Raw genomic sequence first — 131152 nt, forward strand, 5'->3', positions numbered from 1 at the left:
GTGCCATTTATTTTGTTCATGACTTTGACAAGATTACAAACTCAGCTGAGTCACACAGAGTAAAATGGCAGTCTTGCATCAATCGGATACTCTTTTGTTCAGCAAGCCCTCCATGTATAACCCTAAATTCAATCTAATTATTATTTTGACAGAATTCTGTGTTGCAGCAGTGGACTTACAGGGTATTTATCCAGAGGCTCTGTTAGCAAGGCATCACCAAATATGGTTTTGCAGTAGTTGGCCATCTTCTCTTGCTGTTTCACCCTGAAACAAATCAAAGTAATGCCTGTCACAGCATCCTACCTCTGTATTTTCAACAGATTCAGCTGCATTTGATATACTCTGTCAAGATTTATTTAAAAAATAACTACGTCATGAAATGATCATTTCGAGTTGTGGTATGAGTTTATGTTAAAGCTCATTTCTTACGAGTCAACGTGGTTCTCAAATGAGAGGATGATGGGGTATTTTGAGGTCTTGAAGGCACTCTCCGCAATGGCTTCTATCACATCCTGTCACATATCACAAAAAGACAAGCATTTATGGATTTTTAAATGTTTCAGATAATAGTTGTTTGATTTAGTTTAAATGAGGAGCAATAGGACATCAAAATAAACCAACAGGAGAGCAACAAACTGGAAAAACATGCATATAATCTCAATTAATTAATGAATCAATTTCACTCAAAAGCTCAACAAATTGGGCCAGTTCTGACAATTCTCTAAAAAAAATTAGTAGGGACATAATAACAAAGTGCTCTTGCCTCATAACCTCTTTACCAGCTGCCCTTAAATGGAAGAGTTGAGTGTGAGAGGATGACGCCTGCCTGCCTACTTCTCTATTTCTCGGAAGGCTTTTGCACGCTTGTTTGTCTTTGTTTCAAATGTCCATGTCAGTATAGCTAAATGGTAAGTTATTTCTTACTCATCAGGATAACTCTAATACATTATGACCCTAAAAAGTCAGCGTAAACAAATTCTGGATGTGTTTTTGAAAAGATGTTGTGAAACAAAGCAAACTGAGCTGACTGAGGTGATCATTTACCAGCAAAGAGGTGTGAAGCCACTGCAAAAGCCTGTTGTTCTGCATATCCAAATGACATATTTGTATCTGTTGTTTAATTGTGCTGGATTCACAGGGGTTTCAAGATTAAGCGATGTATGAAAATGAAATGATGATGTCTTTATCTTAAACATTTATCATTAATTAAATCTTAAGCTACCTTGAAGAGGATCTCAGTGGTCATGGTGAAGCCGTGGGTAATGATTGGCTCTTCATCTGGAGGTTTCCCCTTCCAGCAGTCCAGCTCCAGACACCGGCAGCCAGACAGAAGACACTGACGGTACATCTCTGGAGAGGACACTCCAGAGAACTGCCCAGCTATACAAGGAGATGGAAAAAATGAATATCTCCTAGGCTGCACATATAGTAAACAAGCCAATGACAAGGAAAAACCTTAATGCAATTACTCTCTGTAACTGCCACAAATTAATATAAAGTTGTTCTCTCTGATGACCTTTAGCCTATGATTTTTTTCCTTGCAATTTAAAAATCAAAGTGATGTAAGTGACCTGTTAGGTATGTGTTGTGGGAGGACTTGATAAAGTAGTGGGGTATAGGCTGGGTCATGTCCTGACACTTGGCCAGCTTGTCCTGCATGACAGCAGTTGTTTCTGGACCCATCAAGTAGAATATAAGGCCTTCAGGAGAAATCAGACCTGCACATGAATGAGAGAAAGATTGAAGCGTTCAAAGGAAAAGTACAAAAGCATAATCAAGGCTGTCAATCCTCTAAAGAGGAAGCCAATTCTCTATGAGCCTCACCTCTGTTGGCATTATTGGAGCATGGTTCATACTTGTCAATCAGGGCTTTGATCTGGTCTTGCCGCAGACGTGGAAACAACTCCTCATTAAGCCGGGAGTCCCTCTGTTTCTCGTTAAGGAACTTGGTGAAGTTCTCTTTCGTCATGGTGGGTTTGTTGGAGCTACATTTCATAAGGAGGCATGAGAGTCACATCAGACATTTGCCTAATGGTGCTCATGCCCGTCATGGCCCATCTGCCACCTGCCAGCCTGTACTGGAGTCAGATAAGGCTTAAGGCTGGCCAAGTGTTAGACCGGAATTAGAAGTAGAGATAGTCTCAAAAAGTCAAATTAGAATTCAGCTAAAACTAAAATAATAAGTATGATTTAAAGAGCAGCAAATAAAGGAGTAATATTGCAGTAATATGAGGAGATACGCAGTGCAGTACAGAAGTAAACTTACTAAGAAGTGAAGATTTCATAGATCTCAGGCCGAGGACAAAGATTTGTCAAGAAGGACTTGAAGGCAGACTCAGTGAACACATCAGGCTTCATGCTGTCATACTAAAACATAAAGATACGATTTTCATGTCAGACCTTGACTAGAAACACTTGACTATAAAATTTAAACCAGAACAGTTTGTTGTGCAACTTATTTATGCAAAGCATGTAAAAATATTTGCTGTAGAATTCTTGGAATTTTACTTAAAGACCACAATAAACACTTTAACACTTTAAACACACAATCATTGGGGAGCTGATAGGAATAAAGGCCAAATTAGAAATGAATTTTTGATAGACAGAAGGTTTCACTTCTGACCTTTCCTTTGGGGAGGTGGGCTGCTGCTAAGGCACTTTCAACCCTCTTTTTATCGGCAGGGAACATTTTGTAAATGCTGAAAAAACACAAGTGAAACACTGAGATGAAAATATAGAAACATACTCCACACACTGACTTGGTTGTACTGTAACCTACTTTTTCACTGGAATCTTGCCATCCTTGTTGGTGTGAAGAGAAATGCGGACGTATCTGAAATTAAAGTATCACAGAGTATTTTCATTCAAATTCAGAGTACTTATATGAAACAACTTTGTTGTGTGCGGTACATTATGTAACTAAAAGTGCTTTGCTCATCATCTACAAGCAGTTGTCAAATTGCACAACGTTCACTTACATTTTCTCCAGGAAGACTTGTCTGCATGAATTATTCCTTGCAGGATTGTAGGTAATAGCAAGAATGTCATTTGCCCAGTTCTGTTGTCCATTTAACAAGAACAATAATCAGGAATGTTGTTTCAAAGTCAATGTCACCATGAACTGTTGTAAAAGCTTTTCAAACTCTCCACCAGAGGGTGTAAGCTCAGTAGTGTCTCAGAAAAGGATAGCAGTGAATGTTGCATTTTAACAAGGAATAATAGTAATTTTATTACAGCTGATTAAATCCGGATGTTGGAGTCATACAGTCTAATAAAACTAAAAGGGAAGCAGAGGGTGCCTAATATGAGGGGAAGCAAATAGCTGTTGTGTAATGTCTGATGGCCTGTGGGTGCATTTGAGCTATCAGAGGGGATAAATGACAGAAAGACTGTAAACTGGTGAGGAAATACACAGTGCCAGTAGAACACAACTCAGTTTCATGTTGTCTGGTTTATTACCTGTGTCACTTTCTCCTTTGAAGCAAAGAAGTTATGATAAGTCAGATTCACTGTGTCTGGACCTGAGACGATGGTCAGGGTTTTGGCAAGATGGTTGCTGTCTGGGAAGTCCAGGTTGAACACATTGCGGACTTTTGGATGCTGTAAAAAGAAAATTAACACAAATATGCAATTTCTTTTCCAACTGATTGTTGTCCATTTTGTGTGTCTGTTGTTTGATTGATTTTTTTCCTCATTTGTTTAAAGGAAGCTTAATTTAAGTCGGCAGCACATACTGCTTGCACTGATTGGACATCCGGAGGCTTCACTTACTCAGGCAAATATGGTGATCAAGACATGCAAACATATGCACAAATACAAGGAGATTTGCACACACGAAAACACACACACACACACTAATTCCGGTACAACACAAACAAGACAAGACGCTGTAGGTACTGCCTTCCTGTGATTGCCTCCCCACAATAAATTGCTTCTTTTCTATTCTCTGTGATGCAGGGTGAACATCAGCGTTGGAGCAGCTTGTCCAAAAGCTCCTCAGAGATTAAAGAGGAAGATGTGCTTCTGTCTGCACCCAAACTACAATGATACGGCCCTCTCAGCTCTCCCTCAGGGGAACAGAGAAATGATGATGGCTGCATATGGCAGCTCTCTGTAGAGAATAGGACTGGAACTGAATTGAAACTACAACTGCCAACTTTAAGCTGAAAAGCAAAGGGAGCTTGCTCATGGAAGTCTCACGTCATGACTCAGTCTGGGGCATGGACGGTATTTATATTTGTTTATGTGCCAGTGCATCTGTGTGTTTCTGTGTTTGGGGAGTAGCCCTTGTACATTTGTCCATTGCCGTTTTTGCAATGCAAATATGCTTCTCAAATTAATGGGCAAATTAAAGGCTCGACACCATATTTGCATGGGTGCAGAGATTCTTTCACAAGGGGCACATCCATTGGACTGAATTGGATCAGAGTGCAGATTACTACATTAAATGATATTTCAAATACTCACTTTGGGAAGTTTAGCATATTTTCCTGTTCTGGTATCTCTGATGGTAGCGACATCCAGGAATGTTGTCTCCTAGAAACAAGAGGCAGAGAACGTCTCCAACACTAAAATCAACATGTAGGCGCTAAGCCAAATATGGATTTAGATACAAATCATCCTTTGGCAAAAAGCAAATACTATGAGATTTACTCTGTGTGAAGAACATCTCACTACATTGTCTTAAAACAACATGCAGAGAAGTGCTGTTCTTCTCTTTTCATTTCAAATCTTCATGCAAACTTTGTAATCCCCAACAGCATTTGAGTACAATAACGTTCAGACACATAGGGCACATATTAAATGTCAGTTTTCTGATTTGAGAAGTGGCATTTGAAGTTGCCTCAGCGAAGGGACAGAGCACTAAAAGACAGAGAGTCCTCTCCAATGAGTACATCACAGCGCAGCTGCACAGTGCGCCGAGATCCTGAACCTACATCAGCACCGATCAATAGCTACTGAGGCAGGAAGGTGGTTACAGAAGCTCTGAACTATCCCACAGCTTCAGGAGAGACTCATCACATATCCACACAGTGGCTGTGAATCTAGGACATGACTTCCACTGTTTGATATGCAGTCAGAATCCAACGCAGTCTTATATGACTGTTTTGCTATAAAGCATACTTAAAATAAGTCTTTTTATGATTCTTTGTGGACAGTGTCATGCAGCTGTAAACTGGCTGTATGATAGAGCAACATTTCTAATGTATCTAAAGGTTTACACTGAGGAACATCTTTTAGCATGTCGTCATCCAGTGCAGCAACTTTAAATAGACATTAATTAATGATATGCAATTGAACAAAAAAATAGATTAATTCTAAGAAAATCACCCAAAAATTAGAAGCTTTGTCTGGATAGAAGTTATGTAACGCCAATCCTATTGCAGTGGTGCTCTTTTTAAAGTGCCCTGTGTGCCCACGTTTAAACCTGACTAAATGGAAAGTAGTGCTGCTCCTCACCAGTGAATTCATTCCTTTTCCAAACTCTAAATATTGAATACCTTGCTTTGGTTCATCCAGTAGACATAAAAACCTTTTGGATCCATCTTCATTGTGACTGGAACAGTCTTTGTTGAGTCCTTGAAGGAGACACAGGAACCAGTACTCATATAATTAATTGTTTTTTTAATAATCTCCTTGATGCTGAACTGGTTCACATAAACTAGATGTGTATTGATGTTTAAGTTAGTTGAGTTAAAGTTCAGAAAAATAACCCAAAGAAAATGGTTTGGATTCAAAGAAAAATCTGTGCTGTTCACTAATGAGAGTTAACTATTTGATCTGCATATATTTTCCTTTTTCTGATACATAATTATCGCCTGCTTTCATTTTATTTCTATGTTCACTCACCTCCGACCATTTGGTGAATCTTTCTCCTTTGACCAGGTAGTCTTTGACCTCTGGATGCTCCAGAAAGTATCTTTTCTTATTCATTTTGTCCTTCTAGAGTGGCCTTTGCTCCAGTAGTACTATAAATGAAATATAGCTAAGAGCTGGATAGCCACCATGGTCATACTCAGTAACCAGCTTATCTCTCTTTCTGCACTGAAAAAATGTACTAAACTCGAGCTCAGTTGATCTGACTATTGTCAGGACGCACCCTAACTAATATGCATTGCAAATTAAGTAAGAGGAAAAAAAACATGTAACATGACTAAAGGTGAATGTGCTGGTGCCAAACTGTCTAAAGATTCAAAGCTCTGTTATCCAACAAACGAATATAAGTTGGTATTTCAGTTATATTGAACAGTAATTCACCCCCCCAAAAAAAGTGTTCTCCATTTTAATTCAGCTTCAGTTTAATTTTGAATATATACGTGATATTTCAGAAGCCACAACAAGTGGTTTTACAGAAAAAAATTGAATAAAATGGTAAAGTTTGAAAAAGTAATGCGCTTTTTAGAATTGTTATTGGAGTTTCTTTGGAGATTCAAGAAAATAGTTAAAAAATGTTGACATTGTATTCTGTGGCTTCATCAGAAGAACAGAGACAATGTTTTCCAACCAGGTTTGATAAGAGTCGGAAGTGTTTGAATGGTTTTACAACATTGTTTGGATGAGCTGACCTTTTAACAAGTGAGGAAACACCAAAGCTGGTTGAAAATGTTCACTTTTGGTTTATGTGGTCCCTTCTTTTGGTTAATTCCAATAAATGGCTGTTCTGACTCCGCCACTACTCACAAATTAATTCACATTTTCTTACAGATTTATCATTAAATTGAATTATGCCACAACAACCATCTGTCTGGGGTCATGGTGTCATTTATTACTCAAAGCAGGATGCTGACTGCTGTTTCAACAACGGATCCCTGGTTATTTGGATATCATTCAAATAAATCTTCCGACGGTGCAATATCTAATGCAAACAGTCAGCCAGTCAGGGCCCACAGAAGAGACGTGTGGGGAATCACCACAGGGTCAGTTTATCCAAGATGCCGATGACAAGAACAACACCCGTGACCGTGTCAAACCCATGTTACAGCTGGTCATCCTCCTCTCAATTTACATCTAATGAAGCATGCTGATAAAACTATTAACTCTTCAGTGTTTGTATAGGAACACTGCTTGACTCACCTGTCATATGTATGGTACATGTATGTATCTGTATCTATATCTCTATGTGTATGTGTATGTGTATATGCATATGTATATGTATATGTATATGTATATGTATCTGTATCTGTATCTGTATCTGTATATGTATATGTATATGTATATGTATATGTATATGTATATGTATATGTATATGTATCTGTATATGTATATGTATATGCATATGTATCTGTATATGTATATGTATATGTATATGTATATGTATATGTATATGTATATGTATATGTATCTGTATCTGTATATGTATATGTATATGCATATGTATCTGTATATGTATATGTATATGTATACGTATATGTATATGTATTTGTATGTGTTGTGGCCACTCAGTTGAAACAATGTACTTTCTCACTTTGACAACTCTCTGTATTGGATAGTAAAATACACCAACTCTTTTTAATAAATCTGTGCACAGCTGAGAGGTTGAATGCTCATTCTGTGCTGCAACACAAACACAGCAAACATGGCCATACAACACTAGATAATCAAATGTTTGCACCATAAGTGCAAAAGTCTTGAGCCACCCCTCATTTCGTAAATTTTTTTTTAGATATTTCCAGAAAAACAGGAAATGAGCACAGTGGTTTGATTTCTTCATTCTTTGACACAGCCTGAACCCTCTTAGACAAACTCTCCTGTAGTTTCTTTAAGTAGTCTTCAGGAATAGTTCTCCAGGCTTCTTGAAATACTTTCCAAAGCTCTTCTTTGGACGTTGGCTGGCTTTTGTTCTGTTCTTTGTCAAGATGATCCCACACTGTTTCAATAACATTGAGATCCAGAATGAGATGTGATGCCACTGAAATTTCAATCCAGTTCTTGTGTCATTTGGCAAACTTCAGTCTTTTCCCCCTGTTTCCCTCCCTTAAGAATGGCGCCTTGCTGTATTTTTTTCCCATCTTTCTTAAGAAAATCACTTTCAGATACTTTTGATCTGTTGTAGATATTTTTCCAGGCCTACATTTCTTAAATTGCCACTTTAAAATACGAGAAATTCAAGTTCCTCGGAAGCTGAATATAGAGAAATTATGAGTGACTTTTTTAAAGTAATCCTATTATCAAAATACTGCATTTCACACCAATATTTCTGAGAAAACCATACGATTATAAGCCAATCATTTAAGAATAAGTCATTAGTTTGTAATGTGAGTTATGCCTTTTTCCTTTTCCTGTTTCACCTGGCAGCTTCCATATGGACATGCACAATGAGAAAAACAATTCGCTGTCCATTGTGCCGAAAAAACGCACATATTAGGTCGAAAGCAAATATGTAATAACATGCCACTGCATATGTTAGCGTAATTACTTAGAAAGGCACCGAGTAAGTGAGAAATTTCCAGTGAATCGCCTGTGTGTTGGCTCACTGCGCATATCATCCTATCCACTTAGGTGCGTGCGTCTAAACTCTTCACATCGTCTGTAGAACAACTGTTCATCCTCGCTACATCATCCTGCCCTCAATGTAGCGTCCAGATGTGAAGATGATGTGTTTGATTTTTTTTTTTTTTTTTTGGGGGGGGGGGTTCTTGAGCTGCCTCACAGCTGCTGCTGCTTTAAGAGCCACCGCCCGCCCCCTTTCCTGTATTTTTAGCTGAGCCAGCTTCTTCATTTGCTGGATAAGGCAGAGAGTTGTGTACCCTATGATCGCACAAAGTCGCTGTAATAGATGACATCAAATCGCATCCTGTGAATTCGCTGTGGGCCTACAGCCAGCTATTGCCTGGAAATCTCATATCGGGCATATATGCTCCGTCGCTCTCGGATGCTGAAACGCGCAATCACCCTGTAGATGCTTGATGTCCGTTATGAAACGCAATGCTACCCCGGGTGCCGAATATGAAGCGCATTGCTTCTGACATCAAATTAATTAGGAAGAAATCAATTTAGCTTGTAAATCTTCCTGCCGTGCGGAAGACTGGTCCAGCATCTTTCTCCTCAGCGCTCTGCTTCCTCTTTTCTTGGATTGGGAATAAGAGAAAGCCTTCAAAACGGAGGGGGTGGTGGAGCATCGAGGAAAAAATAGGGGCAATATGAGAGAGCGGGACTTCATGCCCAATATGGAGAGGGGCAAACCTGCTACTTACACTGGGGACAAAAAGGCTAAGATGGCTGCTAAGACTAACAAGAAGTGGGTGAGACTTGCTACTGTTTTTGCATATGTGTTGTCGGTATCCTTAGCAGCCATTATCCTGGCTATTTACTACAGTCTGATCTGGAAGCCCACCAGTGCATCCTCTGCTGGGAAGCCTGGGGTGACTGAAGGTGTCACCCCCACTGCGAACATCTCAACTGATACAACAATTTCCACAAACAACACTATCTCAGAATGGAACTCTACACAGACACCGGTAGTGTCTGTCAACCAGACCGGACAGGGCACGACCCCGCACAGTCTGCCGTTACAGTGGGAAAACAGAGCCGAGAGAGCGTCCGTCTCCCAGCGCGATGCAAGGGCAGAAACTGCGCACTCTCAGCAGGAGAAAGGACTATACGCATCTTCCCACGGTCACACAAGCGCCAAGAGATCTGGCACTTTGGGAAGTGAGACATATGCGTCTCAACTCCGGGTGAGCCAGTACATCCCGCCAAGCACCAGAGACCCTGTCACTGCGCTGACCCAGGATGAGGAGAGGAGAGGCGAAGCGGGGACTGACAAACTCGGCCCAGAGCAGGCGGCTGCAGATGGAGCAACTGTTCCTCCGACCTGAGGAATTAACCCAGCTGACTTGAGCGGAGACTGATCGGACATCATCCCCATCACTACTCCCTCTTCTACATAAAAAGAAAAGAAAAGAAATGACCCCCAAAAATGGAGAGTTTTACATTCCAAGTACCGCAGGTCGGATAACACACAGGTCATCTGCTTTAAACTAATCTTGCAGAGCTCCCTATGGATGCTGAACTGCACATATTAACCCATAACTTCCTTTTATGACCGAGGGAAGACGAGAGCTTTTCTCCTAAGAACACTGTTTCCCTTAACTATGCGTCTTTTTTGTTTTAGGCCATATGTATGCCTTAAATTCATGTGTGTTTGTTTTACCTCGGACAGCTTTTGAGGCCACTTAACGTGTGGACGAAACTGTTATAGTTATTTTGCTAAATTAACAGAGCGAAGGCCCAAATGATGCTTTTAGTTTTCCGGGACATAATGTCTCACGTGCTACGGCGCTTAAAATCACTGCCATTTATCGGCTGGTTTAAATCAGTACTGCATTATTGCATTTTAATATAGAGGCTGTATTTTCTTTGATGGATCAAACCCTGGATTTCCATTAGAAGAATCTGCGTTATTAAGTTATGCTCAGGTACAGTATGTCCATATAACCATGTAAATGTAATGTGTATTTGGTTATGTGCATATAGGACAGGCATACATCTTTTGGCCTTGATTAACTTTTGGTGTAATTAGATGATTTTTATTAAAGGTACAGTATGTATGACAGCTATAACTATATCACAAGGTACAAATAAACATCCCTAGAAAAAAAATCATTTCTATGGTTTTATATTAGAGCTATGTAAATCTCTGACATAATCCTGTACGTTAATGATATTTTGTTTATTCAGAGCCATAATGAATGATGTAGATCCAAATAAACCTTAGGTTTTGCTTAACATCTTATATTTAATTTCAGATATTGACTTAAAATGGATTTAAATGAACGATGACTCAATTAATAGTGTAACAATGAGCACTGATTGTTGTGAAGGCGTAGGCTTAACAGTAACAAGAGCAGTTCTGGCACAAAGAGGGCTGAGTTTGTGGTCAGCCTGCTGATCTGGGAGGAAGTTTTTGTAATTGCCTAATTGAACTGTCCATTGTGTGACCAGAGGGAGTGACTGAGATGCATTCATCTGCCAGCTCACACTTAAACCACTTCAACACAGTCACATGTGGTGAACTATGAAGTGGAAATAAGAACAACCACCCTGTGCGCTCTCTCAGCAACATGTGAGGGAGGTGTATTGATTTGAGCTCTCTGTTGTTGTACTGTACAAAAACAGAGAAACACATTACACAATGTGCTATTTTGATCCAGCTCTTTCTGAAAAGGAGTGTTTGGCAGAAAGGTTTGGTTTCTGTACTAGCCGTGACAAGCATTATTCACTATCACGCTCAAAATAAGAATCACTCAATTTCCACAGAGCAGCCACCACCTCGTTGTGATGCAAACAGTGATGACATGCACTGTTGTGTTTATGTGACAGATTTTTAGACGCAAAGCCAGGGTGTCTGCTGTGCTAAACAGGAGGTCCATTCATTAGGAGAGGCAGCAGGAGCACCTCATAGAAACAAAACACCAACTGGAAAAATGTTGCACAGATTGTGTGTAACGCAATGACTTGCCTGTCTTTGTTACAGGGTGGTCTTAACGAATATGTTTCCAGAACATCTTCTGGCTTTTTGTGACACATGAGGGGAGTAATGACTGACCTATTGATGGAGGAGTGCATCTGTGCTGACAGTTATTGCTGGAAGCTACCTCTGGGTCAGGACACAGCATATGGCCTCATCTCTTGAACCCTGTCACCCAGTTGATTACATTATATGATGTGAAATCAGTCATATGTTCCAAAAGAGTTCAGTATGAGATCAATTTGTGCTGTGGCTCAGTACAGGCAATGGATCACACGTGCAAAGGATACTAAAAGCTACATTTATCAAATTATAAATTACAGTTGTCCTGCCACCTGATCCAGGAGAAATGTATAAAATGACCTTTTTTTTTAAACCCTTTAATATCCTGCTTGACCATTTGGTAGAACACATTTTTCAGTAACTACACAGTGTCTTATTAAAAATCAGTTGAAGTAAACCAGAGTAATCAATATCTACTACTCAGTTCAGGTGTTTAATGCGAAAAGTTAGTATATAATGTTATTATTTTCTCAAATCTTGACACTTTTACCATAAAGTGACACCGCAACCATTTGTTGAACTGTTTATTATTATTAATATTGCCCTAAGACACTGATGCTTCTAATCCTTTCTAATGCTTTTATCTGTGGAAACACTGAAGTGTTAAGACAACATTACATGGTGGAGGTATGTCACATGTTGAACTCATGTAGGAAAAACACACCGTAGTCATTTCATACATCTCAACGAGAACACGCTCCTTTTTGGTTGCAGGTTCTTAAAGGGTTTGTTTCAGTTTAAAAAGCCAAACAAGTTCACCATAATCTAGTAAAACATACATCAGTGTATGTGTGCTGCAGGTTTCCACATCAGACCTTTATCAGTTGCATGCTGAACAACTATTGGCTTCAGCTAAAGCTATCACTAATCATTCTGCTCTTAGACAGATTTCAGTTGATTAGAGAAACCTGGGACCCCATAAATGGGAAAGTATTCTAGTATCAAAATCCTGACAAACATTTTTCTGCACAGGAGACTGTTTTAAAGAAACTTATTTCCCTCACCGTGTTTGATATGACAAATAAGAGTTGGTGGAAAGAAGCAATCGATAGCTTTATGAAGAAAGAGTAAAAGTGAGGAAGATAAAAACTGTGTATAGTCAGTTAGTGTTACCTCAAGACTTGAAGAACTGAATATGACAACATAATCTCACTGTTACAATACATGACTAATAAAAAATTATATAAACTAAATTACCTTGCATTTAAAAGCGTTGATATTTGACTACAGTTAAACTAATCATCGATCACATTTCCAATACTGATTAAATAGTATATATAAATTAAAGACTGCTAATTTTCAACTGATTAATGTTAAAAAATTCTAAAAAGACAAATAAAAGCATTGATTATGTTGACAACCTCTTGACAAGATTAATTAGATGATGCTGAGCTGACCTCAGATCATTAAGAACACCTCATCAGCTGATTCCAAGTCAAAGGAAACAGGAGGAGGAAGGGTGACAGAGGGCATCTGCAGAGGTGTGGTTGTTACATCTTGAACTGTGACGAGTCCAGAAGGGATGACGCACACACTCAGTGGGGACGGCCGACCTGTCAGATTCTGCCTGGGTCGCTGGCCTGACCCAGCCCAGGCCTCGCTTCCACTTAACCTCCATCATCAGTTGTAATGAAACACCTTGTCCATCCTGACTGTGACCTTGCTGTGCTTAAGCTAGCCCACCCAGACAGGAAATTACATTTACACTTTGTGTTTTAACTTAAAGAGGGGTTTAACATTAGGAAAATGTTGGGCTTTTCTGCATAGAGTCACATGAGTAAAAACATTTCATAACAGTCAAGACAATATAAAGCTGGAGCCAAATCCTCCTATCGGCATCTTTAAACATACTAAATCTTTTGGTGTTTTTTTGGGAGGGAGGATCAGGTTTTGTTACTTTCTTGAAATGGATAGAGACTGCAGGATATTTCTAAACCCAGTCAGAAAACAGCCCAGCAGATAAACCTCATACAACCCCAACAGTGTTTTTAGATCACAGCTTTTGTACAGATCTAAAAAATTTGACAAACTTTGACAAATATCTGAAGGTGTCAATTTTGAGAGGCTTCTGTGTCCTTTTAGATCGTTTTGCATATGGTAACAGACTGCTGTCTGAAGCATAGAAAGCTATTATCTGAGAAAACTCTTCACAAAGCCACACATTTGCAAAACAAAAGATTATTGTTGCACACAGAGACAGAACACTGTCATCTATGACCATAGGCCTGAGCACCACGACCAAACATAAAGCTCTTCTTTCCTCATGAAATCAAGCCTCCGAAGCCTCTCTCTGCTGCAGAGTTCAACTGACATAATCCTACACTGCACTCCAATTCTCTAACACAGCCTACATAACTTATTTCCATAACAGCAACACCCCCACTGAAGTGTACTAATGTGTCAAAACCTCAAACCATCAGCTAGCTCAGTTATAACCACAAAAAGTGGGTGTTATCTATTTGGAAAGATCAAAAACCATCAAGTTGGTGCTAAAAAGAAAGCAGCTCATAGCATTTTCATAAAGAGAAAGGCTGCTGTACAAAATGTGCAGGTCACAAGCCCAGAAGGCTGCTATGGAGATAGCCTTGGGAGGAGATAATTAAAATGGTGGCACCTGTGGGAAATCCCACATGTTTGAAGTACGACAGCCCTGCAGAGAGTTCATCTTCATTTAATCAAATCCAACATGAAGGCAGACACTGTGGATCAAGGTCAAACTTTACCAATCAGTGCTTCAATAGACTTTGTTTCACACTGTGGATTTCTGTTTTTTAGACATAAAACATTCAACATAACAGAATGAGTTTATATGCATCAGCTATGTAACTGCGGGTGTGGGGCAGAAATGGCAAAGGAGGATGACAGCACAACAAAATCATGAAATGCAGAAAAACTTTATTGATGTTTTGTGTGCCTAATTTGGATTTTCTCTACAGTATATGAAGCTTTACTGCACACAGATTTAAATATAGCATGAGCATTCTGAACAGCAAAAAGCTGGGACACACCTCACACGCTCATACGCAGGCACACACAATTACTCCATCCTTATGAGTGTCTGTAAAACATGGAGGGTAAGAGGTGGCACGTCTTACATTTGTCATTTCGGGAAGGTGCAGATATAAGCTGAACAAAAAAGTACCTAACAAGAACAATGAACACACAACTGCTCTATGATTGCAGGTCCTAAATTTCAATGTGATTCCACTTTTTAAAAGGCGTAAACGGTCACCTGTTCTTCAAACTACTCATAGTACAGAAAATAAGGCCTCTACTCATATTCTTTCTTCATGGATGGACTGGCTCCAAACATTGTGGTTTGCATCTTGTTTTTCCTCCATGTGCTTCCAATAGATTCCTGATGTTTTGTATTTTATGTAACCTCAGATGAAGCTGATGAGCTCCCAGCAATACAGAGCATGCCCACTGTTTTGTCTACTTAGGGTTACATAACTGTTGACTACACTGTAGCGCTGATAAAAGCCAAAAACCTTTTTGAGGACAGAGTTCTTGTAAGGCTTCTTATCATTTGATGCCAAAAATAAAACAACAAACTGGCAATAAATAAAAACAAAACCATACATGTCACTAAGAAATAACTGTTCTCAATTTGCCAGCTCATTGTCAGTAACATTCTGGTGTCCACATGGACGTGCAAATAAATAAAATAAATGGTGCTGCACCGTCAATGCAGAACATGTAAGAGTTATGATACAAACCATGAAATTAAAATACACGTCAATATTAGAAAGCCAATAAACAAGGCACCCCAACCAGCTGATTTCTTCACAAAGCGAAGCTTTTCTGAGAAATATTAGCTGTCTTTTGTGGTTATGATAAAGAAGAAATGACACAATAATACAAAAGGGAATTACAGCTGAATCCCAGTGTGCTGACTGTGAACTAAAGGCTGAACCCGCATGGGTTTGGATGATTTACAGTATTTTCAACACTTAAGTTTGTTCCAAAAGGGTCAAAAGCCTCAACAGAAAAAGGTTGGAGGCAGTTCCACCCGTCTGTAACAGGACTCTTATCACAACTGGTTTAAAAACAGCTGGAGCAAACTATAACAAAATAAAAATATGTGTCAGAACTGTACAATTCAACGACAAGTCCCTCAAAATATAATCACAGGAAGACCTGATGATTGGGACTGAGCAGTAAAACTGCAAGCTGTGCTTTAGGGAACACTTCTGCTGTAAGAAATTAAGTTCCAGATTTTACACCAGCAGTATTTTGTTCTTGGCTGATTATTTATCTTAACCTTAAAGAGGTACTCCACTTAGTTATATCATCGCTCAACTTCTCCATTAAACCTTCTATATCTGGTTAACTTTGGATTATCATCAGGGTTACTCATACTTCTTTCATTGTACCTTGGAAGTGAGAGGGTGGAAGTCACCTAATTTCTAAGCTTGTTACTTCATATTGGGTTCTCTATAGTTGTTCCTCGATTTAAAACTACAAGTTCCCAGTTGCCATCGGATGCAACATCCAGCCACAGGACACACAATACAGCTGTTCTTTGGGTGAACCAATACAGACATGTTAAATAGGTGGAGTACCCCTGTAAATGTTCTTAGTAATAGAAACATCCATGTCAGTAGTAAGATTGTGGAAACTTTGGAAACAGAGTCCTGGTCACTGATCAGTTCCAAATGTGCGCTTTAGCAATGCAGCGATTTCTTATTTGTGAGAGGCCACTGACTGATGTAGGTCACAGATAATATCTGCTCAGACAATTTTGAGTGCAGAAATGCAGACTCTACAGTTTGTCTGCATCTAAATATTACAGACTTCATTCGAAATACCTTTAAGGCAGAATCAGGCACTAGATAATTTGACTGTGACTTAGTTTATTTCCAGGGGCAACCTAAGTTTTATTGATTAGCTAGTCTCCTGATATGTACCTTAACATTTTCACAGAAATGTAAACATTCAATGATATTGCACTCAAGCAGCATACTAACATACTGAAGAATGTGTCAGCACACACACTTGTATACTCATAAAGTGCTTGCATGTGACAATATTTCAGCGGGGAATTGTTCGGAAATACTCCCCCTCCTTATGTCAAATTTTAGATTCAACACCACAGCAAAATGAAACCACAGTTATGCTTGTGAGCCATAAAAGCAAAAAGCATCCAAACGCTGTGTTTTGGTTTAAGTATTTACATCCCAAAAACATCAAACAATCTTCCCATGCTCTCGTGCCTGCAAAGAAAAAAAAACAGACACAACAATTAACAGCTGAAATTGTGACTTCTTTTCTATAATTCACAATTTATGTAACTCATGCCCACCACTTTTCTATATGAATGATTCAAGTGGGCGGTAAGACATTATGTGTTCCAATGGATGAGGAGATGAGGAGGTAATATCTGCATTCCATCAAGCCTCAGAGGTGGTGACTATACTTGGATCAAAGCTGCAGTGCAGATATACTGCATACCTCTCTTCATCCATTTAACTCTTCATCCATTTACACACTGCCATTTACACAATCCCCACCCTGCTCCCTGTCCCTGGCACTGACCTTGTCACTGCTGGTGGAGTGTGTTGGGTGTGTTTCTCCTGACTCCAGGCTCAGGACAGACAGGCCGGAGTCTATTAGTTCTTCTATGAGAAGAGAAACATGAGCTCATTTGCTGTATAAACTATCCAGATGTGCTGTTATTTGAGGATACTGCATACCTGTGTTTGTGTTGTTGATGTTGCACTTGGCCAGCTCTACTGGCTGGACAGACATCTCGTGTGGAGAGGCACAGGCTTTTTCAGCAGCAGGAGGTGAGCTGGGAGGTGCAGGGGGGTTGCTGTCTTTTTTAGTGTGCTCAGGTTCAGTCGTGAGCTGCTGTGTAACAGGAAGAGTTGAAGGAACACCTTCATTGTCCTGAGAACTACCATTATCCTGCTCAACACTTTCATGAGGCTGCTGTGGCCTCTGCACTTCACCCTTGTTCTTTTTTGATTCTGAACTGGCAGAGTCTTGTCTAACAGGAGCCTTCCGGACGAGTTCCTCTGAGAAACGTACTTTCTTCTCTGATCCCCGAGGGGACGACGCTTCTGCCTTCCCCTGAACGAGGGTGTCCTCTCTCAAACTATCAGCTGACACCAGAGTCGCTGGCCCGCTCACTTCCTCAGGAGTGCTCAGTGAATCCGGGCTGGGGGACGTCTTTTCTTGTGAGTCCTGATCTTTCAGATCCTCTCCGTCAGCTTCTGTGAGGGCGTCAAGTTCCTCAAGGAAATCCTCCAGTGTTGTGTCACAAGTCTACGAGATGAGATCAGAACAACAACTAGGTGTTTTTATCTACAGGTCGACCTCCGTTTACACTCAGTCCAACAAAAGTTTGATCTCTCACCTGTTGATCCTCTCCATTGTCATTTGCTTGCCATCTGAAAACAAAACATATTCAGTAACCATGTAAGAGTTGTGAGTTGGAAATCAGTTCTTCTTTTACTATTTACAGTCATGGGACAATGTGAACAAAATCAAAGAAAACAGAATGCAATGATTTGCAAATAATTATTTCACTGAAAATAGCGAAAGACAGCATGTCAAATGCTGAAAAGTGGATACCACGATCACAAAATGTTTCATAAAAGTTGAGAGAGGAGAAGCAAAAGAAAGAAAAAGCTATGTAATGCATAGACATAGACATAGAGCATCAAATCAGGAGCCCCGAAATTCTGTTTTTCTAACATTTTTAAACAGGATTCAGATAAGTAGGATTCACAATAAAGGTGAAGTGGAAAACTGATCAAAGTATCAAAATTATTTTTGAAAGCTAACCGTGCTAAAGAGGAGAGGGATCATCCAGTTTGTTTTCAGCACACGGTTAAGAAACCAGCATACATGATGGTATGGAAAGGCATTAGTAGTGCACATGGTAGAGTAACTTACATCATATACATGCTTTGGAGAAACATTTGCTGCCATCCAAGCAATATTATATATATATATTTTTTTTTTCAAAGAAGACAACAACAACAACACAAAAGCACATTCTGTATAACAGCAGCATATAACTGTATCAAAAGAGCCTGTGTGCTCAACTGAACTGCCTGCAGTACAGAACAGTGAGCAGCTGAAACATTTGGCTTGTTCTTAAAACAGCTGAGCAGCTACGGTTCTGTATCAAGTAAATATGGAAAAGCGATTTATATTCATAACTACAACAGCTGCTCTCCTCAGTTCCCAAAACACTTACAGAGAGTTGTTAAAACCAGAGGTGATACAACACACTTACAATTTCAGTGAATGATGTGGTTTAGGTGGGAGAATGAATTCATTTATTTACTTCAAAACGGTGTCACATGTCACATCACAAAAGAGATTGTACTGTCAGAGAATATGAAGTTGTACGTTTTTTTAATCCACCAAACTGAGTTTGGCAAGCAGCATTTATCAAAAGTTATTTTCAATTTGCTTCTTAATCACACCCTCACACCCCAATGGAAATCATGAAAGGTGATGGTGAGACCACTGGGAGCAATTTAGATTTCCATTTCCGACTGACGAGCTGAAAGGCCGGGCTGTGATTAAAGGTATTGGCTCAGACCTCCTGAGCTGCAGCAGCCACAGGTATCAGCTTTTGGCCTGTGCGCTGCCGCTCACCACACTCGAATCTGTTGCCAACTCAGGACACACCTGAGCTACTCAACCCTAACCTTCTTCCACTCACCGAGACACAGAATCAGAAAATCACAGAGCACATTTCACTTTCAGATACAAGTGAATACTGCATAATGCCTCAATTCCAGCTCCATGGTCTCATGGCTTTTTAAAAAACTGTGCAATGCTTGTATAACAGCAATTTTTAGAAAGCCCAGCCTCCAGTTCTGTAAACTGACTGCAGTGAGATACAAATGAGGACCTCTGGATTATTTAATCAGCTGCCACAACTTCTAAATCAAGTCTCATGACATTCAGGGGAATTTGTATACAAGGGCACAGTGAAGGAAAACAAAATGGCCTTCCCACATCCTATTTACGTATGTCATTAGTCATTGCTGTTTTCCTCATGACAATTAATCGAGTTTGTGTTAGCTGAATTAACTTAAATATAGTGTAGATTATGTTAAGTTTTACTGACCTCCTGGCCCTCCCAGTCAGACGATCTTTGCCTTTTGCTTTACTGCCCATCACAAGCACATTTTTAGCTGCCTTGTCTTTGCCCCGCTTCTCGTGACCTGAGACAGAGAATTATGGCATGTAACTTTTTCAACATTTCTGTATGCTACATGTATACTATAAGGGAAAAAAATATTAGAAATGTAATGTTCAATATACCTCTTGAGTCACTGCCTGCCTTTTGTTGCCCTCTTCTTGCATTTCTTCCCCCTGAAACAATGAAAAGATTGTTTTACCATCATATTCTAATGTGAAAGGTATCCCTCCTCATGTTTGGTCACATTCTTACCTCTGCTCGAAGAGCCCCAGTCTCTGTCAGGGAGGGATTTGTCTGAAAACCTACAAGCGGAAACTCAGTTTAGAAAGAAGGAAAAAAGCAATTCATGGAGGGTCTTGGTCATGTTTGAAAATAATTAATCATTTCCAGCTCATCTGCAGCCGATAATCGGGCTTCTTTGACATTTGAGTTAATCACAGAACATTTATCACAGGGCCTGGAAATTTTGCAGAGGCAATAAAAGCTTTTGCTCCACCAGTCACACCCCAACACTTTGCATCCGCTGAAAACTAAACTGTCGAATAAAAACACATTTCCCCCTGTCTTCTTACTCGGGGGCCTTGCTTAAGCTTCGCCAAATAAGGCAAAGCATTCCAATCCTTATCCTGAGCTAAAAATAGCAGCTCCTCCCTTGTCTCTTTACATTTTAATGCTTCCTTAAACAGCACACTAATTTACTCTTTGTACTCCAGCTCGGTTTGTTTGAAATCTAACAAACACTTCAAACAAATGGGGTGAATTTTTTTCTTCCAGTCACAGTGTGATCTCACAAAGCGATGGGATGGTAGATTGGATGATCATGACATTCTTTAACTATGCTGCTTATTTTAAAACATGACTATGTTGACACCAGATTAAGCCTTAGCATCATACAGTAAATACAATTATGGCTGAAAAGCAATGATTTGCTGATGCTGTCATTATGCAACATCCTATGTCATGTTGAATATTAATCTTGTGACCACATGGCAGGACATGCTATCCAGATGGTTCATCGAATGGATTCTTCCGCTGAATAATCCAACTCAAAAGAAATATGCTGTTTTTCAATTAGTTGTTAGTTTTTCCTCTTCTCTGAACTGAAAGATGGAAAAAAAACTAATTGTAATTTAATTTGTTCATTTGCAAAAAAAATGGTAGACATGGGTGATGAATTAAAGAAGCAAATAATTTCACAGCCAACAAATTAAAGTTGTTTTCTACGAAAAGGACTTCACAGAAAAAGTTAATTTACTTTGGAGAGTTTGTGAGAAAATTACTTCTCATTCGATTTGTTACCTCAGTAAACATTTCGACAGTTTCCAAAAGGGTTTGCAGATTCAGTCTAGTTTCAAGTCTTCTTTAACACTGCAAATAAATGTATATAATGTATATAAATAAATATATATATAAATAAAATAAATGTATATAAATAAACTGTAAATGAATGTGCAATTTATGGTAAAACAGAGAGTAAAGCAGGGTGTGTCTTGTTAAATCGCATTAAACGTACATCGTGTCCTTCCCTACTTGTTTTGGAAAAAACAGTCCACAAATCAAAATCAATCAAATCAAAAGGAAACATCTCTGTGGCTTTAACAATCTTCTCTACAGTTTATCTAATAAGAATGTTTGTGCCAAATTTGAAGGAATTCCCTCGATGCATTCCTGAGACATTACATTCTCAAGAAGGGGATGATATGTTGACACAGTGATCTTTGATTACTAAAATCTAATCAGTTTATTATTGAGATCAAATGAATACTTCTGCCATATTTGAAGAAATTTCTACAGCACCTTCGTTTGCTTGTGAAAACAGAACAGGCAATCACTCATATAGACGGTGCAGCAGTTCACAAACTCTTCCAACTAGCACATCTAAAGGTTACTGGTACCTTTTACCAACATGGAACAAATTACAGTGTGGTTTGCTCATCTAATCTATTCAAATCTGGAACAACAAAAGAAAAAAAGAAATCAAGACTGATACATGGGCAGCAAAGTCATGAGAACTGACAGCATCACTGGGGATGTAATGTGGTACATGTAGCATGAAAAGAGCAGTTGTTGTATCCTTCAATGAAATTGTTCCATTCAAAACTAATGAAAAAGCAAACTGGTTGGAATTCCCACCAAAAGCCAGAGCTCATTTGTATGCGTGTTACTTATCATTTGTTTAATTCTTTTAAAAAAGCCTTTAAAAAGTTGTTTGGAAAACATAATGTAAAAGTGAAAGGACACGTGATATTAAGATGAAGGAGAAAATCTGCATTCTGGGATAAGATTAAATCTGCTGAGCCAATAGTTGCCAATTGCAACAAAGAAATGAAGAAGCCTGAAACAGTGGTGACAGTTCTAAAACATTTGCAGATCAAATGTCTTAGGAAGGCTGAGTGTTAAGAAGTCTTACATGTTTTCAGTTTTGTCCATGTCCCACGCCCGTCTCCATTGGCCCTTAGCATTTTTATGACGCGCCACCCTCTCCTTGTCAATCTGCTCTCGCTCTTTCTTCCACTGTAGATACTCTTCCTGCTCCTCCTTCGATGTGGGGATGTTGAGGTCTGTGCTGGCCTGCAGGTTCTCAGGATCCTACGTGGACACAAAACACTTGTGCTTCAATGCAAAAAACAGCAGCACTTTTAAAACTGGCCTCAGTCTGTTGTGTTATCTTAAGAATCAGTGAAGGGGGCAAGCTCACGTTTAAGCATGGGTGGCCATTAGAACACATTCTCAGTGTAAAAAAGATGCAGGGTAATCTGTAGACAAGTGGGATTCAAAAGAGGAGACGAAAATACACATTTTTGAGGGGATTTTCATACACTCCTCTTTGTGCAAAGATGATTGCTAAATAGGGATCTGATGCAGGCTCTTTAACACATCAAGAGACCTGTGTGATGCTATGTGATGAAACCTCAGAGAGAACCAGAACTACAAACATCTCTGTTCGTGGGAAGAATCTCGTATTAGGCTACCACTCTCTCAGAGAAAGTGTTTGTCAGCAACACTTCAAGAAGAAGCTGTATGAAGAAAAAAAAAAAACTACATGCTGCTCTGCACATTACATGAACAGGAGCAATGAAAACAGTGAAACAAAGAAACACAACACAATGCTGCTGAGACTGTGTTGTGTTTTCTGCTCCACTTGGTAATTTGGACCAATCACAGTTAAGTAAACATGTTGCCTTCCTGCATACAGTTATTGAACAGCAGAGCATCTGTGCTCATCCCTCTGTTTACCATTTCCTCTCCACCTCCCTCTTCTGTGGCCCTCAGAGGATGTCCGGGGCCACACGGGAAGTCATTCTCGCATGTTCCAACAGGCTGACTCCTGCTGCCACCCTAGCTACTAATTAGAGCGTCTGAATTTCTCAGCTCTTTGGGGCCTTGCTTGAAAGTTGCAAGGCAGATAGGGTGGACATTACAAAACTGATCTTCCTCTTATCCTGGATAGTTGAAACTCAAGAAGCTGCACTGCTGTATTTGTAATTTTGCAACCAATAACTGTTAACAAAACCACAGGTCCTCTTACACAACATCTCGAAAAAGAAAATGAATAAAAGAAAAAATTATTTGGCCTAGACTGCAGAGCAGCAAGGTACAGAGAGCCCAAGGAAGCATGAACAGCATCACTTGTCATGTGGCATATTTGCTGAGCCTTTGAAGCCCATCCTGCCCGCCTCCCCAGTCAGCCTGTTTATCACACAGCTGATGAATGAGACAGCTCTGAGCTACTCCACCGACGGCAACACACGAGTCGGCAGGAGGCAGATGGGGACAAGCACTAGAAAGAGGAGTGTGCCTGGCAGCATAGTGTGACTGTGATAAGGGTAGTGTGCAAATGTGCATTTGCATTTCTGTGGGCTCACATAGTAGCACTGTCATATAGGTTGTCTCAAATCTCAGACGGTTAGTGTTTTAGAAATGAAGTGACAAAATCTGTAACTGAATGTTTATGCCTCTGTGTGTATCTGTGTTGGCAGCCAAGACATTATGTTACCTGGTACTGTTCTGACGCCTTGTGTTGCTCCTCGGTGTGCTTCTGCCCTAGTTTAGTCTCCTCCTGTCAGGGAGCAGAGACGAGAAGATAAGAAGATGAACATAACAACAATAAGGGTGGCACAGCAACTTGTTGGCAGACAGTTCATTGTTGTGAAAAGTCACAGCTGCTGCCATAAAGACTAAAAGAAAATCAGGGGAAGGCACTGGCTCATCTCTTGGGAAAGATTAAGAAGTCTACACTGCCACCATGTGGTTTAAAAGTGTAAGAGCCATGACTGAATGCTTGTGCCTCAGTTTTAGCTGTTCAGTCTGCAAAAAGGTCATCGGAGTAGACTAGTTTTTAGAAAATCGAGCTTGGAAACAACCTGGTGGTTAGAAGAACAAAATGCACCTAACTGCAGCATCCGAATTTGCATGTTTCTGACTGCAAACCTCCAATGAACATAGTGGATGTTTCATGCCATCAATGACAACAACAGAGACGCTGAGAGGGAAAAGTCAATAAGCACCAGATAGAATGGTTTATATCGACTCATACACCCACATCCAGATGCGGTCGAGAACATACGTGAACTCAAAAGACCTCTGATCACCTTTCTTTCTCGTCTCCTCACACTCTTTCCTCCTCTCCCTCTCTGACTCTTTCCTGGAACCTTGCCAGGCCCGACTCTTTTGCAGGATAATGAGCCTTTTCAGAGTGAGAAGGCAGTTGAATGTTAATTAGATCAAATCAGCCCTTTCAGGGTGCTGGGAATGAGGAAACAATTGTGCCAGAGGAGTGAAGGCCACTTAAAGTTTCAGAGCAGAGAAATGAAGGCTGAGGGTTGCCAGGAGTTCCTCTCACTCCCTTCACATTTCCTCTCTCCTCGCTCATGTGCGTGAACAGACAGTCATGTCATGAGATACTTCCAGGCCTTTCAATCTGCCTGGGACACTGCCATATAACCACGCCCCTCTCACAAAGCCATTAGTTATTTCCAGGGTGTCTCTCGCACACACATTCATTATAAAAAGTATTTCAGGGACCAAGTTAAACCATAGATATAAACTTTATCATGGATCTTTCAACACAAATATGTTTCTACTCGTAACAGATAGATCCATCTCATGTTCTCCTATATTACAGTTTTGCAGCATTCACCCTGCTGCTCTCAATGTAAAATATACTAGTTATGTAAACAGCAACCATGTGGAGACAAGGCCTCTGTAACTGCCAGATGATTGGTGTGCTGGAGTGCTGGCTCCAGTTCAAGTGCTGATTCAGTCCACATGACAAATAAAGGGGGACACACCTAGCAGGCCAGAAATAAAGGCAACAGAACAGTGTGTTCAGCCTGTAGATGTTGTGCACATTAACTCAGACAGCCCAGTGAGCAGCCCTCTGTGTATCAGCCAATCAGAGGAACACATACATATTTAGACTGAGCCTCAGCTCTGCTTTTGTGTCCAAACACCCCTCCAAACCCGAGTGAGTCTGTGTTTACAGTGGTGAGGATCAGCTGTCTGTGCGGCAGCTTACTGATTGAGTTTGTGTGTGAGTGTGTGTGTGTGACTAAATGTGAGCGTCAGGCTTCAGATTGAGGCAGAGCAGCTGTTCAGTTGAGTTTCTGCATACACAGAGGGGGCCTGAGGTCAGTGACAGGGTGGCATTTAACAGCCCAGTCGTGGTACTGCATGTGCACATATGTTTGTTAAAAATGCGATCTTAAGCAAACCGCAGTTAAGCCACATTTCAATATCAGTTACAGATGCATAATATATAGAACATCTATCAATACTGCAATATAAACAGTGCAAAAGACTGCTTAGAGTGCAATAAATTAGAAGTAACAGACCTATAGTAGTAGACAAATAGTAGGACAACTACAGGTGTATTAATGAGGGCTTCCTTTTTAAAGGAAGTTCTGCTTTCACATATATTTATAAAATTTTAAAACTAAACAGCATGCACATGTGCAGAAACGGAGTGCAGCCTTCAGTAACAGACCTGAACTTAACACCAAAAACTGAAGATCGTAATATTCAGCAATGATTTTGGATATCTCGTGTTATAATATCTGCAGCCCTCTTATAAATATACATAAATATATCAAAAGATCTTTAGTTGAGCTCCATCTATCTATAGAATGCTTATTTATTAGTATTTGCTTATGCATCGCAAGTCAGCTCGCCTTGTACTCCTGGGTTTGCTTATCAATCACAGCTTGTCCTTGAGTACAGTGGCCTGTACTGAAAACATTTCACAAAATGACATTTCAGAAAAAACACATTTCGCAAGGAACAGAAAACACAACATGAAAACAGAAAACATAGACCCATACTGGACAAAACAAAACATAGCACAACAGATAACGCAGCAAGAAAAAGAAAGAGCAAATAGCATTTTAAAAGACAGCATTTCACAAACATGATATAAAATCTGTGTGCCATGTGAAATGTAATTCTGTTTTTTATACTGTGTTTTCTTAAACTTTTTGTTTATTTCCTGAATTTTTGTGTTGTTCTGGTTTTCTCATTGTGCTTCGAACCTCAAGACCAAAGTATTTAATCCATGAAGAAAATAAAACTTAAAAGCCTGGCTCTACAGAGCATCCACTCAACAAACTGTTCTATTAGCAGTCCCCCCTTTCTTAATCCCACAGCAGTAAGTCACAGCCTCGGTCCACCTCCTGTCCACACTCTATTGTGCTCCGTCACTGGAGGGGAAGGGCCAGCCGACATGTCTGACATCTATGTAAAACACATGGGTGCAGCACGAGAGAATAAACAAAGACGGGGTGTGGGAGTGGAGGCAGACAGCAGGGAGCATGCGTTCATGGTCACTGGAGTGTTCAGTGTGTCTGAAACAGACCTGTGGTGCTGCTGTGTCTCTCCTGGTCATGTGAGATGGCTGCTTCCCTCTCCCAGCTGACTCCACACGCCTCGCCTGTCCGTCATTCGTAGGGCTCTTGACGTCTGCAGGGCCCGGCCTCTTCTCCAGCTTCTCACTCACCACTCTCTTACCCTGAACAGTTAATGACTCAAATTAGAGGATCACACCTGTTGCAATGTCCACTGTAATAACGCACTGCTATTCATTATGACTTGCTAAACAATAATTTAAGGGGGCACCTTTCACAAATTTGTAATATCATATCTTAATACAAGAAGAAATTCAAAATAAACAACAGTGGACTTGATTAATATTCTTTGCTGTCTCCGCAGAAATAGACAGTTCCTAGAAAGATTATCATTATTATTTTCTTTTTTTTATGATTTCTCTTTTCAGCTCTTAGTCTGATTGCTGCCAAATGCAGTGTTCTCACTGATGTTCTCCACAGAATAAACTGAAATCCTTTTGGTGACATTTGCTTTAGCACTATCATCGTGTCAAAACTTTTATATGTTTTGTGTAAAACAAACGACAATAACACGCAGAACATGATTAATATAAGTGCTAAACAGATACATGTTGATGTATTCAGCTTGTTTTAATATCACCTTTAATTTAGATGTAACTTGGGTTGCTTGTAGATCTACTGTATGTCCAGGCCTGTCACAATTATTTGAGATAATGTCAGCTAATGCTCATAATTCTTTCTCTTCACTCTTATACAAACAGGTGGATTAAGCTAACAAACATAACTAATTACACATTGTTTTCTGGACTTTAAGAGTGCCATCTTGATGCACGTGCTTCTTCAGTATCAGCACATAAGTGGTGAATTAGCACTGTAATCTGTGACAAATTTCTAACATTCAACTGAACGTAGTTTTATGATTCAGGTTGCAAAGCCAAACATGGATGGAGATTCAAAGTATAAGACATAAAAAGAACAGCTAATTAGTTATTGGTCAGCTAAACTTTCAAGATCTTGACAGCGTTAATTATGTCTAAATGTAAGAATGTTACTAAGTTTGCCATTACACCTGATTTCATCTTAAATGTCCTGTGCAATGACATCTAGTGGAGAAGTTTCAGATTGTAATCAACTAAAAAGCACCCACTGCACCCTCAACTTCCAAGTGTTAAAAGTCCTATTATACAGCCAGTGATTGGTTTGTTCCTTTTAAACCAGTGTAGAAACTTGGCAACATAATGTAATACAAGGTAGGGATGTAATCAGTTTATTCCAGGTTAATCTAACATGATTTTACTCTAACAAAAACACAGGTTTTGATATTTATAGCATTTCTACCAATAGAAATACACTGGAGTTTTAGTAACCTCTCTCTGTGTGTGTAATGAATTTACTGTGAGATGAGTTGAAAATTATCTGTTTTGCAGATCTAATTGTGCACAGGTAAAAGGTGTTGCTTCTGCCTTAGTGTAGTAAGAGGTGTTCCTCTGCTAGTGGTCCTGAGACACCGGCTTTTCAATTTATATATAATCAATTTTGATAAAAAAATGATCAAATGCCAAATTACACTTATATACAGATGATGTGGTCATAAATAACTGTGTCACCATCTAATCAAGTTTTAAACACTTTCCAGCGCACTTTGACCAGTTTCAAACGTGTTCTGAATGCCAGCTTATCAAAACTCATGTTCTGTGCATCATGTTTGGGTTGTAATACCCCTTCTAAACTTCTTAAATCCTCTTCCTGACAAATATCCAACACATTACAAAAAACACTCCCTAAATATTCAATTCTAAAAAGGATAATAACAAAAACTATACTTAGAATCATGCATAGACTCGTTAAAAGTGCTGAAGCTTTGTTTTAACAAAAATCTAATGGTTAAACTTATAAATATATAGATAAATGATAAATTGTTTTGTGCTATTTTTTCCCTTATTCCAGTAAAACAGCAGTTTTTTTGCTGCTTGAACCAAACATTGACACAACAATGAATTTACCTTTTTGCCAGCCATGGTGACTGTTAGCTGCTTCCTGTGGCCTCGCCCAGCACCCTGCGCTGGCCCATCTCCCCCTCTGTCAGGCCCAGCCTCCTGCTGTCCTTTCCCAGCTGGTGCCCCACTGCTGAATGGCTTTGTCACCACCACACGACCGTCCTGCCCCCAACAAAGTACAGAACAGGGTATGAAATATTTATATAGCTGGCAGCTTAACTTTCCTGAATAAGTGACTGTGATTGCAGTAACATTTGTCATGTCATACACCACTGTGTAAACTCACATTTGTGGACTTGCTGATGGTGATGGTGAGATCGTCGGCTTTGCCCTTTCGGCTCTGCAGCGCCATTCCTTCCTCTTCTGCCCGTTTCCTGTCCTCCTCCACCTCCTAAATGCAAACACAAAACTCATCACAAAACCTGTAAGAGCTACACACTCTGGAAAGCATGTCTGCCTGCAGACACCTGTCCTCACCTTGTACCTCTTCATGAGTGCTTCATTCTTCCTGCGGAGAGCCTCAATCTTCTTGTCCAGCTCCAGATCCCTCTCATGATCCCTCTTGGGCATCATGTCACTGTCGGTCTGGGAGACACATCAGATCCTTTGTCATAAAAAATGTAAAAACGCCATTTAAAATGAGTCAAATCTAAAGTGGGTAATTTGACCGTGTTGAGTCAGCAGCTTTGTATTTTGAGTTTAAGTCTGACAATCTCAAGAAAATGTTCAAAATCAATGAATGAACCTTGTATTTGGTCAAGAAAAAAAATTTGCCCACAGAAAACAGTTGAAAACAAGGGCAACTTTGAGTAATCTAAGAAGCTTCCATATCAGAAAACGAGCTAATTATATAAATGATTTAAAACAACCAGATATTTTATGCCAGCTTTTCATGAACAGTGAGTAGTAATTGCTATCTTGGCCCTCTATTTCTCTATATATACTTTGAGAGTTCAAACCATAAGTTAAATATCTAAAAGGCCCACGAAACAAGTCTTAATTAAAGCATTACAACAAGCCTTAATATGGTCTGTTCACCAAGAGAAAAAAAAACAGACGGAAAGGTGAAATCATGTCTCGCCATCATGTGTGTTTCAATAACACACAAATCACCCTCACAGCCACCACAGATGGAGCATTCATTACGAAGCTCAGTTACACATATGCAGAGCATCCTAAGCATCCCAGTGCAGTCACACCACATGAGGCTAAAAACCTCCACACACACTCACAGAGCAGCAGCTAGCTGTGCATTAATGCTTCCTTAGACGAGAACCAACACATTACTGCAAACATGTGAGGTGCTGCTGAGGTGAGACTCAGTAAGATATGCAGTGAAGCATCAAGCATCTGAAACACAGTGATCTCATTTCCTCTAGCTTGCTGTAATTCAATGTTCCCAATCTGCTTTGTGCAGAGAGAGGAAAGCGTGGCTCATCTCCAGCCGTCCAGCCTTAAAGGGCGCATTTCTCTGACGGCTGGGCAAAGAGGAAGTGCTCTCTGCAGCAGGAGGGTTAGGAGAGCGTGTCACCCCCTTTAAAGCACTCAATTTCTGGAGGTCTGGATCAGGTGCATGTGTCATCAAAGTGTGATTAAAGAGAGCAAGATACAGTTATGCTAAAAGTTTTCAGACCGTTACATTTCCACATTTTGTTGTGTTCCTGTTGATGTTTTTCTCATCAATAAACACACAATTCTCCACAATGACAAATCATGACAAAACAGTTTCATCTATTTATTTTTATTGTCATTTTTTAAAGGGCTGTTCTAATTCTATTAGACAATGTGAAGCTGATGTCACGTCTTGATTTGTTTGGGTGTTTTGTGTGCACAGACCCCAATAAATTCAAACGCTCAAACTGTGGGATCAGCTTAGCATAGTCACATTTTAAGCTTCTCTTGTCCAGTGCCAGTAAAACATAGTTTTACTATCATAACACATCTATGCCATCATTAAAGTGACTGATAAAACCTACAACAAATGACTACATACAATAAACACATTGTTTAATTAACTTGGGAGTAGCAAAATTAATTTACTTTCATGAATTTCAGATTTCATGTGGGGTTGGGGCACTCCTGTCCGAGCATGCAACACACTGTGACATATCTTCACATTCTCTTTTCCATACATTTTCATGGTCTTCTTCAATCGCAGCGTTTGGTTGAGCAACCTTTAGGAGCAAGTCTTCTCCTAAATAAAAATACAGGAGTGGCACATCTTTCTTTTAGAAGTTTTCCTCTTTGTTTTTCGCAGAAACGTTCCAGCTGAACTGGTACAAAGCCATCTCCAGCTCTCTCTAGAGATGCTCTGATGACTTATGGTCCAAACTCTGGTTAGATCACTTCAGGACTAAGGCAGCATTTTCTAAAACCACTGTATTTTCTTGACGTATGCTTCAGATCACTGTCTTGTTTAAAGGTAAACCCTGAGATCCGCGCCACTCTGAATTTCTCATTCTGGTTTTCTCTACACTTTACTGCATTCATCTTTACTTCTATCTTGGCTGGACTCCCAGTACAATGGAAAAACATCCCCACACAATGATGCTGCCATTATCATGTTTTACTATAAAGGTGGAATTAATGAGGTGATGCTTGATGCCTGGCTTCCTCCACACACACTGTTTGGGATTGAGTCAAAATAGTTTAATCTTTGTTTCATTAGATCAGATGCTCATGGTCTGAGAGTAATTCTGGAGTCTTTTTGTAAACTCCCAGCAGGCCATCATGTGCCTTTTGGTGATGAATGGCCTTTTAAGTGTAACATTTAACTGAGATTTATGGCAGAAAACGACGTGATACAGAAAACTGTAGCAACACTTTGAAAATATGAGTTTGTGATAGCCTCATTCCTCGGTTATTGTTCTCTGATTGAAAGAAGCACTGTTTTTCCTCACATGTTCAGTAAGATTCAAGAGTGAAAATGCTCTAATAAATGAGAGTCTTTGTCAAAAAAGGAGCTCTCAACTCATACAGTTAAACCACGTGTTCCATACTTTGAATCAGCATCATCTGTTATCGTTCACAGCTAAGAAGAAGTGTCAATATCACAGTAAAATAGAAAAATGGCCAATTCTGCTTGTCTCAGCTGAGGAAAAACCCAATTCATGTTGAAGCGTTGCAGTTTCTACACTCTGTATCAGTTGTTCTTATAGGTCTAGACAGAGAAATGAAGTAGATGTGCCAAAAATGAGTCAGTCATCCTCCACTGTTGCCCCAGTGACGACACAAAAGTCAAGGTTGCCTCTATGTGATATTACTAGAACAGAATGATGACTCACTGCTAACGAGCACACAACAGCCATCACCGTGTTTTTCATCCCTGCTGCTGTTACACCTGCAAAGAATGGCTGCCACTGAGATGTTTGATATCCTACAATCAGAGAAACTAATAACCACATTTCCCGATTGCGGCTGGGTCAAACCTGAGCATGAGAAAAGTTTAGACTCACTCAGAGAGGCGGCAGGCTGGAAAGTGGTTACCTCACAGCTTTAGGTTGTCAGGGTATCCAAACACAACAGACCATGAGGACATACCACCAAGAATAGGCGCAATGGAGAGACACGCAGTGAGTCCAGTGGCAGAGGCTGAAGTGACCGCCGGCCTCCACAGACCAAAGCCGGGGGATTCTGTGTGGGGATGGCAAATCTGTGGGTTCTTGTGGTCGGTCCTCTAACAGTGCAGCAGTACAGCTAACATGTGCACACAATCAAAGAACACAGAGACGTTGTGGGTCTGCCAGCGGACGGACGGCGCCCATGCCCGGACAGGCGGGCAAAAGAGGGAGGAAGGGGCCTGCAGAGAGAAAGCTGCCAAGGTTTTTCTCCCTACCCAGCGTTCCTGCCTCCTACAGGAGCCACAACAGGGGAGAGAAAGAGCCAACAGTGAAACGCTGCATGTAGCCACAGCTAAATCTGCGACAGAGCAGAGGAGGGAAGAGGGGGAACCTAACACCAGAGAGAGGAGAAGGAGAAAGAAGGCACTCACAGGTCTTTCCATGTCAGCGGTGAGAGCTGGGCTGGGTCCAGGCGCAAGGCAGCCGAGGCGGCAGAGAGGGCTGCCTGGAGTCGACGATCATGCCTCGATTACAATGAGCCAAGTTGGGCAAGCAGCCAAGGCGTCTAACAAATGCACAGAGCTCCCCTTTTAACAGATTTCACAGCACCCTCCCGTTTGTCCTCCCTCTCTCTGACTCTCCAAACCTCCCACCCTCCTGCTTGTGCTCTGTCGCTCCCACTCTCCCAACTATAAAGCACTTGCTCCTTCCCCTCTGCACTTATCCCAAAGCATGTTGGCTAAATTCTGTTATTCTCCCCACACATGTGCACCACTGACACAATAAAAGACAAACAAAAACACACATTTTCTACATGTGAGCGAACTGCAAATCTGCTCTATTACCCGTTTACTTATTTTCATCATGCTTAAAAGCGAGATTGACAATCTAATTAACAGTTCCCATATCTTTTATCTCTTTGGTCATCACTGTGATGGTCCTAATTGAAAAAAAAAACACTCAACAACAAAACAAACCAAAAGTTGTTTTCTGAGGTGTTAATTCGTTTCTGTTTTATTGGTGTGTTTGTGAACTGTTGTTTTAATTTGTTTTCTGATATTTTCTGTCCTGTTGTGTCATGCTGTTTCAAAGTTAGTGTTTTTTGTGCTTTGTGTGACTTGCTCTTCTGTTTTCAGGAGAGTCATGTTAATTTTTTTTTAAATAGTACGTTTTAAATGCTGTTTATTCGACAATCTTGTCTTCTGTTTTCTGTGGAAAACATCCTGTTTTCTTTTTAACCCTTTTTGAATTGTCATATTCTCTTTTGCTCTTTCTAAGATGTTTGGTGTGTATTTGGTTTTGTTGTTTCATTGTTCCCAATATTGTGTTTCTCACATAAGAGCCAAAGAAAAGCACAACACATATTCCTAAAAACTGACCATATAAATACAGTTAGCCAGTAGAAGTACAATTATTTTGAGTTGTCTCATTTTCTTCAACGTCAGTCTTCTGGGCCAGAACAGCTGTTGTGTTATGTTGTTTTCTGCTCATAGGCTCTGAATATAGTTCTAAAAGACAGGTTTCAGATTTTCATATCAGAGAAAAGTACAGAGAACTAAATGTGCACTCTGTGTGGGTGCTTTCAAATCTCTGTCAATCACATTTTTGAAAGCTTTTTAATTCATTCTGACACAGCCTCGTTCACTTCTGGATGTGTCACTATGTAAATCTTACAAATGAGATGCATGCTGTTCATTCCCACTGTCGTTTCAGCAGCTGCGTCTCCTATGAGCTCCAGACTACATGTTTAGAGGACTAAAGAAGCTTCCAACAGACAGCAGGAGGGGGTTGTGGGACAAGGATTTCCCACAATTCTTCAAACATGGCATGCTTCCCCTTGCCAAGTCTGAGAGCTAATGACAGGCAGCGAATAGGCGGAGCCACAGGCATCTTCAAAAAGAGCAGCAGCAGCTCTGAAGATGGTCGATGGAGAGACAGCACTCTGCAGTTTCCACTCCATCAAAGAAACAAACACATTGTTTAAAAGCTACCATCCTGTGTAACATTTTAGCATACTTGAGTGTGCATAGCTCCCATATTACACATGGATCATTTTGCTAATGAGCAAAAGCTCTTTACTGGATTATATTACCTTGCATTATTTCCGGATTAATGTAAGGAATGTAGTAAAAAGATAGAGGCTATAGGCCTCAAAAATGTTAATGCCTCATATTTATTTGAAAACACAGTGGAGTAGGTCACAGAGTAAGTTTAGGAATTCCATTTGCAACAAAAAGGTTTATTAGTGACCTGTTAGCATGGTAATGTAAAATGGAAAGGAACAGCTGCACATATCTTAAGGGAAGGGTCATTTAACTGTAAATTTAAACTCAAAAAGGTCCTTGTAAACCACTGCTAAATCATGGAAAACTATGTTACAAGGCCCCACTTCTAACCTGATTATTATTCTGTCTTCAACTGTGTCATGCAGGTGTTTTTCTATAATTTCACATCAATTTTAGGTATTTTTCCTTCTTTTTATGGTTCTTTTTCTGCTATATTGATATTTCTCTGCCTCACTTTGTGTTCATTATGTTGCCAGGTCGATTGCCTGTTACTTGAACAATTTTGATCATGTTGCACAGACATGTTATTTTGTGAGGTAGTTTAGCCATCTGGCACATCTTTGCCCTTTTGTCCTTCGTTTCACACCGCATTTGCATCTCGTGGTGGCTGTTTTGTTCTTTACAGAGGAGGTTAGTTCCCAGGCTTTTCAATGTTTATGAAATTCTTTGATTATTTACTCCCACATATTAATTACTCTGCCAACTAGCGAATTAATATGTAATGAGAAATGCAATCCGCTACGATCACTGGTTATTCGTAGTGGTTCAGTTGTACGTCGATGAACGTGTAAATTCTAATTGAGTAAAAAAAAATAAAACACCGATAAAGTATTTCTCCTCACCTCAACATGGTAGATCCACCGCCATCAGAGGAACGTCACAGACTAACTGCAACGTCAAATGATGTCCATTAGGGGGCGCCAGATTTCTATCAACTGAAGCAGCTGCCTACATACAGAAAAATCTTGGAAAATAACTTGAAAATGGTTGTATATGAGAATATTTGTGATATATAAATATATGTAACTATTTCTAGTATAAAAATCGCACGAGAAAATGTGTGTCAATTCATGAAACTGTCAAACAAAAATGATATTTTTCCATCAATTAGATATCGGAAGAGTAAAGAGTAATATCATGATAGAAGTAACAGAACTCTGTTGTATATCTTTTTTGCCTCTTTCAGGGCTTAGGATATACTTCTCATATCCTTGTGTTGTTATCTGTGTGTTAATAATCTGGTTTAATGTTAAATACTTACCTAAAAAAGGTGGGGTAATTATATCTACATAATAAAAAGGGGGAGAAAGGCTACAGCTTTGAAAACACATGACACATTTTTGAGTTCATTTTGCTTGGCACTACTGAGATTTAAATTGATATACAGCTCAGCAGAGCTGTGATTTGTTTTTGTTTGTTTTCTTTTATTTAATTTTTCTCAAAGTCTGCCTTAAAGCAAGCAGCTGTGAACTAAAACAAAACGCCACCCTCTTGTGGCTGATTACCTTCTTTTTCTGAGGGGCAACATCACTGTTGTATGAGTTCAGGTTGTTCCTCCCTCAACAGGATAGACAAGATGTGTACGAATTCAGCAAGCTGAGTTTTCCTCCATGAAGCTTCCTTGTCAAGTAAGGTAAACTCAAAGGTTATTAGAAAATGCACAAATAGGGCAACATTGTGGGTACATTTTGTTAGTTGTTCAGTTTCTATGCTATATGTTGGAACAAGATCAAAGGTATGATGAATAGTTAGTATGTCTGTGTACTTTTTAAGAAGAGCCAGCTGAGAAATAAAGATTTTAACATAGATTTTGAAAGAAAAAAACTTCAGACAGAAACTCAGAGAGTAAGGCCCAGGTAGATCATACAGCATAACAAACAGGAGTATTGCTGCACAGGCTCCTTCTCAGCTTTTGCTTAGTGGAACTTCACAATTAATTTCTTCAAAAGGAGCTGCCACAGACACACTTCTGTATTTACTATTGAAATAATGTGCATATCTTTGGTGAGTTTGAGCAGACAAACCTACAACATCTTCGTAACCATCAGCTACAACTGAAAAAGAGCTGAAAGGTGTGAGAATTCCCTGGTAAAAAGATTTTGAACTCATCTCTCGTTCGGAAAGCTGAGAACGGAACATCACAGGATGTGCTGATTTGGGTGTGTTCTGCACCCATCAATTATCAGACACTCATTTGTCTCTTGTTAAAAGAACTTGAATAACCTGATATGATGCCTTGAGACAGTGGATAGTATATGTTGAGTTGTGATCTATAATTTCTGTAAACAGACAGCAATGATTCGGTTGCTGCAGAGAGAAGGTGGACAGAAGTAAACTCTTACTCATTCTACAGGTGTGAGAACTGAAGAAACAAGTTATTGTAGTTTTAAAAGCGAATGTTTTCATTTAATAAGCACCAGCTGTTTGAAATGGGCGATGGGTCTGGCCTGCAGGTGGACAAGTCTAACATTAGGACTTTTAATACAAATGAATGCTGTTGTAATTAATCCAGAGGGTGGGGTTTGGCACTGTGTTCCCTGAAAAAGACAGACTGGATTTCATAAAGCACAACAAAAAAGAAGACAGTAAAGAGACAAAAAACATCATGTTGTTTCACTGACAGCAGACCTTGATGGCAGCATATGCTCCTTCAAAACCTTTTAATATTGGTTATAACACCCTGGATGTTCCCTCTCCTCTTTAACCAGGAGGACACATCATCCATCATTTCCTAAAAGAAAAATAATTTTTGGAGGGGCTTTATCTAACCATTATCAAGCACTTTTAATACCTAACCTGAACCAAGTACTTACTTAGTAACTAACAAAGCAGTGCAGTAGAAGGAAGTCAAAATTAAGTCTACCAGTAAAAACAGATATAAGAATAAAGTGAAAGTCTTACAATTTGACTTGAACATGAAAGCATGTTTGGGAGTCCCGTGTTCATCCCACTCCTACCTCCTTACACACTCAGTCCATGTTACCTTTTCTTTAGCCCATTTGTTGTAGGTTGCTTTTGGCATTCCACAATTATTTTTGGCCCCGAAACAACTTTGAAGAAATATTTCTAACAGAAAACAATAAAATCTCACAGTTTGATTATTTGATACATTGCCTGTGACTGATGAGGCATGACTGAATATAATTTAAAGGAACATTGCAGCATTATGACGGAAGCCCAAAGGAAGAATTCACAACTAACATTGAGCTGCTGCAGAAACTTATTCACATCAGATTTACTTTTTTGATTTAGTCACGCACAGTTTTAGGTTTTATTTTTTGAGCTTGATACTGTGATGTGAAACATATCACATGGTCAGCCTATGCAATATGATGTGGTCTTATTAGCTACTGACAGTTATGTCCATATCTGTGACAACAGTCTGTGTATAGTGTTCACTGACTGATCAAGTTGAACCAGGTGTTTATTTGCAGTAACTCACACCTTGGTGCTTTTTTTTTTATTCAAAAAGAGACACAGATAGAAGAACAACATGTTAGTATTATCATTATGTTACACAGCAGATGACGAGTGAGAAATCAAACATATCAGTACCAAGCTTTATTTTTGCAGCAGCAGTTTAGAAGCACTGGAAAGGATTCACTTCCTGCCTTAAAAGCAATCTAAGAAATATGCTTCAGTATGAAAATTTGTTTTTAAAAGTTCTAGCTGTGTTGTTTGTTTTTTAGTTGTTAGTTGCTTAACTTGAGCACTTCTCTTGCTTGAAAATGTGTAAGTCAACCTGCCCTCAAGCATCTGTAACGGTCCTTTATACGTTTCTACATTTTAACTCCCACTATTGTCTTAACCTGTTCTGCAATTACTCAAATTAACTTTAAGTGCATGGGCAGGGAAGCACAAACATGTCCAGATTCTGCCTCCCTCATGCCACTCAATAAATACAGATGGAACACCAACACTAAACACAAACCATTTGACTTCCCACCAGGTATGTGTTGGCTGGTTATTTGTAATGGTTGTAAAGAGCTGAAGGTTCATATTTCTAACATCTTCGTTTATTTGTTTCCCAGGAAGAAAACGCAGGAAAGCTCTCAAACACCATCATTAAAAGGCAAAAATGAGTGAACGTAAGTATGATAATAATATTTTTTTAAGAACGCTTCCCTGCTTTTCTGTAAATGTTTTGGAAAAAATGACTGAGAAACCTCTTACTTAATCTATTTCACATCTTTCATTTCTCCATTTTGCATTTGCACATAAAATATCTCATTCTTTTGGTTCAAGTATATCTGCTGCTTTGAGAATTATGAGTCCAAACAGATAAAATACCTCAGTGAACAAACAGTTGTTCACTGTTGAGCATGATTGGTTCACTTAAGAAAACAATCTGTGTTGATGGGAGCGGCTTTCATTTTGAGGTATTAATGAATTTGTGAAACTCGTACAGCACTTTCTGAGATTTTCACGCATTTAGTTTAATTTCACATGTAATTAGTGTCAAATCTGCTATTTTTCTGATCTTCTTTTCTTTTCTTTTTCAAAATATAGCCAACAAAGGGGTAAGTCAGTTGATTTCCCTTCAGGGCCTTCAGGTCATAAAGTGAAACACATAGTTATGATGCTGTTTGTCTTTCATGTTGAAAAGAAACCCGAGGACCGTGACTCAGGATCAGAGTCTGAGGGATCTGACGGAGTAAGACACATTTCATTTTCCATATGCATTCTTTGTTTTCTTCTCTTTTCTGACATGTGTTCACTCATGTGTTCATGTTGTTTCTTTTACAGGAGGGTGGACCTGGTGGAAAGGTAAAACTCGGCAAACCTTTAAATCAAAGCTTTGGCTTTCGTTTATCTGCCTGATCTTTAAGAAGCTGACCATTTTTTAAAATGTACTTTTTGCCCGTTTCCAGGGAAAAGGGAAGAACAAGGGACGTGGGAAGTCTGATGAGAAACATGGAAAAGGAGAAGAACATGGACAAGGACGTGGACCACCAGAGGAACGTGGACAAGGACGTGGACCACCAGAGGAACACGGACAAGGACGTGGACCACCAGAGGAACGCGGACAAGGAAAAGGGCAGGGACATGGAAAGAATTAAAAAGACCATTGAAATAGCCCCAAAGAAATGATGAGGAAAGCATTTAATCAACAGGCTTTATCAATGATTGTAAAGAGTTGAATGTAGATCTAATAAAGTGATCTAGAAAATGAGAACATTGGCTAATGGCTTATTCACAAAATGAATATAAAGCTTGTGGCAGATGACACAGGCTGCTGTGTCTGAAACACAATTCAACGACCAGAAAACAACATGGCCTGGCTATACACATATTTTAACATTGGCTTATTGAATAAAAATATTTGACTTCTATTTGTTTTAAATAAGCCTTTACAAAGTACCTACCTACATCTGGAAATCACAAGCGCTGCACAGCAGAGATGACTTATGTTATTTAAGAATAAGTCTGATTTCCCTGTTGGGATAGAAAACATTAGACATTGTTATTTTATTTCTCTTCTGAGTAATTCATTATAGTTGCTGATGAGAATTTACTAATAAAAGCAAGACAAAAAAAATCAAGATCAAAAGAGTTTAGACTTCTCCTTTCTGAGGTACAGCGAAGGCAGCACGAATAAAAGTTGTAGAATTTGGGTGGAGATGACGCCAAGAAGGTTTAATCTCAAAATAAAATTAAAAAATGTCACTCTATAAGACATCTTTCAGGCCTGAGGGCCACAAGTGACTGCAAACAAGGCTATGGAGATAATAATGGGACAGAACAAGTTTTTCAAAACACAGACAAACATCTCATGTCCCAGAAAAAGAAACGATACGCAGCTTTCTGTTTGAAAGCCTTTATTTGGTTTGTTCTGGCAGATTAGTAGAAGTAAATGGTTTCAAACACAGTGTCAGTTTTACTTGTAATGTGTGAGAGACATTTGATCAAAATACAGAAGAACAAGGGATCAGAAAAGCAACTGCATGAAATTAATAAAACAAATAGAAGACACTTTGCATGGCAACACATTTCTTTAAGACTTACCATTTTCTTTTTTAAATATGATACAACACTTTAAAGTCAGGGAGCTGGTATAGAACAGTAGAGAGAAATCTGCTCTGCTTATCTCATTATGTCTGTTAAATTATCCGTTAGCAGTTCTCTGGGAAAGTCCAATCACTTATTGACACATCTGTGAGCAGAACCAGCTAAAGAAGCCTGCAGTTATAACTCTATTCAAGTTTATTAAGGCTCAGTGAGGCTGACAGGAATGTTTAAACTAAGGAAAAAAGAAAACAGAAAGGGACTATCTTAACAGTCATGATCTGTTACCAACTCCTATTTGAGATGGATGCATCTATTGTGTGTCATAGCGGCCTTCTTTACCATAAGAGGCCTTTGTTTCTCTTTCAGAAGAGCCCGTTGACCTGTTCAGTCTCAGGGTCCAGGTCGATATCATAGAAACAAGGCCGGGTGGGCAGGCCAGGGATCGTGGGCATCTTTACAGAGAGAGACGGAAATGAAAAACAGTCACAGTTACTGTGTGGCAGTGTTGCAATAACAGTCATTCTAATAACGTGTTAGTTAAATGATAAAGAATCATCTATAATTCATGTTTTCAATGTGAGGATTATTCTCATACACAGCTAAAATTTAAAACCTGTCGGGGTGGGAAAACACCACATGAATATATAACCGTAGATCATTCTAATCCTGTCTGCGTACAACAGAAGAACCTGCTGATGGGCTTTCAAATGGGGTGGGTGCAGAGAATTTTAGGAGTCACATCCAAAACAAAACACGAAATGAAGAGAGGCGGCTCTGTTTGTTTACTGTGAGTGAGAGCTCACCGTGCCGACCAATGGGAAGAGAAAGCCAGCGCCCACACTCGCTCGAATGTCTCTGATTGGCAGGATGAAACCTGTGGGCACGCCTTTCTTATCTGCCTGTGAGAAAGAGACAAACGCATCTTTGCCATGCAACTCTGCCTCGGTGTCTGTCCTGAGTGGGTCAGCACAAGAAAGGAACAGCAGACCACATTACCCACTTATCCCTGAGTTTCTATGCTATATATTGGAACAAGATCAAAGGTATGATGAATAGTTAGTATGTCTGTGTACCTTTCAAGAAGAGCCAGCTGAGAAATAAAGGTGATATTTAACATAGATTTTGAAAGAAAAAAACTTTAGACAGAAACTCAGAGAGTAAGGCCCAGGTAGATCATACAGCATAACAAACAGGAGTATTGCTGCACAGGCTCCTTCTCAGCTTTTGCTTAGTGGAACTTCACAATTAATTTCTTCAAAAGGAGCTGCCACAGACACACTTCTGTATTTACTATTGAAATAATGTGCATATCTTTGGTGAGTTTGAGCAGACAAACCTACAACATCTTTGTAACTATCAGCTACAACTGAAAAAGAGCTGAAAGGTGTGAGAATTCCCTGGTAAAAAGATTTTGAACTCATCTCTCGTTCGGAAAGCTGAGAACGGAACATCACAGGATGTGCTGATTTGGGTGTGTTCTGCACCCATCAATTATCAGACACTCATTTGTCTCTTGTTAAAAGAACTTGAATAACCTGATATGATGCCTTGAGACAGTGGATAGTATATGTTGAGTTGCGATCTATAATTTCTGTAAACAGACAGAAATTATTCTGTTGCTGCAGAGAGAAGGTGGACAGAAGTAAACTCTTACTCATTCTACAGGTGTGAGAACTGAAGAAACAAGTTATTGTAGTTTTAAAAGTGAATGTTTTCATTTAATAAGCACCAGCTGTTTGAAATGGGCGATGGGTCTGGCCTGCAGGTGGACAAGTCTAACATTAGGACTTTTGATACAAATGAATGCTGTTGTAATTAATCCAGAGGGTGGGGTTTGGCACTGTGTTCCCTGAAAAAGACAGACTGGATTTCATAAAGCACAACAAAAAAGAAGACAGTAAAGAGACAAAAAACATCACGTTGTTTCACTGACAGCAGACCTTGATGGCAGCATATGCTCCTTCAAAACCTTTTAATATTGGTTATAACACCCTGGATGTTCCCTCTCCTCTTTAACCAGGAGGACACATCATCCATCATTTCCTAAAAGAAATAAAAAACTTTGGAGGGGCTTTATCTAACCATTATCAAGCACTTTTAATACCTAACCTGAACCAAGTACTTACTTAGTAACTAACAAAGCAGTGCAGTAGAAGGAAGTCAAAATTAAGTCTACCAGTAAAAACAGATATAAGAATAAAGTGAAAGTCTTACAATTTGACTTGAACATGAAAGCATGTTTGGGAGTCCCGTGTTCATCCCACTCCTACCTCCTTACACACTCAGTCCATGTTAACTTTTCTTTAGCCCATTTGTTGTAGGTTGTTTTTGGCATTCCACAATTGTTTTTGGCCCTGAAACAACTTTGAAGAAATATTTCTAACAGAAAACAATAAAATCTCACAGTTTGATTATTTGATACATTGCCTGTGACTGATGAGGCATGACTGAATATAATTTAAAGGAACATTGCAGCATTATGACGGAAGCCCAAAGGAAGAATTCAAAACTGACATCGAGCTGCTGCAGAAACTTATTCACATCAGATTTACTTTTTTGATTTAGTCACGCACAGTTTTAGTTTTTTTTTTTAGCTTGATACTGTGATGTGAAACATATCACATGGTCAGCCTATGCAATATGATGTGTTCTTATTAGCTACTGACAGTTATGTCCATATCTGTGACAATAGTCTGTGTATAGTGTTCACTGACTGATCAAGTTGAACCAGGAGTTTATTTGCAGTAACTCACACCTTGGTGCTTTTTTTTTTATTCAAAAAGAGACACAGATAGAAGAACAACATGTTAGTATTATCATTATGTTACACAGCAGATGACGAGTGAGAAATCAAACATATCAGTACAAAGCTTTATTTTTGCAGCAGCAGTTTAGAAGCACTGGAAAGGATTCACTTCCTGCCTTAAAAGCAATCTAAGAAATATGCTTCAGTATGAAAATTTGTTTTTCTAGCTGTGTTGTTTGTTTTTTAGTTGTTAATTGCTTAACTTGAGCACTTCTCTTGCTTGAAAATATGTAAGTCAACCCGCCCTCAAGCATCTGTAACGGTCCTTTATACGTTTCTACATTTTAACTCCCACTATTGTCTTAACCTGTTCTGCAATTACTCAAATTAACTTTAAGTGCATGGGCAGGGAAGCACAAACATGTCCAGATTCTGCCTCCCTCATGCCACTCAATAAATACAGATGGAACACCAACACTAAACACAAACCATTTGACTTCCGCACCAGGTATGTGTTGGCTGGTTATTTGTAATGGTTGTAAAGAGCTGAAGGTTCATATTTCTAACATCTTCGTTTCTTTGTCTCCCAGGAAGAAAACGCAGGAAAGCTCTCAAACACCATCATTAAAAGGCAAAAATGAGTGAACGTAAGTATGATAATAATATTTTTTTAAGAACGCTTCCCTGCTTTTCTGTAAATGTTTTGGAAAAAATGACTGAGAAACCTCTTGCTTAATCTATTTCACATCTTTCATTTCTCCATTTTGCATTTGCACATAAAATATCTCATTCTTTTGGTTCAAGTATATCTGCTGCTTTGAGAATTATGAGTCCAAACAGATAAAATACCTCAGTGAACAAACAGTTGTTCACTGTTGAGCATGATTGGTTCACTTAAGAAAACAATCTGTGTTGATGGGAGCGGCTTTCATTTTGAGTTATTAATGAATTTGTGAAACTCGTACAGCACTTTCTGAGATTTTCACGCATTTAGTTTAATTTCACATGTAATTAGTGTCAAATCTGCAATTTGTCTGATCTTCTTTTCTTTTCTTTTTCAAAATATAGCCAACAAAGGGGTAAGTCAGTTGATTTCCCTTCAGTCCCTTCAGGTCATAAAGTGAAACACATAGTTATGATGCTGTTTGTCTTTCATGTTGAAAAGAAACCCGAGGACCGTGACTCAGGATCAGAGTCGGAGGGATCTGACGGAGTAAGACTAATTTCATTTTCCACATGCATTCTTTGTTTTCTTCTCTTTTCTGACATGTGTTCACTCATGTGTTCATGTTGTTTCTTTTACAGGAGGGTGGACCTGGTGGAAAGGTAAAACTCGGCAAACCTTTAAATCAAAGCTTTGGCTTTCGTTTATCTGCCTGATCTTTAAGAAGCAGACAAAATTTTTTTAAAATGTACTTTTTGCCCGTTTCCAGGGAAAAGGGAAGAACAAGGGACGTGGGAAGTCTGATGAGAAACATGGAAAAGGAGAAGAACATGGACAAGGACGTGGACCACCAGAGGAACACGGACAAGGACGTGGACCACCAGAGGAACACGGACAAGGAAAAGGGCAGGGACATGGAAAGAATTAAAAAGACCATTGAAATAGCCCCAAAGAAATGATGAGGAAATCATTTCATCAACAGGCTTTATCAATGATTGTAAAGAGTTGAATGTAGATCTAATAAAGTGATCTAGAAAATGAGAACATTGGCTAATGGCTTATTCACAAAATGAATATAAAGCTTGTGGCAGATGACACAGGCTGCTGTGTCTGAAACACAATTCCACGACCAGAAAACAACATGGCCTGGCTATACACATATTTTAACATTGGCTTATTGAATAAAAATATTTGACTTTATTTGTTTTAAATAAGCCTTTACAAAGTACCTACCTACATCTGGAAATCACAAGCGCTGCACAGCAGAGATGACTTATGTTATTTAAGAATAAGTCTGATTTGCCTGTTGGGATAGAAAACATTAGACATTGTTACTTTATTTCTCTTCTGAGTAATTCATTATAGTTGCTGATGAGAATTTACTAATAAAAGCAAGACAAAAAAAAAAAATCAAGATTAAAAGAGTTTAGACTTCTCCCTTCTGAGGTACAGCGAAGGCAGCACGAATAAAAGTTGTAGAATTTGGGTGGAGATGACGCGAAGAAGGTTTAATCTCAAAATAAAATTAAAAAATGTCACTCTATAAGACATCTTTCAGGCCTGAGGGCCACAAGTGACTGCAAACAAGGCTATGGAGATAATAATGGGACAGAACAAGTTTTTCAAAACACAGACAAACATCTCATGTCCCAGAAAAAGAAACGATATGCAGCTTTCTGTTTGAAAGCCTTTATTTGGTTTGTTCTGGCAGATTAGTAGAAGTAAATGGTTTCAAACACAGTGTCAGTTTTACTTGTAATGTGTGAGAGACATTTGATCAAAATACAGAAGAACAAGGGATCAGAAAAGCAACTGCATGAAATTAATAAAACAAATTGACTTTAATTAAAGTCAGGGAGCTGGTAGAGAACAGTAGAGAGAAATCTGCTCTGCTTATCTCATTATGTCTGTTAAATTATCCGTTAGCAGTTCTCTGGGAAAGTCCAATCACTTATTGACACATCTGTGAGCAGAACCAGCTAAAGAAGCCTGCAGTTATAACTCCATTCAAGTTTATTAAGGCTCAGTGAGGCTGACAGGAATGTTTAAACTAAGGAAAAAAGAAAACAGAAAGGGACTATCTTAACAGTCATGATCTGTTACCAACTCCTATTTGAGATGGATGCATATATTGTGTGTCATAGCGGCCTTCTTTACCATAAGAGGCCTTTGTTTCTCTTTCAGAAGAGCCCGTTGACCTGTTCAGTCTCAGGGTCCAGGTCGATATCATAGAAACAAGGCCAGGTGGGCAGGCCAGGGATTGTGGGCATCTTTACAGAGAGAGACGGAAATGAAAAACAGTCACAGTTACTGTGTGGCAGTGTTGCAATAACAGTCATTCTAATAACGTGTTAGTTAAATGATAAAGAATCATCTATAATTCATGTTTTCAATGTGAGGATTATTCTCATACACAGCTAAAAATTAAAACCTGTCGGGGTGGGAAAACACCACATGAATATATAACCTTAGATCATTCTAATCCTGTCTGCGTACAACAGAAGAACCTGCTGATGGGCTTTCAAATGGGGTGGGTGCAGAGAATTTTAGGAGTCACATCCAAAACAAAACACGAAATGAAGAGAGGCGGCTCTGTTTGTTTACTGTGAGTGAGAGCTCACCGTGCCGACCAATGGGAAGAGAAAGCCAGCGCCCACACTCGCTCGAATGTCTCTGATTGGCAGGATGAAACCTGTGGGCACGCCTTTCTTATCTGCCTCGTGAGAAAGAGACAAACGCATCTTTGCCATGCAACTCTGCCTCGGTGTCTGTCCTGAGTGGGTCAGCACAAGAAAGGAACAGCAGACCACATTACCCACTTATCCCTGAGTTTCTATGCTATATATTGGAACAAGATCAAAGGTATGATGAATAGTTAGTATGTCTGTGTACCTTTCAAGAAGAGCCAGCTGAGAAATAAAGGTGATATTTAACATAGATTTTGAAAGAAAAAAACTTCAGACAGAAACTCAGAGAGTAAGGCCCAGGTAGATCATACAGCATAACAAACAGGAGTATTGCTGCACAGGCTCCTTCTCAGCTTTTGCTTAGTGGAACTTCACAATTAATTTCTTCAAAAGGAGCTGCCACAGACACACTTCTGTATTTACTATTGAAATAATGTGCATATCTTTGGTGAGTTTGAGCAGACAAACCTACAACATCTTTGTAACTATCAGCTACAACTGAAAAAGAGCTGAAAGGTGTGAGAATTCCCTGGTAAAAAGATTTTGAACTCATCTCTCGTTCGGAAAGCTGAGAACGGAACATCACAGGATGTGCTGATTTGGGTGTGTTCTGCACCCATCAATTATCAGACACTCATTTGTCTCTTGTTAAAAGAACTTGAATAACCTGATATGATGCCTTGAGACAGTGGATAGTATATGTTGAGTTGCGATCTATAATTTCTGTAAACAGACAGAAATGATTCTGTTGCTGCAGAGAGAAGGTGGACAGAAGTAAACTCTTACTCATTCTACAGGTGTGAGAACTGAAGAAACAAGTTATTGTAGTTTTAAAAGTGAATGTTTTCATTTAATAAGCACCAGCTGTTTGAAATGGGCGATGGGTCTGGCCTGCAGGTGGACAAGTCTAACATTAGGACTTTTGATACAAATGAATGCTGTTGTAATTAATCCAGAGGGTGGGGTTTGGCACTGTGTTCCCTGAAAAAGACAGACTGGATTTCATAAAGCACAACAAAAAAGAAGACAGTAAACGGACAAAAAACATCATGTTGTTTCACTGACAGCAGACCTTGATGGCAGCATATGCTCCTCCAAAACCTTTTAATATTGGTTATAACACCCTGGATGTTCCCTCTCCTCTTTAACCAGGAGGACACATCATCCATCATTTCCTAAAAGAAATAAAAAACTTTGGAGGGGCTTTATCTAACCATTATCAAGCACTTTTAATACCTAACCTGAACTAAGTACTTACTTAGTAACTAACAAAGCAGTGCAGTAGAAGGAAGTCAAAATTAAGTCTACCAGTAAAAACAGATATAAGAATAAAGTGAAAGTCTTACAATTTGACTTGAACATGAAAGCATGTTTGGGAGTCCCGTGTTCATCCCACTCCTACCTCCTTACACACTCAGTCCATGTTACCTTTTCTTTAGCCCATTTGTTGTAGGTTGTTTTTGGCATTTCACAATTATTTTTGGCCCCGAAACAACTTTGAAGAAATATTTCTAACAGAAAACAATAAAATCTCACAGTTTGATTATTTGATACATTGCCTGTGTAAGATGAGGCATGACTGAATATAATTTAAAGGAACATTGCAGCATTATGACGGAAGCCCAAAGGAAGAATTCACAACTGACATCGAGCTGCTGCAGAAACTTATTCACATCAGATTTACTTTTTTGATTTAGTCACGCACAGTTTTAGGTTTTATTTTTTGAGCTTGATACTGTGATGTGAAACATATCACATGGTCAGCCTATGCAATATGATGTGGTCTTATTAGCTACTGACAGTTATGTCCATATCTGTGACAACAGTCTGTGTATAGTGTTCACTGACTGATCAAGTTGAACCAGGAGTTTATTTGCAGTAACTCACACCTTGGTGCTTTTTTTTTTTATTCAAAAAGAGACACAGATAGAAGAACAACATGTTAGTATTATCATTATGTTACACAGCAGATGACGAGTGAGAAATCAAACATATCAGTACCAAGCTTTATTTTTGCAGCAGCAGTTTAGAAGCACTGGAAAGGATTCACTTCCTGCCTTAAAAGCAATCTAAGAAATATGCTTCAGTATGAAAATTTGTTTTTAAAAGTTCTAGCTGTGTTGTTTGTTTTTTAGTTGTTAGTTGCTTAACTTGAGCACTTCTCTTGCTTGAAAATGTGTAAGTCAACCCGCCCTCAAGCATCTGTAACGGTCCTTTATACGTTTCTACATTTTAACTCCCACTATTGTCTTAACCTGTTCTGCAATTACTCAAATTAACTTTAAGTGCATGGGCAGGGAAGCACAAACATGTCCAGATTCTGCCTCCCTCATGCCACTCAATAAATACAGATTGAACACCAACACTAAACACAAACCATTTGACTTCTGCACCAGGTATGTGTTGGCTGGTTATTAGTAATGGTTGTAAAGAGCTGAAGGTTCATATTTCTAACATCTTCGTTTCTTTGTTTCCCAGGAAGAAAACGCAGGAAAGCTCTCAAACACCATCATTAAAAGGCAAAAATGAGTGAACGTAAGTATGATAATAATATTTTTTTAAGAACGCCTCCCTGCTTTTCTGTAAATGTTTTGGGAAAAATGACTGAGAAACCTCTTGCTTAATCTATTTCACATCTTTCATTTCTCCATTTTGCATTTGCACATAAAATATCTCATTCTTTTGGTTCAAGTATATCTGCTGCTTTGAGAATTATGAGTCCAAACAGATAAAATACCTCAGTGAACAAACAGTTGTTCACTGTTGAACATGATTGGTTCACTTAAGAACACAATCTGTGTTGATGGGAGCGGCTTTCATTTTGAGGTATTAATGAATTTGTGAAACTCGTACAGCACTTTCTGAGATTTTCACGCATTTAGTTTAATTTCACATGTAATTAGTGTCAAATCTGCAATTTTTCTGATCTTCTTTTCTTTTCTTTTTCAAAATATAGCCAACAAAGGGGTAAGTCAGTTGATTTCCCTTCAGGGCCTTCAGGTCATAAAGTGAAACACATAGTTATGATGCCGTTTGTCTTTCATGTTGAAAAGAAACCCGAGGACCGTGACTCAGGATCAGAGTCTGAGGGATCTGACGGAGTAAGACACATTTCATTTTCCACATGCATTCTTTGTTTTCTTCTCTTTTCTGACATGTGTTCACTCATGTGTTCATGTTGTTTCTTTTACAGGAGGGTGGACCTGGTGGAAAGGTAAAACTCGGCAAACCTTTAAATCAAAGCTTTGGCTTTCGTTTATCTGCCTGATCTTTAAGAAGCAGACAAAAAATTTTTTAAATGTACTTTTTGCCCGTTTCCAGGGAAAAGGGAAGAACAAGGGACGTGGGAAGTCTGATGAGAAACATGGAAAAGGAGAAGAACATGGACAAGGACGTGGACCACCAGAGGAACGCGGACAAGGAAAAGGGCAGGGACATGGAAAGAATTAAAAAGACCATTGAAATAGCCCCAAAGAAATGATGAGGAAAGCATTTAATCAACAGGCTTTATCAATGATTGTAAAGAGTTGAATGTAGATCTAATAAAGTGATCTAGAAAATGAGAACATTGGCTAATGGCTTATTCACAAAATGAATATAAAGCTTGTGGCAGATGACACAGGCTGCTGTGTCTGAAACACAATTCAACGACCAGAAAACAACATGGCCTGGCTATACACAGATTTTAACATTGGCTTATTGAATAAAAATATTTGACTTCTATTTGTTTTAAATAAGCCTTTACAAAGTACCTACCTACATCTGGAAATCACAAGCGCTGCACAGCAGAGATGACTTATGTTATTTAAGAATAAGTCTGATTTGCCTGTTGGGATAGAAAACATTAGACATTGTTATTTTATTTCTCTTCTGAGTAATTCATTATAGTTGCTGATGAGAATTTACTAATAAAAGCAAGACAAAAAAAAAAAATCAAGATCAAAAGAGTTTAGCCTTCTCCCTTCTGAGGTACAGCGAAGGCAGCACGAATAAAAGTTGTAGAATTTGGGTGGAGATGACGCCAAGAAGGTTTAATCTCAAAATAAATTTTAAAAATGTCACTCTATAAGACATCTTTCAGGCCTGAGGGCCACAAGTGACTGCAAACAAGGCTATGGAGATAATAATGGGACAGAACAAGTTTTTCAAAACACAGACAAACATCTCATGTCCCAGAAAAAGAAACGATACGCAGCTTTCTGTTTGAAAGCCTTTATTTGGTTTGTTCTGGCAGATTAGTAGAAGTAAATGGTTTCAAACACAGTGTCAGTTTTACTTGTAATGTGTGAGAGACATTCGATCAAAATACAGAAGAACAAGGGATCAGAAAAGCAACTGCATGAAATTAATAAAACAAATAGAAGACACTTTGTATGGCAACACATTTCTTTAAGACTTAACATTTTCTTTTTTAATTATAATACAACACTTTAAAGTCAGGCAACTGGAGAAAATGCCTCCTTTATATTGCTTAAAAAATATACACAAGTAGTTCAAACAAGACTCCAAAAGTAATTTTATGCGTTCGGAGTTGGAAATTAGTTCAGTTAGGAATGTGACAAAGAAATTTCTCAACAGGGCACTTAGTCCTGCAAAAAGGCTGTCAGGCTGACAACAGTAGAGAGAAATCTGCTCTGCTTATCTCATTATGTCTGTTAAATTATCCGTTAGCAGTTCTCTGGGAAAGTCCAATCACTTATTGACACATCTGTGAGCAGAACCAGCTAAAGAATTCTGCAGTTATAACTCCATTCAAGTTTATTAAGGCTCAGTGAGGCTGACAGGAATGTTTAAACTAAGGAAAAAAAGAAAACAAAGGGACTATCTTAACAGTCATGATCTGTTACCAACTCCTATTTGAGATGGATGCATATATTGTGTGTCATAGCGGCCTTCTTTACCATAAGAGACATTTGTTTCTCTTTCAGAAGAGCCCGTTGACCTGTTCAGTCTCAGGGTCCAGGTCGATATCATAGAAACAAGGCCGGGTGGGCAGGCCAGGGATTGTGGGCATCTTTACAGAGAGAGACGGAAATGAAAAACAGTCACAGTTACTGTGTGGCACTGATGCAATAACAGTCATTCTAATAACGTGTTAGTTAAATGATAAAGAATCATCTATAATTCATGTTTTCAATGTGAGGATTATTCTCATACACAGCTAAAAATTAAAACCTGTCGGGGTGGGAAAACACCACATGAATATATAACCTTAGATCATTCTAATCCTGTCTGCGTACAACAGAAGAACCTGCTGATGGGCTTTCAAAAGGGGTGGGTGCAGAGAATTTTAGGAGTCACATCCAAAACAAAACACGAACTGAAGAGAGGCGGCTCTGTTTGTTTACTGTGAGTGAGAGCTCACCGTGCCGACCAATGGGAAGAGAAAGCCAGCGCCCACACTCGCTCGAATGTCTCTGATTGGCAGGATGAAACCTGTGGGCACGCCTTTCTTATCTGCCTCGTGAGAAAGAGACAAATGCGTCTTTGCCATGCAGATTGGAAGATTACCAAAACCCTGAGGGGAGAGACAAAAAATTATCATTTCAAGAAGGATTTTCTTCTCATGATGACCTTAGCTGACAGCAGAAGCTGACAAACAGGCTGAGAAGACAGGAAAAAACAACTTTAAAGCTTGCTGACCTGTTTGGTGTAGAGCTCCACCTTATGTTGGGCCTCGGGGAGAAGCTCAATATCATCGGCTCCGTAGATCTTCTGAGCGATTATTCGAATTTTGTCAGCAATTGGGAGCTTAAAAGGAGAAAGAGGTATTGTAGGTGTAGTTAGTCAAAAAGGGAAACACTGGAGTAAAGAACTGCAACAGTCTGGGTTAAAGCTCGAACCTCCAAATCATAGAGGAATCTGAAGTTGCTGGGGGTCCCACTGGCTCTCTGGACAGCCTGACCCAGGGCCACAGCACCGGCTCCACCTTCAGCCCAATGGGAGCATCGCACAGCATCAAAGGCTCCAGCAGCTTTGGCCATGGTGCAGACCAAGTCTAACTCTGCCTCAGTGTCGGTCCTGAGTGGGTCAGCACAAGCAGAACACATTACCCACTTATCCCTGAGGTTTAAAGTGTTTCTGTCATCTTTATGCACGTCTATTATAAAATCACCATCTCTCACTCACTTGAAGGCATTGACAGCCACCACCACTGGAACACCAAATTGTTTTGCATTTTCTATCTGTTTCCTCATGTTGCTGCAGCCGTTCTTCAGCAGCTCAAGGTTCTACACAGACACACACACGCATTCTGTAAACATGTTTGGAAAACTTACAAAGCTCTTGAACTCGCTTGCATCACATATAATAAGCAGACATGGCTGAGGTGCATTACATGTGCATTGCTGAACGGCTGCATTGCAGCTCTGTGTGTGTGTGTGTGTGTGTGTGTGTGTGTGTGTGTGTGTGCGTGTGCGTGTGCGTGTGTATGCATATTCACATTGCTGACAGAATGGTTACAGCTCATCTCCTGCCTGTGTAATCAGTGTTTGAAATTAGCCTAAAAGTGAAGACTGGGGATTTGATCAGGAGTAACTGGATAGTACTCGACTTTTTAACTGTTGTCCGTTTATATCCTCCACTGGGCCTCTGCTATAACTAGCAGAACTAGGCACAGAGTCTAAATTAAAGTCATGATGTAGAAAGTACAGTTAGACAAAAAAGAACCTGAAAAACAGCTGGTGTGAAGCCAGTCTGAGACACCCAGTACAAATTAAATCTATTCACAGAAGATGTTCATTGTAAGTGAATAACAAGCTTTGGTTGGCTGCTCCTCTATATTACCTCTTCCACATATTCCTTAGGCAGTGGCATCCCAGCAGTGACCTGAGCAAATAAATACATTAACAGTTCTTAATGAATAAAAAAAACACACAAAATCATAAATCAACAGTGACCATTTGATCTGTTTATCCTCTTAATGTCTTCATGATTATCAGCAGAAGAAGAGTAAAAAAAACAGGAATTTTTGGGATCATGTGAATGATAACATTGTGTTAAAGATTCAGAACGGAGGAATGTGAATATAAGCATTAAACTAACATCAAATCTAAGTCTGATAAGAGTTTTGCTTGTAAGCTAAGGGAAATCACGAGGAAAACTCACTAAAGGTCCTCCTCCGTGCATCTTAAGGGCTCGAATGGTGGCCACCAGAACCACTACATGGGGTCTCAGGCCTGAGTAGCGGCACTTGATATTGAAGAACTTCTCCATACCGATGTCAGCACCAAAACCAGCTTCTGTCACTGTTGGAACCAAACCACAGACGTGACGACAGAAAAACGATAACAGCTTTAAAGAACACTGAGCAATAATATTAATATTCTATCACCTGTACAGTCGACAGGTACAATATAACCAGGAAACATTTAGAGTCATTTCTTTGATCTCCTCTTACCCACAAAGCCCTCGGGTCCGACCAGCTTCAAAGCAATCTTATCAGCCAGGATGGAGGAGTTTCCATGGGCAATGTTGGCAAAGGGGCCAGCATGAACAAACACAGGTGTTCCCTGTGGATTCAGATGATCTCACATGTATTACACAAAGCCATTATGGAAGATTCATCTAAAACATCAATTATTCATGAATATTCACCAAAAAAAAAAATGCAAGACACTTGAAAACAAACAAGCAGAATATCCAGCGCAGAATACATGCAAAGTTAAAAAGCAAAGTGCTCTAAACTGCTTAACCCACCTCCAAAGTCTGCATCAGGTTTGGCTTGATGGCATCTTTCATCAGTACAGTGAGAGCTCCACTCACGCCCTGCAGATGAGACACGTCACAGTGCAGAATTGTTCCAACAGTACTTGCATAGAAAATCCCATCATGAAGGAAACACTGACCAGGTCCTCTGTGGTGATGGGCTGCCCGCCGCGGCTGGTGGCCACAACCATCTTGGCCAGGCGCTGTCGCATGTCCACCAGGCTGCTGGTGAGGGCGAGCACCGCCATGATCTCACTGGCGACGGTGATGTCAAACTGGGCCTGGAGGTTCAATTATAATCATCAACTTGGCAGTCATGTGAGGTAGAAGAAAAATAACTGTTTTGTGTGCTGCAAGAAACGTACTATGTGTTGAATTGTAGCTTATTTAAAGAGTGCAGTTGAGGTTGATTAATAAAAACATCTTACCTCTCTCGTGTATCCTTTCTCAGTTGATGACTGGCCGATTGTGATCTTCCTCAGGAATCGATCATTTGTGTCCAACACTGCAGTGAAACACAAAGACCACATTGACATTTGTACATGAGGTGGGATCCATTGTGCCGACAGCAGACCACAATACCACCGGCAGAGACATTTCAGGTGTTCGTACCTCTGTGCCAGGTAACTGAGCTTGGGTCAAAGTCCAAGCGTGCAAAGCGAGTGATCTCCTCATCTGTGAGAGTGGAGGGATCAGTCTTGTCTATGCCCAGTCTCTAAACAAATAGAGAAAGTTAATGCAGAGGAGTCAGATTTAAGTAAAGACGTACAAATCTGTAATGTGATCACTTACTTTGAGTCTGTTGACCTGGATCGGGGAGAACTTCCTCTGCCCTCCACTGAGTGGGACCAAACGATTAAATAGAGCCTAAGAAAGATAACTGTCACAATCTTGTAATGGACTTGCAGACACTGTATTTTCATTCTTCCCTCACAGAGAGGAAAACCCACCTTATCAGACTGTGTGGCCTCATGGAACATGCGGGCATCGATGGCGGCAGCCACCAAATTGTTAGCAGCTGTGATGGCGTGAATGTCACCAGTAAGATGAAGGTTAAACTACAAAGACATTTACAGATTGTTAATTAAACTCTTTGTTGTCTAATTGTAGATCTAAATCTCACAGTTTCAAACATTAAGACAGCAGTAAAGTACCTCCTCCATCGGTATGACTTGAGAATATCCACCTCCTGCAGCACCACCTGTTGACAAGACAGAAAACCACAGTTACACGACAGTACCACAACTACAGTCTGGAACATGTCAGCCTGGCAATGTTTATTCTTTCAAAACTTACCTTTAATACCAAAAGTGGGTCCCTGAGAAGGCTGCCGGACGCAAGCAAACACATTGAGCTTCATGTGGGCTCCCATGGCCTGGACCAGGCCGACAGTGGTGGTGCTCTTACCCTCACCCAGAGGAGTGGGTGTAATACTGCAAACAGAAAATCACGTCACCAACTCGCTCATCAACTTTACTGCAGCCCGCATCTGACCACACAAATCGTGGGCTGTGGTGACTTTTATTATTTATCCATAATGCAGCTGTCCATTTTTATTTAATAAGCGGCTTCTCAAAACTAGACTAACACACCCAGACACAGCGGTTGGGGTCTGACACCCTCCTGCACAGTGGCCTCGCTGCACTGCACATGCTTCAAAGTTTCATCTTTTAGTAAAAAACAGTCAACAATGAAGTGCTTATTGATTCAGTCGAATTTCCAACAAGGCTGCTCTCATTCAGATATCTTTTCTATTTCTTTTCTCTGCTATTCATGTAAAATACTTTGACTGAAAATCTGCCCATTAAGACGGCATGTCAACTCATTTTCACTTAAAAGCATTTCCAGCTCTAATAAAATCCTACATACATGCATGTTGAGGAGCCACAAAGAAAGCTAAAAGCAGCAAACTGTCTTAAAAGTTTACTCACAGTCCACAGCGTTGCATGTCCAGTCCAACTAAATGGTTACAAGGACGGCAATCGAGTTAACTGGGAAAGTGAAACTCTAACCTTAGCTTAACTCAACTGTGCATGAAACCGTGCCAATAGCTGGTAGGCTACCATATGTCTGTTTTTTATGACTTCATGGAGCCTAAACTGCCACTTTATGTCAGCAGGTGGCATGGCTGTACTTTTTATAACTATAAAACACTTACTTTCCTTCATCTATATCATACAATAAAGTGTTTCCCATAGAAAGTTCAGACATTAGATTAACCTTTTGTGTAGATGCACACTATTTCAACTTGGTTTCTTAGCTGAAAAGCAATACATTTCTGACAGGATTTAATGATGGGACTGTGGGCCGAATAGCTTTGGTTGTTTCTCAACGTCAGAAATGAATCTCTACTCATCCGTTTTACAAATGTGTTTGATACAGACAGCGCTGCCATACAGAAGAGAGGAAAATAAGAGCTAAAGCAACACAGAGGAAGAATGTTCGTATGAGGGTACGTTTAAAAAGGTTTTTTCCAGGCGTGACAAGGCTTGAAAATAGGACAGTTCTGAAAAGTGATGCAGAGCCGCGTAATGCAGCCAGCCTGTGACAGTGGTTTTAATAGAAAGTAACATGGGTGAATGCTTTTACATGCACTGGCCTTGAAATACAGAAACAGTTTCAGGACATTTATTTGATTCTTTTCTATTCGCATCAACAGAGTAAACAAATGGCTGATAACACATACCCTGTGACCACAACATATTTGCCGTCAGGCTGGGATTGCAGCCGTTTGATGATATTCAGCTGGACCTTGGCCTTAGTCTTCCCATAGAGCTCCACCTCATCAGAGAGCAGGCCCACCTCTCTGCCTAGAACGTCAATAGGCTTGGGCACGCAGGAGCGAGAAATCACGATGTCACTGTTAGAGTTAAGAAGAAGCAAAGAAGAAACTCAATTTTTCATCCGAGGGAGGGAGGAAACAGCATAGAGTGGGATACATTTAAAGATCTCCTAACATGAGGCAAAAAATTAGTGATTGCTCATGTAAGTGATCAAATTTAAGTGCACATGACTGCAAATAAGGGGACAAACCTTGGCACAGGCTTCTGAAGATTGAGTTTGGTGTAAGAAATGTTCCACTTCCCAGGTTGGTGGTTCTCCAGGAAACGCTTTGCACTAACCACTGTGTTCTAAAAACAAACAAAAAAACGCCCATTCCATTAACTTCTAGCTGCAACTATAATAAATTATCAAATCTCATTTCTCTGCAATAAAAAAAAAATTATTATTTAAAAGAGAAGATACAACCTTGTCTAATAGCAATAAGAATGCTCTGATAAGGACTATAAAACATAAAAAAAAAACACAAGGCACTATGGAGGAAATTCAATTACGAGTTAACTGGATGTCAGCTGTGTTAATAGACCTCACCGCCATCAGCATGGCGACAGTCATGGGTCCCACTCCACCAGGCACAGGTGTGATGAAGCCAGCTTGCTCTTTGGCTGAGCTGAATTGGACATCTCCCACCACCCGCTTCCCACTGGATTTCGTCTCATCTGAAAAGACAATAACGCCTGACTTCTACTGACCGACTCACAACAAACTCCAGGCTGCCCCAACCGCGGTAATACCTGGAACATGGTTGATACCACAGTCAATGACCACGGCTCCCTTCTTGATCCACTCTCCTTTCACCATCTCTGCTTTTCCAATACCAACAACCAGGATGTCTGCTTTACCCACCTGGACAGAAAGAGAAATGGATACTGGCGCTTGCCTCAAGAATAAGAAAACAGCCAGAAGATGGCAGCAGATACATGCTTTTCCCACTATGTCCTCAGTGATTATGAATGATTTAGTAAGTTTTAGGCAACAGGTTAAAGTAAAAGTGGCTATGTAGGCACCAACGGACCTAAAGAGAGAATGTGAAGTTGACATAATGATTTCCGTGTAATTAGGTGCATCATTTGGAAACAATAAAGCAGATAGTCGATGACTTCATACAATAAACACACAGCTAAATGTTTTATAAAGCTTTGTAATTGGTTTGGTTTTAATAATCAGTCCAAAAAAGGAAGTCAGATTCTGCAGGAGTTAAGAAACTTAGAGAGTCACACAGAGAACAAGAGTCCTGCCTCTGTAGGTTCACAGTCCGGTGTTGGGAGTTAAGAACAGGCGAGCTGAGCCTGACAGGGTGCAAGTGTGAGGGAGGTCAGAGAAGAACGGAGGAGCAAGGGCATGGAGGGACCCATAGGTGGAGAAGAGGATTTTGTAATGAATGAAAAACATGATCAGAAGCCAGCAAAGGATAAAAACTTCAAACATCTATTGAAAAATAAATATACCAAAGATTCAAATGAACCAAACTAGATCAGGAAAGCCTAATCGGTGTCCTGCTTGCATTGGTGTAAGACATGCAACAGCTGAAGAGGATTATGGTGGCTGTGGTCATATCAGAAGTGTACCTCTCCAGCAAGATCTGCAGTTTTAGAGTGGCAGGTGGTGACGGTGGCGTGGTTCCACAGCAGCAGATCGTGCATCGGGGCGCCAACAATCTTACTGCGACCGATCACTACCGCTCTCTTCCCTGCCACAGACACACCTGTAGGGAAGCAGTCGTGTCACTCAGGTCAGGTCTACTTAACTGCATTCTGTATGCTTTCACAGTTATTAGCTGCAGTGCTCACCTGTCTGCCTGATCAGCTCCATGCAGCCATTTGGCGTGCAGGGGATGAAACAGTCGGTCAGATCCCCACGTGACAGCTTCCCCGCGTTGATGCTGGTCAGTCTGTAAATGGACCAGAGAGCGCAGCTCATGATGTCCAAAAGCATCAAGTTTTAACCAGACTAAAAGGAGGAAGGGGAACTCTGCCCACAAATTTTGCACACTTTTGTGAAAGTTTTCTTGACCGATTACCCGTCTATGTCTTTTTCTGGAGCCACAGCGTTCATGACCTTCTCTGTGTCGAGCTTGTGCACCGAGTCTAACGGCAGCTGTACGATGAGGCCGTGGACGGATGAGTTCTCATTCACCTCTCTGATGCTGTGAAGAATCTACACATAGAAAGTCATCCATCAGACTCTGAATGTTAAACTTCTCTGATACCTTATTATCTCTAAAATAACCAGTTAATTGTAATAAGTTTTCAAACGTGTGTGTGTGTGTATTAAGGCTACAATAAGATGTTCAATCAACTCTCACCTCTTCCTCTGTTGCAGTCTTAGGAAGTCTCATATGTGTCGCATTGATTCCAATCTGCAAATACAAACAGTTATAGTCTTTTGAGCAACAACAAGAACATATGTACATTCATCTATGCAATTCTAACATATGTATATATGTAAGTTCATTGCTTTTTAGTAGCCCCCACCCCTCCAAAGTATCTATTTATCATGTCTCATTTGTTCCCGTAAATCTGAATACAACGGGAGTCAAAGGCAGACATTTTATTCCGATCCCTCATACGTCTCACACGTATGACAGAACTGACAAAGTTGATTCTGACCTTTAAATATCCAACTCACCTCTGCTGCTGCTTTCAGCTTCATACTGATGTACAGATTTGAATCATCACGGTCTCCAACCTGCAAAGGACACAAAGCATCGTCTTGTGTGCTTATTTGAAGAAAAAATAAATAAAAATGCCCTCGTCCACACACACAGTCACAGAGCATGCAACAAATGTGCCTGAGCACACTAAGACAGTCCAAACCCTTACCTGCCAACTGTCTCCAGGGGAAAAAGCCATGAGAAAGCAGAAGATTAGAGAGAAATCACGTTTTTAGCCTCACCAAAAATTGCCATATTCAGCCTACCTGTAAAACTACCAGACCGGGTCTGAAGTTGGGATCCTTGAGTTTCATCTGCTCCACATCCTTTTTTAGACGCGCCCTCACCTGCCTTTAAAAAAAAAAACAGACAATATATTTTACTATTTCATCTCTGTGCAGTGATAGATAAACTAGCAGCATTCATTGTGTTTCCTTGAAATAACTAAATATTCTCCACCGAACTGCATGCAATCTAGCTATCCTGGTAACTGGTAGTGATTTTTCACTCTCCAGAAGTCAATTTTGATAGCATGTGTAACAAGCTGACAGGCACTTCAGGTGAAGGCCTTATTCTCTGACCACTGTCTTGTCTTTATCTTTATTCTTTTTACTGTCTGGAGATAAGGACAAATTCCAATACTTTATGCCAAGTGAGGTGATAAGCCACAACTGAGACAAAGATTACTTCAATTCAGCGGAACAGATCAAGGTCAGCAGTGTGACAAAGTTGACTTATTGTGTTAAATCCTGATTGCATTTTTAATCTTGCACAAGTAACCACTGTTTTTTGCTTTTTGCTCCTATCCACTGTGAATGAAAATGAGAGCAAATCGATCTAAGGATATAGGAAGCGTTGTGTTAAATAATGTAACATTGAAAAAAAAAAAAAAAATCATATTCAGACACATTGTCTTTCTTTAGCACCTGAACCTCATGCAGTCTCCTGTACAATAGCTGCCTTTCAAGTGAACTCGGAGCATTACCCTGTAAAAGTTGTGTATTTTACTCTAAATGGTTATTCATCTATATGAGGAGTTCAGACACCATCTAGAAGGAACCACAACATATTTCATCATAACAAGACTTCTTATCTCAGTGACAGCTGATAAAAGTATTCCTGGTCACTGAACAACTACAGCCATATTATTATAAATACGAGACATTCTACAATGACTGTAGATCATCCCAACTGTAGATTGTTGGGACAGCGGGACTGTTGAGTCTGTTCAGCTTCTTTGAGTTTGATTAAATAAGTTGTATAATGAGTCCAGTGAGGGGCCCTTAACAGGTTGCCGGTTGCCATGTCTTGTGACAGGCACATGCAACTAAGTGTCCAGCACAGTGCTGGATAAAAAAGATCTGTTCCTTTACCACAATTACTTTCCAAAGTCATAGTTAACAGATTTTGTGCAAGCATAAAATGCAGAATATTTTACCAATGAAAATGTTTTTAAGCTTAGAGTTTACATTTCTAATTAACTCTGTTTTGTCAGTCTCTCCACTTGAGGTCAGTGGACAAAATAGGACAAAGATCAAGTAGCACCACCACACCTCTTACATAACCCTGCGCGATATGCACTCAGTCAGTGAATGAACATAATCAGTTACCTCTAAATAATTTAGTGTAAACGAATGCATTGCATGTATATATTCAGGGAGGAAGTATACCCTGCTGAAAGAGCAGTCTGTCTGATCCTGGTTAGCTATGGGCAGCATCATGTGCAACTGATTTTAAAAAGTTGGAAAAAAAAAGTTTTTTTTAAAAAAATCAGTATTCTGCCAGCATGGAGAGGATAGGCGTTTCTACAAACAAAAACTTAAATAAAAATGTTCTTAAAGTCTGGATAATGCACACAAGTTAACTGAGACTCTTGTGGTATTACACCAACTCTTAAATTACTGTAACTCGGCAAGTTAGCTGCTTAGTTAGCCAAACATTTCGTAAGTCCGATTAAATCCGATACGCATGCAACGATAAACGTGTAAGATAAAATGTGAAACTTACGCTGAGACCTCTTTGCCGCTTATGACTTGAGCTGACATTTTTTGTCCAATAGTCTGTGTTCCAATGTGAAGGTGTGCACAGCACGCTGAGTGACAATAAGAAAAGCGTGGTGTCAAGCACTGGATTTACAAACCTAAGTTAATTCAAAAGAGCCTCGGTATGGTGACGTAGTATACATTCACGAAACCATCGTTACGCTGAAAAATAAGCGTAGAACGTTCAAGAATAGCTCTCAACGTAGAACGTAGCCTTCCCGAATGTACCATTGGGACGATACTAAGGGGGGCAAAGTGTCAACTGTATCAGCCAATCATATATAGACTTAGAAACGCCAGCGGAATCTCTTGACCAATAGTATTTCTAGTTACGCTCTACCACCCACAAGTGAGAAATGGGCGGGACTTAATGGAAATGTAATTCCGTTGCGCATCAACAGAGGGCGGCAGTATAATTGCTAACCGTTTAGATACAAATCGTCATAAAACGTCTACGAGTGTTTATATAGGTCAACTTGACGTGCACGAGACTTTGTTTGGATCATCGCAAAGGTGTCACTATTTGGATATTTCGTGGAAAATGCGAGAAAGCACCATTTAACCCAATTGAATTCAGTTCAATCAGGCTTTAATTCCGACGGAAGACATGAAGAAATACAGAGAGCTATGGAGAGTAGATTCAGTGTTTTGAACGACACAGAAGACCTCTCGCGATTTTCAAACCCTGAAAACAGTCTTTACGCCGAAAGGTAAGTTGATTTCGAGTGCTTCGTTGAGCTCGCTGACTTTTAAATAGCTGTTGGTCCCTGGATGATAGTTGGACTTTACTCGTCACTGCGCTGCTTCGTTCAAGTAACACTGCACGTATTCGCTTAGCCTCTGTTTACGTTCTCTCTTTCGAAAAGATCCAACCCAAATCACTCAAGCTCACCCAGTGACGAAACGTCTAGGTCTAAACCACGACTAACGCCTGTGCTCCATGTCTCTTTAGATCTAAGACGCTGTTTGAAGAAATTCGTGCTTCCATAAACAACAATGATGAAGAAGACCGCGCCTTCTGGAGGCCTGTGCTCCCTTGGGGTGGCGTCTTTACCATCAAGGCAGGACGGAAGGCCATATCATGCATCCCTCTGTACGTGGAAATTCAACTGAAAAACACCTGCACCATTGATGGCTTCCTTATGATCCTGTATGTGATTCTGCGGGACAACCAGGGCTTTCACAGGGAGCTGGCTGTTTTCCTGGGCAAGCAGTTTGTGGACCACTTCCTCTACCTGATGGACTCCTGTGACTACACCACGGTGAAGATGCTGTGGATCTGGAACAGGATGTCTAAAAGACAGTATCGCTCTGAGATCCACCAGACAGCATTGGAGATCGACCTGTTTGGGAATGAGCATGAGAACTTCACAGAGAACCTGGACAACCTCATGTCCACCATGCAGGAGAGCCTGTGCACCAACTGGAGCTGCCCGACCCGCTTCCAGGATTTCATCAAAGCCACCATCAGCATCAGGTAAGATGCGCAACCTTTCCCTTGTTTATCCTGCCAACGGTAGCAGATGTCCTGTGTTAGGTGGGTTAGCTGATTGTGGTCAAATCTGACATTTTTCTTCCAGCCCCCCCCACGAGCTTCCTCGCAGAGACCCAATTCAGTCGGCTGTGGATGAGTTTTTCTGCCCCAAGCTCCTTCTCTGCTCAGAACCGGGGTGAGACACAGGGAGGGTGTTTGTTGTGTTGCCATCATATTTGTGCAGTGTTTTAACATAAGCTAAATTTCTCCTCAACAGGTGCGACGGCTTAAGGGAGTTTTCTCAGAGGGTTTTCTGCCATGGCCCCCCACCCTTTGTTATTCTCAACATGCAGCAGTGGAGGTCAGAGGATCTGTCCTACGTCCCCTACCATCTGGCTCTCTGTCAGCACAGGTACGTAGCATCCACGGTGTGTTCCTACTGCTATGTTAGCTTGCATGAAAATAGTCTCATTGTAGGTTATTGTTAACTAAGAATGTATCTCTCATTCTTTAGGAAAAACATTTAGTTCCTTTTAACTCTAATTCCCAGTAGTTGTTGACCTCTAATGACTCAAACTTCTGTACCTAATTTAGTTTGATTAATGGGAATATCATTAAACACAAATGAGCAGGATATGAAATGTCACCAAAGTGTCTGAGGAGCGAATAAAATGGATTCTATTTTTCTGTCACAGAAACAATCCTCAGCTGCTGTTTGTACAATGATGGCAGAGTTGGCCGTCTGAACATTGAGAGATAAAACAGGATGACTTTGGTTTTATCTGTAAAGAAGAAAGAAAGCTAACTTTAGAAACGGGCCAAAGACAAAACATCAAAAAAGCCAAAAATACCTTTTTTTGCAGCTGCTGTTTGTACAAAAGTAAGATGCTGGAGATTCTTAACTTTTACAAAGTAGCCGCATTCAACCCAAGAAGTCGTTTTTCTTATCGATGTACTCGTGATATGTTTATTTTCAAAAGAATTTATGCTACATGGAAGACTGTAAAAAGGTAAGAAAATGTATGTTGAAATGTAAAGATGGACTAGAATAATAATTCAGCTTAAAAAAAATCATTTAATTGGGCACTTTAACATCCTGTTCTTTAATGGACCGAATTGTCACTCAGCAGTCTTTGTGATGGTCTTTCTCCACATATCTGACCACACGGCGCACCTCAGTAGTGTGGCCAGTTCCTCATCCATGACCTTTAACATTAACCTACTATTACTGTAACATAAGCATTACTTTAGCCCACACTCACCTAACCTTAGGTTACATTGAACCCTAACAAATCCATTTTTTTTATATATATATATGTATTATTCTGTATGTCTTTGAGCCTACTGTAGACCACCTAGAAAACTCAAGACGGGGGTTTTTGCAGAACCTGAGGTGGCAGTTAAGGGACCAAATGTGTAAAATGCATATAAATGACACAGAGAAAGTGGCGTGCTATTTAAACACATGTTGAAAGTGAGGTTCCTGGAACTGCAGAGGAAACCTATTGGAGAAATCTGTCAATCCTTATGAGAGAAGCTCTTCCTTTTCTCTGCAGATACCTACTAGAGGGCGCCACACTCTTCAACAAGGAGGAGCATCACTACTCTGCAGCCTTCAATTTGGATGGGTGCTGGATGCACTATGACGGTCTGAGGAGTGATAATCTGATCCTGCTGCACAAGCCACCAGAGCTTCTGCTGCTGTCCTCTCTGGTCTACATCCGCTCCTCTGACAAGTGAAGACCTCTTGTCAACAGATGAGACAGAGAGCAAAGCACCTCTGTGATTTTTCTGAGAAAAAAAACCATATTTCTGTGTTGTTTATTTTTCTGTTTAGTTGGTAGAATTAACAATAATTGAACGCCCTGAGTATGCTTCCGCTGTCGGCTGCTAAGAGCGAATGACACGATGCGTTTCGCTTCAACGTTTACTCGAAGCTCACCGCGCAAATCTAAAGTTCTTTCTTTTTGGGCATGCTTGGAATCCAAGAAAAATAATGGACTATAATAGTTCTGGGTTGATATACATGGATGATAATGCCAGAGTAAGCTTTCTACACAGCCGCTAATGAAGCGGTTCGGCTGGTGGGTTTGCTGTGAAGTAGCCCTGTAAAAAGGCTGCAAGTTTGCTCGAACATCATTCAGCACTTCCAGTAAAAAAAGTCTAGTCTTCTGCGTTTGTTCCACTTTACATTCATGCATATCAGCCCCTTCCTAAAAGTTAAACTGGTGCTCCATTTACACTGTGGTCTGAGGGGAAAGAAGCAACCAAACAAGATCAGAACCTGATCCTATTGGAAGCAATGCTATGAAATGTCTGGTAATGAGCTTGTTAAGCTTTTACAGTTTGAGTTTTAAATGTTTAGGTCAGTCTGAAATGTGGTGTCTGTTATGACACTAAAAACTTAGGTTTGTCTAATTTAGGTTGTCATAGCACACAGCATGTCCATGCTGGTAAAATACACTCTTGCTCAGCTTACACTGCAGTCTTCTAAATATTTTGCTAACTTGTAAAGATTTTTCAACTCAAAGACTTACTGTTATCACATAGTGCCTCTGCTAAGGGAAGCCTGTACAAATGAGTGGATCCTGTTGAGTATTAATCTTGATAAAGATCAGTTTTTAAATACTTTTTTTTTTTTTCCTCTACACATATTGTCTTTAAAATGCAAATACAAATATTTTAAATACTCCTCTCTGTCTGGATTCATTGCTGGATTCATTCATAGGTGAAAGAAGAAATGAAGAAGAGCAGACGGTACCTTTTAAGGCAGGCATTTATTTTAAACTGGGTAGAACTGCACCACACAAACGGACTAGAATGTATGTAAAATGTCTTCAATCAAATGTGATAAAATGTGAAAAGCTACAATTTTTATCTTCTGATTTTTTTTTTTTTACATTTTTTTTTTTAAACTACACCTAAGTTATCTTGTACTTCCAGCATTAATCCACAGGATATAAAATTCAAGATTATCACCTTACCCCAGACACACACAATGGGAAATGTAAAAGAAGCAGTGGTCATTTTGGCTAACATTGACATCAGTTTCACAGGAGTTTCTCTCAGACACAAACACAAAGAGTGGCAGCCCGGGACCAGGTGTTGAATCATCTATCTGCTTTCTCTGTACAAGCACTTTGGTGAGAGTGGTGGCAAAACATGACATTAGTTAGGCAATTAAAAAACAAAAAACAAAGTATAAACTCAAACGTCCCTTCTTTTTGCAGATTTCATGTTTGCAGATTTTCTTCTTCGCATTGAAGTAGCAGTTAATACACACCACAGAAATCACAACAATGTACATAATGCTAGATGAATCATGGCCGCGGCACTTAATTACGCCTGCGTGATTTGTGCCGTTGTAAAGTTACCAACAAAATATTACATCAGACAAAACGGAAACCGGGTTACAGAACATAAATAATTATAAATATGAAAACAGTCACGTCATAAAATGACACATCTGCAGAAACGCTTGCTGGGTTACTTATGCGTTTCTCTTACAACTCACCAGAATTAAAAAAAAATTAAATAAAATGTACTCACGGTGATGCTGACAATCTGTAACAAACCAAAAGTCCCATCAGCCTGACCAACTTTCAAGGCAAATGTCATTTAATGACTCATTCAACACATGAAGTTTAAAGGTGGCAAAGGCAAAGTAACGAGTAAATTTGTGTAGTGTTTACAAAACTTGCTTTAAAAGCATTTACCTCTAATGTGGCCCATCAGAAAACATATGCCATGTACAAATGAACCTGCATGAAAAACAACATGACAGCACACGATGCCTGGCAGGCTGAGGCGAGGTCAGTGGTACCATTTGATGTTTCATCACACACCCACACCACCAGCCAACATGCAGTGTGGGGTTCCTTTACAGCAATATGAGACGCCTTGGCTTTTTAAAGAGACCAAACATATTCATCCAAAGAGGAAACACAAGTCTTATTGCATCATCTAAATGCCATTAGCTTAAATCAAAACATATATACAAATTACAATATGTATCAAAGAGTTTGGTAAGTGCAATGCAGAGCTTTGTTAGAAGTTTTCGCTTGTGTGCAAACACTGGTGCACATCTCAACTCAAACGAGACTTGAAGATGAACAGTGACTCAGCAAGACACACCACACCCAGCCTCCCCCAAGTCAAGAGCCCCTGCTGTTGCTGCACATTGCTTCATGTGTCGTCAGGCGAGCCAGAGGCTGCACAGTGACACCCTCGGGGGGGATTCTGCCGTGGGAACAGACAGGTAACAGCAGGAATTTGGCTCGCACAACCCTTGGAGCTTCATCTTCCACATTAATAACTGCATGGAATAATGCCATGCTAATAGCTAGCAAAACAGATGAGAAAATGTTGCTCAATGGTACACAAGGGAAGGCGCTTCCAGCACGAGGGTTGTAACTGATTCAAAGAAAAAGAAAAAAAGTTTTGGCACTTCACACGAAGCTGTGAACAATTACCTCAAACTGGAGATCTGACCATATAAGAGCGTGCACGGAATAACATGTTCCTATCCTGCAACAAAAAATAAATCAATCGGGCTAATCTTCAGGCTTTTAAGGAAATATAAGAAATTTGTGGTTGTGCAACAACCTGCTTTCCCTTTCGGTCCAAAATAAGTTATCTTATTGCACGGTGAGGGGGGTTTTAGATTTTAGGCATTTTTAAAAAATGCACATGATGCAACAAAAACATTTACCGTAAACACAATAACGTAGCAGAGACCAAACAACGGTTGGCCAGACTGAAGCAACACAAACAGCTGAGTCCTAAAGATAGCACCAGTCAGTAGTGTATACAGACCAAAAGATGACAGGTTGATTTCAACCGTTATGAAGAGTAGCAAGATGACCCCTGACCCCCAGAAACATGGAACAGAAGCAGGAACACAGGGATTTTTGAAATGGCTGAGGATGAAACGGAGACGAGTGGCAAACGGAATCAAACTACATACATTCACACACCCACATCAGTGACCCAGTGCAGATAAACATGTACAGGCAATGCACTAGAGGATATACTCATGTCTATATATTTCATTTAGACTATTTACACAAGAAAGGCAGCCCTTTTTGAGAAAAATATAAAGATTCCAACTTTGCTCTTCTTTTTTTTTTTTTCTTCTTTTTTTTCCTGTGAAGCACTGGTTTGGATGCAGAACTCTGTGTCGCTGAGCTTGAACAAATCAAACAGTCCTATCTGACATGCACGTACCCCCTGGAGCATACACACGGACATACACGCTACACAGCCAACAACCACATGTTCATACAAAGACACAAGCAAACTGCGATGTTCTACAAAATTAGAACTTGTAGTTCTGGTTGCAGAAATAAAACACAAAGACTTAAGTTTTAAACTTAATTAACAACATGAAGGAGAACAAAAATGTCTGCTAACATAAAGTTCTGAAACGTAACCGGATATTTTCCCACGATCCTCTTGGACATGGCTCTAAGTCTTCCTTGGGGTCCAGCAGCAGAAGAGCGGTTATCTACGTTTGTGCCCACAGCCATCCACACAGATTTCTTATCCACATAACGTCACGCTCTCCGTCATCTCTGCAGCCATGACCGCGGTCGTCCTGTGGCCAGCCAGCTAGTCCTGCACATCCATCCAGCCAGCAATCTCCAATGTTCCCGTAGGTGTGCAACGAAGTTCACCTGCACCTGGAGGATGGGTGTGGGGAAAGAAGAGGAGACAACAAAAAAGAAAAGTCTTTGTGTCTAAGTTGTTGGGGTTCTAGCTGGCTGGGCCATGGGTCAAAGGGCAGTCAGACCAAAGTTACAACGGCAGTACATCATGCCGCTCGAGTCCAACCAGCTGTCTGAGATGGGATCATAGCGCTGGACAGTGTTCAGATAGGATGACCCGGAGTGGCCTCCTACCACATAGAGGTAGTTGTCCACAATGGCAGAGCCCACACCTGCAAGACAATGAGGCTACAGTCATATGTGGCCAATCGCAGGCAACAGTCACTATTTTCTGGATGTAAAAAAGAAAAAACCACAAAGGCTTCGACCCATTTTGAACTTGGATATAAACTCACCAGTTCGCGGTTCATTCATTGGCCGGCATGCTGTCCACTGGTTCTGATGTGGATCATACCTCTCAATGCTGGACAGGTGGGACACTCCATTGTGTCCACCCACCACAAATATGAATCCTAGCATGACACCCACTCCGAAGTTGATCCTCTTATCTGCCATGGGGGCTACCATTTCCCAGGCATCCTTGCTCGGGTCGTACCGCTCCACACTGTAAAGCAGACGCACTGCAATCAGCGAACAAAAGACTGGAAAAGGTGGTTAAAAGTGGCTTGGAAAGGTGAGTTTCTGAAATGTTTACGATACAAATCCACAGTGAAAGTGGCAATTTACCTTTCCTATAATGCAAAACCGGAGTATGGAACTTTCTTAGCATAGAAATCTAATTTAAAAACCAATTGTTGGGTTTTTTTTGGATCAAGCTGAAAACAAAATAGAACAATACTAATTCACAATCAGGTTACACACATTAAAGACACCAAAGCAAACCAGAGCTAAGGTAGACAGGAGCCTGGGACCTCTGGGACGCTGGGACTGTTTTGCAGAAACAGCTAGAACATACAAGCCACAGGGGAAGCAAAAAAAAGTCCCCAAAGATTGTGTGTCCAAACACATTCTCCTGAGGGGTTTTCGGTGTCAGGGAAACAAGCAACAGGGATGCAACACAGAGCCAGGCACCATCTCAATGAAACATCAGCTACCACTTCTGTTGTGACTCTTCTTCCCTCACTAACAGGCCCCTGGCTATTTTCTCAGCTGCACTTGATATTCTTCACTTGAATGCTAGTTCGGTTTAAAAAAAAAAAAAAAAAAAAAAAATCTAATAAGACCCTGAGTGAGAATCCCAGGTTAGCAGGTCTAAAAGGTCAAGAACCCCATCAAAAGGATCAAAAAGCAGACAACAACCTTATGTTACTCTTTCAAATGTCATCTGTAGGAACACAGTCAAAAACAATTGTTTGGATCTTATGTGGCTTTCTGCTGTCTCCTGATTACAGAGACTTAAACAGATTAAACTTAGAAAAATAGCAGCATGTCAAACAATGAAAGAAACTGTACAGCTGCAGCATAAAACGTTCCAGTGCTGGGTCATCCATGAGGCAGCACAGCAAACAGAGGCACACACCTGTACCCTCATGTAATACACCCTGCGAAATGTCCCAAAAAAGTGCAGGATATGAATGATAAGCTTGGTGTCATTTATAGACAATTCACATATAGAGTGGCATGTTCATGTAAGCCTGACTGCACTATGAAATACATTTGCATGTTATTTAGAAATGTTCCATATGTGCATGTTTCAAACTAGCTTAGCTGTAACATGCTTTACTTTAAGAAGTAAACAGCAGATTAGAATCACTCAGTGGTATTACCTATTCATGTGTGCTGGACCATAGCCTCCAATAGCATAGATCATGCCATCCAGCACAGCAGTGGCAAAGCAGCTTCGTGACTTTGTCATGGGTGCAACAGGTTGCCATTCCTTCAGCTTGGGGACATATTTCTCCACAGACTGAAGGTAATACTGGCCGTCATAGCCTCCCAGTGCGTACAGTTCTCCAGCCAGGACCACCACCCCAAGCGTACTGCGACACTCAGCCATACGCTCCACCGAGGACCACGTGTTGCTTTCGGGGTCCCAGCTCTCAACTGTGCTCTCGTGTCTCCGATAGCTAATGCCCTGTCTCATGTGTGTGGCGATGCCTCCCACCACGTACACCTTGTGGTCCAGCACCGCCACTCCAAACTCATATCGGGGAACACTAAGAGGGGCCAGTCCTATCCATGAATCTGTCTGAGGGAAATACATTTCCATGCTGCAAGAAGAAGAGACATAATTAAACTTTGAATAACATAAAAAAAGGCAGGATCTTTTTTTTTTTCTTTTTTTTTTCTTTCTTTACACATTGGCATATGTCCATCAATATTACCTTTCCAACGTGGCAAACAGTCCAGCCTTGCCTCCAACTGCAAGTAGCACCTTCGGCGCACACCTGGGCCGTGCCGACAACACAGTCTGATAGGACAGCCGGTGTTCAGGCATAAAATGATATTTCAGGGCCTCGTTGAGCAGGTGCTTGCATGCGTGGTCATCTCGTATAAGGTGGTTGGCTTCATATAGGCGAGTGAGGAATTTGACGCTGAGAAGTGGAAGGCGAACACAGTGCAGCAACTGAGCGAGATGTTGCTGTCTCTCAGTTACATCACATTTGATCCACGACTCCAGGGCGTAAAATACAGTCTCCTCTGTGACCACCTTAAGGCAGTCATTGGACACAATTTCATCCAACTCAGCTCTTGTCAGTTCAAAAAACTCCTCTGTCTGACAAACCTCCTCAAAGTTTTCACAGATAAACTTAGTTGCAGCCAGGCACAGGTCATGACAGCCATAAGTCTCTGCAAAGCGGGAGATTCCTATACAGTTCCCAGCATCAAGCTGGCTCTCTAAGAAGGAGCAGCACTCCTTAAGTACAAGCTTAACCTGAAGCAAATTGGCAGCTGGCAGCAGAGATTCCACCGTTTCCTGGGAGATAAATACCGTGCCAGTGTAAGCATACTCCACAATAGCCTGGAAGAGAGAGTGAAAGTCACGGTTAAACAATGTTAGATTAGTTATTCAGTACAGCAACTGTCTTGTGGGTCCAAACATACCTGCAAAGCAGTCTCATCAATGCACTGGAATTCCACCTCAGAGGTCTCCTTTTCTGAAAGGTTACCCGTGAACATGGCCTTGAAGTAAGGACTGATGCTGGCTAACACCACTTTGTGGGCATGGATCTTGGCATCACCCACACGCAGAACAATGTCACATAGTTCATGATCCTGCCGCAAGAGCTGGAGGCCTTGCAGCAGCTGCTCTGAGTGGGGCCGTGTTAGACTTGCAAACATATAGGACTGGTCCTGCTGGTCCATCTGAAAACAGGAAACCCACACTAGGACAGTGTGTACAATTTGAAACTTATTACAGACTGAGAAATATTGTACATAATAAGGAATTGCCAACAACTATACATTCTGCAACTGTAGGCATGAGCAGTTTACGTACTGTTTAGTAGGGAAGTTATTATTGCATACAAAATGAAGACATGCCCGAGCAGCCGGAAGCATTCAGTGTCATTTTGAAGTAATACAGCAGTTATTTCTGAAAGTCTCCTTCAAGGCAGGGTAAAGTAGTATTATCCTCCAAATCCAATGCTAACGCTGCTTAAAGTCAACGTATTAGCAAGTAAGCAAATTACGAGAAATAGCCAAAGTCTTAACTGGACTAACTGTGTATTCAAGCTTCATTGACACGGGGTCAGAATAACGTTGACAGTTTATATACTGTGGCCTGTCTTGATTTTTGAACGGAGGACATGGTAAGATCAAAACTCGCTAGCAACCTGTTAGCAGTAGATGAGTAGACAGCTAACATGCTAGCCAACACAGTGAAACCTCCCCCTAACCACCCAGCCACCCCAGTAGCTTTGCTCTTATTTGCACGAAACAACATTTTACAACGTCATTTTACAACAACAGTTTCAACCACACCAAAAATCGAGGGTGTAAATTACTGCTTCACTGCACTACAGGTTAGCTACTAAAAATAAACACGGTTCATGTGCTGGCTGCATCATTGATTGATATACAGTAACATGGCTGACACATACAAAACGTGACGTTACAGCAAGCTCTCAGATAACAATTTATACGGTCAAATAAAAAGCCAAACCTGTGATTTATGGTCCGTGTGGTGTGCCAAGGTAGCAACCGATCGTGCAGACAAGTGGGAACCCCGGGCAGCTATAAAGAAAACAACCGACAGCCAGCCAAGCTAGCCATGAAGCTAACAACGAGCTCTTATAACAACGAGCTATTCGGACGGAACACCCACTTCCGCTGCATTCAGAATAAAATGTTGTTTACAGCTATATTTACAAGGAAGAGCAAAGTCAGTGCCACGATATGAGAGTATTTTTATAATAAACTTGAAGAAGAGATTAAAAAAAATCATCTGGCAGAGTTTTTCTTTTGATGACAATCAAGCATAGACACCTAAATTAAAAAAGGCTGTTGTGAACCAACAGAACTATATCGGCAAAAAATATAGTTTTAGCTTACCTAATGTAACATGCGTATCTGCAAATGTAATGTTATTGTGGGAAAAACTCTAATATTAAACGTATTACATTATTACAGAATAGACAGAGTTGAACTGTATAATGCATTATAATAGTTTTATTATTATATCTAGTCAAGATTAAGCTAACTTTAACAAGTGTTGCATATTTTACGAGTACATATATATTTATATTTAAATTAAACAAATAAGTAATTATAGCTGTCAAGTAGTGTCGGACAAAAGTACAATAATTGCTACTTATGCAAGTAATTATAATATACTGACAATAATCATGATATTTATAAAGGAAAATATTGATATGTAGTCAGTAAATTACTATGTCAAGACAGTATCATATGAGTTGTTGACTAAATTAACAAGACAAATGAGACAACTGTGGATTTTAGAAGGACCAGGAATAAGTTTCACCTTATTTCTACCTTAAGAGGAGATGTGGAGGTGATGAAGAACTACAGATAGCTGGAAATATAAATAGATTTCCGATAGCGTTGAAGATGTAACACTGAGGCTGTCCACAAGAAGGGACTGAATTGATTATACTTCTTGGGGAAGTTTAGGTCTTTTATTGTTAGCCTCAAGATGCTGCATATCATCTATACGTTGTTTTGTTTTGTTTTTTGTTGAGAAAAGTGGCATATTGGGGCAGCATCACCTGAGCAACTGACGAAAAGAATTTGATTAGACCGATACAGAAGGCTGGCTCTGTGCTGGGGACTGCTCTGGAGCTACTGGGGCTGGTTTTAGAATAATGCACAAGCTGCTAAATATTATGGGCAACATTTCACAACCTTAATTAACATTTGTGTTTTCAGCAAAAAGGCTTCTTCTGCTCATCTGCAATACGGGAGGTTATTACTGCCAACTGCAATACTTTTACAAAATTACTCTTTATAATGGCAGTCTTACTTGTTTTTCTTATATGTTTAATTGCTGATTTATCAATCATTTGTTAAACTGCAACAATAGTTCTTTGAATTTGGAGATTGTTCAAGTACTATTCTATCTTACCCATATCTGAAAATAGGTGAATTTGTCCCAGTTGGCATTCTTTCTGATGACAAATGTTAGACTTTATGGATCTTTTGTTTATCTTTTTGTTTACCCTTTTGTGCTGTTAACACATTATTTCCACCTCTGTGCAGTTTACAGTAGGGTTTTTACCAAGAAACACACATAATGAGCTAAATTCTCCAGTGGCATTTATGTTTTTCCAAATTCTCTCTATACATCTAGATGATATTGTCATCAAGAATTATTTTGTCAACCATGACTGTGTAGTGACAATCTGATAGCAAGAACCCTCTTCATAAATAGATCCTATCGTATAAAAAGCTCTATGAACATGAAGCACATGTGTAGAACAAAGTGTAGAACAATAATTGCATTTTCTTTCATTGTTAATTCAAGGGATTTGGTATAACTAAATTGAGAAAATGTGTTGCTTTCTGTTGGCACGACCCTGAAAGCAAATTTTTCAATCATCACTCAAAAAGTCCTCCATTGTGTTCTGCCAATAAGGGTATGAGTTTGTGTGGTGATTTGTAAATAGAATTACATCAACATACGAAATATTATGAGATTAAAAAAAAAATCTGTCATGTTTTGATTGAATTCTTGACTGTGCTCCATACACGCTGCGCAGCATCTCTGTTATGATGAGGATGATGAGGATGATGATGCCGCCTGGAGGAACCTGGAACTCGCGTCACCATGGAAGCACTCAGTTTGCGACATGTATTCGCCATTTTGCTGCCTCGGTGTGTGTATGTGTGTGAGCTTCTCTCGGTGTGAATACCTCTGTAGCTCCCAAACACTGAACACTTCAGACGCCAGCTGAAAGAAGAAATGTCTGCACTTGTAGACAGAAGTGTGGCTGCTGCAGCATGACATGGATATTTGGACGACGCAACAGTAGATAGTTTCGGCCACGGTTGTCGAAGAGGACCAGAGAGAATGCAAGGTCTGTTCTCTTTCTAACTTTGCTAGCCCACACAGTCAGCACCTAACACGGTAAAATTGAGCGGAGTAGCGGGCTAGCTTAGCACCGTTTGGTAGTTTGCTATGTAGCTACGCTAACTAATGACGCTGATTAACGGCTGTAACGGGTAGTCAAAGATGGGCTCTAAGTCCATTGACTGTATTACTTCGCATAAAATTGACAAAGCGCTGGAGTGGAGACACTTTCTGCCTACCTAATGTTAGACTATCAGAATAGTGTAACGTACACCAGTAAAGGTTAAACCAAACACCGCTCGTTACCATCGTCCCTGATAGCCACAAGTGGTTGTGTTCATAAGCCTTTATCTACCGTATCACTGTTATCTGATGTGGTGTGACTTAGCAGTAATATGCGCTCTCACTTTACATGCATAACTCTGTCAGTCTTATCAGTTATATAAAGATATTACCTGACGTTTATTACGGTTCTCCAGTGATGCAAAAAAAAAAAAAAAAACCACAACATTTCAGAAAATATGACTTCACTGAAATCAGCACATTTGCAGGAAACATGACACTGATCTGGAATGGACAAAACAAACAAAAAAAAAGACATCAATTGGATTAAAAAAAAACACCACAATTCCTGGAACCGAAATGATAACGGTAACACAAAGAAATGCAATATTTCTAATAAAAATAAATAAGAAAAACAAACAAAAACATTTAAAAAACCATTTTGATGCACTTGCTCGATTTTTTAAATTTTTGTCTAGTCCCGTCAGTGCTTTCTGTTAACTGTTCATTTTCCATGTTCTACATTCACAGCTTGACGTCCAGGACTGCAGTTTTCCATCATCAGCTCCGCATAATGAAAGCACAACGTAAAGGGGAGGAACATTACTGTCCTCACGGGATTGTGTTGATGTTCTCAGATTCTCAGATTTGACCACCTCCCAAAGAGCACCGATAATGATACCTGGATTGATCTCCCAGGAGTTACACGAACAGCTTCTGGACCCGAGGAATTACCAGAATCGCACTAATGGCGTGGAGGAGCTCAAACAGATCCTCACAGAAGTGGACATTAAGTCAATTCCATCCAGTAGTATTGAGGAGTTCATCAATTTTCTTCCTCGGCTTCTGGATGACAGTAATTTTAAGGTGCTGTGTGGCACCTTACAAGTTTTAAACTTACTAATTCAGAAGCTGGAAACTGGTGTCGATAGATATTTCAAACATATAGTTTTAATAGCCCTGAAGGCTTTAGGGGACACTCGCACTGTCACCAAGAATGAATATCTTAATGTGTTTCAGCAGCTGATGAAGACTATTGCGCCTCAACAAGTATTAGATCTAGTAATCGGCAACTTGAAACACAAGAATTCTAGAGTTCGTGAAGATGTTCTTAACATCATTATGGCAGCTGTGCTCACTCATCCTAAGAAAGATTTCAACATCCCCAAGCTTTGTTTTGAGGTTGCACCATACTTGGCAGACAGCAAAAGGAAGGTCCGCCATGCGGCCCTTGAGTTGTTTGTTGTTTTTGACTATTGCCTTGACACAGGCAAAAAACAGCCTCTAATGAAAGCTGTGGACATGGTGGAGCTCAATGAGGATGCAGATGGTCTGATGGCAGCTGTACAGGCGAGAAGAGCCAGGCGCATCCTCCCAAAAGTGTCCTCAGAGGGGGTTGTGGAGTACGGTTTAGTGGTGCCCAAACCTGGACAGTGGTCCTTGGGGCAGTGTGGTTCTGGGGCTGATCTGGACTGGGTGATGAACGGAGGGCGGATAAGCAGTGCCAAGAGCTACAGAACTGAGCCAGACTGTGACCGATTGTGTGGCTACGGCAGCTTAGGCTCCCTCACTGAGGACCTTCCACTTCAAAGGCGGATTGTAAGCGCGGGCAAAGGGAAGAACAAACTACCCTGGGAGATGTCGAGTTTCTCGTCCACCGAGAATGAGCAGCAGCAATATAGTACGCCTAACGGAAAGGGTTCTGAACAGGTGAGGCCTGTCATCACTGTCAATTTGCTCCACTCTCATTTACATCCTAATTATCTCGAGGTTTCACATATGTTTTGATCATTTTGTTTATTTTATCATTATTAACATTTTGGTTACTCCAACCAACTGATAGGAATGTTTGCGCTTTTAGTTGTCATAGAGTGGCCAAAGTGAGGCAGCTAGTCATTCAAAAGGGTCTGCTTGCCTTTTGTCTAATGAGCTTCTAAACCACACTTGCAGAGGTTTTAGGAGCACCAGACTGTGTTTGATATTTAGAGGCTAGACAGTTATGTTTTATTTTTTGTTTTTCTTACCCCAGTCAACCCAAAGTGTTATGCACACGGTAAGAGTGGTTATGTTTGTGCCATTGCTTTTTTTCTGTGCTTTTCAGCCTTGCGTAGTTTGCAGTTAAAAGATAAAGATAACCCTGTTAAAGTTAATTCAGTGTAATACATCTGGGGATTTAAAAATGTTTCTGTGGGTCAGAAGTGTGTATTTTCAATGCTTGAAGAGGGTGAGTCGAACCCTAAGGCAAAAAGCAGAGGAAGTCTTAGAACTTGCACTTTCCTCAGAGACTCTCTTACCTCTCATGTTGCAGCACGGATAGACAGCAGCAGAGAGGACGAGTCGTAGCTTATCTTTTACATCTTTTGTTTGCTGGTATCGGTCACATCAGTGCACCCATACGCACATACCTCTTTTTGAAAAAAGAACTTATTTCTGGGTAACGCTGGACCTTTGTCGTTAAATATGTGTTTCTGTATAAACAGTGAGATGAATAAAGATCTCCACAGGGTCACTGACGGTGTTCCCGGTGGAAATAGAACAGAGGACTTATTTCCGTGTTCAGCAGCTGTTGCTGCAAAGATCCGCAGAGATTTGTTTTATGAATAAGCTTTTTTAAAAGAATTGCAGAAAATCCACCACTCTGTTTGGTTGGAGGACATTTTATCAGCTATCAAACACAACAAATCTGCTGCTATCAGCTTCATTCTAATAATATCCATGTTGTTGTTATGTGGGGTTTTATGAGGTATTAATTGACCATATTTTGTTTTGGGAATGTTTTGCAGCTCAGAGACTCTATTTGAACAACCTTCTGTTTGCAGCAGTGTTTGTTTCCCAGCAACCGCATTAACACACAGCTCACTTTCCAAAGGGACCGTGGCACATAATTGGTAATATCACAGGGTTATGCTTGTAAAACATGGCTCGTTTAATTCTCTGCTTTTGATTGCACTCACGCCAAGTGCTCAGCGATGAGTGTTGATCAGATTGTAGGCAGGAAGACTAACCTCAGCCACACTGTCTCATGTCAAAGGCTGTGGCATGCACTTATTAAAAAATCTCTTATAATTGTGTCTTTGCTTCTTCTTTTGTGTATGACAAAGGTTTTACAATGACTCGAGGAGTCACCCACAGTCTTATGTCTGAGCTACATATCAGCTACATCTCTTTGTTCAGGCTAGTGGGTGGAATTACACTGAGGCTCTTGTTATGTTTATGGATTGTTTTAACCTGGTTACTTGAACTTGACCTGTTTTTGTTGCTGCTTTTTTTTCTTTTCTTTTTTTCCCCATTCACAGGTGAGAAGTGAGGATTTGATTGCTCTGCCCAGGAAGTCAGAAACCTACATACCCAGTTTCAGTAAGTGCCAAGACTTGTCTCAACATTGCACTTCCTGCAAAGTGACAAGCACAGTTGACTGGTCGTCATGTTCAACTTCAGCCCGACTCAATTTAGAGCAGCTTTAGGTTGGATTAGCATGCTGAGTCAAAAGAAGTCACCACTCCACATGTCACTAAAAGCTCTGAGACGAGCATGGCTACAAGCTGCTTGGTCAGTCTCACATCGTGCCATAGGAGACCATAACTTCATACTACTCACTAAGTATTCTAAATGCCTCAGTGCTAGTAAATTAACTTTCAATAATCACAGAAATTTCCCTCAGACTTGCCTGATATTGCTGCTATTGGTCATTGTCAAAGACGCTGCATTATCTATGTGAAACAGTTGTTCCCCTGGTACAGCCAGTTCATAGCTATACACTCTGACATAGAGACTGACTGTTTAACTCTAAGAGGAGAAAGTCTGTTGGAAAAAGGAGAAGCTTAGAAAGCGTTTGGTGTCGCTGCTGCTGTAACTAATTAAGGATTGTGGATTTATAGCGGGTTGTCAGTGCTGTTCATTTAAAGATGATCTGCTGGCAGCCGTTCTAATCTGACCACCCTTCAGGTTTGTTCTCAAGCAGTAATGAAAAGGAACTCAAAGATGCAAATTAATTGGCCAGATTTCAAATGTTGAAACATTTGAGGTTATCTGGACAGGTCGGTGGTGGTAATCCTCAAATGAACAGTACCAGTGTAAGAGCTCTTCCTAGAACATTTAAGTGGTCTGTTTTAATGAGGTTAAGGATGGTTCGGATTAAATGATAGAAAGAGAACACCGATACCATTTGAACTATTTCAAATGCCTGATTCACAAATGGAGGAATTGGATGAGAAAGTGACATTCAACCCTCTAAGATTTTACAAGGTGATTGTTGCTGTCTTGAGTTCTTTGCCAGATCAGGACTGGACGCTATTTGAAAAATATGACAATTTTCTTTATGATATTACTGAAACAACTTTATTTGTGAATAACTTAGAAGAATTGGGTTGATTTTTGAAGGTGGGAGCTCCCGCAGAGAAAATAAATGTAATCATAAAATTAATTTTAACATTTAGTTTGTATGCACCAAACTCTGGAGGAGCAGCTCTCTGACTGAGGGGAGATTAGGTTGAGGTTATTTCCTCTTCAAAAACTGCGTTTTTATCAGCATTGGAGAGGTGTTTTTAAAGATGAAGGTGCGCAACATGACTTTACTTCTGTCTCAAGAGTCCTATCCAACTGGCAAACTTTTTTGTCCTGTTCCTTGAACATATTACTAAGCACATTTACATGACACTAGTCCAGTTTGTCTGACAAAAACTGGACTTTTTACATGAATGTGAACATGTTAGTCTGCCTAAAATTATACGAGTTTAAAATTTCAAAACTGAGCTAACAACACTAACGTGTTGTTGGGGACTGAATCACTCCAACATTTAAATGCTTCACAAGGCCTTAATTGCTCTGTATATGCTCCAAAGTTGGTAGAGTTAAGTGTCTATGAATATGACTTAAAAGCAGCCTGTTAAGATTACGTTTCAACTTGCTGTCGCTTAAAGCAATTTTTCAATGAAATCCTGATATTATGCCCACAGCATCATCTGACAACATCAGCAATAAAGTAGCTTAAAGACCTCGTCTGTGCAGTGAATTCAGCTGTACTTACTTACATGTACGATGATCTCCCACAGAGAAGGAAGCGGCAGAATGTCTTAAACGTTGCTCCATACAGTCCACAGCATTGCAACATGGGACATGCTCGTGAATTTGATTCCATTCCCGTGCATGTATACTGGGACGATGATCCTGTTAAGTGGCACAGTTTTGCCGTAACCAAAGCTCGACTCTGTCCATGTAACCATGCTGAGTGTGGGAATGCACAGCTTACGGTTCTCTCACTGGCAAAACTCCTTGTTTTGTCACTAAAGTTCCTTACTTGATTTTTGTCCTGTGCTGTGACTGTTACAGATGAGCTCATCACAATGTTAAAGATTAGAACAATTCAGTGCGCAGCTCTACTTTGCATCTGTGTTTGGTTTTTAGTAAAATGTGAAAAACATTGTTTCTGTCTAGGTTCTGCAGAGCCGCAGAAGCCCCAGTGCTCCAGGCGGAGGGAATCTCCTGCACATCTCAGAAGAAGTGGAAGCCTCAACTTAGACACTGATATCTTTAAAACCACTAACTTCTCTGACCCTGATGTTGGTAAGAAGCCTTATCTTATAAGGATTGATCATCTAAACTTCATTTGTCCAGCTGAAAAAATAAAGAAAACAGAAGATTTAGTCTAGAGTTTGACTGATTGTAAATACATAACGGCCGAGGTGATGATAATCATTTGAAAGAAAAAATGAAAAAGCTGATTATTATGTCAGTGCTCTCATTTTGATGGAGCAATAACGATTTAATATGAAGAAAATAACTGTGGAAAGCAACTGAACAAAGAGGAAGGGTTACTTTGTTTTCTGGTCATCGGTGGATCAGAAGTTGTGAGACGATGTGTGTGCAAGGGAGCAGCATTTGAACAGCATTTGAACAGTGAGTGTTTCCAAGGCTTGAATCAAAAGCAGCTGTCACACATGCACTGGAGTCCTGAAATATCCTAGAAATGTTCCAGAGCGGTGGCATGTGAGAACGCAAATGTCCGCGACATTTTCTCTGGACTTTTCCCACCCAATCCCCGGAACATCAATATGTATGAAAGTGTTGGAAAGTATTCCAGAGCACCTGGTACTGCTGAGCGAGCGTGCGTGCGTGTGTGTGTGTGTGTGTGTGTGTGTGTGTGTGTGTGTGTGTGTGTGCTGGTGAGCTGCTTTCTGCTCACTCCGTGCTGAGGACAGATACAAGCAGTACACACAGCAGCACACTAAGGAGCTTCATCTGCTCCATGTGTTGTAAAACAAACATCATTTCTGCATCACATGCAGCCTCTTGCACCCCCCGCTTCCCCCGTCCTCGCATTTCAGACAAGAGAGCACGTCTCCAGCAGAAAGCTTCCTGTTGTGATGTGCTTACCTGAACAGCAACTGTGGACAAAGACCAGATCAAGTCGTCCACCATTTCTCTCCAACATCTCCAGTGTTCTCCTTGACAGCGGCTAAAGAGAAGTTGAAGCAGAATGTAAACGCACATCTAATTATAGATATTCTTATCAGGCTTTGTCTCCATCCGAGTGTCTGCATAGCCTTTTATTAAGAATGCATAGTCCTGGTGGAAATACTGCACATATTTATTGATGTAGTAATTAATCATGTGCTTGGTTTTCCTATCAATAAGAAAACATAATATGCTGCCTACTGTAGCAGCGCATGGGCCATTATTCCCTTTTTGAAAAGCATGCTAGTCTGGTGCTATAACATTTTAAAGATTGAATAGGAAGTGGTGGGCTACTTCATGTGTGGAAGTATTTATCCAGATGAACGAATCAGATGACCTGTAGTTTAGTCTCACTTAAAGTTGTATCTAGCCGGCCATTAACCATAGCCATTAATGTTAACAACTTCTGAATTCACTTCAAATCATCCAGAGGATTGATGCAATGCAATGTTTCACAGTGGCACCCAAAGGACGTATGCTCTCAAGGAACCCCAGCGTCGAGCGAACATTTTCCCTCCCCTCAAGCTCTACCACACCCGGCTCCTTCCTTCTGCCGTCCTACCCACTGGCTACACACCCTGTGGGCATGCTTACTCCGACATTGTCCCGCCGTCACGTGGACTCCTCCGTCTCTATGTCCAACACCTGGCCCAACAAGAGAGAGAACAGCCCTCACCAACGAGAAACCAGCCCTTGGAGAGAGACAGCAGGCACAGCAAAGGGTAATATAACAAAAAGACAAGTCCATATGCAGCTGGTTTGTCTGTGGACGATAAAAGGGTTTTGGCCTTGGTTTTAATTGGCTGTGTGCTTATCTTTCCTTTCCTAGGAGGATTCTCTAGCAGGCACTCTCCCAGGCCTCTGCGGGCTTCCCTTGTGAGTTCCTCTTCAACATCATCGTTCCGACGGGCTCTGAGTAACACCAGAGCAACCTTCTCTATCTCACCAGTAGTCCCTCCAGTAGAACAGGCCCATTCTCATAATGGCCATGGATCTAATATCTCAGGCAGTCCTCACAACCAGCAAGACCCTGATAGCATCAGTGCGTGGCAGGATCTACAGGCGGATGATCCTCTGGACATGCAAGAGGTCAGGAAATCTGTCCTTATCTTGTTCAGGGTTTTAAAGTTAAGCGGTTGTTTTTCCTCTCTCATGTGTATGCGCTACCTTGCATGTTGCTCACAGATGCTGAATTCCCTGCGCTCATTGCGTAACAGCGCTGCCAAGAAGAGGGCCAAAGTGAGCCATAGCAGTCCAGATCCAGACAGCCCCGACTCAGCTGTGAGGGTGGACCTGGGTTTGGACTCACCGTTATACACCTCTCCCGTGCTTACCAGCTCAGCCAGTGACAGTAGGCTTTCTAGTCTGAGCTCAGCCGCCAACTCCAGCTTTAATGGCATCAAAACCAGGTCAGGAATGGACATTTTGTTTCAGTTTATTTTATATTTTATGATGGATTAGTTAGCCTGGGTTATGTGCCTTTTCAATGCAGTGTACTGTGTGTTGAGACATCAGACATCATCTTTCTGTCAACAGTCCCAGAAACGCTGCCTCTTCTGTAATGAAGCCTTGTATTGCAAGAGTACCCTCTGCAAAACTGAGGACTTCTGTGTCCATAGACTTCAGCAGCCTTCAAGGTAATAAAGGAATTCAATTGTTTTGTATATCATGCTACCTCGTGTTGCATCTGACTTTGTTTAGTGTTTATTTTTTATTTTTCTAGGAACATCCCAGAGAAATGCACTGTCATCTGAGGTGGGTGTTGTTGGGCAGAGAGTCATTTATTCCAATGGAACAATCAAAGCTGAGGAAGAAACAACAGGTCCGTCCCCTCCACTGGTCAAACCTGCTTTCCACGAATCAGTCAGAGCTGTGAAGCTTGCGAAAGGTTAGCCAGTTTTCTCCTGGATGTACTATGTGATAACATCCTGAGTACTTATCTGTAATAAAATTAAGTCACCATTTTTTACTCCTTTGGTTTTTAGGATCCCAGAGTCACAGCAGCAGTAGGAATTCACCAGGCACAGAAATGCCCGAGGCGGTGATAGGAAGAGGTCAGTCTCTGAAGATCAGTTGAAGCTAGAACTCATTGTTTGATTGCACCGTACAAGTGTTGTAGCACATTGCTTTTATTTTGAAAAATATAACACTTAACCCATTGCGATAACACTTAAACCTGAAAGTGCCCATATTAGGCCCATTTTATTTGTTCAGAATTTTATTTGGGCATCTCCTAGAGGGAAAATGGCTCCTGTTTCTTTACCCCCACCCCCACCCCATTTCCCAAAAAAGGCCCAGTCTCCTCATATTGCCCAGCTTTTGTAACACTGCACTCCTTTTACATGCACATAAAATCTGTATTATTATTTTGGGGAGAAAAAAAGCATGATATGGGCTCCTTAAATATGCTATATTGTTTCCCTTTTCAGTCAAACATTCAAGTTATGTCAACATTTGGATTAGTTCTATCTAATATCTCCTTGGTGCTTTTTAGGCATGTTTGGCACTGCAGTGTCCTCCAGCCGTCCAGGAGTTGCCTTGACACTTGAGCAGGGGGATATGCTGGCCAAACCTGCTAGTGATCCCTCTACAGGCATTTACAGCAGTCACCTAGACAGCGATGACAGCCCACATCCTGATGAGACTAAAGTTAGTCACACTTTGTGCACTGTTGGTTCATGGTATTTCATAGAAAGTTTCCAGTTACCAAAGTGTGACTGTTTTCTTTTTTTTCCACCAATACATGCACAGGAGAGGGGGTATAATGTGAGGTTGGGCCGAAATAAGTCAAGGTTACAGCGTCTGGATCAACTGGAGGATCAGTTAAGTCAAGGGGACCAAACCAGAGATAAGATCCGCCACCGTGTCAGACAAATGCTGTCTGATTCACCTACGGAGGAAAACAGAGAGTTGCTCATCAAAGGCAAGAGAAACTTTTAGAAACTTGAATCAGATTGTCTTCTTTGCTCATTGTGACAACTGTGATTCTACTTGTTTTGAGAAATGATCAGTGTTTGTTGATAATGTTTGCAGTCAGACTTGACAGGTTGATCTTCTCTGTTGTAGATCTGCAGCTGAATGGCAGCCCGCTGACATCCACCAAAACAGACCCTGTGTCTGATGAGTCCCCCATCAGTCCCACTAGTCCTGCCAGTCCACCAGGACTCCAAAGTCCCATAAAGTGCTTCACTCCACCCCACCACCCAAGCCCCCCAACGATACCGCCTAATCCAAAACATGTTTCTCGTCTTCGAAGGGCACCCAGCCTCAGCAGAACCCGGCCCTCGCTTTCCCACAGTTCAGGTCAGTGGATGTAAAAGCCCAAGACTTCATACAGTATACGTCACTGTATCCTGTCTGAGACTTACTCAAGTTGGAAAATGTCAAGCTTCATCGTGTTGCTGTGTTTTCTCTGCCTGTCATCGCACTATTGGCAGTTTAGAGATGTCCAACTACGGTATAAATAGACGAAGCAGCACTTTTCCAGGCTGTTGTTTATAGAAAATGTTGGAACATCAATTAGGCTGCCAGTGCCATCAGAGCATAGCTGAATAAGATGTTTCTGGTAATGTGCCACAATGCTTTGTTTTGACAGCCTACTGTTAATGCACCGCCGCCCACTTTCACAGCTTGTTTTTAGACTGATAGAGATGTAACACGAGACCAAATCTGTGTGTCTGTGTTGTGTGGTGTCTGGCGGTCCGTTTAGATGAGCTGTCCCATGGTACTGTGAGCCAGAAGAAAAATCGCACGGAGCCCCAAGAGCTGTGCCCGCTTTCAAAGCCTGACCTGGCGCTGACACAGAGTTTCAACCTTCTAAACTCCGAAGACTGGTGAGAAACACTCAGCCCATCAATATTTATCATGTTGTTGCTCACATCTAAGGTTTCTTAATACTTTCACCAAATTGGACGGGAGTAGAGAAGCGGACAATGTTTTAGTTGCTTGTTTCTGCCACTTTCAGCATTTGTCATATTAGCCAACAGAAAATAATGGCTATCATTTGTTTGTTTTTCCCCAGGGAGAAGAAAATTGAGGGTCTGATGTTCCTGCGCTCTCTGGCCCACTACCACTCAGACAGACTTCAGGGCAGACTTCATGATGTTTGTCTGTCTCTCATTCAGGAGGTAATGTGATAGTAATAGTGATAAATCCTTGAAATTGGTCTTTTTTTGTCATTGTGCTCACTCACCTCAGCTGTCTGACTCTTCACAGCACAACATTTTGTACTGCCTGACCGTATAAAATGGACATGGACTTATACAGGTTCTCATAGGCCCATGAAAACTTCCAGTGCTTCTAAAGCTGTTTGTGTTTTTTGTCATAAAGATATCTTCAGTATCTCTATCTCTCTCCTGTTGCTTTGTGCTTGAATGATTTTGTTTCTCCATAAGTAAATGCTGTTAATGTTTCATTTAGGTAAAGAACTTGCGGTCAGGTGTGTCCAGGGTTGCAGTATGTACACTGTGTGACCTGTACACACACCTGCAGAGGGCAATGGACCAGGAGCTGGAGGGGACAGTAAAAGCTTTACTGCAGAAGGCTGGGGAGAGCAACGCCTTCATTAGGCAGGATGTGGATGCAGCACTGGACTGCATGGTGCAGAACTGCACCCCAACTCGAAGCATCAGTGCTCTCCTCGCTGGAGGACTCAGGTCTGTAAACACACAGAATAAACTGTTGTTTCTCTGGACTTGAGCTATTCACAGCACTCAGCTATTAAACATGCCTAATGTTTGATTGCTGTTTTCTCCTCCGCTCATAGTCATCTTAGTCCTGTGGTGAGGAAATGCACTGCTCAACATCTGGCTAATCTTGTAGAGAAGGTTGGTGCTGGGCGCCTCCTGTCAGGGGGTAAAGATCTCACTGACAGAATTTTACCGGCCATCACCAAACTCTCACAAGACTCCTCACAGGAAGCCAGGTATCTACTCATCTTGTGTTTAGTTATAACACTTCCGTGCTTGTATAGATTTGTCTTTTTGCCACGAGTATTTTGGTGAAGTGTTTGAAGTCCTATGACATTGTTTTACCCCGCAGGTACTTTGGGCGTCGAATGCTGCTGTCTCTGTCATCCCACCCTGACTTTGACAAGATCCTGGAGAAATATGTCACCACTAAAGACCTGCCGGCTGTCAGAGACACTGTCTTCACTCTCAAGACAAAGGTACAGTTTCTGTGTTTTTACTGGCACACTGGTCTTTTTGTCAAATGTCACATGAGTATTGTCATCTAACCTGAAGGTTGCTATGGTTTTAGGGTCTTGGTGAGATGCCCCACGACACTCAGTCAGCCAGGGGGAGACGCTCCCTCCCAGGCAGCAGCACAGTCAGAGCTTCATCTCTCAACAGAGAGCCACTCAACCAGACCAACAGGTGGGTGTAGATGTGAAACGGTACAGCAAAGCATCTGCTGGTTTAGCTTTCACACGCTGTAATGTACGTATTGAAGAGTAAGGATTTTGTACTGAACTGTTTGATGAATTTGAATCATCAGCAGGGAGTCTAACAGCCACTACAGCTGTAGATCACAGACACAGAGTATTGCAGACAAAACTGAATACATCAAGCAGATCTCAGGTCTGCTGGGTTCAAAAGACTTCAGAGAGAGGATCAAGGGCATCGACCAGCTAGTGGCTGACTGTCAACACAACCCCAACATGGTCATCAATAGTATATTCCCGGTTAGTGTCAGTTTTTTTTTTTTTAAATCCCATCAATATTTCCATTCTCTTTTTTCTGTTTGTAGAAGTTTGTTTCAAAGTGAAAAGATCACTGGAGTGTTTGCTCTTCTCTCTCTGCTTTCCTGTGTGTCAGGTGTTTGATGCCTTTAAAGCCAGACTGCAGGAGTCCAACAGTAAAGTCAACCTTTACGCTCTGGAGTCTCTACAGAAAATAATCCACTTGATGAAGGACAACTTGTCCCAAGTGGTTAACATCCTGGTCCCGGCAATTGTTGACAATCACCTCAACTCCAAAAACAATGCGATCTACTCTGCTGCTGTTGAAGCTATTAATGCACTCATGTTGAACCTCGGTAATCATTTTGATCATTTTAAATTCAAGAGTTCATTCTGATTAGGAGAATGATTTGTGTTTGTCTGATTTCCTTTTTTTTTTCTTCACAGACAACATGCTTCTCCTTCAGCCTTTCTGCACCAAGGCTCAGTTTTTGAGTGGCAAAGCAAAGGTGGACCTCATCGAAAAGGTTGCAGGTACGCCTGATGTAGCAGCTCTGAACACTTCAATCATTTGGTTATGGCTCTGACTGCTTATTCCCTCTCAATGCAATTTTGTTGTTTCTCATTATCTGTGTCCAGGCCTTGTAACGGAGCTCTACCCTCGCAAGCCCCAGATGGTGGAGCAGAAAGTGTTGCCCTTGCTGTGGCACCTCCTGGGGACCTCCACCCACAGCGGCACCATTCACGGCAGGGGCGGCAGCGTGAGGGGTGCTACGGCCAACTTGTGCCAAGCCCTTTATGCCCAGATGGGGCCAAGCCTGAGTGAGTGCGCTGCCTCCCAGCCTGCCAGTGTCCATAAAAGTTTAAATGAGGTCCTGAGGACCTTTTCTTAAGGTAAAGCAGAATCCAAACATGAGCAAATGTTGGAAGAGAACATTAACACTGACCTTACTTGAAGACAGAGATGTTCTACATTTCTTATAGTGCCTGCACTTTTATATCAATAACAAACAAAAAAAGTCCTTGAAAATTAGGAGCTCTTATTTTTATCTCAGTGAGATTTCCTCTGCTACAGAAGCATTGTAACATACCGACATCAGGTCTTACACATTCTCAACCTGCTCTTTGCACTTTGAAAAGTAGCTCATTGTCATGGCTTTTGTTTTTACTCTCCATAATGTACTGTTGACAAATCAGAGACACTATTGCAGAATGTAAAACTGAAATGCACAAAAAGAAAGGGAAGAAGACAGCGACCCCAAAAGTGTATATTTTTGCTGTTTCGTCAGATGTGATGTGATATTTTTGAAACATCTTACGTAGTTTGAAGATTTGTGAACTGAGATTAATAAGGATAGTACAAAACACTTTTGTACAGCTCAAATGTGTATTTGCACAGTATTAGCGTAATCTGTATGTATGCTGTATGATGGTACAGTTATAATTTATCTATTGTGTAATGGTTTAAAAGTCATATTAATGATGTGCTGAGTTGGTACCGTCTGTTTTTTTTAATTTTTTTTTTTTTTGCATGACCAAAATTCCCTGGCAGAATCAAAGCTGTTTGTATTTTTGCTAAAGAGAAGTGTGTGTGTGTACAAGGATGCCTAGATCAAGGTTGGTTTCAGAGACCTGCTCTTTGATGCGAGCAGAATGAAAGAAAAAGGAGTTTTACTCCGGTTGTTGCCTGAGAAACAGTGAAGGCCCTGGTCTGTTTCTGTCTCCGTATAGTGCCAGTCTTCAAAGTAGCCTTTTAACTCAACTGTTGTTAAATTATATTGAACTTGTTTGTGAACAAGAGGAAAGAGATATATGAATAAACAGTTTTATTTCTTTAAATCCAACTTTAGCGTGCCTTATTCAAGAATTGGAAATCGGGTAGTGGGATATTATCCGTAGCTATTAACCACATTTGTCACATTTTCTTATGGTTGATGTTGCACTGACTTTTATGAATTTCGCAGATACTTACATGTGATGAACAGTGAAGCTTCACTTTAGAGGGGAAAGAAAAAAGAAAGAAGCTGGCTGAAGCACAAAGTAGAGTTAAGAAAGTTTCTCATGTTCTACTGAATTAAATTCTCTCAAAGAAACACACCGTATTTACATTTAAAGTTATGCAAGTCGTTTTTATTAATGGGTGCAGTTTCTGGCACACATAAGATGTTTTTTCTTTAGGTTTTCATGATGCACCATGTTTCCTAACATCATGCTGTTCAAAGCCAGTGGTAATGGTAGCTTCCACCCTGATGTCTCCTCTCATCTGCACATTTTTTATGTATATATAAAAATAATGACAAAATAGCTGACAAAAGAATCTAAGTAACTGAACTCTATCATTGTGATTGCTTTGTCGGCAATGGAAAATAATGGCCTGGATGCACTTTCAGGTTTTTACTTAAATAAAACAGTTGTTTAATAAACCTTTAGCTATGAAAGTAGCTGCCATTTAACAGAGCCGTGTACAGAGGTTTGCGCCAGCTGCATTTGGATGTGCTCATAATTTCCTGCAGTTTGCTGAGCAACAAGCATTCTACCAGGCACATCCTCTGTGTGACTCGCATGTTGACAGTATAGGATTTTTTACAGCATTTCAGTAACGTGGACATTTGCTGCTACTGAGTCTCGTAAAAAGCCACAAGGAAGTCTCGTCGTCAAATTTGGTATCTGAACTGTACACAATCGGCACGTTTTCTCAACAACGCACACATGACCGAGCACGTTTTGTACAATAGGTCTCCTGACGCAGTCGCAGAGCTGTAGGTAAGGAACACTCAGCTTTTATTAAATCCAATCTGTTCCCTAACAAGCTTTAAGCAAATGTATAAAATAAGACCGGGCACTCAAGATATCAGAAGCACTTCTGTGCTGAACACAGTGGTGTCGTCTAAAGGGTCGAATAGATTTGCTAAGCAAATACGCTAAAATGACGCAGCCAACCTGGCAAAATATGAAATGAAGCGTAAACTCAGGAAATCTCATGAAATGTGCTTTTTGTCAGCCAATGGCCACACTCACCTGGATTCAGTTACTTGTAAAAGATGCAAAAACAGACTGAAGCAGAGTTTGCTGATGCCAAAAAAACAGTTTTAAAACTTAACACAAAATGAATTCCCTCACATCGCCGTGCAGTAAAACATCCAGTCTTTTTTTTTTCCCTTTGTGCTATGAATGAGGGTTTCCAGTCACTGAAATGTTCTCTCGGCTTCACTGACCAAATGGAAAAACAGCCCCTCCTCCTGTGGATCTTTCCACTCCGTTACTAAGGCAGCTGGATCAATGCCATGGCAACCTGGACTTTGTTAGATGTTGGGAGAAGATGAGCGCGTGGTTGCCGTCCTGAGCACCTCACTCCGTCAGGGACCAGATGTTTTGGGCAGGTCCTGGTTCTCAGCCAAGTGGAGCTTTTGTCTGGACACACACCTTAAGGTCATACCGAAGGACTTTTAAAGTGAAAACAAGGCCAGTGTCCACTCCTGGAGTGCTGGCTGATTCTCAAAAATAAACAAGCATTCGGTTACGAAAGGATACATTGAGGTGCTGAGCTCCTCCAGCTGAGGAAACAAACGAATAAATGGATGAGAGGTGCAATGAAAAACAGCCAAAAATAGAACATGATGTGGTTGTACTGGGCTTTAATGTCTGATCATATTACAAAACAGCCTGTGCTTGTCAGGTCAATATTTTAACTGAGCTGTTGTCATCTGACAGCAGGGTTTACAAGGCAAAGGATCTGCCTCCTCCCTTATCTATAAAAAGGACAGACACTTCACTGCACATCTGTTCTGTGGAACAATTATCCAGCTATGGCACAGCTCTCAAGTATTCCAGGCAGCAGTGTCTGTAATGCGCTGAAGGCTTTTTCTCACCTCCCTCACACATAGTGCTGCAACTTCCCCGCAGTGAGCATACCAGCCCCAGGCGTGGGTAACCAAGCACGCTAACAATAGAAACTCTGTCCAAAACGGCTCATCGCTGTCAGTGCAGGAAATCGTCTCACTTTTCAACATTCACGTAACGATTTTAACTCTGACACTGGATTTAGTTGAACCTCTTGTCTAAAATGGGTTGCTCCGTGACTCATGCATAACTGGAAAACCCAGAGTTAAATCCATCTTACTCTTTGCGGAGAAACTGCAAACACATGCTCAGTGGTTTCTCCACCTTGGCATGAAGGCAGTACTGCAGGAAACCCAAAAAGCCATTTCTTGTAGCTTAAGAATGCCTTTAGAAGTGAAACGTAAAGTTACTGAATGGTGAAAGATGCCTGCAGATTTATGACCTGGGGTCTGTTCCAAAAGCAAACTCAGTGAACAATCTTAGACTTCCTGTTTTAGAAGAAGAGGTAAATTAACTCTGTGTTTCTATGGCAACTGCATATGAGCCTGACCTTCTCGCAGACTGATTATCCTCAACAAACTTTGAGCTTCTCTCTCCTGTTAAGGGATCTGATCTAAATCTGAGACCTAGTTTTGACTCATACGAGGGGGAGTTTGCAAAAGTGTGTTTAACACTTATACGACCAAGAAAAGACTAACTGCCAGGTCATCTTTTCTTCATGCCATGTGTATAAATATGTAAGCGTGATACTTCCCTGCCCTCTCTCTGAGGAAAGGCATGTTCCTTCATCCTGCATGCTGGTCTCTAAGTGTTAATTGATGAGAGTACCTGCTGTGTCCAGTGCCTATGCAGCAGGAAGCCTTATACTTGCAGAATGAAAGCTGTTTTAGGCCTATGAAAAGACTATTTTCAATTAGACCTCTTTATGACCCCTTTTACAATCTAAAATGACTCTACATCTCTAACTCTTCCCCTTGTGTTGAGCCAAAAGCTGCCCCCGTCTCCCTTCATTCACGAGCTTCAGATCCAAGCACTTATTGGAATATCTGCAATGGCTTTAAGAACTTTAACAAAACTTCTTTGTGATCAGTCATCAGTGAAAAGAAGACTCTTATAACACGGTGATCAGGCTATCAACTAGTTCTCCTGCACCAAAGCAGAGTCTCCAACATTCCCTGTGTGAATACTTTTTGGCATAATTAAAATCATTCCTATCATAGCTCGAACATGTTGGAGGTAATTTGAATATTTGTGGGCAAGGAAGATTGTGGTGAAGCTGGAATTATGTGTTTGAAAGCAAGTCATGTTGATGAATTTACACATTGTGAAATACAGTGGTTGAATGCTGATGAATACGAATTTTTAATCTAAAAGAAACCATGTCGAAAAATGTGACTTCTGTCAATGTGACATGTCAGAATGTGACTTTAAAATCAATGATCCATATGATTTTAGCCAGGTAAATTAAGGACTGAACCACGCTGACTAAAATGTAAAGATTTGGGGGGGGGGGGGGGGGGGGCAAGAGTTGATTTAACTAACATTAATTAGCTTTTCTGGAACTCATTGTTCAGACTCAGTCTTTTAAATCTGCTTTTTTTTTTTTTTAAAAAGAAAACTGTCGTGCATCCCGTCCTTAACCCACATCTGCTGTGATTCATGCTTACATTGCAGAGCAGGTGTTCCAGGTTGTGGTCGGAGGCACACTTCTTCTGGTCCTCAGAGAGCTCCTCCACGTGGCTGTCGAGGCTGAAGTGCAGTCGCGCCAGCTTCTCTTGCATCTCGCGCACATGTTCCAGCTGCTCGAAGGAGCAGACTTTACCTGAGAATCAGACCGATGCAACTTCTTATTTTTCAGTTGAGGGCTCTTGCAAATGAAAGCAGCTTTTTTTTTTTTAAATAGTGCCACAGCTATTTGATTTCAGTCTCATTTGTGTAACAAAGCCACTTGTCTTTTATTTTCGTACTGTAATAGAATATTCCCTCGGAGGCCTCACATCAGGGTTATCTTACCGAAAGCCTGTAATTTGCCTGAGTGGAAGTCGTTGAGGAGGTTGAGGAGGCCTCCTTCCATCTCTCTCACGTCTGAGACGTCTGTGAGGAAGGAGTGCTGCAGGGGGGAACACTGGACGCCTTTACTGGGCCCTGCTGGCTGCGGGGCCCTGGGCTTCTCCCTGTGTGGTCTGACACATAGAAAACATGACAGCTGGATGCTGTTGGGTTTTTTCTGTTGTTGTAGTGGTAACTTATGTCAAAACGGAAACCGACCATATGTTATGTTGTTTAACTGTTTCTTTAGTTGTTTTTTATGACACAATTCTCTGTGAGGTTTTCAGGTTACATAAAGACACAAACCTGGTGGTCTTTGGGGGAGCTACGACTGCCGTGAACACCTCTTTCGGCTGTCCTGGAGCTCCTATGGATCTTTTATACTTGTTTCTGTTCTTTGGGGAGGGAGGCTGCGGCAGGCCAAGAGTGAAGGTGGCACTTTTGCTCGCAGGAAGGACGGAGAGCTTGCGGGGGTTGATAGGGGGAGGAGGGGGCTGTGGAAGAGACACCTTGGGGCTGCGCTTCTTGCGCTTGTCTTCCATTACTGTTTTTATGTTAGGGAAGCTCGCTTTGGACTAGATGAGGGGAGTTTGCACAGCCTGACTGCTGTGCAGGACGTCCTGAAACAACAAAGGTAGGAAATTTAAAAAAAAAACAAAAAAAACAACAGCCTTCCTCCTCCTCCTCAGAGAACTCTTGACTGTGCCAAAATTAGTACTGCAGCCCAGGATTGTGCACTCTGCACATTTTGGGAGGCTTTAATCATTCCAGCTGCATCACTAGCTGGTAACAGCAGTATATTTCCAAATCAACAACAATTTAAAGAAAACATGTCAGAAAAAAAGAGTTTACATTACATCCATTTACATAAATGGGTTTGTGTCTCAGTGAAAGGCTTTAATGGATGCAATTTAGAGGTTTCGTTTCAGCAGATATTTTTAGTCCAGCCATTATAGTTAACAGAGCTTATAAAAGGTGTAAATTACAGGAGGGTAAATACGACTTTTAATCAACTTTTCAGACCAAACATATTATATACAACAGGATTGGCAAGGAAACCCATAAAAACTAAACTGCTATGGATTTTTAGCCAGGAGATCGCTGATCTAATACGCAGTACAGGACCAGCCTGCAATATGATCCAAAAAAGCTTTCAAAAGGCTTGATGTTATATCAGTGAATTGCACTCTCACTTTGGGCTTATGCATAGTTAAATGGAGGACATAACTTAGAAACAGAAACAATATCTGTAGTAATAATATTATAATAATACAGTAGTATTATTAAAACGTGTCCAAGTTGGCTTTGCAATGATTTCAGTGTCATAAAACAAGCGCATCGAAGCACGAGCTTGCTCGTTTATTCCCATGGCGTGTTACTGTTGGGTGATGCTAAAACATGAATTACGCTTTATCCTATCACAATGAATAAAAACACTGTTATGACAGCATTTATCTCCAAAACACTGCACCAGCGTCTCCTCAAAGTACAATCCAAAGATGGCCACTACTCTAATACACAATGGCAACTTTGTCCGTCGAAATCCTCCTTTACTGAGAGTGTATCTGCGCTGCAGAAATTATGAATGAAGAAAAAATAGGCAGCTCGCTGTTTTTATACCAAATGGTTAAATTCAGCGTGATAGAAGACGTGCAAATGGATTTATTGTCTACGGATGACACAAACAAGACTTACCGAATCAATTACGCACCAGCGAGCCAACCGGCTGTGCGCGACGTCGCATTCCCTCTCCCGCGATTTTAAAACGCTTATGTATACGTTGTATAAATCAAGCTTTATAAATCACGTTAGAGTTAAATGATCCCCGCAGCAGATGCTGCGGAAATTACTGATGAAATGTAACGCGCGGCATCGACGCGCTCGGTTCGGCTCGTGCGGAGCTGTTGTCTTTATCTCTCTTAAAGGGCCAGTCCACCCCTCCGTGTGCCAGGAGGAGGAGCAGCCTGCCGGCGTCCCAGAGCAGGGAGCAGGGTGCAATTCACTGTTGAGGGTATCCGGCAGGTGATGATGCCTCCCAGCAGATATGCTTCAATCTGTATATCCTCCTGTATAACCCAGTTACTCTGGACCTGAAGGTACCACTAACAGACCACACGGTGGCGCCATTGTCCTCCACTTTGCCTCACAATCTTCATTCCTTTCTCTACTTAATCAGTTTTTCCTGTGCTAGTGACACCTGTTTATACAAAAATAATACATCCACAACTCGTAAAAATAACTAATAATAATCCTTTCCACTATCCAGTGAAATAACATTATACTCACACCACCAAGTAAAAAAAAAAGGATGTTTTCAATGTACAGTATGTGAAGTCTGCACATGCTAGAATAATTGCTTCTCTGCTTCCAATCACATAGTGTCAATGTCTCTATTGATTTTCTTGAGAGAAACAAAGTAGAACTCTGATCTCTAAGACGTTTTAGGCCTTGTTGGGAGGTAAGGTCAAAAGTAAATGCGCCCCCCTTGTCAGAGTGCAGGTCTAACATACTCACACAAAGGTGCTGTGTGCCTGTACCTTCAGGGGAGAATACTGATGTTTTCAGATTAGAAGCTGCATGGTGGGAATTAAAGGATACAGCATTTTTGGATCAGTTCTACAAGCTAAAATTATTCATTTCCAAACTTTCCAACCATCTGACATCAAATATGTATATTTAACTGGGACATTAGTCAAATTAAGCACATTTATAAACACAATGAAACTAAACAGCTTGGTCAAGTAATACAAAAATATTTCTTTTTATTATGGCAATTCAGAACAAAAATGTGACACAAAATGCAGGTTGTAGAAAAAATACAGAGCTCTTTGGCCTGTTTGTTTTGGTCCAAAGTGAGCTCGGTCAACTAAAACTGGAGTCTTAACTGATTTTCTGGTCTGATGAACTGTTTGAGTATGAATATGCCTTTCCTAAGACTATTCTGTCTCTGAGGAGCTTGAAGAAGGCATAGTAGTTGCTGAAGAGAATCAGGGCCAGCGATATTGTCTGATGCCACTTCTCCGAACAAATCAACGAGTAGAGCTGGTAGAATATCATGGCACCTTCTAGGATGATGAGTATGTTCAATATTCGTAAAGGCTTGTTGAAGAAAAACTGGGAAAGGAATGGGACAGGATGGGGTCAGCAAACAAGATGCGTCTCTGTACATAGCTGCTTATATGTCCGTTCATGTTGGGATACTCACATAAAAACGATAATGGGACACATCTGATGGAACTGCAACGTTGTAGTGGCCCATGGCCTTATAGACATTCTTACTATGTTTTACCAGGACTCCCTGTGGCCACATGTACTCTTCTGTCCATCTGTGCAATACAGAAAGCAGAGTGAGCTCTGAAGTAGACTAAAAATTGATCCGAACTGACCTAAAAACACAGTAATAAACAATGAGGAGAACGCACATGTGCTGAAGGACGTTGGAGCAGAGTGAGGGGTCCACTTTCTGCCAGCAGCCGAGGTGAGCTGCAGCTTTGTGCAGCAGATCACAGTATCTGGGTGGCAACAAGTGCCTCATGAGAATGACTGATGTACTGACTGACACCAAAATGAACAGCTCACAAGACCACCGCTTATCCACATACTGCGTACTCTGAAGGAGAATAAACAGGCAGAAAAAACATGAAGGCTTTTGATATTAAACGAGGTCATGTTTAAAAATAAGCTGCATTCAGTTCAACAGCATCTTACCTTTACAAACCACACTGGTACAAATGCCACGTAGTAAGCACTGAGCATTGAGCTGACCAGCACCTCCTTCATCCTCCAGTTAAAATCCATCTTCAGGTACTCCACCTCCTTGCGGATGAGGTCTGGGGAGAGGCAGCAAGCATGAGTGGGCATGGCCTGGACACCATACAGCTGGCTGGTGTGCTGCTTCCACGTCTCCTTCAGCACGGTCAGGTAGTCTCTGCCTCGGCTCACGCCGCCCACCTCTTTGGAGCCAATACTGGCGATGGGGGACAGAGGACCCGCTCGTCTGAAGTCACAGCTCAGCCAGAAGAACGGAATATACATCCCAAATCTGTTTGAGACAAAAGCTACAGTTGACTATCGACTTTTGTGTGGCTCATGGCACGACCACGGCTACATCAGTGACAAGTGGGAAAAATAAGAAACAGACTGAATGCATATTATGCTGGTGAGTGTAATTTAATAGAACGGAGCCAGAAAAAGGAGGTTCATTCCTGAGCAATAAATTCAGAATCTGATCAATTTTGTACATATACAAGCAAAGTGTTTGTTTTTGTAAAGCTTCATTAACCTCATCACAACACAGACTTTGCAAATGCAGGAACATCTGATCTGATCAGACATGTCAGGAAATGGGCGATACATCACTGAAGATCAACTTCAAATTCCATTTTGTTATTAATATTTCACAAACAAAAGCTGAGCAAGTCAATACAATGCTCAGGAAACAATAAAAAGCAAAGCATCAAGATTTAAATCTTATGTTCCACTAACTGTTAGCAGGAAAACTGGCTGATGACTGGTGAGACAGCAGCAGGAACAAACACTGTGACTCTAAACAGGCAATCAGAGGTAAAAGGAAGGCACTGGAAGTCAGATCCTCGGATGAAAGGAGACTTTGAGTCTCCTTCAGCAGTTTGGTGAATAAAAACACAATATGAATCCTACTTTTTCCTGTGAATACTTACGGGTAGCAAAGGAAGAGCAAGCTGAGGACAGAATAAGTTCTGAAGAGGTAAATGAGGGAGCGACACAGGCTCCAGCCCGTCAGCGTAAGCACAGCAAATCGTGCCGTGACTAAAAATATCGAGTGAGGGAAGGAGAGTTTGCCACTCTGTGATGCCTGTGGGGGAGGAAGAAAAAGGGGGGACAGAAGGGAAAACTGCATTAATATACTGTTACAATTACACAGTCATCCAAAAATAAAAACACGGTCAAATATACACAGAATAGTTCCAGTATAACCCATCGTAAAACAAAGAAAACATTGCATCTACATCACTGTTCTATCTAAACACGCTTAGAGCGCTTTAATTAACAGCCCCCGAGAATCTGTGGACTACAAACATGAACATCTGGGTAGAAACTGGGGTTCCTGATGTTTATATGTACCTAACTACCTGAATAATTCATGTAGTAAAGCCTGAAAGCATATACAAGTCTGGATGTCTGGTTGTAATTCAAAGAGGATTCATCCATCAATAATAAACTTGATTTGAACATGTGTGGAGCAAAGTTTAAATATTAAACACCCCCCCACAAAATGCAAAAATATTGCTGTTACATGGACTATAAATGGGAGCTGTTCGTTTATCAGATCTACGGTTCGTCATAACAGTGTACAATAACTATTTTTGCTCTGAAATCCATCATATCACAAAGTATTCACTGCAAAGTCACATCTGGATTCCAGTCGTCTCTGTGACTGGCGGAATCTCTTCTGGCTGTCTTCTCTTCATTTTTAAGAGTAGTCACATGTCTGATGACACCATGTGCATTCACTCTAAACAAGTTATGTGGGTTAAGTCTTTTACAGTAAAGAATGAATTCTTACCTCTTTTACAATTGCTGCAATTAACCTCCTTGCCAGTATGATGACTGTGAACACCAGCATGTTATAATCAATAAGATGAAAGTTCTGTAAATAATAAAGGTTCAGGATTATCGCTCAGTTCAAGCTACCAGTGATCTTTGCTGATTTAATGTATAAGCAAACAGGAAGACAATGTTGTTGAACAATACATGCAAAATCTATCATTTGTAAGGCCACCATGGGGGGGTTATCTTTCCTCTGTTGCTCAGGTGTGCAGGAAATCATGTCACTTAGAAATTAAATAAAAACTCACTGACTTGCAGTAATCAATAAAGCAACTGCCAAAGCAATAATAAATATGATCGTAGACACTTAATTACTCACCAGTGAAGTGTGTGAGGGAGGGTGTGACGGGGGGTACCACCACACAGTCTTGTAGATGTTGACATAGTGAACAAAGAGGGCAATGAGGTGGCAGAAGAAGAGATGGAGCTCGAACAACACGTTTCGATCTACAGACAACTCTGGGATCTTGCAGTGCTTTAGAGGAACCACAGTCTGTGCAGCAAGAGGGGGGCTGGACATGCACGTCCCTGAGCCGTTTCTGCAGGGAAAACAACTGTCACGACAGAACCCGAGACAAGAGGCAAAACATCCCACACGTGACACAGGCAGCAGTACATGGGACTCACCTCGTACGGGATCGCACCCCTGTGACCGGAGAGCTGGTCGTGTGGTTGCCATTGCTGACGGAGCCTGGCTCGTTGCTTAATGGAGGTCTGCAGTACGTGGTGCGATTCGCCCCTCTCCTTCCACCGGCCATTGCAGACACAACCACGGTTTATTCAGCTTCGTGTCTGACTTGTTGAATTCTCTGCCTGTGTGTCCACCTTTTAACACCAAGCAGCAGTTCGGACACATTGAGACATAAAAATGACGCACCCGACATATTTATTACATGGTTTGAGTAATCTATTTAAAGTATTTACATAAATCTGCACCAACTCTTATTCAGGATAGAAATAGGCAATGCATCGTGCTTTTTTTTTTTTTTTTTTTGGTCTCTGGATGAATAATTCAGAGCTGAATAAACAAAGAGCGAGTCACAGCGACCAAAAACAAACACAACCTTGCAACCCCAAGAGCTCACTGCCAATGCAAATACTTGCAGAGCCAAGCTTACAGAGTTACCTGCAATTTTTCACCCTCATAAATATGCATGAAGTATGCAACTGGCGTTAAACAAGTTTGTACAAGCTGCATAACATCCCTCAATATGGTGCAAGCTTTGCGGAAGCTGTGAACAGCAAGTTAGCAGAGCAGCTATGTTATGTGCTTCTTTTCCGGGTCTAAAATCTTTTGAGAGCTGTTGGTATTTCATATATGAGACACAGGGAGGAGAGGGGAGAGGAGGGGGACTGCATGGACCAACACAATGAGGTACAGACCCCTGTCTGTCCGCCAAGACCATGCTTGATTTAATATCAAGATTGAGGCCTAAGCTAACAGCTAGCTTGCTAACTAACTATCACCCTCCCAAACGGACGAGACATGAAAATGTGCGCTTACCAGAGTGACGTGTCAGCTAGATGCTGCTCGGTTTGGTAGAAAAGAAGCTAAATGCAATAAATTTTAAGAAGATTTATTGAAATACTGGCGTGTTTTTCACTGAGGTCCGCGAAGAAACTCATTGTTGATGTGAAACTGGTCGCTGGCTGGTAGGTGGGGGCGCGGATCTGTTAGCGCGAGATGTGGGAGGAGAGTCGTTTAAAGGGACATTCCGCCAACAGTAGGACAACAGAAGATAACTGACTAAATAAAAGGGGGGAAATAATACAAAGAGTCTATTGGGCCACCGCATATAGAATAAACAACCTCGGTTCGCCTTGAAATTTCCTGGAGGAAGTTTCTTCCAAAAGGAAAGTGCTGAAAAAGTACACTCTGAAGCACTTGCCCCCAAAAATGTTTTCTTCTATTGTCATGTACTTAAATAACATTTCAAAGGAAAATATTGTAATTGTTATTCCATACTTGAACAGTTTTGCTTACTAGCCCCTTTTAAGATACATATGTGGAACAATAATTTATCAAAATACCACACAATATCTGAATCTACGGTTTCTATGGTAACCTTTGTGTGATATTGGGTTGTCTAAGTTTCAACTATAAGTTAATAGCTTCACCAGGTGGTGAATTTTCACTCTGATCTTCTCACGTGGTTTCATATCACCAAATGTCCTAACGACACAACATCTCGCCAAGAATAAAAATTAAAGGAAGAGGTCCAGTGCTGAAACACAACGCCTGAGATTTATCTGGCATCCCTGTGAACATCAGTGTTTCTCAACCTTTTTTAAGTCTTCAGGAGGTTGCACACCTTGATGTTCACAAAGATATTCAATAAAATGTATTTTTATGCACATCATATCAATGGTCCAGTCTAAATTTGCTAATTTGATGTTATTAAAAAATGTCATAACCATATTGCAACCCCCCTCAAAATGACTTTATGACCCTACTATGAGACCTGACCTTCAGGCTGAGAAACTGTGCGTGAAACTATATAGTAGTTTAATCTTTCACAGCTACAACTGCTATGTACTGCTTTCGTACTGACATGATGCAGGTCAGCTGAGTGCTTTCCAAGGCTCAAGGTTTGTGGTTTTTACTGAAAAACAAAAGTCTGTAATAAATGTAAAAATGTTCGTGTCTGGATGGGTTTAAGTCCCACCCCATGCTTCGTAATTTTCATTTTTCAGGTTTAACTATGGAAAATAGGACATGCTTTTCTTTGCTGTTGAAATGTTTGTCACTGTCATGTTTAACTGTGCCACACCTGTGTGAACAGCTCTGCCCAAACAGACGGCACATCTGCTGGACAGTACCAGGCCAGTGTTGGTTTTACAGCCCAAAAGCTTAGCTCACTGCCTCCTATTCACAAAAGAACACATTTTTGTTCTTCCCTTGTAAAAATTCAGATTTAATCCATTGGAGGAAGCTGTCTACTGCCAATCAGAAGGTCAGTCGTAGATGGACTGTATTGGATTGACTATATAGTGCTTTCCTTGTCTAGTTGACTAGCCAAAGCGCTTTTACACTGCAAGCCACATTTACCCATTCAAACACACACATACAACACTTCTTATTCTACACAGTGTTACAGGCTATGCAGTGTTTTTTTTTTTTCTCACATACTGATGGATGCATCGGAGGACTTTGACATGTGGCCAAGGGAAGCTGGGAATCAAACCCCTGGCTTTCCATTTTCCAATGGAATCCCAGCTTCCCAAATCCACATGCTGAAAGATCCTTGAGCAAGCCACTGAGCCTCTTTTATCCTCCAGTGGATTCATGGTGTGTGTATGAAACAGAAAAAGGACTGTTTAAAAAAAGACACGCTCTGTGTGTGAAGACTGAATGTTTAATAGTATTTCTACTGAGTAACTAGACACGAAAAGGGCAATATAAAAGCAACCAGACATTGAGAAAGTCTAGCCTTATTAATGGTTAACTTTACACGTGAAAAAGTGAGACTCATAAAATTGTAACGAATGCAGGATCTGGTATTTTCTAAGCTGCTTTGGTGCCCGTACAAATGTGAAATGTCACAAATCATCTGTGTGGACAGAAGTCACTCAAACGTTGCATGAATTTTAATCCCGTTTGTCCTATTCGTTGGCACGGTTACAGCACAATTGAGCTATTCATCTTGTAACTGCTCACATGCACAGGAATCAAGTTGACTGAAGCGTGTCCAATACTGTGGACCATGTGAGAAATTGTACAAGCCGTTCTGCCACTTCCAACTTCCTGTTGGAGCCCTTTGTGCATCTAAGTATAGCTGAACTCGCAGCACGAAAGTCTCCCAGGTTACTTGAATGGTGATTTTGTCAGATGATGCTGCATTTAGAGAATCTGGATTTTATTAGAGCAGTAATGGTCTGGAAATGCATCGAGTGATCAATCACAACTTGAAATGCTGAGCCATCAATTTGTGCAGGTGGGTGCAGCTTTATCTGGACTCTAGCTCGGTTAATATACGTTTTTTGTACATGAGATGCAGCTTTGGCAAAAGGCACATTTCAATCTAATAAATCAGGCTACGACCATATCTGAAAGTCTTAATCCAGTTTGAAGTAACTAAGATTTGGTCAGACCAACATGTTTACATTTATTCCAAAAGGCTAGTTTTTAGGATTTACCAACTTTTTTTTTTTTTTTTTTTTAAATCTCTGGTGCCAAATAAGCATACAATGCATTTTAAAATTGTGGGCAAGTGGGAAGAACTTACTTACTTAGAGAAATCTTTAACCTTTACCAACTTACCATCCATCTATATGACAAAATATACATACAGAATTTACAGAAAATAATTTTATTGTCAGAAAATGAATATTTACATACTGCTGTAAATTACATTTCAGTGTAAAAATACTAAAACTGGGCATATCCACTGAAAAATAAAATCATACATGAACGATTAGAAAATATAGCACTTTGAAAAAAAAAAAAAAAAAAAAAAGTCTTTCAGTGCTGTGGAAACGCCACACGTGTGGTATTTTCTCCTTTACGATGAAGGCCCCCCTCATTTCTTCAACCAGACAAATTCCACGAGGGACAACTTGTGATGGAGCAGCCATCAGTCTCAGAGACACTTCAGGATCTCTCGCCGGGCAATTTCAGCAGACCTGTTACAGACAAACAGTTTAGGCATCTTAACCGTGAAATGCACAACCAAGATTTAAAACCACTTCCCCCCCCCAACTGACCTTAGAGACCCGATACGCTGGAGCCGATGTAAACAACTGCATCTACGCAGTTCTGACAAACCTATGAGGAGAAAAAAAAATGAGATCCGGGACACACGAACGCATTCAAGCAAACAGTGAGCAGCACATGCAACAATAATTCTACTACAAAAATATCATGCAACTCAAGCTGAAGGGCTTTTGTCCATTAATGGAATGATTTAACGCTTTGAGTGCAGCTATTCATTTTCATTAATCTACAGTCTACAGACATAAGATGGAAGTAAGTATTGAGTGACATTAATTAACAATTATTTGTTTTATTTGAGCAAGAGTTGCATCACAACCATATGATTGTTTTGTGCGGCTTGTTTTGCTCGGAATAACTACAGACAGCATCATTTTTTACTTCAATGGTTTTGATATGTTTTGGATGACTTGCATTACTTGGGTGTTTTGCACATAAAGAAAAAATAAAAATAAATAAATAAAAATCTAATAAATGAGTGTTGGGTTAGTTTTACCTTCTTGTGGCGATCTTTAGGCTTTTAGAATCCTCTCCTCTGCGATTTTTTTCTTTTATAAAAACCAGCCAGCATGACTTTGCATCAAAGTCAAGTAAGATCCCTGCAAGCTTGATTTGAAATACTGTTGAAATTCAGTCATTTCAAGTGGCTGAAGGTACACTGCTCTCTTGAGAGCTTGAAGAGATACACTAGCTAAAGGTTAATGACAATACACGTTAAAGCACTGCATCATTGTCAAGTAAAACATGTATTTGGCAGCACATTACCTGAAGGAAGGATGAGCTTTATTTTGTGTTTTGATGGTGGCATTACAAATGTCATTTAGTTTTGAGAACAGACGAAGAGGATAAGCTCATTGGCAAAACATTGCTTTTTTGGGGGGGGATTTTTGAAGATCACCTTGACTTGTATACATACAGATTATTCAGCGTTGTTGGGAACCGCTGAGGACCAATTTCACAAACTGAAGGCATTCCTTTGGTACAACAAAGGCAAAATACCAAGTTTAGATTGATTAAAAAGAAACTAGAAACTTTATTGAAACACGCACTGCAGAAAAACATTTTGGGATATGTTTAGTATCCTATTTAGTCAAAAAGGTACACAAGCATAATGCATTTTGGAGACGGCACGACTTAAAGCATACACAGTTTTCCTAAGGTTATGTACAAAATGCTGAGTTGGCTGCAGCCTTCCTTACACAGAGCAAGGATCGTTAATCCTTCAAACTTTACAAGAATTGGTTGATCAGTGATAATTTTGCAAGGTACCAAACGACATTTAACGTACCAATTGGAAAAGGTGGCAAAAAAAATAGAGGCCTATGTTCTTCGTCAAATGATTTTTTCTCTCTCTTTTTTTTTTACAGTATTTTAGGAGACTAATCCATACAACTCTAGATTTGCAATGCTACAACAAGACTTTTGATGCTAATCAAAATATTTCAAGGCTATATTTGCATTTGTATCTAAATGCGCTTTATTTATAGTAAACTAACATTGAGTAATTATGAATAATTTTTTTCCTGTCATGAGGGACTTTTGAAAATGCAGCCTACGTGATGAGTTTATCGCCACAATCACAGTTTAAAGGACCCAATAAACTGAAATAACCATCAAATAACACTAAAATGTCATTCGTGTTCCGTCGTTAAGATTTATCCCACTAAGAGCGTAACTACGCAACTGAAACATTAAATGGAAACAGATAAACAATAAAAAATAACTTTGCGCTCGTGTTTTTCTCCTCTGGCACACCGATACATCCAACAAAAACGTGTCTATCGAGTCTTAAAAACAAAAATAAAATAAAGCATAAAAAAAGGGGGGAACAAACAAGAGGGAAATTACTTTTGAAAAGTTTAGCCAGTTACAATCGGAGACAGTTGCCATAGCAACTCTCTACCAGTAGTCGTTCAGTATCTTCCATACGGATGCTCTCTATATGATCCCTTCGCCTGCCGTGATTGGGGTGCTTTGCCTCCAGCCCCAGAGCCGGACCATGAGTTGTCCCAGTCATCTTGAGCTAAAACAAAACAAAACACACAATTAGTAAAATATTAAATGGTATGTGCACTTTGCAGTGAGTCATGTTTACACTCTTACCGTATGGTTCATATGCTGTATCCTGGGCTTCACCATGTCCATAATCGTAATATTCAGTATCCCTAAAGTCAAATAATTAAAAGGTAAAGAAATAAAAGATTATAATACATTTAAATATAAATAAAAGGAAGGCATCAATCAAAGTTCTGACTTACGCTGGTGCAGACTGCTGACTATAATAACCGTCATATCCTTCATAGGCTTGCTCTGCGTAAGGCTCTTCATATGAAGACTGGAAGGAAAACAAAAACAATACAGAGTGAATCACGTGGATTTAAAGACAAAAAAAAAAGGAGCCCACTCCACACTCATCTCAGCACATGAAATGCTAACTTACATATTCATCATAAGCATCAGGTTTGGGACCCTGCGATCCTGACGGAGGAACCTGGTGCTGTTGGTGGGACATGGCTGCAGAGGGGAGCATCCTTGGAGCCCCTGTTGCTGGCGGTCTGGAGCGGGAAGCCGAGCCTCCCCTGGAGGGAGCAGAGGGTGGCCCACCCCTGCCAGATGGTGCCCCTCGAGGTGCGCTGCCTCGCCCTGGTCCTCCACGTGGCGCTCCGCCCCGCATTGCTCCTCGAAGGCCCCCACGAGGCATTCCTCGCCCCCTGAGGAAGATGAGATTTGTAAAATAAGGTCCAGTGTTTGAACATGCTTAGTGCTGGAAGAACAGAGGACATAAGTTTTAACACTTCTCAGAGTGGCTGCACATACAGAACTATTACAGCTCTTACCTTGGTCCTCCGGATCCAGGTGGTCCACCTCTGCCTCTTCCAAGACCACCCCGCCCCCTCCCTGAACCATCCTGGGATCCATTCAGGAAATGAGGATCCATGTATGGATCTTGTTCACCAGGCTCCTGTGGGTCAGTTAAAGACAAGACATCACTTTCCTGTCAGGTACATTATGTTTAAACACCACAAAAAATATAAATCCCCCTGGAGCCTTACCGGGATAAGAAACTTCTTGACCTCATCCATGGCATGAGCCATCCGCAGATAGGCCTCCGGTATGGGGGCTGTGACTTCAATAAACACATGCAGCTCCATGGCCAGGTGAGCATACTTTGCCTCACCACTCTTCCTAAGCTCTTCCTCCTGAGACCCAACAAGCATTTTGAATCAACAAGCGATACATTACAAAGCAAACCACTCAGAAAAATGCTGCAAACCAAACCTCTATACAGACCTTATTTTTGTCCCTCATAGAGCCTTTCCCAAGAACAGAGATTTTGGCCCCGGTCTCCTCCTGGAGTCTCTTGATTGTGCTGCCCTGAGGCCCCAAAAGCTTCCCTACAAAGTTGACCTGAAACACAGAACATTCCAGCATCACAGAATAGCATTTCAAAGTCACGCAGCCCGTCTCCTGCAGAACTGTTCAAGCAGAAACAAGGGCACTACATGCATGACTTCACCGCTTCAAAGAAAGTGGGCTTAGTGGAAGAGTGTGCTCCTTTTAGATACACTGAATTAGGCCACATTTGTTCCCAGTGCGTCTATGCTTGGTTTCACAGAGCCTTCACAGTGCAAGAGACACATTTATTATATAAACTCTCAACTGGTAACTGGAGGTTTTCTTTGCCTTGAGCCTCCAAAAGACTTAAAATGAGGTAAACACTCACCCTGGGATACTGCTTGGTAGGAATAAGTACTCGCTCTTTGAGTTTCAGACTCTTGGTGGCGAACAGGTCCAGGTATGCCTCCTTCTCTGGCTCTTTTTTAGTGTCACCTTTCTGGATCCTTTCAATCTCTGCAGGCAAGAAACATTTTTAGTATGTGGCATCAACTAGCTGCACATGTAAAACAGCAGCCATCGATTTAATTCAAGGAGATATGCCTACAAAAGCCACCCCCCTCTCCATTGCACGAGCATGTTGGTCATTACCAAACACACAGCTGGTATTTGTGTTTTTGGAGGACAATCACTCTCCATGCAGGAGCTTAGCTGCAGAGGATAAGCGCCAAACGAGTACAAGAATGGCGGTGGCTCTGCTTCAACCACGCTGACCGTTTAGGGATATAAAGTGTAAATCTAATTCAAAATAAGAGCTAATGAGTTCAGCCACGAGCACACTTCAAAGATTAAAATCAGTGAATTCTCGTTGAATGGGAATCTGACCCACATCGCTGCCAACCACGTGTGTTAATGCGCCATTGTTCAGGGCCGTTGACTCACACCAGAGAAAAAAAGAAGTAGGCCTCAAGCCGAGCCACCGTTAACGTCTATTAGCTTAAACAGCTAACAAGCGCCCACATTACCTGCAGTGATAAGTTTCATGGCGTGTGTGAAGGAAGAATCCAAGCTGTCCTTCTCAGCCAGGAGCTCCGGGAGGTACTTCGAGTCTTCCATTTTGATTTTCTTCTCTGCTGGGCTGGACTCGGTTGCTCACGTTAGCTTTCGCTCGACTCCACAGCAAACTACCACGATTGGATTAACGAACAGAGCCTCGCTTTATTTTCCTTTTATTTTCGCCTGCTTCAACGGAGCGAAAGCGAAGAAGCGTAGCAGCGGTGTCCGAGTGTGAGTTGCAGAGCCCGACCGGTGTCTCTCCGCGTCTATCGTTGCACTCTCCTCGGCAGACAAAGGAGGGATGGCGTAGCTGCATTTGAGGGAGATGGGAGGAAAAGAGTCGTGAGGAGACGGTGACGTCACTGCGCGAGGTCCCTCCGCTTAGTTTTTCTCCACACTGGCAGAAGTGGATCACTTTCAATCTGTCAGGCCAAACCTGACGGTTAAAATTCATATCCTTTCATTTTGATAAATTAAGTCGCGCATAGGTTCGGTCTTTGAAGCGATTCAAATATAGAAAACAGAGAAATTGCGCGTTTTTTCTTCAATTAAGACACGCACTTCTTTGACTGTAGGCTTACGACGTCTTGTTTCACATGTCTGTCATACAAGCCAGTCAACCCTAGTGTTTAGTGCATGTTTGCAGGGGGAAATAGCATGGGTGTGATGTCATTGTAGCAGTTTCACGCGACCGAAACCTATTGTAAAGGATCCACCGCTATCACCCACAGTGTACTGTTTAGTTGATCATGGTTTGTCTTTATATCACCAGAGCTCACGTGAACAGACCATTCAGTGTGATCCGGTATCAAACCTGAGAAGTACAAAATCTTCTTCTCCAGCCAGAATAATTCTGTAAATTATTGTTACGCTTTTGGATGGACGTTGCTACTGTGTCTGCGATCTTCATAAAAAATCTAATAAACTCTGTCCACAAGTCAGTATGGTGTCATAAACTAAGCTTCACTCAAATTTACAAAACAGTGAACGCCCACTTCCTATGAGCTGAGCATGGACTATTGCACCAATAACCAACACTAAAACAAAAACAAAGCTGCCATTTTAGAAGATGCAAGAAGTATTTTTATTAAAATTAACCTCACTTATTAGTTTTTAATGATTTATAGACTTTATAGTTTAGTTAATGTTCCTATTACTGTGGCATGTGGACAGATTTACATCAGATCTGTGACATAAATTTAAGTTTTTAAGTGTTGTTATGAATTGTTTAGATATTCTATTCCATTTCCTTTGACTTTGAGAAAGTAATTCAGGCCTTTATAATATCCAGGCATGACAACTGTGAAGCTGTTTATGACACCTGAACACCTTGATTTTCAAGAGAATTTGCAGACACTTTATCTGGAATCTTTTGGCAGCTGCTATTCATGCATTTGATTCAAAGTGGAAGATATTCTGCAGACATATGTGTTTTCACATGGCACCCCTCTGGATCATCTCTAGAATATTTTAGGACTCCAGTGTGTGTGTGAAAGCAGCTTAATAGTCCTTATCGTCGCAGGTATCAGCCAGTCTCTCCTTTCTAGTCTGCCGCTTGTCCAAAAGGCTGCAGCTGGACTCCAGATGAAACCACATTTGGCAAGTTTTTGCTTTTTTGCACTTGCTCTCAGTTGATTTTTTTTAAGTCATTGTCTTAGGTCCTTATTACCTTTCAAATATTTTAATTTAGCATGTTCTGAACAGGCCACTGGTATCAGATGGACCAGATGTACCCAGACTTTTGCTGTAGCAACGCCTACACATTGGAACAAGCTGCTCTTTGATAACAGGACCTCAACAACACTCAATGTTTTAAAACTAATTTTTAATCTTTGCCTTTGGAGTTTTAGTGTAGTTTCATCATATTATTTTTGCTTTTTTTTTTTTAGATTTACAGACCGTAAATCCCCACTGTGAGCAGGAAATGAACAGAGGTGACAAACTTTCCTTATTTATCATGGATTGATGACTGATATTAATGACAGGAGGTTCAAATTTCCTTTCAACTAACAATACTTGTCTTAAATTTCATTATGAGGACCTGAGCTCATATTGTTCCATGACATCAGGTCAGTTTTTGGATACAAATTAGACTGCAGGTTGAATTAATTTGAATGGTATATACCATTCAACATAATGCCGTTGAATATTAACTAAAATATATAGACTAGACTAAAAAACTAGACACAAAGTCTGAACAGTTTCTGTTACATGACATTTTGTCACAAGTCTGTTGCTGTTTGCGTCATAGAGAACGCATCTAACTTCTAACTTTAAGATTTATCCACTGCCTTACATCCATTAAAAATGTGACTCACGTCACAGAAATCAGAAATCTCTACCTTTCTTTTGTTTTGTTCTAATTTGCAATGATGTTTTACTTTATTCCCAGCGAGCACCAGGCTTTCGTGATCATGAGTTGTTGATAATTATATAAATTATGAGGTATATAATATTTGCTCATGGCTAATTCATGTTTACTCTTCTGTCCCCCAGAGTTACCACACTTTTAATATGAGGCACCAGTGACCGTTAGATGAAAACCACAAGAAAAATAAACATATGTTGGTTTATTTAAAGTAATCCAAAAAGGCATCAACCCAAATCCCAAATGTAATATACATAGAATAACAATTGTAATGAATAATGTATACATTGGGCTGACAAATGCAATAAAAAGCATTCAGATCATTCTAAATCAGTGTTTTTAAAAGATACATAAAAGTACACACTTCAGTTATTTCTATGAAATGTAACTGCCTCTCATTTACATTAAAGGTTTTAATGATTTCTGAGATGATGTTTATTATAATAGAGTCTTTAGAGTAAAAAAAAAAAAAAAACGGTTTTCTTAGTTAAGATTCAGTGCATTACATAAAAAAAGGCCACTTCAATTGGCTGTGATTTGTAGGTCCATTGAACCAAAAGTGTGATCTGCCTCCAGAGGTATCCTCAGATATCAATGATGGCAAATATTTCTGGTTTTTCCTTATCGTGGATCTGCATTGCAGAGTACGTGATGGCTTTCACCTCAGTTCCCTTTAATGAAAACACAGGACATAACAGCGTTAGAATGAGCTACCTTTTCTAATCACCTTGATGTAGAAATTATTTTCTTCAACAGGCTTACCTGTGGATGCTTCGCCAGAGAGAATTCTTCACCCCATCTTTTCAAAAGCAAAATCAAAACCAGATGTGAGAAAGCAGCAGTAGGCAGAATTTTCACTCCATGGTAAAGGAATACATCCAAAACTAAAGCCACTAAAACTCAATGATCGCATCTGTATTCTACATTAGCACACCAAACGCATCTTTGTACAGTTTCTACCCTTTCAAGATGACCTCAGATATTTAAGATGTCGCCCGAGATATAAATCACCCACAAAGAAAGGGAAGTAAATAACAACAGAAACTTAATGACACTTAAGAGCAATATTAAGAGCAATGGATGATGCCATATTAAATTATGCACCAATAAACTGAATTTGTTGCCTATAAAAACCTGTAATAATCCACAACTGAAACAAAAAAAATAATTCAGCTCTTGTTTAAAACCTGAAGGATTGTTAAATAAAAATCATTTGACAGGTTAAACCCTCAGCTTTTATTGTAAATGACTGACTTTGTCCTCATATCAATCAAATTTAAAACAAATTGAATAAGCATGTCTTCAAAATTTCAGAAGTTAAATGACTTGATATGTAGTTCAAGGTCATGATGCAAGAACTTTAATACACACCAACAACCACCTTTTAAAAATGGTTATGGGTAAAAGGTGCCCAAACTTACCCAATGGAGCGAATCTTAAAATGCATTCTGTCAATATGCACAACTTTGACCTCCTAAAACAAAGACATGACACAAGGGTGAGCACATGATAAAACTTAAGACAACAAAAACATTTATGCAAGTTATACATCCCGTCCGCTTGGACTATACTTTAGAAAGGACCCATAACCGCTTGTGTGGCGGCGCAGTCGGTCAGTAGATGGTCCTTTAAACTGTTAAAATAACATAGCCACAGGTGTCCAAGACAACCTCCAAATGTGGTTTAATAGACTGGATCTAAATGACTTGACACCTTAGATTGTGAACAAATTGACCAGGATGCATGTCAGAACCAGATGTGAACAGTTTCACTGTTAAATCATCTGTGTCTCCATCTATCCAGTTATGAAAGCAATGTGTCAAACCTTCCACAAGTGACCAGCATATACTCACCCTGGGGATAAAGAAGAGATCTGCACTAAACTTGTATAACCAGTCATCTAAGAAGTGGAAGAGAAGGGATTCCATGTCATCACCTTTAAGAAAAGAACAGACACAAAGCATTTAGACCTTTAAGCAGCATGATGTTAAATACTGATTAGTTACAATATAAAAAAAAAAACTACTAACAAGTGAAACAGTCAGCATAGTTACATGCATAGTTGAGTCAAGCTATGGTTAGAGTTCGACTCGGCCATTTAACTGATTCACACACACACGAGAGCGAAATCAAGTGATTAACCCAAGTATGTCTGACACTGAGCCCTGTTCAAGACATTCTGCTGCTTCCTTATTGGGAGATGATCACACAGTGTAAGCATTCCCAAAATCACTGCAGAGATGTTGTCTTTAAGTTACTTGGATGTTTACTTGAAATAGAGGATGAGAGCACCTTTATTGGAAACAGTTGTATTAACACAAACTTTCACTTTACTATTTATGCAAAAAGATAAAACTATGGAAATTGGAGCATGAACAGGACTATCCATTCAGAATAACATTTACAAGCATTTTAAATGTCCAGTTTTGGTCTGACTAACACAATAATTAGTTTTGTGTTTCATGTAAACAAATTTAGTTATGATCTGGTAGCAAACACATCTGTCAGGAGTTTGGATATATGGAGCAAGAGAACAGACAGGTCTTTGAGCTAGGGTCTTAGCAGAGGGAATAACTGACAAGCATGAAGATCAGAGCTACTTTGACTTGGGGGTGGCTACAAAACTATCACCTACCAAAGGCAGTCCAAAGAAAGACAACGGATGAGGCACAGACCGATCATATGAAGTGATGTGGGAAGCAAAGATTGGGCCGTGTTGTACGATGCCAAGAAGTCCTACTGTTGCATGAATTGCTGGATACTGTAATGTTGGCTATGATAGAAAGGTGTGTGAACACAGTGGATTGCAGCTTGCAGGTTATGGGTCTACCCTCAAAAGCTGCAACAATGGCCACAGTGATGTTCTGGACAATGTCCAGCTGGGAAATCTTGTACTTAGACATTGCTGCAGACCACATATACATCTTCATTGTGTCCCCAATGGCTGTGGTCAGGTAAAGAACAGGTGTGACTACGGTTTATGTTGTGCTCTCACCTTCCGATTGCACCTCAACAGTATCGATAGGCTCCACTGTCTCTGTGTCCGTCATGTAGCCGAACATCCCCATGGCACACTGCTCAAAGGCTTCCTCCAAAGACTCTCCCCAGGAGTGAATTCTTGGAAGGTAAATGTAAATATTAGTAAAGGTGACACAGAACATCAGTCTATTTCAACCAAATAAGACACACTCACTGTACATCTGCTGTATGATCCAGGTCTGAAATAATAAAACACAGGGTAACATGACGAGTTAAATGAATGTTGCTGATCAATTAAAAAAAAAAAAAACTGGCTTGTTAACCTTTTTACAAATATTATTTATAGTATGTTTGGAGAAGCCAGACCTGATTAACGCTTTGGATAGCTAAGTATATGTATAGAACCTCATTTAGATGAATACCTTCACTGAATGAGATCGGGAATCTAACTATAATGACAGTCACAGTGAGCAAAAGTTGAGCACTGGAAAGTGTTTACAGCAGCAGGAGCTAAACGAGCTAAGCTAGCAACATTTTTTATCAAAAATTCAGACTTACATTCATATTTCTTGTTGATTGGCGGGTATTTTGATTTGGTAGCTATCTGTGCCTCTGTCAGGTCTAGTGCACGGTCATCCATTGCCACAATGAGTTTATTTGAAGTTTTAATTGACAGATCGAGTCTTTCCACACCATGTCAACGCGCAACGAGATAAACTAGGCTCGTGCTGCATTCGAGGTTCCTCAGAAGTGGGAATTTATATCTCCAAAGAGTGTAATTTTCGACTTCCACGCTAAGTTTGAGACGAACGTTTATAGTGTTACTTTGCTGTTAACAGTAATACATCCCCAGCAGTTATATTGTTCGACTAGCTGAGAGAAAAAATATAATAAATGCGTCAAAAGTATTTTGTCTGATGTTTTAAATCATTAATGCTAATAATGGAAAGAATTTGCGTTTGAAAATGAAAGTGCCTCTTAAATTAAATTACGTTGGAATACTTAACTCTGGATTGAGCAAAGTCTAAGAAATCCGACTTTTGTGGCGTTTTCTATGATTTTCCAAGTTGGAGTTTAGAAGTTCAAGTTCCCTGTTACCATTAAATGCAGCACACCCCCGAGCCAAAGAAGGAGGTTCCGGATGTAGTAAGGTGTTGTCGTAATAACTTCCTGTCGGCTTTGCTGACTGCTGATTGGCTAGCTGTTTTCTATGGAGTTGGCGCCATTGCAAGGCTACGTGCTGTCTTATGAGCGCTCTCCCAAAATTACTTATTTTTTTGCCATTATTCGTGATCTAGCTACGCCACGATGGCTGATAAAGATGGTAAGGGCGTCCATTTTTTTGAAGTAGAATGCTGAATCTGGATGATTGTCGTTTAAGTTGATTGAAAATCAAGATTCCGACAGACCGGTGGCCGTTGGCGCGCCAGCCAGCATCTCCTTTCATTGTTAGAGCAACATGCTAGCTGCTAGCACCTGCTAACGTTAGCTACTAGCTTGCTTGCCAAATCGGGACTTTAACGTATTAATGTGGAGTACAGAGCTCCATTTGGGTTTAGATATTATTTGAGTACACTAGATTTTGTTTTACGGGAGCAAGGTCAAGCATCTTGTGCTAATATTATTTCATGAGGAAAATAAACCGGAACGATGCCCACAATGGTAATTTATCAAGTAAAATACTTTCCTGACATAACTTTAGCATTAGCAACTACATATTTTCTACTGAGTTCAGATCAATTATATGCTCAGTGTGTTTAAAAATGGTATGATTTAATAATAGTCGTTTATTGCTTGAAAATTATTTTCATTCATTTGCAGCTGCATTTGATGATGCTGTGGAGGAAAGGGTGATCAATGAAGAGTACAAGATATGGAAGAAGAACACCCCTTTCCTCTATGACCTGGTCATGACTCACGCCCTGGAGTGGCCCAGCCTCACAGCTCAGTGGCTACCAGATGTCACCAGGTGAGAAGAGAATGTGTTACATCTTGTTTGATTTGAGTTGTGATTAGAGATGAGAATGATCCATACAACGGTTATGTCTCTCCACAGACCAGAGGGAAAGGACTACAGCGTGCACAGGCTGGTTCTGGGGACGCACACTTCTGATGAGCAGAATCACCTTGTGATTGCCAGTGTTCAGCTCCCAAATGATGATGCCCAATTTGATGCCTCACACTACGACAGTGAGAAAGGCGGTGAGAGAAAATCTGTCAGAAGCCTTTGCTAAAGGCCGTATGGATAATGTTTGTTCTCAGTGGGTATTCTTGGCAAATATCTTATTTTTTTTGTACTTCTATTTCAGAATTTGGAGGTTTTGGTTCCGTAAGTGGAAAGATAGAGATTGAGATCAAGATCAACCATGAGGGAGAAGTGAACAGGGCGCGCTACATGCCTCAGAACCCTTGCATCATTGCCACCAAGACCCCCACCAGCGATGTGCTTGTCTTTGATTACACAAAGCACCCCTCCAAGCCTGGTAGGAACACTTATTCTGAAGGGTTTCAAAACATTGTTACTGCAGAAACGTTGTACATTCCTATAAGACTGGTTTCCTTTAAGACCCCTCTGGAGAATGCACCCCAGACCTGCGTCTCAGAGGCCACCAGAAGGAGGGCTACGGTCTCTCCTGGAACCCAAACCTCAGCGGATGCCTCCTAAGTGCTTCTGATGACCATGTAAGAAACTTTTCAGAACATCCTCATTAATATTGTCTCTCTTGTGTTTCTCTTAATTTTGTTCTTAATTTTGCATGATTTTTTCCATTGATGTCCGTGAATCTTTTAGCAGCTTTTTACATTTTGTTGTGCATCTTTATGTTGCACAGACCATATGCCTGTGGGACATCAGTACGGTGCCCAAGGAGGGGAAGATCGTGGATGCCAAGACAATCTTCACAGGCCATACTGCTGTGGTGGAGGACGTCTCCTGGCACCTGCTCCATGAATCACTCTTTGGATCAGTGGCAGATGACCAGAAACTTATGATGTAGGTTGCTTCCAAGATGAATCGCAAAAAAAAAAAAACAGTTGTTCATTTCCAGCTTTCTCTAAACAGTTGGTGCTTTTGTCTGTTTTGTGGAACAGCTGGGATACGCGGTCCAACAACACCTCCAAACCCAGCCATGCAGTGGACGCCCACACCGCTGAGGTCAACTGCCTCTCCTTCAATCCCTACAGCGAGTTCATTCTGGCCACTGGCTCTGCTGATAAGGTGGGGCGACTCTCTGTTGAACTGTTGGGAACAGCCTGTTGTAGTTTGAAGATTAACCAGTTCATGCCTGTTGGGTTTTTTTTATTTGTGTAGACTGTGGCTCTTTGGGACTTGAGGAACCTGAAGTTGAAGCTTCATTCATTTGAATCTCACAAAGACGAGATCTTCCAGGTAAGACACAAACTAATCAGCAGTGAGAACGTTTTGAATTTACTTTTCAGAATCCGACAGATTCCTTGAATATGAAAGCTGCATGTTTTTACTTCTCGTGTTTGTGTGATCCATCTTAGTACTTGATGTTACGTTTGAGTCGGCCTCCTTTTAAAGTCCACCTAGTCTCATATAATGGCTGTTCTGCTAGTTTTGCTCATTGAAACTTTTACCTGGGTGCTAACTTGGCTGCAGAGTGCAAGTTGAGGTCTCTCAGTAAGGAGTTGTCCGCTCACAACACAGCTCCAAATATTTCAGCAGCTGGTAAAACCCAATGTGTTCTGCTGACAAATACGTCTGCAGATACTTGTCTGAAAAGCTGTCAGATGTGATGATTGTCTTCCCTCCCCTTAGTTGATCAAGTTTACAACGTTATTAGTTCTTGACTGATTAGTCGGGCTGGCTGTATTCCTTGAGTTTGCCGGTCAGGGCAAGAACAGCTAATGTGGTTTTTATATCATTCATAATCGCACATTAATGCAATGTTTAGGAGATGAATTTTGTACATTGTGTTTTTGTAATTAATGATTTCCAGTGAGTTCATTAAATCCAAATTGAGCCCATATGCACTTTTTAAAAATGTTTTTCTTACCCCTCGCAGCAGTTTTCTCAGTACTGTGAGCAGAACTTTTGAAGCCACTTTGAAATGAGAAATTTCCACACAAACATAGAATAATGACACAACTGTTATATGTAAATATTCTATTTGGAAAGTTCAGTTGCTGCCTGTCCCCACCTCCAGATCCTCCTTGTTAGCGTTTCAGTTTCCTCTTCAGCTGATCTCTGGTCTCGCCTCGCTTCTCACTGAACTGGTAATGATGGGCCTTGTTCCAGTCTGCAGCCTCGGTGCACTTTGTGTTGCGACATGTTGTGAGCAACTACTCCATCTGCTGTAGGTTCCAGTTAGAGGTTTAAGGGAGAGTTTGTTCAGGAGACGAGACAGTTGAAAGACATCTTGATCTGCTGAACGTGATCAAGTTGGTCAGCAGCAACTTAACTTGCACGTCCGCATTCTAAATTGCAGCCTTTGACTCATGCATGCGTGGTTTATTCCAGGCTTGTGGTTATGTGATTAAGTATAATTGCTATGAGATGTGACAGCCAGATGAAACTCATTGAAACAATGCAGCTTTCATATCTTTGGATACTCTGAAAACAGCTGCTTGGTGCCATTTATTTGTGGGATGTACTTTTATTTCATTGAATGATCCTGTTGTCACAGTTATTTCTGCCATGTTTTTTTTTTATTCTGTTTTTTGTTAAACGCTGCAAAGGCAATTTTAAGAGAATGTAAATTCAGAATCTCACTTCATTACATTGCAGATCAGATTTTATTTGAGCTTACTCTTTTTTTATTTCTGTTTTTACACTGTTTTGCACTTATTTCAGTTGAAGAAATGAAATATTGGTTTAAGAAAACTTCATTGGCAGCGGTATGTGGGAGTCAGGCTACATTTGTCATAGATCACGTGATTTCTGGGAGGATGATTCAAGCTTTAAAAAGGGCTTAATATGAAATTGCTCGTCCCATTGTGCTTTGAAGCTTCAGTTCCTGTGTCCCATCGCTAATTTAAGGGGTCCATTGTAAACAAAGAAGTATCTCAGAAGAAGAAACAGGCAGATGGCAGTTAGAAAGCACTTTAATAGCAGAAATGTTACACCACATCTTCTCTTCTTTGCAGGTTCAGTGGTCTCCCCATAACGAAACCATCCTCGCCTCCAGCGGCACCGACAGGCGGCTCAACGTGTGGGACCTCAGTAAGATCGGAGAGGAGCAGTCGCCAGAAGATGCTGAGGACGGTCCTCCTGAGCTGCTGGTGAGTTGGGAGCGTAATGATGGGGGTGTTGGTGTGAACGCGTTGTCTGGCTTTTTAAACTGAATCCTGCTACACCCCCTAATTTCTCCTGCTTCGTTTGCCTGCAGTTCATCCACGGTGGACACACAGCAAAGATCTCCGACTTCTCTTGGAACCCCAACGAGCCGTGGGTCATCTGTTCTGTATCAGAGGACAACATCATGCAAGTGTGGCAGATGGTAAGCGCTTTGATCTTTAAAAAAAATAGAAATAATCACCGGCCGCACCATGAAGAGAATGTTAATACTAAAGTGTGTTTATTATAAGAATAACAGCGAACATGATTTGTGGAAATTCTTCCACAGGCTGAAAATATCTACAACGACGAGGACCCGGAGGGTGCTGCAGATTCAGAGGTCCAGGCATGAGTCCGGTCTTCACACGTCTTCTTCTTTTGACCTGCTTGTTAAAAATGGATCAGTTTCCCAGTGCTGGGTGTGTGCGCAGTAAAATCTTTTAAAATGCTTTTTTAGCAGCAGTGTTTTGTAGAAAGGATGAAATGCATCGTGTCACGACTTATTTAAAAGAACGTCTGTTTTGGTCAGGATTTTTTTAATTTAATTTTTTTAGATCTTGTAGTTTTTCAAACTCGACTCTGGCTTGTATTGAACGCTCACAGACACAGCTGTCATCATCAGGTTGGCTCTCTTTCTGGACTTTTATTTCTTTCATCATTAGCTGTGCAGAAGACGTCTCCAGTGATCCATTTTTAACACGACTGTACATACTGTAGCTTTTTCTTTTTATTTGCTTGATATTTGTAGTGTGAATTTTCCTGATTGTGTGTTGCCTCTTGTGTGTTTTTATTTTGTTTCTCTGCGTTTTGTTTGTGTTGCTTCTGATCTCTTGTGTACCTAAGTATATTCATAATAAAAATATTTACAGTAAAGTTTTGTACTCTGTTTCTTGGCATTGCGTTTTAAAGGCTGAGAGGAGTCATGTGCCGTAAATCAGCCTCTATTAGCAAATATGTTAAATGTACAAATTGGCCTCATTCTGTAAATTAGAACAGCTTTGAGCTCGATGTAAATGCAGCGGTTTGGTTTGTAGTTGAGACTAATTGCTTGTAATGGAGAACTGTTGGCTTTCCTCTGCAGGGGTGTTCCTGGATTCATTGCTGCCTCTGAAAGACAAAAATAATTCATTCTCAGATTTTCCACTTTATTATGAGTTAAAGCTGTAAACCACTGCTATAAATTTACCTCAGAAATGTGAGCTCCATTAAGAGGCCTTTGTTAAGATCCTCCAAATCCTTCTTCGATTTAGTTTGAAGCTCAAATTCTGACTCTAGCTCCCTCAGAGTTTCTTTCAGTTTCTCCACAGTCTCCTGGTGAAGTGAAAGAATGTCAGATTTGGGTTACAACACATACTTATTATATCTTGTGTTCCAGAGTCGTCGTACCTTGTAATGTGCTTTGCTTTCATCCTTTTCTGCCTCCAAGAGAGCGATCCTCCCCTCAAGACAGGATCTCTGCACCTCCAGCCTCTGTACGTCCTCTCTCAGGGGCCCCAGGCTGGCCCTCAGGTCCGCTGTTTGCTCCCTGCAGTTTCTCAAAGCTTCCTCCCCGGCCTGCCTTCTTCTCAGCAGGGCCATGAGGCGGGGCTCGTACCAGCCCTCCAGCGCCCTCACGCTCCCGCTGAGACGCCGCTGCAGCCGGATGGAAGCCTGGCGACACTGACCAACGTCACTCATGGCCCTCGGTCTGCAGGCCTTGGAGGCCTGAACCCTGAGGGAGTTGAGCTGGTTCTGGTGGGCTTCCTTGAGCTGGGACAGTTCCTGGGTCAGACTTAGGATGTGGGCCTTGAGCTCCTCCTATGAACAAATGAAAAATCACCCCTTTGTCACAGTAACAGTACTATAAGTTTTGGCTAGAGTAAAGTGACTGGAGATGACAACTATCTATCAAATTGAAAAAAAAAATAGATTTTGGTCCACAGATCAGAATGACCAGCCTTGGGATTACAAATGCTCTCTGCACATGGCCCCTAGAAATTCAATGAAAGCAGGTAATTAATTAAAGGAATGGAAAATGTTTATCCAGTCTATACTGATGGCAACATACCAGGAGCGTCTGATCATTTCATGCAGGTTAAACCATTTCTTTAAAAAACCCTTTCTGCTGTGCACTTCCTGATTTAACAAATGTTCTAAGTCCTTTCTGAGTAGAACCTTTTAAGTTTTTAACATTTGCTAAATGTTGTAGTAAATTTAGGGGCTTTGGATCTTAGTAGCATTTTTAAATTAAAACAAGAATTTTGTCCCGTGTACCTGAAACTTCTTCTAGTGATACATGATTAGTAAAGAAAACCAGAGACTGAGACTTTCTTATGTCACTATATATATAATGATTGTTTTGTAAGTGTCAAAATGAAATGATCTTGATTATCCAGATTTGTATTTTGCTCCAAGGTTTCCCAATTCCAAAAAAAACAGTTGGGACACTGTATAAAATGTAAATAAAAACAGAATACAAAGGTTGACAAATCTCATAAACCAATATTTTATTCACAATAGAACATAAAAAATAAAAATAAAAATCATCAATTTACTACAGAAAAAAACATGTATCAGAAAAGTTGCTTTTTCCCAGTAAAAAAAAAGCAACATGATTTGTAATATGTTTGGTTTTTCTGTTGAACTTAGGAGCAAATATGCACAAAGCAATGATTTGTCCATACCTGTGTAACAACAGACTGATCCACCTCGTACTTTTGTGCAGCCAGCTCCACTTGGCTCTGGATGCAGACTCTAGCTGTAGCGAACACTTTCCTCTTCACCTGCTGAACCTCCTCATACACAGCGATGTAATCCAGCTGAGCCAGGGTGAGCAGCCTCTGCGTCCCCTCGAGCTTCCCTCTGAGGTGCTCCACAACCTGCAGCATAGGTTCCTGCAGATCAACGAGCTCCTGTATCAGCTCGTCTCGCTGCTTCTCCAGATGAGACACCTCCTGGATGCAGTGCTCAAAATGTTGCCCCAGAGTTTTCTCGTCCACCTGGTCCAGCTGTGGCGTGTGGTGTTGTGTGCCCTCATACAGGGGACAGATAGTCTCTGCTTTAGAGTCAGTGTGCATGTTTTCTGAGATTTCTTCTATGTGTGAGTCCTCTGTAGATGTTGTGTCTTTTCCATCCTCCACTGATCTTTTATTGTCCACGACAAGCTGAGAGACAAGTTCAGAGGAGACAAGTCGACGGCCATTAATCAGCTACTAATCAACACTAACTGATTAGATTCTGGTTTTCATTAAGCTGATAATGCCTGATAGCTGCTAACCTCACAAAGTCATTACAGACTGTAATTTCATCAACAAAATACTATGTCTTATCCCAAAGGGTAACAGCTCACACTAACACATAATTTTACTTACTTTTCTGGACATGACAGGTCAGACTTTCAGCTTTTCCCTGCTGTGTGTATGTCTCCAGGAAAACAGTGGCACACTTTGTGCTTATAAATAACACAGGAGGCACTGAGGGGAAACTCTATCTAAGACTCTATCATACCCCCACATGGGAACACAAACTTTGCCAGTTCTGGGAGCAGACCGGCCTACGTGCTCCGGATGCATCGGTAAGCACATGTCTGGACCAGCTTGGGTGCCACAGAGAGCTATATTTATACAGTTTGACAGCCTGGCAGCAAGCAACAACTTTTCTTAGCTCTCTATTAAAAACATCTGGCCTCTGACAATTGTGCAGGCAAGGGTTTTGCAACAATTGCAGGCCAGTGCATCCCATGTTGGCTTCAGCTCCTTGTTAGTTTGCATGATCTGAGAACAATATTTGTTTGAAGTATTTTGCATGCCGTCCATCAAACCTCACACAGACTAATGGAAGCAGCCATAAACACAAATTACACAGCAGGGTTTTGTGAAAAGACCAATATAAGACATGCGGGTGTTCTTATAGGAATATACTGATTATTGTCCATAGTCCACATTAGTAACACACAAAAATACTGTAAAAGAAGTATTTACCTCATAAGGGTAAAGTAATGATCAAAGCACCATATGTTGATTCAAACTACAAAACTTCAATTAAATGGGAGTAGTTTAGAGTGCGGTGAAAGCCACGCTTGACTATTTTATTTTTATTTACTTTATTCTGTTAAATGAATACAAAATAGTTTTGTAAAAAAAAAAGCCAAAACATTTGCACACTTCTCGAAACAAATTGATTTAAAATAATATCTTTTATCTAGATTCCCAGTGAAGTCTTTATTTTGCTTGTTCAATTTTTCTTGTGTGTTCTGTTGTCAATTTTCTCAGTAACAAAACCAAAACTACCGAATAAACCCAATGCTTTACCATTTTAAAGGGGTCCACTTGTAAAATTAAATCTAAATGAGGTCATAATGATATGACAAATAGCAAAGGTAATATTCTAATGAGTAGAATTTTTTCCGTTTTATTCAATATTATTACTTAAGATTTGTTTACACAGAAAGTGCGTCAACAATGAATTTTTAACTTTAAAAATTAAAGTCTTTTAAAAATCTTTAAAAAAATGTTTTACCCTGCATTAGGGCCAATCCGCTTGTTGTTTCGTTTCTCCGCCGCTAGATGTCCCCACAACACCGACCGCAGCCTGCAGCTCCCACCTGAGCGAGCGCCCTGCCTCCTCCAGGTGGGAGCTGCAGGTCGAAGGCAGTTTCCCTTCATTCCCCCTGTGTGGTTTCGTCCAGTGGAGCGTCCGTAGACAAACAGCACCTGACAGTGACCGACAAACTGGAGCTGAAGCGCTGGAAGCAAAACAGGTCCGGTTGTTTCGTTAAGTGCGCCGAAGTTTTCACGGAAATGATTCACCTGAAGTTTTCCCTCGGACGCTAAAAAGTTTGGAGTTGGAGAGGAAGGACGCAGCGGAGTCACGCTTCAAATGGAGAGTGGGTGAATCAGTCTATCCGGATCTCTGAAGTTTTACAAGGTATGATCAACACTTTGGTTTTGTAGTTGTTAGAATTTTAATAAAGAAGTTAAGGCGAATGCGGCAGGTTAAGCCAAACAGTCTATATTTACAATGTGACTCATTATAGGAAATAAGATATTCTTGCAAAATTAGTTACATTCAAAAATGAATAAGCTTCTAAGTAGATTTATGTAATGCTACAGCTGCTTTAATATAAACACATGTAAGTTTATCCGTGACGTCGACAGAGCAGCCCTCACGTGTAAACACCAGTCTTCTTGGTAATCAAATAAAACGAGGAGCAAATAGATGGCAAGAGGTTGAGTAAATGCAAACAGGCATGCAAAAAAAAAAAACAACAACAACAACAAAAAACAACCTAGGTGTGGGAGATTTTCTGAGCTTGGCCTTGAGGGATCCTGAGCGGAGGTAATTTAAGACCTACAGTGTTTCTCTCAACTATGGATCTTATGACAATGACGACAATTGTTTCCCATTACCGACCCAGCCAGAAAGGACTGTTGCACTGCAGGATGCCTGGAGACTTGGTTTAATCTTTGTCAGTCAATGGCAGTGTGCACTGCTTGTTGATTAACCTGACAGAGATAAAAGGACCACCTTAGGACTCCCACTCTCTGTTTGTCTGCACATCTCCTGCCCTTTGGACAGGAATTGAGCTCCAAATCGAAACTTTTCTAAAAAATCTGCAGCTTTGGTGGGGGTTGTTATTTTCACTTCCATGGTTTCGACTTTGCCTCTTGCACCCTGCGGTAGGTGAGGCTGAGACAGAACCATTTGTTTAGAAAGGGCGTGTTGCATACTGGTGCTCCTTCTTCATCAGGCCGCTATGCCAAGGTTTGTACCCATGGAGATTACAGGTTTGTTTTGCAAGCACGAGAGTGGCAGAGCCTTGTAGGTTCAGCAGAAGATTGAAATGTGCCCTCAGTTGAGATGGGATGATAGCAGAGAGGCAGTGAGTGAGGAGGAGATGCACAGGATGGGGATTTTATCTAGCAGTTCATTCTCTTCTTGGGAAACACTTGAGCTTCTCAGTGGTTTGCTGTGAGTCAGCTCAGTGGAGGAAAGGTCAAAGGAAGGCAACAGGAGGAACAGTCAGACTCATGACTGACTGAGTGTTGTCTGTGTGTCGTGTGGACCTTCGATGAAAAAAATGGCTGAGTGGGAAACAGTATGCTATTAATCAGAGGGTTTAGCTGATGAGTAACTCATCAGTAGTTCTTTATCAGCAGTTTGGAAATATTGAGCGAGTGGCTGTGAGGAGTAGTACAACATGAACATAAGCGCGGTTTTCCTCTCCACTTAAACCCCATGTCGCTTTATTTTCTCGTCTTTTTGAGAACCCACACTGGTTCTGCTCTCAACTCCTGACCGTTACATTCCCACACTACATTTTTGCCTGACTGTTGCCCACTCAGCCGACTCTCAGACTAAGTAAGCACCAAATTGAAAGGATATTGTTTTGGCCCGGGCCAAGCAGAGACACAGAGATGCCAGGGTGTATTTTTAAATCCGGCTGTCCAGCTGTGTTTGTCTTCTCTGTGGACTGGTCACTACTGCTGCACAGCACTTTCTTTTTGTCCATGTCTGACTTTCCAGTTCGGGGGTCTTAAGCTCTACAGAACAGAGGCCGCAGTCCAAACCTAGAGACCCGGCAACCATTTGAAGCAAAGCAAATGAGACACTTTACAGCCATTGGATCCCAGTAAGCTTGGTTTTAAACCAAAAACAAGATCTAAAAGAATAAAAGGGGAAATCTTATTTTTCCCCGGCAGCACTCAGAGATGACAGTCAGCAGGGACAAACCGTAACTTTGTAAGAGACCACTTCACAATCTAATTTAGCATGTTTACCAGAACAGATGATAATCAGCTACTCCTTTAAGTATATTTTTAGCAAAGTTGCCAAATGTTGCCCCCTTCCAGCCCCATATTTTCATTTGTGCCTGTATCTGTCCCCTTTTACAGAGTTAAATATCAGCCAGTACAAGCACACAACCGCATATATTGTTATCTCTAAATGACTCCCATGTGCCAGCCATTATCCATTTTCCTCCATAACGGAGTCTCCTGAGCCACTGTATGAGAGATGTGTGGCAGGGAGAAGGTGGGGGCGACAGGGAGAACAAGAGCAGGGGATGAGGGGTGGAGGTCCTGTGTGTGTGCATGTTCGGGTGGGGAGGGTGAAAGCAGATTTGGAAAGAAGAGTTCTTCAGACGGTAATTATCAATCTCTTAGGAATGCAGCTGCTGCTCGTACAAGACAAGCTGCTGCACGGCTACAACAGTGCGCCAGCTTGCTTTACCCCATCCCACATCGGCTTCCTCAAACATACACACACTGAACTTCTAGAACTTCAGAGAACCTTGGAGAACTTTGTTTTTTGTTTGTGTCATTATTGCCCTGCGGTGTTAGTTGTGTTTATTTTTATCACTCATTACCTACATGGAGTTTTACTGGAACTGTATCCTCTCTGCAGCAAACAAAGGGACCACATAATGTCAGTAAGGGATTATCTTTCAGCCCAAGTCCTTTGTCGCTGTATGTTTACGCTGATATGTTGGTAGGAAACCAAACGGCAAAAAAGTTTTGGACACCCTGGACTTTTGTTTTGTATGCCCAGAGAATAGAGGCCAACTCCTTGTATGGTGGGAAATCTTACATAAAACTAGCTTTCCAATTTCTTTACTTGTAAAATGAATCCAACCTCCTTAAGTCCTTGGAATTGAGACTTTCCAGTTTTTCATTCATAGTAGCCCCATGATCCATCACAGCATATGTCACATGCATTAAGCACTGGCAGAGGAGTGTGCAGAGCTCCGGTTCAGACAAGGTTACTTGAGTTTGTTCTTGGGCTGCAGCGCTCTCCTTTGTTTGATAAAGCCCAGAGAAGACAGCCAACGCCCTGACTGATGCCTGCAGGTGCTGCACAGTAACACCAGTTTTGCTTAACACTCTCCATTTAGTTACTATGGTAAAATGTAAAAACTGTTATTTTCCACTGTAGCTGTTACTGTAAAGCCGACCCCCCCCCCCCCCCCCCTTTTTTTTTTTTTTACTTTGCGAGAAGTCTGGCACAGACAGAAAGCATCACTCCAGCTCCTGAAAAGGAAAGTATTAACGTTCTAATTGTGCCAACTAATTTCACTCTGCCTGATTGTATCCTTGTTCTCTGTCGGCTGAAGGAGTCAGGCCATGTGAAACCAACAGCTTAGGTGTACATTTGAATGGCCTATTGGATAAACTGAGCTCGTTCTAATTCAAACAAAGGTGGCTGTCTGTATCACTGCCACTCCCTCTTGTCTTATCCCCATGAGGCAGTAGCAGTCTGCTCTGGCAGCTTCCCGGTGTGACTCAGTGAAGTCAAAGTTACATTTCCTGGAGCACCCTCCTATGCCCCCCAGGCCACTCAATACCTGTAGAATTCCTAATGCTCCTGTTTGCTAGAGCTGCTGTTTTTTTTTTTTTTTTTTTTTGTTTTTTTTACCTTCTTGAAGCTTTGGGGTTTTTTCAACTCTTGAATGGATGAAAGATTGTTTCAACCAGTTTTTCATTAAACGTTTCGATCTTTTTTTTCACTTCACCAGAAAATTGTTTTAAATCAGTCTTATGAAGTCTCTCTAAATTGGCATAAATCCCACTTTTAAAGGCATTTTGTATAAAGCTAATATTTGAAATGACTGTATTTGCAACTGAGCTATGACACTGAGCTCTTTAGGGTGTGTTAAGTAGTGGCTTTCCCTCTTTCCTTTCCACATAGATGAACATCCCTGGTGTATGATACTGAATTTGCACTGTAACCAATGCAGCAGTGCTTCGCTTCAGGCCAGGCAGATGTCTGTGAGTGTTTTACATTGCTTTAACTTTGACTTGTCTGCAAAAGAAGAGTGGAGACTCAGATTTGCTCTGGAATTCATGGCCTCCAGCTGCAGAGCTTATAGGTGTCAGAAATATACAATCAACCCACGTTGTCTCCAGATACGCTGAGTCTTTTCGGTCTATCTCAGTCAGTGTATGTATGTCTTCTCTTGGTGTTTATCTTTTTTTCTCTGTGTGCACGCTGCTGTCAATGTCAACGCTGCAGGTATTGACACAATCTCTTGAGGTTTTTGGGGTTAGATTGAAATCTACTGTTCAATGTAAGATCTGGGTTAGGGTTTTAGGCATCTTTTGTAAAGGTAAGTAAACAGCATGTTGGGACACATGCATGCTCTGGCAGGACCGAGGCGGGGCTTCAAACCCACAGCAGCCTTGGTGTGTGAGGTTGGGACAGAGTGAAGGAACACAGATAGTTAGTAAATCAGTTTATGACTCAATCATGATCATCATGATAATATGTTTCACATGTTCGGTCAAAAGATCAGATGCTAAATTCTTCTTTTGTGCCTCTGGTTTGTGTTTCAACTTTTATAAACCGGGAGGTGTAGCTAAGAGTTAAATAATTGCTGGGACAATAAAGTAGCTCTATAATTAAGATGTCAGTGCTTTAGGTCTGGAAATGGATTGAGTTCAGAGCTCATCTGCGAGATTGTGACTTTTTAGATTTTAAATGACTATTTAGCATCTTCAGACAAATTGCTCAACAATAGCGCCTCATCAAACTGATATTGTAAAGAACTGGAGCGTCATTCCATTAGATTTGTTTGCAAAACTGGAAATTACAGGTTGTTTTGTGTAACCACAGCATCAGTGGCATGAGTCACCTCCATAAAGTCCTGACTTCACAGACAGTGGTCCTCTGGGTGGTCTCCACCACAACTCAAAGCTCACGGTCCTCCGGTGATGGAAGTAATATGAGTAGTTTTTGGATTAACAACAGCCCATGGGACATAAGTGTATAAACCAGCCCTTCTTCTCCCCAGAGAGGCATCTGATTATTGGCAACTGTTGCCAGTACTGATGCATGGATCTTAGTCATGTCGAAATAACAATAATTTGGAGCAGGAGAAAACACAGGGCTAAGTACAGGGAGAGGCCTGGTGCTTTCTCAAGAAGATGGATGCGCTTCTCTGTTATTGACCTTTAACTGCAGCTCCACAATCACTAAAACATTTCAGATGTGGAGAACAACACCAGCATGTCTACATAAAGATAACAAACTGCCTAAAAATAGAAAAGGATGTACTTCAAATACTTAATAAGCCTCTCAGATTTAAGTGTATTCTCCTGGCATTGGTTTAGATATATATATATATATATATATATATATATATATGTTGTAAAGTTGAAATATATCTTTCTGATGAAATGGGTGTGCTGTTGAAATAGATCCCATGCTTCTAATATGTTTTTGATGAACAACAATGGAAATTACTTTTCTTAAATGCTTATTTCCTGCGGCATTGTTGAGATTAAAATATCTCAGTAAGTGTTGGGTGAATTTTTATGTTTCCCAGAGGATATGATCTAAAGTCACACCCTCAAGATGAATCCCTTTAACGAGTAAAATATTTGGACACGGACAACTTGCATTGTTTTTATCAGCCAAACAAATTCAGACCATCTTGTCATTCACCACAGGCCATTGTAATTTCCTCCCATCAGTGTGAAGCTGGAAAACGAAGTCTGAAAAAGCTCAAGAGACACACCGCTGCATGCTACAGTTTCTGATGCTGCAGCAGGTTTGTCGTGCTAACAGTAGAATTTGTAAACTTTACACACCACGGTGGGCTGTCCCATGTCAAACCCTACAACAAAATCCCATGTCCATACCGCTGAGGCAACTGGCTTTATCAGCTCAGATGCTGTGTTTATCATTACTCAAGCTTGTTGATGGTTGGCAAAGCTCACAGCTGGAGGCGCCTCCAAGGAAACAGCAACAATTTGTGTTTCTGCCATAACTACAGCTGCCGCTTGAATGACATAAAAGGAAGCACTAATATCTCAATTTTGTGTTTTCTTTACGTAATTCAAAAGCAGAGACCTTTAATTATTCCAACAATGACATATCAGCCCAGCCCTGCTTTGGATTATGGATTCATAACTTGCAAAATAAGGGACAGTCCCATCAGCATCTGCTGTGCTTTTTCAAATGATGGATTTTCAGTTAAAGAGCAGGACTGAGATACAGCCACCACTGTATTTCCTCCAAGGTTTCCATTTTTCCAGGTTTACTTCTCGGTTGCCTTCAGACTGATTATATAAACACTGCCACATACATAAACCTAATAACCTTCATGAAAGGAGCCAGCAGGACTGTTGTTTTAGAAATTTCTGTATTCTATGTGCCACATTTCCTTCACCAGTAAGATTCTGACTTTGCAAAGATTTGACTGATATGTTATGACCAGTTATGACCAGTTTACAGATGTTTAGCATCTGCTTACCAGTCTCCCATATTTCACATCCTAATCAGATTGCTCAGAATTACTAATACAGAGCTGTGATAGCGAGAGGGCTCTTTGGAAATGCTGCATGTTCTCTGTAATCCTCAGAGAACATGATTTAGGTTTCTGTGGTTTAGCTTCATGTCTCGTCATGCGGCAGCATAGTGTTCCCGATGGACTGAAAGATGTTTGGTTGTATTTCTCACACATTAGTTACATAGGATTGCAGTGTTCTTCTTGCTTGACTGAAAAGCAGCAGTGCAGCCAGCGACTTTTCAAAGAAAAAGTACTCCTCATCACAAGGGATTCATAATTCTCTCATTCTGGCTTAACTCCCACCCTCCTGCAGTCTTACAAGCCCCGATTCCTGTCATCTTAAGAGCTTGTTCCTACATTTAGTCTGTGATTTGGAGATAAGTGTCTAATAAAGTGCACGCCTGGAAGAAGCCCAGTCAATGTAGGCTACAGATCCACAGGGCAAGGCTGGGAAATCTGCCTCAGAGTAGGGAAATTGAGCAAGGTGAAGGGTGGGTGGGTGGGTGGAGGAAGGAAGCAAAGAGAGGGTGATAAGCTCATACAAGCAGTGGTGAAAGAACATACAGACATTGATACAATGATGTATGGATGGACACAGTTAGCTATAAATGCCTCAATGCACACCGGTGGCTGTTTATTTTTCTGTTTTTAGCTCTTCCTAGGCTGCTGTTGTGCCTGTGTGTGAAGTTGCCTGAGCCCACGGGTGCGGCTTTGTGACTTATGACTCCGTGTTAAGGAATGAAGGGAGCGGTGCCAGTTCCTGCGTGCAAGACTGTGAAGTTTGGTTTTAGCGGAAGGAATGGGGTCTGTGTTGGTGAATGAGCCGTGCTCACAGACTCTCACAAACGTACATTTTCCTCAAAGAACTAGACACACGTCTGATTGATTTATTGGGCCTTTTCAGTGTTTAACGGGTCACACTTAGAGTTTTGTACTGACAAGATTTTCTCAAAAGTACCAACAACCAAAACTGGAGGCGAATGAGAAAAGTGACTGTTTGATATTAAAGACCTCAAACCTGGTTGCAAACTGTGAACGGATATGTTCACTTTTGAAAAAGCTGAATTTGGCAACTTTCAAATATGAAATGTTATGATTTCTGTTCACACAATAGCAAGGTT

The 131152-nt window shown here is 40.7% G+C and overlaps 13 protein-coding genes and 3 long non-coding RNA genes across 22 annotated transcripts in view; 6 read left to right on the forward strand and 10 right to left on the reverse strand.

The window, feature by feature from the left end:
- Positions 1-6074, reverse strand: part of plcb2 (phospholipase C, beta 2) — a 21994-nt gene extending 15920 nt beyond the window's left edge. The window contains exons 1-13 of the mRNA XM_072365416.1: positions 5851-6074; positions 5502-5579; positions 4468-4536; positions 3460-3600; positions 2979-3058; positions 2780-2833; positions 2624-2699; positions 2267-2367; positions 1825-1985; positions 1572-1718; positions 1223-1380; positions 430-512; positions 180-264 (exon numbers count right to left, since the gene is read on the reverse strand). Of these exons, the coding sequence (XP_072221517.1) occupies positions 180-264; positions 430-512; positions 1223-1380; positions 1572-1718; positions 1825-1985; positions 2267-2367; positions 2624-2699; positions 2780-2833; positions 2979-3058; positions 3460-3600; positions 4468-4536; positions 5502-5579; positions 5851-5934 (1317 nt within the window). The 5' untranslated portion in view covers positions 5935-6074. The remainder of the gene's footprint in view (positions 1-179; positions 265-429; positions 513-1222; positions 1381-1571; positions 1719-1824; positions 1986-2266; positions 2368-2623; positions 2700-2779; positions 2834-2978; positions 3059-3459; positions 3601-4467; positions 4537-5501; positions 5580-5850) is intronic.
- A 2627-nt stretch (positions 6075-8701) lies between these two features.
- LOC140270085 (uncharacterized) lies at positions 8702-11634 on the forward strand. The gene has a single exon (XM_072365170.1). It carries the CDS (start codon positions 9141-9143, stop codon positions 9816-9818), a length of 678 nt encoding a protein of 225 aa, XP_072221271.1. The 5' UTR covers positions 8702-9140; the 3' UTR covers positions 9819-11634.
- Positions 11635-14411: 2777 nt separating this feature from the next.
- On the reverse strand, positions 14412-32775 carry LOC140270561 (coiled-coil domain-containing protein 9B). Of its 2 annotated transcripts, none has more exons than XM_072365744.1 (14): positions 32531-32775; positions 29017-29124; positions 28826-28930; positions 28546-28701; positions 26554-26706; positions 23701-23763; positions 22114-22292; positions 19956-20005; positions 19826-19876; positions 19629-19725; positions 17895-17928; positions 17230-17803; positions 17072-17154; positions 14412-16749 (listed from the first exon to the last, which is right to left on the reverse strand). In XM_072365744.1, the coding sequence occupies exons 1-14, from the start codon at positions 32540-32542 to the stop codon at positions 16723-16725; spliced, it is 1692 nt and encodes a 563-aa protein (XP_072221845.1). In that variant the 5' UTR covers positions 32543-32775; the 3' UTR covers positions 14412-16722. The 2 variants fall into 2 exon arrangements, with proteins under 2 accessions (XP_072221845.1, XP_072221846.1); XM_072365745.1 differs by lacking the exon at positions 32531-32775 and adding an exon at positions 31995-32511.
- Positions 32776-39967: 7192 nt separating this feature from the next.
- Positions 39968-41085, reverse strand: LOC140270215 (uncharacterized). The gene is made up of 2 exons (XR_011907694.1): positions 40978-41085; positions 39968-40626 (listed from the first exon to the last, which is right to left on the reverse strand). It is a non-coding gene; the product is annotated as an uncharacterized lncRNA (long non-coding RNA).
- Positions 41086-44084: 2999 nt separating this feature from the next.
- Positions 44085-44586, forward strand: LOC140270781 (uncharacterized). The gene is made up of 3 exons (XR_011907722.1): positions 44085-44133; positions 44226-44246; positions 44354-44586. It is a non-coding gene; the product is annotated as an uncharacterized lncRNA (long non-coding RNA).
- Positions 44587-49318: 4732 nt separating this feature from the next.
- Positions 49319-49802, forward strand: LOC140270812 (uncharacterized). The gene is made up of 3 exons (XR_011907726.1): positions 49319-49372; positions 49465-49485; positions 49593-49802. It is a non-coding gene; the product is annotated as an uncharacterized lncRNA (long non-coding RNA).
- Positions 49803-50467: 665 nt separating this feature from the next.
- mthfd1b (methylenetetrahydrofolate dehydrogenase (NADP+ dependent) 1b) lies at positions 50468-61631 on the reverse strand. 2 transcript variants are annotated; one of them, XM_072365875.1, is made up of 27 exons: positions 61613-61631; positions 59739-59823; positions 59448-59507; positions 59125-59178; positions 58840-58976; positions 58610-58710; positions 58388-58524; positions 57554-57665; positions 57351-57478; positions 57012-57109; positions 56665-56838; positions 55275-55411; positions 55133-55179; positions 54929-55036; positions 54771-54845; positions 54591-54693; positions 54407-54483; positions 54119-54259; positions 53970-54038; positions 53671-53782; positions 53379-53518; positions 53058-53099; positions 52401-52501; positions 52115-52292; positions 51915-52022; positions 51637-51789; positions 50468-51285 (listed from the first exon to the last, which is right to left on the reverse strand). In XM_072365875.1, the coding sequence occupies exons 2-27, from the start codon at positions 59784-59786 to the stop codon at positions 51196-51198; spliced, it is 2730 nt and encodes a 909-aa protein (XP_072221976.1). In that variant the 5' UTR covers positions 59787-59823; positions 61613-61631; the 3' UTR covers positions 50468-51195. The 2 variants fall into 2 exon arrangements, with proteins under 2 accessions (XP_072221976.1, XP_072221975.1); XM_072365874.1 differs by lacking the exon at positions 61613-61631 and adding an exon at positions 61480-61600.
- A 274-nt stretch (positions 61632-61905) lies between these two features.
- On the forward strand, positions 61906-65566 carry dorip1 (dopamine receptor interacting protein 1). Its single transcript, XM_072365878.1, has 5 exons — positions 61906-62224; positions 62467-62991; positions 63095-63184; positions 63266-63400; positions 64545-65566. The coding sequence occupies exons 1-5, from the start codon at positions 62142-62144 to the stop codon at positions 64726-64728; spliced, it is 1017 nt and encodes a 338-aa protein (XP_072221979.1). The 5' UTR covers positions 61906-62141; the 3' UTR covers positions 64729-65566.
- LOC140270676 (kelch-like protein 28) lies at positions 65520-72915 on the reverse strand. 2 transcript variants are annotated; one of them, XM_072365876.1, is made up of 6 exons: positions 72760-72915; positions 71700-71960; positions 70979-71616; positions 70421-70864; positions 69050-69258; positions 65520-68926 (listed from the first exon to the last, which is right to left on the reverse strand). In XM_072365876.1, exons 2-6 carry the CDS (start codon positions 71958-71960, stop codon positions 68763-68765), a joined length of 1716 nt encoding a protein of 571 aa, XP_072221977.1. In that variant the 5' UTR covers positions 72760-72915; the 3' UTR covers positions 65520-68762. The 2 variants fall into 2 exon arrangements, with proteins under 2 accessions (XP_072221977.1, XP_072221978.1); XM_072365877.1 differs by having other exon boundaries at positions 71700-71980.
- A 1926-nt stretch (positions 72916-74841) lies between these two features.
- Positions 74842-89377, forward strand: LOC140269861 (TOG array regulator of axonemal microtubules protein 1). 2 transcript variants are annotated; one of them, XM_072364845.1, is made up of 23 exons: positions 74842-75130; positions 75937-77115; positions 78702-78762; positions 80839-80967; positions 82317-82580; positions 82688-82947; positions 83044-83267; positions 83395-83495; positions 83582-83746; positions 83844-83912; positions 84353-84507; positions 84610-84781; positions 84925-85161; positions 85568-85691; positions 85880-85985; positions 86278-86513; positions 86624-86782; positions 86899-87025; positions 87118-87233; positions 87355-87541; positions 87675-87894; positions 87986-88072; positions 88178-89377. In XM_072364845.1, the coding sequence occupies exons 2-23, from the start codon at positions 76081-76083 to the stop codon at positions 88429-88431; spliced, it is 4488 nt and encodes a 1495-aa protein (XP_072220946.1). In that variant the 5' UTR covers positions 74842-75130; positions 75937-76080; the 3' UTR covers positions 88432-89377. The 2 variants fall into 2 exon arrangements, with proteins under 2 accessions (XP_072220946.1, XP_072220947.1); XM_072364846.1 differs by lacking the exon at positions 74842-75130 and having other exon boundaries at positions 75929-77115; positions 87358-87541.
- ccdc28b (coiled-coil domain containing 28B) lies at positions 89125-95420 on the reverse strand. The gene is made up of 6 exons (XM_072364847.1): positions 95123-95420; positions 93734-94047; positions 93392-93561; positions 93046-93200; positions 91070-91092; positions 89125-90949 (listed from the first exon to the last, which is right to left on the reverse strand). Exons 2-6 carry the CDS (start codon positions 93967-93969, stop codon positions 90895-90897), a joined length of 639 nt encoding a protein of 212 aa, XP_072220948.1. The 5' UTR covers positions 93970-94047; positions 95123-95420; the 3' UTR covers positions 89125-90894.
- Positions 95421-96164: 744 nt separating this feature from the next.
- Positions 96165-100694, reverse strand: tmem39b (transmembrane protein 39B). Its single transcript, XM_072365579.1, has 9 exons — positions 100521-100694; positions 99644-99841; positions 99336-99555; positions 98973-99056; positions 98107-98261; positions 97136-97469; positions 96850-97037; positions 96633-96753; positions 96165-96541 (listed from the first exon to the last, which is right to left on the reverse strand). Exons 2-9 carry the CDS (start codon positions 99772-99774, stop codon positions 96308-96310), a joined length of 1467 nt encoding a protein of 488 aa, XP_072221680.1. The 5' UTR covers positions 99775-99841; positions 100521-100694; the 3' UTR covers positions 96165-96307.
- A 3794-nt stretch (positions 100695-104488) lies between these two features.
- khdrbs1a (KH domain containing, RNA binding, signal transduction associated 1a) lies at positions 104489-108444 on the reverse strand. The gene is made up of 9 exons (XM_072364725.1): positions 108089-108444; positions 107452-107579; positions 107019-107135; positions 106781-106927; positions 106565-106689; positions 106168-106438; positions 105986-106062; positions 105831-105892; positions 104489-105750 (listed from the first exon to the last, which is right to left on the reverse strand). Exons 1-9 carry the CDS (start codon positions 108177-108179, stop codon positions 105641-105643), a joined length of 1128 nt encoding a protein of 375 aa, XP_072220826.1. The 5' UTR covers positions 108180-108444; the 3' UTR covers positions 104489-105640.
- Positions 108445-110921: 2477 nt separating this feature from the next.
- Positions 110922-114215, reverse strand: zbtb8os (zinc finger and BTB domain containing 8 opposite strand). The gene is made up of 7 exons (XM_072365777.1): positions 114025-114215; positions 113681-113705; positions 113483-113604; positions 112341-112423; positions 111909-111961; positions 111250-111286; positions 110922-111158 (listed from the first exon to the last, which is right to left on the reverse strand). Exons 1-7 carry the CDS (start codon positions 114104-114106, stop codon positions 111072-111074), a joined length of 489 nt encoding a protein of 162 aa, XP_072221878.1. The 5' UTR covers positions 114107-114215; the 3' UTR covers positions 110922-111071.
- A 445-nt stretch (positions 114216-114660) lies between these two features.
- On the forward strand, positions 114661-119638 carry LOC140270324 (histone-binding protein RBBP4). Of its 2 annotated transcripts, none has more exons than XM_072365457.1 (11): positions 114661-114790; positions 115288-115435; positions 115523-115668; positions 115776-115949; positions 116033-116148; positions 116298-116458; positions 116557-116683; positions 116777-116854; positions 118576-118710; positions 118818-118928; positions 119055-119638. In XM_072365457.1, exons 1-11 carry the CDS (start codon positions 114775-114777, stop codon positions 119115-119117), a joined length of 1275 nt encoding a protein of 424 aa, XP_072221558.1. In that variant the 5' UTR covers positions 114661-114774; the 3' UTR covers positions 119118-119638. The 2 variants fall into 2 exon arrangements, with proteins under 2 accessions (XP_072221558.1, XP_072221557.1); XM_072365456.1 differs by lacking the exon at positions 114661-114790 and adding an exon at positions 114821-115128.
- On the reverse strand, positions 119344-123377 carry LOC140270325 (syncoilin-like). Of its 2 annotated transcripts, none has more exons than XM_072365459.1 (5): positions 123263-123377; positions 121429-121908; positions 120152-120562; positions 119952-120076; positions 119344-119872 (listed from the first exon to the last, which is right to left on the reverse strand). In XM_072365459.1, the coding sequence occupies exons 2-5, from the start codon at positions 121819-121821 to the stop codon at positions 119806-119808; spliced, it is 996 nt and encodes a 331-aa protein (XP_072221560.1). In that variant the 5' UTR covers positions 121822-121908; positions 123263-123377; the 3' UTR covers positions 119344-119805. The 2 variants fall into 2 exon arrangements, with proteins under 2 accessions (XP_072221560.1, XP_072221559.1); XM_072365458.1 differs by lacking the exon at positions 123263-123377 and adding an exon at positions 122116-122590.
- Positions 123378-131152: the final 7775 nt, after the last annotated feature.

The sequence above is a fragment of the Leuresthes tenuis genome, unplaced genomic scaffold (assembly GCF_036924035.1).
Source record: "Leuresthes tenuis unplaced genomic scaffold, fLeuTen1.0.hap1 SCAF_15, whole genome shotgun sequence".
NCBI lineage: Eukaryota > Metazoa > Chordata > Actinopteri > Atheriniformes > Atherinopsidae > Leuresthes > Leuresthes tenuis.

Excerpts from the sequence above, each read along its gene's own strand:
- LOC140270085 (XM_072365170.1), top strand. The coding sequence starts at position 9,141 with ATGAGAGAGCGGGACTTCATGCCCAATATGGAGAGGGGCAAACCTGCT.
- LOC140270561 (XM_072365744.1), bottom strand. Across the intron at positions 17,929-19,628 it reads CTGACTGGGAGGGCCAGGAG|ATGGCAAGCAAATGACAATG; the intron begins GTCAGTAAAACT and ends TTTTGTTTTCAG. Across the intron at positions 16,750-17,071 it reads ACTCCACCAGCAGTGACAAG|GCACGAGAGCATGGGAAGAT; the intron begins GTCAGTGCCAGG and ends TTTTCTTTGCAG.
- mthfd1b (XM_072365874.1), bottom strand. The coding sequence starts at position 61,517 with ATGTCAGCTCAAGTCATAAGCGGCAAAGAGGTCTCAGC. Across the intron at positions 52,502-53,057 it reads CTAAGGAATATGTGGAAGAG|AACCTTGAGCTGCTGAAGAA; the intron begins GTAATATAGAGG and ends GTGTCTGTGTAG. Across the intron at positions 51,790-51,914 it reads TGGAGCTCTACACCAAACAG|GGTTTTGGTAATCTTCCAAT; the intron begins GTCAGCAAGCTT and ends CTCTCCCCTCAG.
- dorip1 (XM_072365878.1), top strand. The coding sequence starts at position 62,142 with ATGGAGAGTAGATTCAGTGTTTTGAACGACACAGAAGACCTCTCGCGA. Across the intron at positions 62,225-62,466 it reads AACAGTCTTTACGCCGAAAG|ATCTAAGACGCTGTTTGAAG; the intron begins GTAAGTTGATTT and ends ATGTCTCTTTAG. Across the intron at positions 63,185-63,265 it reads CTTCTCTGCTCAGAACCGGG|GTGCGACGGCTTAAGGGAGT; the intron begins GTGAGACACAGG and ends TCTCCTCAACAG.
- LOC140270676 (XM_072365876.1), bottom strand. The coding sequence starts at position 71,960 with ATGGACCAGCAGGACCAGTCCTATATGTTTGCAAGTCTAACACGGCCC. Across the intron at positions 71,617-71,699 it reads TTGATGAGACTGCTTTGCAG|GCTATTGTGGAGTATGCTTA; the intron begins GTATGTTTGGAC and ends TCTCTCTTCCAG. Across the intron at positions 68,927-69,049 it reads AATGAATGAACCGCGAACTG|GTGTGGGCTCTGCCATTGTG; the intron begins GTGAGTTTATAT and ends ATTGTCTTGCAG.
- LOC140269861 (XM_072364845.1), top strand. The coding sequence starts at position 76,081 with ATGATACCTGGATTGATCTCCCAGGAGTTACACGAACAGCTTCTGGAC. Across the intron at positions 84,508-84,609 it reads CACATCCTGATGAGACTAAA|GAGAGGGGGTATAATGTGAG; the intron begins GTTAGTCACACT and ends ATACATGCACAG. Across the intron at positions 87,026-87,117 it reads TCTTCACTCTCAAGACAAAG|GGTCTTGGTGAGATGCCCCA; the intron begins GTACAGTTTCTG and ends CTATGGTTTTAG.
- ccdc28b (XM_072364847.1), bottom strand. The coding sequence starts at position 93,969 with ATGGAAGACAAGCGCAAGAAGCGCAGCCCCAAGGTGTCTCTTCCACAG. Across the intron at positions 93,562-93,733 it reads GCTCCCCCAAAGACCACCAG|ACCACACAGGGAGAAGCCCA; the intron begins GTTTGTGTCTTT and ends TCTATGTGTCAG. Across the intron at positions 93,201-93,391 it reads AGGCAAATTACAGGCTTTCG|GTAAAGTCTGCTCCTTCGAG; the intron begins GTAAGATAACCC and ends TCTGATTCTCAG.
- tmem39b (XM_072365579.1), bottom strand. The coding sequence starts at position 99,774 with ATGGCCGGTGGAAGGAGAGGGGCGAATCGCACCACGTACTGCAGACCT. Across the intron at positions 99,057-99,335 it reads CTCCCTCACACACTTCACTG|AACTTTCATCTTATTGATTA; the intron begins GTGAGTAATTAA and ends TATTATTTACAG. Across the intron at positions 96,542-96,632 it reads TGTCCCATTATCGTTTTTAT|TTTTTCTTCAACAAGCCTTT; the intron begins GTGAGTATCCCA and ends TTCCTTTCCCAG.
- khdrbs1a (XM_072364725.1), bottom strand. The coding sequence starts at position 108,179 with ATGGAAGACTCGAAGTACCTCCCGGAGCTCCTGGCTGAGAAGGACAGC. Across the intron at positions 107,580-108,088 it reads CATGAAACTTATCACTGCAG|AGATTGAAAGGATCCAGAAA; the intron begins GTAATGTGGGCG and ends TCTTGCCTGCAG. Across the intron at positions 106,928-107,018 it reads CTATGAGGGACAAAAATAAG|GAGGAAGAGCTTAGGAAGAG; the intron begins GTCTGTATAGAG and ends GTTGGGTCTCAG.
- zbtb8os (XM_072365777.1), bottom strand. The coding sequence starts at position 114,106 with ATGGATGACCGTGCACTAGACCTGACAGAGGCACAGATAGCTACCAAA. Across the intron at positions 113,605-113,680 it reads GATCATACAGCAGATGTACA|AATTCACTCCTGGGGAGAGT; the intron begins GTGAGTGTGTCT and ends TTACCTTCCAAG. Across the intron at positions 111,159-111,249 it reads CTCTGGCGAAGCATCCACAG|GGAACTGAGGTGAAAGCCAT; the intron begins GTAAGCCTGTTG and ends TTTTCATTAAAG.
- LOC140270324 (XM_072365456.1), top strand. The coding sequence starts at position 115,095 with ATGAGGAAAATAAACCGGAACGATGCCCACAATG. Across the intron at positions 115,129-115,287 it reads CCGGAACGATGCCCACAATG|CTGCATTTGATGATGCTGTG; the intron begins GTAATTTATCAA and ends ATTCATTTGCAG. Across the intron at positions 116,684-116,776 it reads CCACTGGCTCTGCTGATAAG|ACTGTGGCTCTTTGGGACTT; the intron begins GTGGGGCGACTC and ends TTATTTGTGTAG.
- LOC140270325 (XM_072365458.1), bottom strand. Across the intron at positions 120,077-120,151 it reads AAAGCAAAGCACATTACAAG|GAGACTGTGGAGAAACTGAA; the intron begins GTACGACGACTC and ends TCACTTCACCAG. Across the intron at positions 119,873-119,951 it reads ATGGAGCTCACATTTCTGAG|AGGCAGCAATGAATCCAGGA; the intron begins GTAAATTTATAG and ends TTTGTCTTTCAG.